Source organism: Ylistrum balloti, unplaced genomic scaffold (genome assembly GCF_031769215.1).
Source record: "Ylistrum balloti isolate Yb309-2 unplaced genomic scaffold, AGI_CSIRO_Ybal_v1 Utg370258, whole genome shotgun sequence".
Taxonomy (NCBI): Eukaryota; Metazoa; Mollusca; class Bivalvia; order Pectinida; family Pectinidae; genus Ylistrum; species Ylistrum balloti.
In genome coordinates, this window is record NW_026782204.1 from 13,317 (window position 1) to 157,495 (window position 144,179).

A 144,179-nucleotide genomic window follows, 5' to 3' on the forward strand; every position below is an offset into this window, starting at 1 on the left:
GCTGGCAGACACTTAGGGATCACTTTGTCCGTGGTCACGCATCGGCGTTGGCGGTGTCCGTACGAAAATTTTCCGGACATTTTTCAGATATACTTTAAGTTATCAAAATGAAATTTAGTATATGGCTTCTTGTTGAAAGGGTACAGATTCAGTTCGATTTCTGGCTGTCTGTAACACTTCTTGGCAGAGTTATGCCCCTTTGAACTTAGAAAATTCTCTGGGAATATTGTTTTAGAATTTTTTGGGTTATCCTTTGAGTTATTGATATTAAATTTGGTATATGGCTTCTTGTTGGAAGGGTACAGATTGGTTTTGATTCTTGGCTGTGTGTAACCCTTTTTGGCAGAGTTATGCCCCTTTGAACTTAGAAAATTCTTCAGGAATTTTGTTTTCTGGACTTTCTGGTTATGCTTTGAGTTGTAGAAATGAAGTTTAGTATATGGCTTCTTGTTTGAAAGGTACAGATTAGTTTTGACATCCAGTTCAATTTCTGGTTGACCGTGACACTTTATGCAGGTGACACATACAGTTCTGAGGAACTCTTGTTTCAACTTTTACTAATCATTCTTGTTGGCCCGGTTGTAAGCGCGTGAGGGATCTTATTGTGGGAGGAAACTGGAGTACCCGGGGAAAACCCAGGTGACCCTTACCTTTTCACCTGCCCGACCACGTGTGCCATTTTGTAACATGATTGCACAATCATGATTTTCCTGTACAAGTAGGATTGAGCTCAAACTTGCATACGGTAATATGATCCTGACTAAATGTTGTTATTTTTTGGGCATGTCTGAAATCCAAGATGGCCACCATCTTCAAAATCATATTTTTTAACTTCTACTGGTGCCATTGATCTCAAAAGTGGTGGGAATGTTAAGGAAAGGTAGCGAGGAGGGCCATCTTGTTACATGACTGCACAGTCATGGTTTTCCTGTGCAACACCTGTTTCAAACTTCTTCTCAAGTTTTACCTGTGGGATCATGGAAAACAACTTCTTAGTAAGATTTCATTAAAGAAGAAAAAAAATAACCCTTCTCCCTGCTGAAAGTTTTTGTAGTCAGATGACAGTACAGGCCCATGGGCCTCTTGTTTAAACTTTACTGTAATTTTCATAGAAAACTTGCATTTCAAAGCATAATATTGTTATTTCCCCCTTTGCAATAACTATGGTCTTGTAAAACATTATTTTTTTTGTTTAATTTCAGGACCACGATCATGAGACCTTTCACTTTCTAAGCCTGTGTTCCTGAAGCTGCCCATATGTGACCTTGATATAAGACCTCTAACCTTGGAACTAGTATAGTTATGACCTTCAACTACAAAGCTATCCTTTATAGTCAAAATTTTACTCTTAAAGATCTGATAATGCCCTTGAACCCTGTAAAACTTGTCTTAGAAGTTTTTCTTATCTTGGAGGATCTTTAATGACCTTGAAGGAGTCTTTCTCTGCCTTATTGGGATTTGTAGCCTTGAACACATTACACTGAGAAGATATTTACACTGCCATCATTGAGTTCCTCGAATGCTTGACCCAAAATTTTGGAACCTGTCGGCCAGCTGATAGTGATTATTTATCCAGCGACTGTGAGGATGGTAAAGAAAGAGCAGTTGGATTTTCCAGACAGGGTAAGGATGAGAAAACATCAGTGAGAGTGACCTCCCCTCATAGTGTGGCTTCCTCTACAGATGATGGTGTGTCTATAGATAAACATCTGGATACTTTAAAAACTATGGCTGATCAGGAGGATTCTGACAGTGATACAGTAGGCCCAGTACGTAGAATAAACTCCGCTGCTGGTTTAAATGAGACAGAAAATAAACAGGAAGGACAACAATCATTTGATCCCTACAGAATGTTGGAGCGCTCTCAATCTGAGGCTGTCCTTATCCATAATGTTGAAAATCCTTCTGTGGATGTTATGAGTCTGGAATCCACCCAGTCTTCAGAAGAAGTTGGATGTGAAGGTGCAATGTCCAGTCACCACAATATCTCTGAATGTTCCAAAGTTTATTTCGATTTGTCCAAGGCAGAGGCATATGAGAATCTGTGCGACCGGACTCCAAATTTACTAACAAGGACATCTTCAGGGCGACATCTTGAAACAATCCCCCAGGAAGACGAAACAGATGAATGCGGAAAGTTTAGCCTTAGTGAGAGGTCAATATCAATGGAAAGCACGTCCAGTGAAGACAGAAGTCCCCGAGGTTCTCATATCAGTCTTAAATCTGTTCGAGAGGATAAGGCATTTATTACCACAGGCATGGCTCGAAAGGTCATGAAGGTCAATAAATCCCAGGAACATTTGAGTAAGATTTCGAAGAGCAGCTGGAAAGCAAGCTTCCAGTCATACGCACAAAACTTACGACAAAAAACGAAACAGTTACAGATGGGTTCTATCCAGGAACAGATTCATGCTCTCAGAGAGTTATGTGTCATGATGGAACAAGTCTGGTCAATTCCTACCTATGGCAGAGATTTGGCGTACGGTTTGTGTGACATCATCAAGTCCGAGAAACTACTGGACATTATCATCAAGAACTGTCAGTCCCAGTCCAGGGATCTGTTGAGATCGTCTGCACGACTTTTGGAGAAAGTTCTAACCACAGGTAACCGGCACAAGGTGGCTGATATTGGTCTTGATATCGTTGTCAAGATGACAATTGATGTTAAAGGAGATACTGAAATGGCAAGAGTATCGACAGGAATACTGGAGAGCCTGTTTAAGACGTCTGAAGATGCAAGTTCTCGCTTGATTAAGCTTGGAGGATTGGATGTTGTTCTTTACTGGTGTCGCTGTAATGACCGACTTACTCTAAGACACTGCGCCATTGCCCTCGCAAACCTGGCACTGTACGGTGGCCCCGAGAACCAGGAAATCATGGCAAAGAACAAAGTGCCCGAATGGCTGTTCCCGCTGGCGTTTAATGACGACGACAGTGTACGATATTACGCATGCCTGGCCATATCTGTATTGGTAGCAAATAAAGAAATTGAGGCTGATGTACTGAATTCTGGCACATTGGAGCTTGTTCTCCCTTTCATCAACAGCCACAATCCCGGGGAATTTGCTCGCATGGATCTGTCACATCGTCATGGCCGATCTCGAGGATGGCTGAAGCGATTGGCAGGTCTTCTGTCAAGCAAGAGGGAGGAAGCGCAGGCCTTGGCGGCATTCCATTTCGCTATGGAAGCTGGCATTAAGAGTGAACAAGATAAGAAAGAGGTACTGAATTTGATTTCTGAATTTGTACCCCGTGTCATCTATTTAACAGTATAATTGATTGAAAATTGTTCTTTTTTACCCTGAGCTTTAACATCGGAAAATTAACTTTTCTATTTGTCATATATGCATGACATGTATATTGGTTGTTTCCATGAGACATGATTGTAACACTTGTTCAGCATTGAATACAAATAATCGAGGGAAATATAAAGAAAACTAAGAACATGTTTTTGGTAAAAAGCACCAATCTGTTTACTTATTTCTTACGTAATCTGTTTACTTATTTCTTACGTAATCTGTTTACTTATTTCTTACGTAATCTGTTTACTTATTTCTTACGTAATCTGTTTACTTATTTCTTACGTAATCTGTTTACTTATTTCTTACGTAATCTGTTTACTTATTTCTTACGTAATCTAGTTACTTAGTTCTTACGTAATCTAGTTACTTATTTCTTACGTAATCTGTTTACTTATTTCTTACGTAATCTGTTTACTTATTTCGTAATCGTAATCTGTTTACTTATTTCTTACGTAATCTGTTTACTTATTTCTTACGTAATCTAGTTACTTATTTCTTACGTAATCTGTTTACTTATTTCTTACGTAATCTGTTTACTTATTTCTTACGTAATCTAGTTACTTATTTCTTACGTAATCTAGTTACTTATTTCTTACGTAATCTGTTTACTTATTTCTTACGTAATCTGTTTACTTATTTCTTACGTAATCTGTTTACTTATTTCTTACGTAATCTGTTTACTTATTTCTTACGTAATCTAGTTACTTATTTCTTACGTAATCTAGTTACTTATTTCTTACGTAATCTAGTTACTTATTTCTTACGTAATCTGTTTACTTATTTCTTACGTAATCTAGTTACTTATTTCTTACGTAATCTGTTTACTTATTTCTTACGTAATCTGTTTACTTATTTCTTACGTAATCTAGTTACTTATTTCTTACGTAATCTGTTTACTTATTTCTTACGTAATCTGTTTACTTATTTCTTACGTAATCTGTTTACTTATTTCTTACGTAATCTGTTTATCTTATTTCTTACGTAATCTGTTTACTTATTTCTTACGTAATCTGTTTACTTATTTCTTACGTAATCTGTTTACTTTTATTTTCACAGTTCATTGGTCAAGACTAGTAAATATTTAGCAAATTTTAAAATGTGGCAATTAAATTTTGGGAAAAAATCACAATGAGGACTTTCAGTTTATAAACAAGCCTTTATTTTTAACAAAGTTTGCAGTAATTTTGTAGACAACATTTAATATTGCTCTCTAGATCTCTAATATATGTGATCATTTTTTGTATGTGGTAGGTTTTCTATGAAATTGAAGCTATAGAGCCTCTGAGAAAATTAGCAGGAAGTCCAAACGCAACAGTTTCTAAGCTTGCTGGCGAGGCTTTAAAGATTATAGGCGAAGAGTTACCACACAAACTCACACAACAAGTGCCACTGTGGACCGTGGCAGATGTTTCAGCCTGGGTGGCTCAGGTAAGTGAATATCACCTACAGATGATGTTTGATAAAGATCTAGACAAACTGGTTGTGTTGTATTCAACATCAGTAAACTATAGATGTTTTCTGCATTTGGTGCAGAAGTTCTGTCACTTGGCTTAGCTACTTGTATAACGCAAGATGAACAGCCAAAGTTGGAAAGACTCTGAAGTGTGGCTGCTTCACATTTCTCTGAAGTGTGGCTGCTTCACATTTCTCTGTGTGTGGCTGCTTCACATTTCTCTGTGTGTGGCTGCTTCACATTTCTCTGTGTGTGGCTGCTTCACATTTCTCTGTCTTGGCCTGCTAAAAGACATTGTATATACCTGTGATATACACAAAGTTCTACAGTACCTATCAGATCCATACTGGCTTGTGAGACACGTCTCCTCTATGTACTGTTGTACCTGTAACCCTGCTAAAATGCTAGCCGCAATATACCACTCGGCTAGAGAGAACTTCTCTTTAGCTGGATTGTTCGAGCGTCAGACTAGTAAGCCAGGGGTCCTGGGTTCGACTCCTATCGGAGGCATTGAAATAAATAATGACCTCTGTTACATTGGCGCCCATGTAGGGACCCGGGAATAGTACTTAGCCATGCCCCACCTGCATCGCTGTAACCCCTGGAAACTCAAGGACGAGTTATTTCCCGGAGGGGGAGTATGTAACCCTGGTAAAATACTAGTCGCAATATACCACTCGGCTAGAGAGAACTTCTCTTTAGCTGGATTGGGGTTAATAATAACTTTTGTTTCATATCTCTCAAAGGATATACAAATTATGTTATAATTTTAAAGGGACATCACTGTGTTACTGCATATTTTATAAACTTCCATATACATTTCTATTACATCTATAACATTACGTAATAGTTTTGAAAATGAGGCATTTTGTTTTGTAAACATTAGCACATGATGGCAAGTAGAAATGACAACAACAGTAGTGACACAGTAAGTAGAATCTGTTTTTCAGCACCAGATTTGTTATGGGTCTGACCAATGTTATTTTATATCTCGAAGTTAATTTTAGAATTAAGAAATAAGTGACATTAATTGCCAACATAGTCACTACCAAACTTTACGGCAGAATGCTTATTTGTTTATAGGCAGCAATGTTTTGTATGCATGCGTTATCTACCATATATGACACAAAAATTTACATATCCAGACTGTTGATCAACAGATCAGGATTTCCTTTTCATAAGTATAAATTACCCTCTTTACGTGGATATTTCAGCAAAAACCAAAAATAATTACACAGGATGATACACTTTATATGTCCAACTATGAACTGAGTTATCATTTTATCTTAGATTTATGAAATAGGTCTCAAGAATTCTTCTTTTTTTGCAAGCTTTTGGCTAGTTGAAATGAAAAACCGATGACAATTAAGTTTCTCAAAGAGCATAGGAAACAAAAACAAATCTAAAAACTGTTTTATCACATGGTCCATTAACTTGCAAATATCGCAGAAAAACTGGTTTCTAGAAGACAACATCACTACATGAAACATTGGCCTCCATTGTGATGCATCATTTACGGAACGTGTCATATTACTATGGTAGTGTAAACTATACACACCAGAAGTTTGATGATATTACTATGGTAGTGTAAACTATACACACCAGAAGTTTGATGATATTACTATGGTAGTGTAAACTACAGACACCAGAAGTTTGATGATATTACTATGGTAGTGTAAACTACAGACACCAGAAGTTTGATGATATTACTATGGTAGTGTAAACTACAGACACCAGAAGTTTGATGATATTACTATGGTAGTGTAAACTACACACACCAGAAGTTTGATGATATTACTATGGTAGTGTAAACTACACACAGACACCAGAAGTTTGATGATATTACTATGGTAGTGTAAACTACACACTGACACCAGTGTAAACTACACACACACGAAGTTTGATGATATTACTATGGTAGTGTAAACTACACACAGACACCAGAAGTTTGATGATATTACTATGGTAGTGTAAACTACAGACAGACACCAGAAGTTTGATGATATTACTATGGTAGTGTAAACTACACACACAGACACCAGAAGTTTGATGATATTACTATGGTAGTGTAAACTACACACAGACACCAGAAGTTTGATGATATTACTATGGTAGTGTAAACTACACACAGACACCAGAAGTTTGATGATATTACTATGGTAGTGTAAACTACACAGACACACACTACACACAGACACCAGAAGTTTGATGATATTACTATGGTAGTGTAAACTACACACAGACACCAGAAGTTTGATGATATTACTATGGTAGTGTAAACTACACACAGACACCAGAAGTTTGATGATATTACTATGGTAGTGTAAACTACACACAGACACCAGAAGTTTGATGATATTACTATGGTAGTGTAAACTACAGACACCAGAAGTTTGATGATATTACTATGGTAGTGTAAACTACACACAGACACCAGAAGTTTGATGATATTACTATGGTAGTGTAAACTACACACAGACACCAGAAGTTTGATGATATTACTATGGTAGTGTAAACTACACACAGACACCAGAAGTTTGATGATATTACTATGGTAGTGTAAACTACACACAGACACCAGAAGTTTGATGATATTACTATGGTAGTGTAAACTACACACAGACACCAGAAGTTTGATGATATTACTATGGTAGTGTAAACTACAGACACCAGAAGTTTGATGATATTACTATACACACCAGAAGTTTGATGATATTACTATGAGTGTAAACTACACACAGACACCAGAAGTTTGATGATATTACTATGGTAGTGTAAACTACAGACACCAGAAGTTTGATGATATTACTATGGTAGTGTAAACTACACACAGACACCAGAAGTTTGATGATATTACTATGGTAGTGTAAACTATACACACCAGAAGTTTGATGATATTACTATGGTAGTGTAAACTACACACAGACACCAGAAGTTTGATGATATTACTATGGTAGTGTAAACTACACACAGACACCAGAAGTTTGATGATATTACTATGGTAGTGTAAAGTGTAAACTACACACAGACACCAGAAGTTTGATGATATTACTATGGTAGTGTAAACTACACAGACACCAGAAGTTTGATGATATTACTATGGTAGTGTAAACTACACAGACACCAGAAGTTTGATGATATTACTATGGTAGTGTAAACTACACACAGACACCAGAAGTTTGATGATATTACTATGGTAGTGTAAACTACAGACACCAGAAGTTTGATGATATTACTATGGTAGTGTAAACTACACACAGACACCAGAAGTTTGATGATATTACTATGGTAGTGTGAACTATACACACCAGAAGTTTGATGATATTACTATGGTAGTGTAAACTACACACACCAGAAGTTTGATGATATTACTATGGTAGTGTAAACTACACACAGACACCAGAAGTTTGATGATATTACTATGGTAGTGTAAACTACAGACACCAGAAGTTTGATGATATTACTATGGTAGTGTAAACTATACACACCAGAAGTTTGATGATATTACTATGGTAGTGTAAACTACAGACACCAGAAGTTTGATGATATTACTATGGTAGTGTAAACTACACACAGACACCAGAAGTTTGATGATATTACTATGGTAGTGTAAACTACACACAGACACCAGAAGTTTGATGATATTACTATGGTAGTGTAAACTATACACACCAGAAGTTTGATGATATTACTATGGTAGTGTAAACTACACACTGACACCAGAAGTTTGATGATATTACTATGGTAGTGTAAACTACAGACACCAGAAGTTTGATGATATTACTATGGTAGTGTAAACTACAGACACCAGAAGTTTGATGATATTACTATGGTAGTGTAAACTACAGACACCAGAAGTTTGATGATATTACTATGGTAGTGTAAACTACACACAGACACCAGAAGTTTGATGATATTACTATGGTAGTGTAAACTACACACTGACACCAGAAGTTTGATGATATTACTATGGTAGTGTAAACTACACACAGACACCAGAAGTTTGATGATATTACTATGGTAGTGTAAACTACACACAGACACCAGAAGTTTGATGATATTACTATGGTAGTGTAAACTATGGTAGTGTAAACACACAGACACCAGAAGTTTGATGATATTACTATGGTAGTGTAAACTACAGACACCAGAAGTTTGATGATATTACTATGGTAGTGTAAACTATGGTAGTGTACACACAGACACCAGAAGTTTGATGATATTACTATGGTAGTGTAAACTACATATTACACACAGACACCAGAAGTTTGATGATATTACTATGGTAGTGTAACACAGAAGTTTGATGATATTACACTACAGACACCAGAAGTTTGATGATATTACTATGGTAGTGTAAACTACACACAGACACCAGAAGTTTGATGATATTACTATGGTAGTGTAAACTACACACAGACACCAGAAGTTTGATGATATTACTATGGTAGTGTAAACTACACACAGACACCAGAAGTTTGATGATATTACTATGGTAGTGTAAACTACAGACACCAGAAGTTTGATGATATTACTATGGTAGTGTAAACTACACACTGACACCAGAAGTTTGATGATATTACTATGGTAGTGTAAACTACAGACACCAGAAGTTTGATGATATTACTATGGTAGTGTAAACTACAGACACCAGAAGTTTGATGATATTACTATGGTAGTGTAAACTACACACAGACACCAGAAGTTTGATGATATTACTATGGTAGTGTAAAAAAATAAACACTGACACACAGACACCAGAAGTTTGATGATATTACTATGGTAGTGTAAACTACACACAGACACCAGAAGTTTGATGATATTACTATGGTAGTGTAAACTACACACTGACACCAGAAGTTTGATGATATTACTATGGTAGTGTAAACTACACACAGACACCAGAAGTTTGATGATATTACTATGGTAGTACAGACACCAGAAGTTTATGATATTACTATGGTAGTGTAAACACAGACACCAGAAGTTTGATGATATTACTATGGTAGTGTAAACTACACACTGACACCAGAAGTTTGATGATATTACTATGGTAGTGTAAACTACACACAGACACCAGAAGTTTGATGATATTACTATGGTAGTGTAAACTACAGACACAAGAAGTTTGATGATATTACTATGGTAGTGTAAACTACAGACACCAGAAGTTTGATGATATTACTATGGTAGTGTAAACTACACACAGACACCAGAAGTTTGATGATATTACTATGGTAGTGTAAACTACACACAGACACCAGAAGTTTGATGATATTACTATGGTAGTGTAAACTACAGACACCAGAAGTTTGATGATATTACTATGGTAGTGTAAACTACACAGACACCAGAAGTTTGATGATATTACTATGGTAGTGTAAACTACACACAGACACCAGAAGTTTGATGATATTACTATGGTAGTGTAAACTACACACACACCAGACACCAGAAGTTTGATGATATTACTATGGTAGTGTAAACTACAGACACCAGAAGTTTGATGATATTACTATGGTAGTGTAAACTACACACAGACACCAGAAGTTTGATGATATTACTATGGTAGTGTACAGACACCAGAAGTTTGATGATATTACACTACAGACACCAGAAGTTTGATGATATTACTATGGTAGTGTAAACTACACACAGACACCACAGACACCAGAAGTTTGATGATATTACTATGGTAGTGTAACACTACAGACACCAGAAGTTTGATGATATTACTATGGTAGTGTAAACTACACACAGACACCAGAAGTTTGATGATATTACTATGGTAGTGTAAACTACACACAGACACCAGAAGTTTGATGATATTACTATGGTAGTGTAAACTACAGACACCAGAAGTTTGATGATATTACTATGGTAGTGTAAACTACAGACACCAGAAGTTTGATGATATTACTATGGTAGTGTGAACTACAGACACCAGAAGTTTGATGATATTACTATGGTAGTGTAAACTACACACAGACACCAGAAGATTGTTGTTCATACGATGTTAAAGAAAAAAACAGACACCAGAAGTTTGATGATATTACTATATTACACACAGACACCAGAAGTTTGATGATATTACTATGGTAGTGTAAACTACACACACACCAGAAGTTTGATGATATTACTACACACAGACACCAGAAGTTTGATGATATTACTATGGTAGTGTAAACTACACAGACACCAGAAGTTTGATGATATTACTATGGTAGTGTACAGACACCAGAAGTTTGATGATATTACTATGGTAGTGTAAACTACAGACACCAGAAGTTTGATGATATTACTATGGTAGTGTAAACTACACACAGACACCAGAAGTTTGATGATATTACTATGGTAGTGTAAACTACACACACCAGAAGTTTGATGATATTACTATGGTAGTGTAAACTACACACACAAAAATAGTAATAAAAAAACTATGAAATACAAAAAAACAGACACCAGAAGTTTGATGATATTACTATGGTAGTGTAAACTACAGACACCAGAAGTTTGATGATATTACTATGGTAGTGTAAACTACACACAGACACCAGAAGTTTGATGATATTACTATGGTAGTGTAAACTACACACAGACACCAGAAGTTTGATGATATTACTATGGTAGTGTAAACTATACACACCAGAAGTTTGATGATATTACTATGGTAGTGTAAACTACACACAGACACCAGAAGTTTGATGATATTACTATGGTAGTGTAAACTACACACAGACACCAGAAGTTTGATGATATTACTATGGTAGTGTAAACTACACACAGACACCAGAAGTTTGATGATATTACTATGGTAGTGTAAACTACACACAGACACCAGAAGTTTGATGATACACCAGAAGTTTGATGATATTACTATGGTAGTGTAAACTACAGACACCAGAAGTTTGATGATATTACTATGGTACACACAGACACCAGAAGTTTGTGATATTACTAACACACAGACACCAGAAGTTTGATGATATTACTATGGTAGTGTAAACTACACCAGAAGTTTGATGATATTACTATGGTAGTGTAAACTACACACAGACACCAGAAGTTTGATGATATTACTATGGTAGTGTAAACTACACACAGACACCAGAAGTTTGATGATATTACTATGGTAGTGTAAACTACAGACACCAGAAGTTTGATGATATTACTATGGTAGTGTAAACTACACACAGACACCAGAAGTTTGATGATATTACTATGGTAGTGTAAACTACACACAGACACCAGAAGTTTGATGATATTACTATGGTAGTGTAAACTACACACAGACACCAGAAGTTTGATGATATTACTATGGTAGTGTAAACTACACACAGACACCAGAAGTTTGATGATATTACTATGGTAGTGTAAACTACACACAGACACCAGAAGTTTGATGATATTACTATGGTAGTGTAAACTACACACAGACACCAGAAGTTTGATGATATTACTATGGTAGTGTAAACTACACACAGACACCAGAAGTTTGATGATATTACTATGGTAGTGTAAACTACACACAGACACCAGAAGTTTGATGATATTACTATGGTAGTGTAAACTACACACAGACACCAGAAGTTTGATGATATTACTATGGTAGTGTAAACTACACACAGACACCAGAAGTTTGATGATATTACTATGGTAGTGTAAACTACACACAGACACCAGAAGTTTGATGATATTACTATGGTAGTGTAAACTATACACACCAGAAGTTTGATGATATTACTATGGTAGTGTAAACTACACACAGACACCAGAAGTTTGATGATATTACTATGGTAGTGTAAACTACACACAGACACCAGAAGTTTGATGATATTACTATGGTAGTGTAAACTACACACAGACACCAGAAGTTTGATGATATTACTATGGTAGTGTAAACTACACAGACACCAGAAGTTTGATGATATTACTATGGTAGTGTAAACTACTGACACCAGAAGTTTGACTACAGACACCAGAGTATGATATTACTATGGTAGTGTAAACTACACACTGACACCAGAAGTTTGATGATATTACTATGGTAGTGTAAACTACAGACACCAGAAGTTTGATGATATTACTATGGTAGTGTAAACTACACACAGACACCAGAAGTTTGATGATATTACTATGGTAGTGTAAACTACACCAGAAGTTTGATGATATTACACTACAGACACCAAGTTTGATGATATTACTATGGTAGTGTAAACTACACACAGACACCAGAAGTTTGATGATATTACTATGGTAGTGTAAACTACAGACACCAGAAGTTTGATGATATTACTATGGTAGTGTAAACTACACACAGACACCAGAAGTTTGATGATATTACTATGGTAGTGTAAACTACACACTGACACCAGAAGTTTGATGATATTACTATGGTAGTGTAAACTACACACTGACACCAGAAGTTTGATGATATTACTATGGTAGTGTAAACTACACACTGACACCAGAAGTTTGATGATACACTATGGTAGTGTAAACCAGAAGTTTGATGATATTACACTACACACAGACACCAGAAGTTTGATGATATTACTATGGTAGTGTAAACTACACACAGACACCAGAAGTTTGATGATATTACTATGGTAGTGTGAACTACTCTCACTCGAGCAATAAATATATTCATTAGTAAGTGACTTGTTGGCACATAACGGCACAGTATTGATTACTGCCTTTGCAGGGTAACTAGGCAGTATATCTGCTGTTAATGTCTGTAACATACTCAACAACAACAACCACAATATAAAATTGTTAACAAAGTAGCAATTTAGAATTAAAATCAACATTATTAGGGCAAAACGTGAACAAAGAAAAAGAATTAAACTGAAACTCTTGAAAATATTATTTGGAAAAATATACCAGGTGTTCCAGAAGGTTTAGTGTCTTCTGCTTCATTTGTGTCATTGGCTTTATCCAGACACATTAAAAGCAAACATACTTACATGATTTGGAGGTTGTCAGACATTTCTGTCAAGAAATCAAACTATGTATGAATGTTTTTGTTGACTTCAGAAGAAAATACATCAGTGCTGTAACGGTATAAAGAAAACTGTGTGGTAAACAGGTGCTGTTTTAACATGGAAGCTATGTAAAGATCACTTGAGAAACCTATTGCTGTTCAGTCTGGTATTGATTTTACTTACAGGTTGGGTTTAAGGATATGACTGCTGACTTCGAACGATGTAAAGTTGATGGAGATCTGTTGTTGACGATGACTAAAGAAGACCTAGCGGACAGCATTGGAATGACATGTAAAATTACACAGAAAAGGTTAGTACTGATATAACCCTGATGTGAAGTTCACCAAGACCTGATTGTCAGAGTTGATGTACATGTAGAAACACAAAGGGAAAATGAGAAAATGAAATCCATTAAATTAAATAGATGAAGCTTCTTGGTCTCTTTGAAATCCTATATTTTAAGCCCTTGTCACGTTTACCATTGATACTACCTGGCCAGTCCGTACATTTGTATTGCATCACATCTCATCTCTCTAGTTACTCCACTGCTTCTGATATTTGCATCAATCTTTATATCAACTTTCATTAAGTATCGTAAGAAATTATATGTTGGCCTGGCAAAATGAACAACTTTTTTACAAAACTTAATACCGCTTAATAAATAGGCCTGAGGCATGAATGGTCCCAGAATTCTGATGACATATTATTCTTTAAATTCATACACCTTTTCCAGGTTCCTTCGGGAGTTGACGCACTTGAAGACGACAGCTGACTATAAGTCATGTGACCAGGGTGGGCTTGATGATTGGTTGTCGGAAATGAATCAGGATTATCGCCAGTACATGTACCAGATGATGAAGTCAGGGCTAGACAAACACTATCTCTCCCATGTGTGTGACGATGAACTGATGCGAGACTGTGGTATTAACAACGGAATTCATCGTAAACGTATCATGCAGAAAATCGCAGGTTGGCTAATTGAACGAGCAAAGCAGTTTACATTCCATTAGCTTGAAAATAATTTTTTCCACTGTTTCCTTCTACAATGTTTTATGAAAGTTATGCTTGTAAATCTGTGTTAATATGTCACTTGTGTGCTGCCAATCCCTTTTCCTGCACATCATGGTACTGCCTGTCCACGGTTTGGAAATTCTCAATAAATAGATACATTTGTTATTATGAATGTTTTGAAAACAGACTGATGTTCGATTCTTCGATATTGTAGCTCAATTTATTCATGTCATCTACTTAAGCAAACTTTGCAGCAGTTTTCAAACTAGTTTGCAATAAATTTTCTTGGGTAAGATTTTTTGTTGAAGGGAGATAATCCAAGACAAAGCTTAAATAATGAAAGATTAGATATCAGGTTGATTGACGGATAGTGGAAGAGTCTTACACTGGTGAATTTCAACAACAACTAGTGAATCGGGTGATTTAGCAGTTTTCATGCTGCCTTCATCAACATACACCAGTATTTGTAAAGATCCAATTTACTCAACCCTCGGGTAAGACTTTTACAACACAAACAAAAGTATCAAAAGTGACAACAAAACATCACTTTGTATAAATAGTAATACACGTGTAGAATTTGACCAGACAGGCAGTAAGTATTAACCCCTAAAGATCAACAATATTGATAAATTACCAACTTTTTGGACCGAAATCTTTTGGAAAATGAGGGCCATAATTACACATGTATGTATATGTATGTTTTGTTTTAAGTTTTATCCATTGTCTTTGACAGCCATGAAGGAGCTTCAAATGTTCAGTGACCAGTGTAGTGTAGATTCCGCCGACGGTAGCCTCTTGTCTCGATCCATGGATGTCTTCATTAGTTATCGCCGTGCCAACGGATCTCAGCTGGCAAGGTTAGCTATATCAGAAAAAATTGGATTGCTGTAAATAATTTAGCAATAATTTTGTTTTAGCATTTTTCAGGATGAAAATATTGTGTTTAAATATGATTGTGCTAATTGCAATATTTGATTGCTATTTATAAAACAAATAGTGAATATGCTATTTCATGGCATGCTTATTTGTTGAAATTTGATTGTGCTAAATTCATTGTCTTAATAATAATTCAAAATTGAAATGCAACCATTTACAGTTAAAGAAAGGCCCTCATATAGAGTATTTTCAAATTTGATTGATTCTCCTCGCACAAACCTGGATTACCTTGCTAAGATTCAAGATATCACTAGCATTCAAAATCAATTCAACCCCGAGGGATCCTGACAGTATTTACAGGTTGTTTTAGTGTCATTTCGTCATTAACAATCGTCCTCACGTATAAATATGCAATTTTAAACAGTATATCATGCTTGTATGGTAACAGATATTTTCATTGCCCAATCAAACATTGTGAATTAGAATTAGTTTTATTTTAATTTTTGTGTTTGTTTTGCAGCCTCTTGAAGGTTCACCTACAGCTACGAGGGTTTTCTGTTTTTCTGGACATAGAAAAATTGCGAGCTGGAAAGTTTGATGAAGGACTTCTTAGCAGTGTTAAAATGGCCAAACATTTCATCATTGTCCTGACCCCGAACTCCCTGGACAGGTGTATCGGTGACAACAACCAGAAGGATTGGGTACACAAGGTATGCAAAGTTGGATCAGGGCATTTTTATCCTTGATGTGATTCACATATTTTCAGGTTTTTAGGTCATCTGACCCAAACGGTTGGATTAAGCTCCAATTTTATTGTCAAAAAATTGGTAACACTTGTTACAGTTACCTACTCCTCACCAAAACTACCATCTGCATCATGAAAAACAGCTTCTTAGTAAGACTTCATTCAAAGTAGAAAAAAATAACCCTTCTCCCTGCTGAAAGTTTTTGTAGTCAGATGACAGTACAGGCCCATGGGCCTCTTGTTTTTGTTGTTTTCTCTTTGTTTATGAAATAATACTGCTTCAATCTGCAAATTACCTTCATTTCTCCAAGTGTTTGATTTGACCTCTTTCCTTATATCACACAAGTTAGAGATGAGACATGTTTCAAATTATTTTTACAGGAGATTGTGGCCGCCATTAACAGTGGATGTAATATAATCCCACTGATGGACAACTTTACGTTCCCGCCAGCAGACATGCTTCCAGAGGACATGAGACAGATTGTATTCTTTAATGGAATAAGGTACTGGTGTAGGGTTAATTTAAGTCACAAATTTTGATGAAGAAGATATGAAGATGCATTCAGCATCCTGTTGGTGTCGATGGAGAGAGAAAAGAGTATCACTGTGATATAAAGTCACTATTTTGGTGATGTTTTACTAAAACTTTTGATTTGTTTAAACTTTGGTCCGTGTAACTTTTGACTGAATTGACCATTGACAAGTATAGATTTTTAGGTCATCTGACTTGAAGGGTAACCTATAGTCATTGTGCTTCGTCTGTCGTTGTGTGCCATGTATTACTTCTTCTCAATAACTAAAAGGCCCACGGTGCTGATATTGGACCAACGTTTTAAGGTCACAGGGATCAAATGTGTTGAAATGCTTCAGCACCTTCCTCTCAATAACTGAAAGATCCAGGATGATATTAGTCTTGTAGCATGCTAGGATGTAGGGCTACCAACTTTGTTCATATGAATGACATTGACCTACTTTCAAGGTCACAGGGGTCAAATTTGTTGAAATGCTGAAGCAAATTCTTTTCAATGACATAAAGGCCAAGGGTCTTGATATTGGGCCTGTGGCTTGCTTTTTCAACAAGCAATATGTCTAGAGTAATGGCATATTGTATGTATAAAGAACATGATTTCAAGTTTGCAGAAAATGTCTTGATGAACCAACAATGTTGTCTATGTAAGCTGTAGAGTAATTGAGCCTCTATCATATATGTGTGTTTATAGTCAGATGTCCGTTATGGCCCAATCATCATGTGGTTTGTGACTCAAATTTCCTCTCTCTGACATGATGTTTTGACTCGTTGTTTCTATGACTAGCATGACTTTTGTGTTAAGTGACCTTTGACTCATTATGCAATTTATGACCTTTGATAAATGATATCTACAGCCGTAACTTTTAACTTGAGCTTTACAATCTGTGTCAAGTTAAGATTGTCCCTTGTTGAATGTGACTTTGGCCTTTCACAGATGGATACATGACTACCAGGATGCATGTGTGGAGAAATTGGAGAAGTTTCTCCGCGGTGAAGTCAACACATCCAGCAAAAGGGCTGCCTTGTTCCAGATGGGGTCTTCGACAGAGGGTCCTGTGAAGGGGCCCTGTAAATACAGTTCCAGTGAGAGCACCAGCCCTACTAGTCCTCTATAGTACCTAGCATCTATGTCGCCCACTGATCTAGTCCTCTATTTCCAAAGCAATCGTCTTGAAGATGGATCTCACCAAGTCAGCTGATCTTGTATTTCACACCTCTTCCCACACACTTATCAAATGATAAATGACCTTCACCTCTAAAACAGGAAATTGGTGTTGAAATCTTGCTAAGTATTTCTTGTTTGGCTAAAATGCTATCTTGAGATTTCAAAACAGCTTGCTTGACATGAAATCATGCCATTTTGTGACAAGATCTTAATGCAATCTTGAGCTTTTAAAACAGCTCACTTGCCAGCTGTTTTGTAATTGGCTTATATTATGACCTTTCAACTTTTAAAGAAAAGCCCTATAACATAACCTTGATATTTCAACATATTTTGGCTTTTAAGGAAACACATGCTTAAAACCTTTGATTAGCTGATAATACCATCATTATATCTAAAAATATTTTCATTTTATAAGCTAAATGATGAATGGCTAATTTTTGTCATCTTCATTTAAAATAACTTCGCTATCATTTTTACAAGACTGAAAATATTTTTCATAAAATGAAATTTTGGCAAGATGTGAAATCAGTGTTATCAGTATGTTCCAGTTGATTTATCTTAAATCGACATAAATATCTTCTCAAAAAAAAACAGATAGGTAGATTCAAAATAAGTCTTAGTGATGGCGATCAACTTTTTTTGGAGTATGATTTAATTTCAAGTAGTTTGTAAGTAGAAAAAATCAGAAAAGTCTACAGCAAAGAACTTGTGAGGTAGAAATCAGAAAAGTTTACAACAAAGAACTTGTTGTGAGTTAGAAATCAGAAAAGTTTACAGCAAAGTACTTGTTGTGAGTTAGAAATCAGAAAAGTTTACAGCAAAGTACTTGTTGTGAGGTAGAAATCAGAAAAGTTTACAGCAAAGTACTTGTTGTGAGGTAGAAATCAGAAAAGTTTACAGCAAAGAACTTGTTGTGAGTTAGAAATCAGAAAAGTTTACACAAAGTACTTGTTGTGAGTTAGAAATCAGAAAAGTCTACAGCAAAGAACTTGTTGTGAGTTAGAAATCAGAAAAGTTTACAGCAAAGTACTTGTTGTGAGTTAGAAATCAGAAAAGTTTACAGCAAAGTACTTGTTGTGAGTTAGAAATCAGAAAGGTTTACAGCAAAGTACTTGTTGTGAGTTAGAAATCAGAAAAGTCTACAGCAAAGAACTTGTTGTGAGTTAGAAATCAGAAAAGTTTACAGCAAAGAACTTGTTGTGAGTTAGAAATCAGAAAAGTTTACAGCAAAGAACTTGTTGTGAGTTAGAAATCAGAAAAGTTTACACAAAGTACTTGTTGTGAGTTAGAAATCAGAAAAGTCTACAGCAAAGAACTTGTTGTGAGTTAGAAATCAGAAAAGTTTACAGCAAAGTACTTGTTGTGAGTTAGAAATCAGAAAAGTTTACAGCAAAGTACTTGTTGTGAGTTAGAAATCAGAAAGGTTTACAGCAAAGTACTTGTTGTGAGTTAGAAATCAGAAAAGTCTACAGCAAAGAACTTGTTGTGAGTTAGAAATCAGAAAAGTTTACAGCAAAGTACTTGTTGTGAGTTAGAAATCAGAAAAGTTTACACAAAGTACTTGTTGTGAGTTAGAAATCAGAAAAGTCTACAGCAAAGAACTTGTTGTGAGTTAGAAATCAGAAAAGTTTACAGCAAAGTACTTGTTGTGAGTTAGAAATCAGAAAAGTTTACAGCAAAGTACTTGTTGTGAGTTAGAAATCAGAAAGGTTTACAGCAAAGTACTTGTTGTGAGTTAGAAATCAGAAAAGTCTACAGCAAAGAACTTGTTGTGAGTTAGAAATCAGAAAAGTTTACAGCAAAGTACTTGTTGTGAGTTAGAAATCAGAAAAGTTTACAGCAAAGTACTTGTTGTGAGTTAGAAATCAGAAAGGTTTACAGCAAAGTACTTGTTGTGAGTTAGAAATCAGAAAAGTCTACAGCAAAGAACTTGTTGTGAGTTAGAAATCAGAAAAGTTTACAACAAAGAAGTTGTTGTGAGGTAGAAATCAGAAAAGTTTACAGCAAAGTACTTGTTGTGAGTTAGAAATCAGAAAAGTTTACTGCAAAGTACTTGTTGTGAGTTAGAAATCAGAAAAAAAGTTTACAGCAAAGTACTTGTTGTGAGTTAGAAATCAGAAAAGTTTACAGCAAAGTACTTGTTGTGAGTTAGAAATCAGAAAGGTTTACAGCAAAGTACTTGTTGTGAGTTAGAAATCAGAAAAGTTTACAGCAAAGTACTTGTGACTTAGAAATCAGAAAGGTTTACAGCAAAGTACTTGTTGTGAGTTAGAAATCAGAAAGGTTTACAGCAAAGTACTTGTTGTGAGTTAGAAATCAGAAAAGTTTACAGCAAAGTACTTGTTGTGAGTTAGAAATCAGAAAAGTTTACAGCAAAGTACTTGTGACTTAGAAATCAGAAAGGCTTACAGCAAAGTACTTGTTGTGAGTTAGAAATCAGAAAAGTTTACAGCAAAGTACTTGTTGTGAGTTAGAAATCAGAAAGGTTTACAGCAAAGTACTTGTTGTGAGTTAGAAATCAGAAAAGTTTACTGCAAAGTACTTGTGAGTTAGAAATCAGAAAGGTTTACAGCCATGAATAGAAAGTTTGTTGACAGTGGCCAGGAAATCTGTACAAGGTTTAAAACTTCTGATTTTTATATGATCACTTCCTGTGCCATTTATCATAAACATCAAATATTTAATAAAGTTTGAATACACTTCATTCCATTCAGTAATTTTGTGCTCAATTTGGAGACAAAAATAACTCTTTCTGAACCACAGATAAAAAAGCACAATTTTAAATGTGGTGAATAATATGGAACTGATGATTTCTGATACTGGGACCTTGTACACCATGGGGTAGTATTACCTGGTAAATTTACTTATTTTTGTCAAAATTTAAAATACATAAGTATTAAGATGTGTTTAACCTTCAATGGAATTTCTGTTTGTGTTTGTATGGTACAATCATTGCTGTGTCATCTGTGTTTAATAAGCTGCTTCTGGATTTTAAGAGTTTATCAAAATCTCATGTGTTTATGTGAAACATACGGTATTTACTGATATCTGTATGAGATGAGGATTTACTAAGTATGAATAAGTCACGCTGTCAACCATCTTAACTACAGTGTGCTATATAGTGTTGTCTGTGGGGTATCAATACTGGTGGTCATTGTTTAAAGTGTAATTAGATACCCTGTAAATATTATCCCCGGAAATCTTATAATGATACAGCAGAGACAAATCTAAGGTTTTTTAACCTGTAATTGTAAAAGTTGATGGGACTCAAAACATTTCTGGAAATACTTAGATTTTATACAGAAAAACCATAAACCCATAATTTTTTGGCAATAAAGTTGAAAAGGACTCAAGAAAATAAGTTTTAGATTGATAACTGTACAGTATACATCTTTGTACCAAATATTCTTCTCTATGATTTCTGCAATATATGCATATTCCTACAATAAAGAGAGCCATGTTACCGAAGCATAGAGCTTACAGCAAATCCAGTGATATCAGCACATAACTTGTCGAGAGTGTACCACCTAATGATTTACAATCTATAATGTATGTGCTTTAAGGTTTCTTGTTTGTCCCGACTGCATCAAGGTGTGTGTACTGGTGCATTAATTGTTGTCAAGTCAAGGTCACAACAAGAAGGGTCAAAGTTCAAGTCACTGTCTTGGACCATTATTTCTGATCCACTACAAATCCAGCGAAACTTCGTTAATTTTGATTTGATTGAATTTGTCTGAAATTATCGTTTCATGAACAAATATATTGTACCATAAATATCGATGATCTCAACCCCTCATCTCCAACCCCTTAACTTCTCGTCACCACCACCCCTCCCCCACCCCCCACTTACCCCCACTCAACCCCACTTCCAGCATACCATGAGCTCAAGGACACAGTAAGGGATTGCATCAGATACAAAGCGTATTGCAACTTCTGTGATCCTTCCAGAGAGAAAGTTCAACAGAGAGGATGGGTCGGGGGGAGAAGTATTATTTACAAGTTCCAGCTTTTCCTGCTTCTATTTTAAGGAATAGCTGAAATTGTCCATAAGTTTGATAGTATATGTTGATAATAGAAGTCCTAGCAACGTAAAGTACATGGATCGTAAAAATCGGACAACTAAATTTGACATAAAATGGCCATCACATCTTTTGAAGTATACAGCCTTTAATCATGTATTTTAATCGATAGAAACTGAAGACTTGAAAAAACTTATTTAAATTGAAGATGTCTGTTAATATGTGTAATAGTGTATTTTTTGCCCACCATCTGAAATATAATTGCTCTGTGTCGGTGGTCCATCTGTCCATCGTCCGTCTGTTCATTGACTGTTTTTGTTATCACTATTTCTTGAAAAGTCCTGTATAGATCTTTCTCAAATTTCATGTATAGGGTTCTTTAGGTCCTTTGTTGTGCCTTTTTGAGTTTGGGACTGATCGAAAAACAAAATGCCGTCTTGGATTTTGCCTAGTAAAGATTGTTATTGCTTTTTCTGAAGAAGTACTGAATGGTTATCTCTCAAATTTATTAGGTATGTTTCGTTTGGTCACACCTTGTGCTTGTTTGCTTTTTGGACTGACTAGAAAAAACAAAATGGCTTCCTGGTGGCCATTTTGGATTTTGCAGGTAAACGATTATCATTTATTTCTGCAAAGGAATGTTCAAATATCATACCATTAAGAGAAAACAGAGAAGATAAAAGAAAGGAAAAGATCCAACTTTAAAAGGGTATAAAGATCAAACAGTGGTGGGCACCTCTCTCTAGGACCTCTTGTTTAAGATTTTGTTTCACTGTATAAATGACAGGGCATTTGACAATTTCTCCTGTAATTTGGGCAAAATATTCTGCAATGTACTTAATTTACAGTTTATAGTTTCCACTGGTTTTATTGATATTTTGTCTAATCAGCATTTTTGTTTTATTTTGTCTCCCACTTTGTATTTTTTTAAAGTATTTATATATTCTGTGCAATAGTATGAAATGCATTAATTTTTACCTGATTTTAACCAGTCTCGTCTTTTAACCACACAGGGGCTAGGATATATCTTTAGTTACATGAGCAATGTCTTTATATAGGTCAAGGTCATATTTGTGTTTCTTGTCAGTCATGTCATAGTGTGTATTTGTGTACTCAGAGTGTCTGTTTTTAGTTAGAATCTTCATGAATCTTGAGATTTATTGCTCTGATAAAGAAGTTTTTAGAATATCTTTATACATAAACAAAATCCTAAACGTTAAGTTCTTCAAAGTTTTTGAAATATTTAAAGTGGTCCAGAACCATTTGAATTGTTAAAACAATGGAAAAATCTGTCTTACAATTTGAACACTAAATAAACAATCACGCCATGTTTTTGATTAATGTACCATATACAGTACACTGATATTTGTTACCAAGAATATTAATTCAATGTAAATCTATTTTAAACTTCACGGTTATGACCTTGACTTTAACTTAGCATAATACAGAGGCCTTCACAAACCAAACTCTTAGTAAATACTCACATGGACATGTTTGGAAACCTCTTCATTCTGGTGTCAAGCACACATTATAACAGATTTCAAAAAAGAAACGTCTGGAAGTTGACAAATTACCAGAGGTCAGTATATTGTGTATGAAGTCATATCTAGTCCCTGTGCTGATACTAGTCTATTAATTTATCTACAAATTATGATGTTTTTCCTCATTGGTTTTTAACTTTTGTTAAATTGTTTTCATGTTATAAATCATTGTTTTAGATAAAATGTTTATTATTTTATCAAGTATTCCAGCATAATAAAAACCAGTGAACGTTGTTTACACCTTTAGCTTACACTCAACAGTGTTTGTCGTTTTTTGTTACAACTTAAGGAGGTATGTTACCTTATTATTACTAATATATTAACTTCTTTTACGAAAGAGTTTCACAGGAATGTCTTTGATGAATGGCTATTTAGAAATTGTGCACGGTTTAACAAATCATTCTTAATAAGTACAGTGTAAATGAATCAGTTAGTGATACCACTTATTTGAATAAGTGATAGAAATCTTTTGTAAAAGTACTTGTATAGTTGAAACTCGAAATTGCTCGAACCGAAATTCCGTTTGAGTCGAAATAATGTTCAAGTCCCGATTTCTTTCCTTTGTAATTTTAGTTCGGGGGATTCGAATTTCATTGAGTCGAAGCGATTTTTCACTCTCGTCAATTTTAAAGCAAAGGAAAAGTCATTCGATGTCTCTAAATTAATTTTTGTCAAAAGATCGACCCGTCTTCTGATGAAACCAGTCAATACATACACACAGTAGAAAGCCACCAGTGCGTAACACATGGCTAGTTACGCCGTATCGATCCATCGTACATACAACACGTGGTCTCTGACAATTAAATACCAGTTTATTTATCCAATTAAAGGTTGGCTTCTTAATTAGTGTCACCATCCCGTATCAGTGATTTACCTGTACGTTGAAAAAAAGTAGCGCGTTTATACGAAACATGAAAACATTTAGCTTGGTTGTTTGTTCAACTTCAGGAATGATAAAAACGAAACCCTTAACCCAGTACAAACTTTTGTATGAAATCGGATCCCAACAATTCTGAGATGAACTAATTTTGAGGTTGTTTAATCAAGGACTGTGATCGGGAATTTAGATTTAGTGTTTGGACAATGAAGTGCTGAACGTATATTTCATTGATATAGTCTCTATCTATGCGTGATTTGTTAAGTCTAGTGCTACAATGTTTTCTGTAACAGGTAAAAACTTTCTAGTGCCGTTTTTTAGCCCACCATCTAATAGATGGTGGGTTATTCAAATAGCCCTGCGTCCGTGGTCCGTCGTCCGTAAACAACTCTTGTTACCGCTATTTCTGGAAAAGTACTGGATGGATCTTTCTCAAATTTCATATGCAGGTTCCCCTTGGTCCCTAGTTGTGCGTTGTACCTTTTTTGGACTGATTCGAATTCAAGATGGCCGACAGGTGGCCATCTTGGATTTTGGAAGTAAAAATTTGTTACTGCTATTTCTTGGGAAGTACTGGATGGATCTTTCTCAAATTTCATATGCAGTTTCCCCTTAGTCCCTAGTTGTGCATTGTACCTTTTTTGGACTGATTCGAATTCAAGATGGCCGACAGGTGGCCATCTTGGATTTTGGATGTAAACGTTTGTTACTGCTATTTCTTGGAAAGTACTGGATGGATCATTCTCAAATTCCATATGCAGTTTCCCCTTTGTCCCTTGTTGGACATCTTGGATTTTGAATGTAAAAGTTTGTTACTGCTATTTCTTGGAAAGTACTGGATGGATCTTTCTCAAATTTCATATGCAGGTTTCCTTTGGTTCCAAGTTGTGCATTATACCTTTTTGGACTGATCCGAAATCAAGATGGCTGACAGGCAGCCATCTTGGGTTTTGAGAGTAAAAGTTTGTTACCGCTATTTCTGGAAAAGTACTGGATGGATCTTTCTCAAATTTCATATGCAGTTTCCCCTTAGTCCCTAGTTGTGCATTGTACCTTTTGTGGACTGATTCGAATTCAAGATGGCCGACAAACAGCCATCTTGGATTTTGGATGTAAAAGTTTGTTACTGCTATTTCTTGGAAAGTACTGGATAGATCTTTCTCAAATTCCATATGCAGTTTCCCCTTTGTCCCTAGTTGGACATCTTGGATTTTGAATGTAAAAGTTTGTTACTGCTATTTCTTGGAAAGTACTGGATGGATCTTTCTCAAATTTCATATGCAGTTTCCCCTTGGTCCCTAGTTGTGCATTATACCCTAGAAATCAAGATGGCTGACAGGCAGCCATCTTGGATTTTGAGAGTAAAAGTTTGTTACCGCTATTTCTGGGAAAGTACTGGATGAATCTTTCTCAAATTTCATATGCAGTTTCCCCTTGGTCCCTAGTTGTGCATTGTACCTTTTTGGACTGATTTGAAATCAAGGTGGCCCACAGGCACCCATCTTGGATGTCGACAGTAATACAGCACAAGCATATTGTCCATTATCCACCTGTAACTGACTGCTATCTAATAATACGTTGGGATCTTTTTCAAATGATATTTGCTAATAGGTGCTTAATAAAAATATCTTGTGCCATCATTGAGTACATTCAATGAAGACCAGTTCATGAACATTTACAACACCTGTAACAAACAAAAAAAAATAAACAAATCTTCAAGAACTGAAAACAGATCCTCAAATGGTGGGCGCCAAGATCCCTCTGGGATCTCTTGTTTTATATATGTATATTCATTGGTATGAAGTCATATTGCTAAGATCTGTAGCTTCATACACCATTCCCACACACCCTATAGTATACATTACACAAGTATTACAATATAAATTGACTCTTTCTGTATGTGTTAACATTCTCCTTGAAGGATGTATCTTCCTTACAAAAGCACACCTTTGCTTTAATTCTTTGTTACTGGTTGGTGACATTGCCTTTCACTTGTGATTTCTAATGTGAATGACACTCATATTTAGTGTCCCTAGATCATACCACATATCGACCGGATGCAATTTACGCTAACTATTTAAAAATTCAATAAACGGATTAAAAAGCCTGTTGGAACCACGCATATAGATTATAATTATGCACAGAAAAGAACGGAAATAAATTGATAAATACCAGACTAAAAACAAGTTTACAAGCCTGCACAAAAACCTCAAGAGTGTATAGAAATCCAGCAGACCGCGAGCATAGCATGTCCAAATTCTTAAAAGCGATTAGGAATACAGGGACAAAAAGAACACTATTTTCAGTAGCTTTGTTCATGTGACAACCCTGGCTTACCAGGAAAATCATTCTTAGCTTCGTATTGAAGACTTGTTGAAATACTGCCTTTGTATTCTTTATATACAAAACAGGAAAAAATCTTAGATGCGGTGTTTCAAACTATTCATTTCAAAATACACTTTTTTAAGAATCCTAACGAAATCAGACTGCAAAGTTATGTCGAGTATTATATTTTGTAAATTGTGATAATCAAATTTGGTTTCCGTACTCGTTCAACTAATTGCTTTTAACTAATTCTATATTTTATCATTGTGTATCATGGGAAAGGTAACGTATATTGAACGTATGTAAAACAGATCCACTACACCAAAACCCATTAGCTTCAAAATCTTCCGATGTTTCAGCTTTATTTTTCCTTTTATTTTTGTGCGAAAACATTGTTACGTAGTTGGGTTTTTTCACTTGAACACATCTCAATATTGCTTTTATTCGTTGCATTGAATTTTAAGTGGAACATCACCATGTATGCTAATGACTTCTGGAAAACAATATGAGAAATTCACCTAAGTGAGAAGGTGGGCGTGTCTTTGTCTCAAAATGGAACGTAACTTTGGTCAAAGTGTACAACATATTTAAATATTCAGACAAGATTTTACCCAATAAAACCGGTCAACGCTAGATCAGATACTACATATTATAAAAAAGTAATTAACAAGGACTAGAAAGGTTAGCTTTTAATCTGCGAGCACATACAACTGCAGATTTACTTATTACCTTTTCATTTTCTATTAAACCTTTTTTCATTATTATTGTTTTAGTGGGTGTGTGTGTGTGTGTGTGTGTGTGTGTGTGTGTGTGTGTGTGTGTGTGTGTGTGTGTGTGTGTGTGTGTGCGCGCGCGCGTGCGTGTGTGTGTGTGTGTGTGTCATAATTAAAACATGTACACGCCCATTTCACTGTTCGCTATACCATGTCCTAAGCATACAACACGTTGTTATGTTAACCTATTAGATGTTTTGCCATTGACAGCAGTCAGTGTTTTGTCAAGGTGAATTGGAGACTTATCTACAAATGACCTGTTCTTGACTGTAACGACAGCTGTTGCCTACATGTTTGTCTAGTTTTCATCAATTGCATCAGTATTGCAACAATCACTGACTCTAGTGTGAATTTCTCAGTCTGTAACAGTAAGATCTGATCATTTTCAGAGAACATATTTAAACGATAGGGTAACGTGATACTCAGAATCATAAATTCTACGTTAACTATAGAATTTAGCTAGAAGACGTTATATAGCACAAGGTTATATTTCAGCTGTTTATAAAACAAGATGTATTTATGAAACACTATGATCTTGCTTGCAACATACTTCTGAAGTAGTGCGAAAAACTCATTTGTAATGCACGTGCTAATTTCATGCACACTTTGTGAAACACTTATGTCTTCATTGTGGTAATGATATTTTTACTTCATCACAAATGTAGGTCAAAGGCCACGGTCAAGATCACTCGGTTAGGAAATTTGGTACCAACAGAAAAGTCTTGTCACAAGGAAAGACATGCAAAATATGAAACCCCTGCTTCCTACAGTGCAATAACTAGGGGAGAAACTTCGAAGTTGACAAAAGACTAGCAAACATATTGGTTTCATGTTCGAACGATTCTCGCATGAAATGAAATTGAAAATTAACATGTGATCTCCCTTCAATAAAATATAATATGATTATTTATCAAGAAAAATATATTGGAATACGAGTAGAGCCAAGTGGAGAAAAGTGAAAGGCTGATAAAATATTGTGTGTACAAATACATTCAAAATTGACTTTCCGATAATCATATCTTATATTTATCTACAAATGTATTTTACTGTGTCGAACAATTCTGAGTTACTTCCCTTCGACCGTGAAGCATTGACTACGGTGTATGGTACGGTGCAGAACAACACTGAAACAACGGTAACTGCTGAACAGAACGACAAGTTTGAAATTGCTTTCTTTCCTTTTGTAAGTTTACCTGAAAATAGTTTTGCTCTAGTCCACATCTCCAGAAAACGAATTATTACCAAGCTGTATTATAACCCAACAGCAAGACTGTTTCCAACTTACACAAAAGTGAGATGTTTCCTACGTTACCCAACCACGAGACGATTTCCAACGTACCCTTCGACGGGACTGTCTCCCACAATTACCTTACAGCGAGACGGTTTCTCACGTCACCAAATACCGGGTCGGTTTCTCACGTCACCAAATAGCAAGTCGGTTTCTCACGTCACCAAATAGCAGGTCGGTTTCTCACGTCACCAAATAGCGGGTCGGTTTCTCACGTCACCAAATAGCAGGTCGGTTTCTCACGTCACCAAATAGCAGGTCGGTTTCTCACGTCACCAAATAGCAGGTCGGTTTCTCACGTCACCAAATATCAGGTTGGTTTCTCATGTCACCAAATAGCGGGTCGGTTTCTCACGTCACCAAATACCGGATCGGTTTCTCACGTCACCAAATAGCGGGTCGGTTGCTCACGTTACCAAATAGCGGGTCGGTTTCTCACGTCACCATATACCGGGTCGGTTTCTCATGTTACCAAATATCAGGTCGGGTTCTCATGTTACCAAATAGCAGGTCGGTTTCTCACGTCACCAAATACCGGATCGGTTTCTCACGTCACCAAATAGCGGGTCGGTTTCTCACGTCACCATATACCGGGTCGGTTTCTCATGTTACCAAATATCAGGTCGGGTTCTCGTGTTACCAAACAGCAGGTCGGTTTCTCACGTCACCAAATACCGGGACGGTTTCTCACGTTACCAAATAGCGGGTCGGTTTCTCACGTCACCAAATACCGGGTCGATTTCTCACGTCACCAAATACCGGGACGGTTTCTCACGTTACCAAATAGCGGGTCGGTTTCTCACGTCACCATAATAGCTGGTCGGTTTCTCAGGTTACCAAATATCGGGTCGGTTTCTCACGTCACCAAATAGCGGGTCGGTTTCTCACGTCACCAAATATCGGGTCGGTTTCCCACATTACCCTAAAGCGAGGAGAGTTTCTCCGTTTTTTCTTCACACGGAAATCGACAACTAAATGAGTCAATATATTAATACGGATTTAGCATTTTATCTTCACTTATAGATTTTTGAGGTGTGGTCACCTTCTATTAGTTGGCTACCACCTTACTGAATAACATACTGGAGGTGCGTCGTTTACCATTCAGAGCAATTGTTGTCTTGCCAAAGGGTACAAACGTGTTAACACAGATGGATCTCAGCATCCTAAGAAACACAAACCGTCACGTGTAGACAATCATCTCCTAAGTTACTAGAGCCAGCGCTCTAAACGACTGAGGAAGGTGAGCCCGTTATAAACATTAGGCTTTGTACATGTCGTGTCGTTTTTCACCGCTGATTGCTTTGTTCGTTTAAAATCATCAATTTTACTATTGCCATTGAAATGTTGAATTTATTGAAAGAGAATTTTTTTTTTTCATTTTTAAGTCATCAAGTCCACCATATATCAACCTGAATTTGTGTTAATAAAATCTTGTTTGACGCCATTTTACATTTAGTTCTTTAACAGCGTGGCGTTTTCATATGCCTGATGTCATTATATCAGCGATCACAACTCGACCTTGTCCAATTATATGTGTAGTCTCACATTCAGGGATTATGATATAAAGTCAATATTTTATATTAGATAGCTACATGTTTACGTCACAAGGTCAAAGGTCAGTACATAACCAACTGACCAGTTGACCGTCGGTCGAACAGATTTCTGGCGGTCTTACATTTATGTGGCAATGCCTACATTACTTATGAAGTTAGCATGATTATTCATCAATGTCTATCGACCATCCCGCATCAAATTGATCAAATCGGAGTAGCCATCGGAAAGTAGGTTCGCCAAACGAACTGTCCGGAATTATGAACACCATAAATAATTCATTGTCGATCATCTCTGTCAGTAGACCATGTCCCCTGTGATTTATATTATATTACTAAACACTTGGTGGTGATTATATATCACCAATAATATTAAGGATACACGAGGCAACTGTGAGATACGGTAAAATAATGATAATTCAAACATGCTTGAGAAAGTTCTCTCACCATCGCTATTTTCATTTTTTTAAATAGTGGCATGGCTCAGTACGTAAATGATTCGGACTTATCATATATATGAAATTTCCGCAATTTCTAGAGTTTTTAGGCTAATGCATCTCTGCGTCTAGATTTTGACATTTCTTCCGATAACTGGTGATTTTTCCAAAGTTGCTTTCCAGGTTTTAAACTCTAGGTCCTTCGCATGACTGCATGACAGAGTTAAATTCATTGTTTGGCTCCACTCTATCTAACTCAAACTTTGTCTTAAAACGTGCTCTTCACTTGTGTGTGTTTTTGTACAATATTTGAAAGAGGGAGAACTATATTAGACGTTTGTTCATCTCACAGTGACGTGTGTGTCGGATCTCTCATGGCAGTTACTAAATTATAAATGTCACCACCATCTCCGGGCGCTATGACACTACGAAAGAATGGCACAGTACATCGTTAAGTATTCCGTGATAAAATTTAGAAGTTCTATTTTGCATTAACTGGAAAGACATGAAAAATGAAAGTGACGTAATATTTCTGGAATATAATTGATTATTCTGTCCACGATCCTAAGATGTAAAGATGATATCGTATGTTGCAGACCGCATGTAGATAGTTATCACTGGTCGAACGTCATAAAGTATTAATGCAACGATATCGATCTGTTGATACTGACCTGCTAACTAGGCCGCTGACCGGACACGTGGCCAGGCTGACCACGGATCTCGCCGGTCACTAGTTGATCACGGTGCTGTATCAAAACTGTGGATAAGTTTCATGGCATTGTGCACAGTGGCGTCAAATGGCTATTAATTTTCTTTAAAAAAACTCAGAACAACTTGTGGTCTTTGGAGATATATTTCCATCTCGACGCTAAACCTGCCGTTATAAATGCAATGTATAATTAAGTAAACAAAACAACAATAATCAACATCTATTTTTAGAAATTGAATAGTTTCGAGGCATCAGATGATGACGTCATTTCTTAATAACAACTTTTAGTTTATTTCCTACAGGATTCCTCTGTTCAGTTTAAACATATTCTATTGGCCTATCATGACAAGTAGACGAGTCAGCAAATTTTACCAACTTATTAATGACTTCTACCAATATGATATAAAACAAATATATATTTGAATAGTCACATAATGACATGGAGAAAAATTAAAATATACAGATTTGTTATATACACTTTGCCATAAAAATTATATGGATTTTAACGAGAGAGAGAGAGCCTGACAGACAGACAGATAGACAGATAGAGAGAGAGAGAGAGAGAGAGAGAGAGAGAGAGAGAGAGAGAGAGAGAGAGAGAGAGAGAGCCTGACAGACAGACAGACAGAGAGGGGGAGAGGAGGGGGTTTCCTTTCCTATTCCAGCTAACATATTTTCCAAATATCCCCAGATATCGATACTGTCTGTTACATCAAGTATTCAGTAGATTGACTGTAGGCAGCTTGCTCCAAATTCAATCCATTTCTTCTGAAAATATCGTTACATATGTACCGTTTGCATCGGAAGGGACCAGAAACTCGAACATAATATTAGTCTGTTAACGAGTGTAGTGTTTCCAAGGTGCAAAACTGGACAAGAAAGTACTCTGTTGGAATTCTTGAAAACAGATTTCAATCAACACTTTATCGACATGACCAAAAATCACAGATTTTAGTTTTAACAAGGAGACCTCAACAGAACAAAGCGTAAAAGTTCGCCAACAAGACTCTCGCAAGTCTGTAGAATCATTTGTTTAATTGAAAAGAAAAACATGGCACAGGTGAGCACTTAGATATTACAAAGAAAACAACTTACTGGCAACCTTGGCCTGCTACAGCCTTTTAATAGTTGAAGCAAATCATACAACCCCGCCCCCATCCTCTCACCACTCGGTATATGGAACATTTTTCCTACCCGTCACTCTCTCGAGAGTTTTAAACAATTTTGATGTCTACATATATACATGCGTGTGAATTAATCCGATTGGTCCTCTTTTATGTTCTTGCAATGTGTAATTTTCGGCCTCGTTATTTTCAAAATATCGTGTGTTCATTATATAACAGCAATGTAACTAATAAACAGAGAGACAGATGAAAGCCATTCAGATGCTGCAGCTAAAAAGTTTAAAATCAGGTACAATGATTTGATTTTGCATGCACGCAAGAACGTCTATATTCGAAACCAAGGGTTCCTGTCTCGGTTTAACTTTTCCCTGTACCCCGAAAGCGTACATAAATATATATCGACGAGAACGTACCTCTTGGATTGGTAGATTTACGACCTACTCGCCCACTACAATAACTAACATTATCAATTCCATATTATATATTAATCATAGATATATGATTTACGCACTACTGACGAGAACGTCAGCGCGTGCGGGTGATCACGCACCGTCCTTGTTTAAGGATAGCAATAGATTGGCGTCTTCCATCACTATTACACATATCTCTCACTCATTATATTTTCTTTTCGCTCAGTAAAAATGAATCTTACACACGAATCAGCAATAACTTCGTAGCGTGGTGCCAAAAATAGTTTTTCCTGTCCAGCGCGCGTGCTTGCTAGTTGCTCGCTGTGTTGTGAGAATCTACCGTTAGTTCAGGTTTCGTCTCAGCCCCGCTGTCAGTAATCGGTACGCTCCCTACAAGTTTTTCATGTAAACTTCGCATACTACCATGTAACTATCCCGTTCTCGGACTTACCTGTTAGAGCGTTCATATCGCTCGAGTTGTTTGCCAGCAACGTTAATATTATAGATCTGTAAGTGGCGAGTTAATGTTCGCTCGGGAGACAATCTGGCCGCTTTGTACACCGGCTGTGTGTGTGTTTACATCGTTCATAACTACTTTCAATATCGGAGTGGATTTTTTTTTGCAGTGTTGCTTTTAGTCGTGAAGTATGGGTTTATGTTTAAAACAGAGGATATGTAAGCGTGTAAAATGTTATATCTTGGATCCACAGGATTGTGAACGACGGAGCTGTGTAGAATTGGACTACTAGCTTATTTTCGCTTTCATCACGCTAACACGTGGAACAAGAGAAAGTCGATATACTGGAGAGCGGGTTGAATAAGCATACACCAGAGCAGTTTCTATCTCTGAAAGTTTACTACAGAAAGGACAACAGTAGTATTAAAAGTTTTGTGTTTCCAGTCCCGGAATATCACGTCGGAAGGATCTTTTGAAACTATCGTCGACTGCCTAACGTTAACGTTTATGTAGGACTAAGCAAAAGAGTGGTTGTTATGTTATTTAAAGGTGACTGCGGTTTTTGAGATTTTAATGTCTAAATATCAATGTTTGCTGGTAAACCTCTTTGGACGTTAACACCACGGAGTTCGGTCAAGAAAACGGAAGCAGGTATCGGATAGAGTTTCGAGTGTACAGAGTCTTTCCGATTCCATAAAGAGGTATATATATATATATATTAAACTGTTGTTATAGAGCTGATAAATATCTATTTTAAAAAAGGCCATGGAGATCGTAAGTACACATGCGTAAGAATTGCTGAGAAAAGTGATAAGTTGGTTGAATATCAGTGATAGGTGGTTTTGTATCCTCTCGCGAGACGTCCAACGCGGATGTTATGTAAGTGTGCTACAACATTTCAGTACAGATTGATTCTGATGGGAGACGATATCACGGAGGGTCTTTTGAGGGAGTGGGGACGGGCCACACATTGTGATGCCTTCTTCACCCACGGGATCGAGGAGGGGTTCATACAACTATGACAGTCCCTGGACGTTACAGTGACGGGGAGGTGAATTACTCCTTCTGGGGCGATATATATAACACTTCCGCCTCTTTTCGGGAAACACACGCCACTGTTTGGAGTACTCAGGGACAGGGAATAGTCCATGGCATCTTCCTACTGGTGTTTACTGTTATAGGCAGTGCTTTCAACGTTTTCATGATCGTAGCTATTGTTCCGAACAGGAGGTTACGGACAGTCCGGAATATATTACTCGTTCACTTAGGGGCAATAGGGCTAGCCTCGTCCATACTGACCACTCTTTACGCCGGAGTGGTCAGTTTATGTGGGTACTGGATAGGTGGACAAATCATGTGTCATGCGTATGGATTCCTGCAATCATCTTTTACGTTAACAAGCGCATGGACAATCGCCGCTTTAAGTTGGGACAAGTATCAAACGATTGCTTCCCCATTACATCATTCCTTAACGGCCACTGCGCGTAAAATGACGTCATTATTTTCAGTGTTTTGGTTGAGTGCATTTATAATGGCGTTACCGCCGCTTTTTGGTGGAAATTCTTATGTATTCTCACCTGTAACAGGCACGTGCTTTATAAATCACCTGGATGTGTTGGGTCGGTGGTATGTTGGACTGCTAGTAAGTGCAATGTTTTATATACCACTAATAGTTATGATATACTGCTATACACATATATTCCGCATAGCGCGGACACAAAGTAGCAGAATTGCCGCGACTATGGTTCGAATGGCGTGTGTCGTTCAGGCACCAATAGCCCTTAATACACAAGCCACAGCCCCATTGTCGACCTCCATTAAAGGCACAAAGGCAATGCTGACCATCCTCCAGCTCGTAGGAGCTTTTACTCTAACTTACATACCCTTTTCAATTGTTATATTGGTGGAAACCGCAACCGGAAGAAGACAGGTAGATCCTATGTTGGTTTCCATAGTAACGACTTTATTCCAGGCAGCGCCGATGACCAATAGCGCCATCTATGGTATAAGAAATAAAATTTTACGGAATTCTTTTATACGATATACAAGAAGAAAAGTACAGTTATTTTGTTATAAAGACAAACGTAAAGGGAGCGTCAAACGTTCTTCATCTTTCCGAATGTCTTTAATGCAAAGAAAAGCTCTTCATCAAAACGGAAGTGCTCAAACTGGACATTTACGAAGGACTCAGTCGCTCCAGGTTCGACATTTGAGTGTACCTAGATCGGCTATAGTTAAATATGAAAGTAGTGAAAACATTCGTAAAACTCAGTCATTTACGCTTCAAAATGGCCATGCATTTACAAATGAGGACGAGGAATGTTGTCTCGCACCGACGCCATCTTTGAATTTTGATCATGTCAAGAGTGACATATTGATTATGAAAAAGGTTTCTGACACAGAAAAGGAGAAAATCATGGATGATAATGACAATGAGGAAGATGATATCGACGATGAGGAAGGCGATGACGAGGACGATGAGGATGAAGACGTTAATTTGGACGATGGACCAGTATGAAGGTTACAGGAAGGTAAGTGTTTAAAGTGGCTTCGTGGGGGGTAGAATTAAGAGGCAATCCCGCCAATGATCCTGGTTACATCTGGAATAGGGTGTGTGTGGTTCAACATGCCCTAGGATAGATACATAGGTTTGGTGTACTTCAGATACCCAGGTACAGAAAGACTTGTCAGCTTTATAGTTGTTCACAAATTTTCTAAAAAAAATATATATATATATAAATTGTTCAAATATTTAAATTCAGACAGATTCAGTTCTGAATGTGAAATAAAATTTCCTGTTATCGGTAGATATCCAGATTGAGATATAAATTCTTTGGGATATTTTATGAATTTCTGTTTCAAAACATTCTGTGAAGCTGACCAGGCTTTTAAAAATAGTCTTGACCTCTACCGGCATTCGTTTTCCTTATGAAACACGTACAGTACTGGTGGAATATTCAATGAAATATTACATTTTTTTTTTACAAAAAATACATTTTGAAAATAATTCTTTGGTTTCCCACTAAAAAAGGAATAAAATAAAAGTGAAAAAAAGATATAAAAACCGTGATTGTTTCTTCATGGTTGATCTGAATCCAGATAATTAGATGAAGAGGTTTTATCTAGTGGTGTTTCTAAATCGGTACTCTTACTTAAGGAGAAGTTAAATTCACTGTTCAGTCATTAAAAAGTAAAATAGCAAGTTATCAAAATTACGGAATAAATGTTGCAAAGCACATCACTGTGCAATGACGTCACACTTGTCCACCTGTACATCGTGTTTGTTGTCGTCAAAACTGTGTTTTCGGTCCCTCTACCTAGTCACGAACGTTGAAACCGAATTTTTGTTTTTAAAAAAAATCCCACTATTTAATTATATATATTTGATTAAATTATCCAGAATTAATATAATTCTATGATATATCACATAAAACATTACGGTTGGTTTGTCATCTAAAATGTTGAAAGATCTTATTTCATTTAATTGTATTTCAAGATATCCTATCGCGAATTTCAAAACTGCTTCTGAAATAGTGCTTGCTTTGATTTGCTACAAAATCTGCAAATTGTTTAAAATCCAAAAATTGGCAACTACTCCGTCTAATATTTCATATAAGAGATCTCTTGGTTTTACTTGAGAGATAGCGATATTGCCAGGCCCATAATATCGACGATAAAGCACCACTATTGCCAGTTAAACCCCATAGAACGGTGCTTAAAAGCTTTAAGGTACAAAGGTTGGGGTGATTCTGTTCATTTTCATAGGCTCGTAAAATCTTTTGATGGAATTAAGAAGCGATCTTTCTTTTTCTATGAAATATTCTTCTCGGGATTTCGGAAAGTATTAACTGTGAAAACCTTCCTAAATTTCTCATATAAAAAGAAGCCTATTAACTTCTAAGAACCTCGATTTGCCGAATAAATTTAGACACATTGTTTATATATGGAATATATGTATATTTCAAGCAAAGTACAAAGCCCCGCCTGAAATTAGCTACAGGTGGTCTGTTAAACACACACATGTATACACACCATCTCACACACACCACGAACACACACGCGCGCGCACACACACACACACACACACACACATATATATATATATATAGTTCATTATGTTACATCCACGCTCTTCATCTGCGAAACAGTCGCCTTTTTAAATGGCTTTACGTGCTTGTCTTATCGCGTATGGCATAGAGTGTAGAAAACCTGTTGTTGAGAAAACGCGCTTGTGTATTTCAAGGTCTCAAGCCGTTCTTTGTGAAGGGAATCAAATTTTTGGAATACGCTCTGTTGTTGATTATTCAAATTATTCAGAGTAGAACTGCCGACCACGAGAAAACATTATTTTCATTGTAATTAAGGCTGTGTAGCCTTGAAATGAACTATACATGATCATATTCCTAACGTACAGGGCAATTTGGCGAAGGAAACAAAAACGGAGTCTTTATAAGATTTTCGAAATGGATGCCTTTTACTTGTATGCAAGGGTTGGCGGATGGTATTCAATTTGTTAAAGATTCTTATCTGAAAATAGGTTTGGATCTTTCACAAGTTTTCTTTTCCCAACTATTTTGTTTAAAAAAGAAACACTCTTTTGTAAATTGCTTTTATACATCACGTCACTTACAAGTTGCATAGAATTGCTTTAAAATTTAAATTTTGGCGAAACGAGTTTTTCCCCCACTGTTAAAATGTTTTCTCTTAAGTGTTGGCGTTCACGAAGTGTGGAATGGTTTCCTTTTAGCGTGTCCTCACTGCATGAAGTTTTCCTTTTAGTTTTGGCGTCCACTTTGTTCAATGTGTTTTCGGTGTAATTCCGCCTCGCGACTTTCTCACTTTCTTTTTGCTTTTTCATAAGTTCATGGAGTTGTGTCGTCCACACTTTTTAACGTGTCTATGATATTTCTGTTTGTATTTCTAGTGTCAGCCACCCGATATGTTGTTTTCCCTTTAATATTGGTGTCTTCGTTATGTGCTATCTCTCCATTGTTGTTCATGTATCGTTATGATTAAAAAATCAATATACAATCCTTTTTGGCACATTCTGTATTTCGACCTTGGTTCGATCTGCAAAATTAAAAAAAAAGATAAGACAAACAAATATCCCTATTTTATACATCAAAAACTCAAATTTCACATACAAAGGAAACATGATATTTTCTTCAATCGATTTTAATAATAGAAAATGAAATTAGTAAAATTGACCGCCGTCCAAATGACATTCATTTTAATTCCGGGATTTTAGGCTAGTTTAACAATACAGACCTCCGAGGGCTAATTACTAACGTCGGATTGAAACTGAATGAGAGAGGAAATTGTGGTCATGGTGATCTTAATTTAGTTAACTAATTATATATAAGAATTCCTCCTATAAAAGTCAGGAGCGAGAGGAAGGAAACGACCCCCTCACTACCGCTCATCACGTGACAATGACACACGCAAAATTAGAGTCTTTATTAATAGATGTGAGATAAAGCCGTTCGTTATTGTTATATAGATGATTCGTAGTAATGACAGACTAGAACATCAATCCAAATCAGTTACGGTCGTCAGAGATGGTAAATTTATACATCGTAATGGAATCAAGTGAATATCGATGAAAGATTTTGGTCTCGTTTGTATGAAGCATGGAACACAAACACTGAATTTAAACTCCGAGTTTGATTAAAACTGGAAACTCAACATTTCACTTCGTAGACAATATTCTTGAGATATTGTGAATTACCGAAAATTTATCGCCCTTTTTAATATCAGACCACATTGTAAAGTCTAAATTTTATACACTGTCGTTTACATTTAATTTTGTTGACTGGTTAACTGTGGTAACGATGAGTTGAGCAATCGATGGCGGCAAATTTTCAAACGCATTGTGCCTTCTCTAGGCCTCCAATACCTAAGTAGCTACAAGGACACTTTCATAGTGTCATCATACTGAAATGTATCTACTTAGACACTGTAATATAACATAATACCCCGTGACACCCTACTGGCTGCAGGGACACTTTTATAGTGTTATCATACTGAAATGTATCTACTTAGACACTGTAACACAACACAATACCCCGTGACACCCCAATGGCTGCAGGGACACTTTTATAGTGTTATCACACTGAAATGTATCTACTTAGACACTGTAATATAACATAATACCTCGTGACACCCTACTAGCTGCAGGGACACGTTTATAGTGTTATCACACTGAAATGTATCTACTTAGACACTGTAACATAACAAAATACCCCGTGACACCCTAGTGACTACAGCGTCACTTTTATAGCGCTGTCACACTGATATGCCAGAACCTGACGACGGCTGCATGACACCTTAACTCGTCAACATTAAACTGATAACGAGTTAAACAATCTTAATACCTGTGCGATTAGTTGCGGGAACAACACTCTAAATTTGGGTAATTTCACTACAGGTTATTGTCATTATTCGATAAAGGAAAAATACATTTTAACTGCTGACTGACCTAGATGAAATATCATTTTTAACTTAATTGTGCTTTCTGTTAACTCTGCAATTGCAATCCATCATCATCAGCAGAAACAGCAGCGTCTTTATTGACTCAGAATCTGCGGGGAATAAGAAAACTGCTTGAGAAGATGACAAGATGAGAACGTAACACAGGAACCAGACCTTGACGCCTTTTGTTAGGTTAAACACTGCAACACAGAACCTTGCAAATAAGCTTTTAACCAATATTTTCAATTATTTGAACTGGAATTTAGTTTGAGGTTGGAAAAGCTCTTCAATTTGTACAAGCTCCAAGAAAACAAAAAAAAAACCAAAAAACGAAATATATCGTAACCAAATAGCAGCATTATATGTCTGCCAAAACATCTGGTGTGTTGGGGGCAAGTAATTCTATCTAGACATCACAGACTTCCCTGTTCATACATGTAGCGCGTGTTTGTTGGTATTACAAGTTTGGAATTCATGCTAAAGACACGCAGCAGTAAATTCTCTGATGTATTTGAGAAGTTTCAAACAATTAATGGTTTTTTGAGTGATGGTATCGAAGGGGCTGTTTGCCAGTTTTGAGGTTGGGTGTGTCGTTGGGGGTTCCGAGGGGATCCATTATTTGTCACAGATCTCATGCTTCTGCATAAACGTGATGTATTTCATCTCGCATAATGATCCTTGGTTACTCATATTTACTTCTTGACTGGAAAAACTACGAAACTAAAAATACAGCAAATTATTATTAAATCAGGAAACAATATATTACTGAAAATGATTGATACAGGACGTTTAATTACATAATGTATAACAACCTATTGAAATCTGCAGTCTAGATTTTTATCAAACAATTAAACACTACACATTTTGATAAGGCTATTCATTTGTTCTGCAGTTTCGTTTTTTCAGTTCAAATTGTTGTTTTCCTGTATCTTATTTCCATATTTTTTGTATTACACACCTCACATAAACATGTTAATGTGATATTACATATTCTGAAGGGTTTTACTGCATTCACAGGACAATATGTGTTTTAGAGATGACTGAAAACATGTATAGAATTATCAGGTTGTGTCGGTACACTACTACTAATATGTTACGGTTTCACCATGTTAGGTAAAATCGAAGCTGATATTTTAATTCTCTTAAATAGAACTATATGCAAATAGAATCTACAAGATACTCTGACGAATCTACATTTCAAAGTTACTTAATCTCTTAAACACGGCACCTAGTCCTCCATGTTTAATTTCATCAGAAAAAATTTAAACCGGATTCCACGTTTTATTCCGGAAATCAAACTTTTGATTCTAAGCGACTATCTCTGTACATTTGCAAGATTGTGAAAGTGAATTGAATCAATATATTCCGGTGAACTTTTTCTTGGCATTAGACAGTTGTTATACATGTAACTAAATTCTGTAAGAATTCTGTACATCAAAACTTCCTAACAGTTTATCCTTTCCGTGCATAGACAATCTTTTCACCATAAATCAAATGTTTAATTTGATGTATAATAAAGTGTAATTTGATTAAATGTTACAATTTAGCGCATCATTCTGGATAGATGTTATTGAAAGTTTCCCCCTAATCTCGATTTCGGTAATATGATTAGTCAGTTATATCGATCCTGTCTGTCAGATACAGGAATTTCGTGCTTTGGCAAACAGTGTTCGTTTTCCATTTAAAATCTCCATCAGGATTTCCGCATCCTTATTCCCAGTGTGTTTTATATCAGTCGTTTCAATCTAAACACTGTTCTGATACAATATTTATGACTACACATATACATACATATATAACGTTACAAAGGTCACATGTTTACAATATTTTTGTTCTTATTTAACGCGATCAAAACAGTAACAAAACTATCATATCTGTTTATGTATTGTTATAAAGAAGCTGACAATACTTTTTTTTACACGATCTGACATTTTTATCTACCAGGAAGCAGGTTACTAATCAGTGTCGAGAGAAGAATTTTTATGGCTTCACATAGCTTTAACATAATTCTGTTTGAAAGCAAAATATGGGACACTTCACTGGTAAATAGAACACGTGTCCCCCGACCCACGGGACGCACATCAGTACTGCACTTTTCAGGATGACTGACTGAAATTGTATCATATTAAACGTTGGCATTCTTAAGTTAAAATAACACTCAGCGTTCTAGTTTCTTTCATTTTCGTTTCCTGTCTTTCAATTTATTTAGATCTATCTCCTATAAATGAAGGTTATTTTAGGTGCTTTATTTATTTTTGATGTGCATACGACAAATTCATGTTAACTTCAAATCACTTCATGTTTTCTGTACATTTTAATCATAAAATAAAAATAAGTATAAATTCATGTATGTGGGTGTTGCCATAGCGACCACCTGTCTGAATCTTTGCCAAAACCATCCAAGGCAAACAACCCTTAAAAACACCTGTCTGTCACGACAGTCACGCCTTTCTTAGGGACCACATGTTTACGACAGTCACACCTTCCTTAGGGACCACATGTTTACAAAAGTCACACCTTCCTTAGGGACCACATGTTTACAAAAGTCACACCTTCCTTAGGGACCACATATTTACAAAAGTCACACCTTCCTTAGGGACCACATGTTTACGATAGTCAGCACTTCATCAGGGACCACCTGTTTATACTACAGTCGACCCTCCATAGAGACCACCTATTTATACCTACAGTCGACCTTCCATAGAGACCACCTATTTATACCTACAGTCGACCTTCCATAGAGACCACCTATTTATACCTACAGTCGACCTTCCATAGAGACCACCTATATTAGCTGTCTATAACTAAATTCAACCCTGCCTTTGATACCACATGTCTATTAATGCTTTGCAGTTGTAAAACCTAATGCACGATTATGATCTACACACCCAACACATAAATGCTTATAGTGCTACAGCACCTTACTCGTATAGTTGTAGTAGAATTCCATGGAGTGCTTGACCATTCGTTCTTAATCAATCGTGGCAGATGACTGCACTTTGGTGGTACTTTCTCTCGGTCAGTTATCTATTTATAGCACACAAGTGCCTGAATTATTCTGAATGGGGCCATTATCCATTTTCGTAACTGACTGGATCAGTGCTCACAACACAATGTGTTATACACAGAGAAAACACGGGTCTTATATATTTGGTCTGTTTCCAGGCCAAACAGACAGAGATATGCAAACGATGTTACTCCCTGTGACTACTAAAATGACGTCATATCTAAATGCCATTGAATTTTAATGACGTCACATCCTGCTTCGCTTTTGTAACACACTTCTATCTCAGTGTTGTTGTTTGTCGGTAATAATTCAGGGATATATATGCACTTGATGTACCAGCCAGTAATATCGTTTTGAATTCGATCGATAAGAAAAGCTGATCAAAAAGTTAACTGACCGGTCAGTAACGGTCAAGCACAGGGCTGGTGTAGATCACTATGTTTATCTAATCGATCGGATCAAGATCATCTCCGTCTTAAAACAAACAATGTGATAGAAGCTAATCATTAATCATAACACATAACTCATCATACCATTTATGTCACTGTCATCATATCATTTATGTCACTCTCACTGTCATCATACCATTTATGTCACTGTCATCATATCATTTATGTCACTCTCACTGTCATCATACCATTTATGTCACTGTCATCATATCATTTATGTCACTCTCACTGTCATCATACCATTTATGTCACTCTCACTGTCATCATACCATTTATGTCACTCTCACTGTCATCATACCATTTATGTCACTCTCACTCTCATCATACCATTAATGTCATTCTCATCATACCATTAATGTCACTGTCATAATACCATTTATGTCACTCTCACTGTCATCATACCATTTATGTCACTCTCATCATATCATTTATGTCACTCTCATCATACCATTTATGTCACTCTCACTGTCATCATACCATTTATGTCACTCTCATCATATCATTTATGTCACTGTCATCATACCATTTATGTCACTCTCACTGTCATCATACTATTTATGTCACTCTCACTGTCATCATACCATTAATGTCACTGTCATCATACCATTTATGTCACTCTCACTGTCATCATACCATTTATGTCACTCTCACTGTCATCATACCATTTATGTCACTCTCACTGTCATCATACCATTTATGTCACTCTCACTCTCATCATACCATTAATGTCATTCTCATCATACCATTAATGTCACTGTCATAATACCATTTATGTCACTCTCACTGTCATCATACCATTTATGTCACTGTCATAATACCATTTATTTTACTCTCACTGTCATCATACCATTTATGTCACTCTCATCATACCATTTATGTCACTCTCACTGTCATCATACCATTTATGTCACTCTCATCATATCATTTATGTCACTGTCATCATACCATTTATGTCACTCTCACTGTCATCATACCATTTATGTCACTCTCACTGTCATCATACCATTTATGTCACTCTCACTGTCATCATACCATTTATGTCACTCTCACTGTCATCATACCATTTATGTCACTCTCACTGTCATCATACCATTTATGTCACTCTCACTCTCATCATACCATTAATGTCATTCTCATCATACCATTAATGTCACTGTCATAATACCATTTATGTCACTCTCACTGTCATCATACCATTTATGTCACTCTCACTGTCATCATACCATTTATGTCACTCTCACTGTCATCATACCATTTATGTCACTCTCACTCTCATCATACCATTAATGTCATTCTCATCATACCATTAATGTCACTGTCATAATACCATTTATGTCACTCTCACTGTCATCATACCATTTATGTCACTCTCACTGTCATCATACCATTTATGTCACTCTCACTGTCATCATACCATTTATGTCACTCTCACTGTCATCATACCATTTATGTCACTCTCACTGTCATCATACCATTTATGTCACTCTCACTCTCATCATACCATTAATGTCATTCTCATCATACCATTAATGTCACTGTCATAATACCATTTATGTCACTCTCACTGTCATCATACCATTTATGTCACTCTCACTCTCATCATACCATTAATGTCATTCTCATCATACCATTAATGTCACTGTCATAATACCATTTATGTCACTCTCACTGTCATCATACCATTTATGTCACTGTCATAATACCATTTATGTCACTCTCACTGTCATCATACCATTTATGTCACTCTCATCATATCATTTATGTCACTGTCATCATACCATTTATGTCACTCTCACTCTCATCATACCATTAATGTCATTCTCATCATACCATTAATGTCACTGTCATAATACCATTTATGTCACTCTCACTGTCATCATACCATTTATGTCACTGTCATCATACCATTTATGTCACTCTCACTCTCATCATACCATTAATGTCATTCTCATCATACCATTAATGTCACTGTCATAATACCATTTATGTCACTCTCACTGTCATCATACCATTTATGTCACTGTCATCATACCATTTATGTCACTCTCACTGTCATCATACCATTTATGTCACTGTCATCATACCATTTATGTCACTCTCACTGTCATCATTTCATTTATGTCACTCTCACTGTCATCATACCATTTATGTCACTCTCATCATACCATTTATGCCACTGTCATCATACCATTTATGTCACTCTCATCATACCATTTATGCCACTGTCATCATACCATTTATGCCACTGTCATCATATCATTTATGTCACTCTCACTGTCATCATACCATTTATGTCACTCTCATCATACCATTTATGTCACTGTCATCATACCATTTATGTCACTGTCATCATACCATTTATGTCACTGTCATCATACCATTTATGCTACCCTAGATAACATATTTCTATGAATTGACCTGTGAGCGGAATGGCTTGGAAAATAGAAAATATCATTGTCAATATTATCGTTACACGGTTTACATCTGTCCTTCATCGAAACGTCATTTTTCTTCCTTGTAAAATACTACACAAGCGAGGAGGTGGGCGCGCGTGTGGAGGTTAGGGGGGTGGGGGGGTGCAGTGGAAACCGTTATCGGTAACATCCTGCATGTGCACAAACTACATGAAACCTAGAGTTATAATTCAAATGCATTTATTTTCGAGGGAGTTCTATTTTTGTTGATTTCTAGTTTGTTCATATGTCCGTTAACTGTTAGAATAAATATAAGTAGCTCAAATGAACTATATTTTCCTACGAATACAAGCATCCACGAAATATTTACTTTTTGGTAAAAACAAACCCACGGAAATTGATCCCTATGAAGATCTACAAGCCCTACCAAGGTAAAATAGTTTAAGCTGTTTCCGCCGACCTGACAAGGAAAATTGTGGTCAGAAATTAGAACAATCTTTTACGACGTAGCTCAAAGCTTTATCATAAGCCTTGCTGTGAGTGTTTTTTTATTTCTTGTGAAGAAAACGAAACTTGTTGAGGTTTGATACAGGTATTTCAGTGTATGTGTTCAACATACTTCTGATTTCATTTGATTTATCGTCCTGCGCTGTGAATACCAGAAACATGGAGTGCTGTCAAAGGGCGCTTGTTCGTTATTTCTATAACATCGTTGTTTTTACTCCATGCTAAACATGTGGCTTTGAATAATTCTGCTTGAAATGTGGTGGAAAGTTCTTACAAACCCATAAAGATTCACTATTTATCAAAGGTCGCATGTTAAGTATTCCCAAAACATCGGTGGTTTTTAGTCACATGGCATCGAATAATGCAGGCTGAAGAATGTTGTAGATAGAACAGTTAATGGACGTGGAGAGCTTTTTTTTTTTTTTTTTAATAAGAGGAATGTTTGGAATTCACTCAACATAACGTTGTTTAGACAAATACAAGCTGTATTTTTGTTTACCTATTTCTTTATCCACGAAATCTAGTGTCTAACGAAAGATTTTTTGTTTTGTTTTATTTGTTAATCTTTTTCTAAATAAAACCACGAAAATTAAACCCCATGAAAATAGATGATTCTTCAGTATTGGATTACCTTATCACCAGATTCAGTTGGTTTCTTTATAATATACATAAGGAGGTCTTGCTCTCCCATACGGAATGACGACAAATTTAAGAAATATTTATTACATAACACATAAAGTTTCATTTGACAAGTTTTAAAGTAAAACATATGGAAGACATTCCCTAAGTCGCTGGACAAGGGAGGGGGGGGGGTGATTTATCTGTCTCGGTTTGGCGTCCAAATTACCGAGCTTATTGAACGTACAACGTACGTTTACAGTTTTTGCCATCTCTATAGCAACTTCATTTCTCAACCGATTTTGATTTCACTTCTTATGTTGGTCAAGTATCACAATTCTTGAACGAGTTCGTGTTTCAGTCTGGCAGAATAAAGGTCAAGGTCATCGGAACTCTTTAAAGAAAATCTTTGTCATCAATGGACTCGCTTCATTTCTAGACAGATTTTGATCAAACTTGTTCAAGTATCATAATACCCGAAACTAGAAGGTGTTTCCGTTTTGCAGGGTCAACAACTGGGTCACCTTTACTATTTTTAGCTATATACAGATAAGTATCGTAGATTTATACTGGTGACAAGTATCATTAGATTTATACTGGTGACAGATAAGTATCAGTAGATTTATATTTGACAATATCAGTGACATACTGGTGAAGTATCAGTAGATTATACTGGTGACAAGTATCAGTAGATTTATACTGGTGACAAGTATCAGTAGATTTATACTAGTGACAACAGATAAGTATCAGTAGATTTATACTGGTGACAAGTATCAGTAGATTTATACTGGTGACAAGTATCAGTAGATTTATACTGGTGACAGATAAGTATCAGTAGATTTATACTGGTATCAGATTTATACTGGTGAGATTTATACTGGTGACAAGTATCAGTAGATTTATACTGGTGACAAGTATCAGTAGATTTATACTGGTGACAAGTATCAGTAGATTTATACTGGTGACAAGTATCAGTAGATTTATACTGGTGACAAGTATCAGTAGATTTATACTGGTGACAAGTATCAGTAGATTTATACTGGTGACAAGTATCAGTAGATTTATACTGGTGACAACAGATAAGTATCAGTAGATTTATACTGGTGACAATCAGTAGATTTATACTGGTATCAGTAGATTTATACTGGTGACAAGTATCAGTAGATTTATACTGGTGACAAGTATCAGTAGATTTATACTGGTGACAAGTATCAGTAGATTTATACTGGTGACAAATATCAGTAGATTTATACTGGTGACAAGTATCAGTAGATTTATACTGGTGACAAGTATCAGTAGATTTATACTGGTGACAAGTATCAGATTTATAGTGACAACAGATAATCAGTAGATTTATACTGGTGACAAGTACAGTAGATTTATACTGGTGACAAGTATCAGTAGATTTATACTGGTGACAAGTATCAGTAGATTTATACTGGTGACAAGTATCAGTAGATTTATACTGGTGACAAGTATCAGTAGATTTATACTGGTGACAAGTATCAGTAGATTTATACTGGTGACAAGTATCAGTAGATTTATACTGGTGACAACAGATAAGTATCAGTAGATTTATACTGGTGACAAGTATCAGTAGATTTATACTGGTGACAAGTATCAGTAGATTTATACTGGTGACAAGTATCAGTAGATTTATACTGGTGACAAGTATCAGTAGATTTATACTGGTGATAAGTATCAGTAGATTTATACTGGTGACAACAGATAAGTATCAGTAGATTTATACTGGTGACAAGTATCAGTAGATTTATACTGGTGACAAGTATCAGTAGATTTATACTGGATTTATACTGGTGACAAGTATCAGTAGATTTATACAGTATCAGTAGATTTATACTGGTGACAACAGATAAGTATCAGTAGATTTATACTGGTGACAAGTATCAGTAGATTTATACTGGTGACAAGTATCAGTAGATTTATACTGGTGACAAGTATCAGTAGATTTATACTGGTGACAACAGATAAGTATCAGTAGATTTATACTGGTGACAACAGATAAGTATCAGTAGATTTATACTGGTGACAACAGATAAGTATCAGTAGATTTATACTGGTGACAAGTATCAGTAGATTTATACTGGTGACAAGTATCAGTAGATTTATACTGGTGACAAGTATCAGTAGATTATACTGGTGACAACAGATAAGTATCAGTAGATTTATACTGGTGACAAGTATCAGTAGATTTATACTGGTGACAACAGATAAGTATCAGTAGATTTATACTGGTGACAACAGACAAGTATCAGTAGATTTATACTGGTGACAAGTATCAGTAGATTTATACTGGTGACAAGTATCAGTAGATTTATACTGGTGACAAGTATCAGTAGATTTATACTGGTGACAAGTATCAGTAGATTTATACTGGTGACAAGTATCAGTAGATTTATACTGGTGACAAGTATCAGTAGATTTATACTGGTGACAAGTATCAGTAGATTTATACTGGTGACAAGTATCAGTAGATTTATACTGGTGACAAGTATCAGTAGATTTATACTGGTGACAAGTATCAGTAGATTTATACTGGTGACAAGTATCAGTAGATTTATACTGGTGACAAGTATCAGTAGATTTATACTGGTGACAAGTATCAGTAGATTTATACTGGTGACAACAGACAAGTATCAGTAGATTTATACTGGTGACAAGTATCAGTAGATTTATACTGGTGACAAGTATCAGTAGATTTATACTGGTGACAAGTATCAGTAGATTTATACTGGTGACAAGTATCAGTAGATTTATACTGGTGACAACAGATAAGTATCAGTAGATTTATACTGGTGACTACAGATAAGTATCAGTAGATTTATACTGGTGACAAGTATCAGTAGATTTATACTGGTGACAAGTATCAGTAGATTTATACTGGTGACAACAGATAAGTATCAGTAGATTTATACTGGTGACAAGTATCAGTAGATTTATACTGGTGACAACAGATAAGTATCAGTAGATTTATACTGGTGACAAGTATCAGTAGATTTATACTGGTGACAAGTATCAGTAGATTTATACTGGTGACAAGTATCAGTAGATTTATACTGGTGACAAGTATCAGTAGATTTATACTGGTGACAACAGATCAGTAGATTCAGTAGATTTATACTGGTGACAAGTATCAGTAGATTTATACTGGTGACAAGTATCAGTAGATTTATACTGGTGACAAGAGATAAGTATCAGTAGATTTATACTGGTGACAAGTATCAGTAGATTTATACTGGTGACAAGTATCAGTAGATTTATACTGGTGACAAGTATCAGTAGATTTATACTGGTGACAAGTATCAGTAGATTTATACTGGTGACAAGTACAGTAGATTTATACTGGTAAGTATCAGTAGATTTATACTGGTGACAGTATCAGTAGATTTATACTGGTGACAAGTATCAGTAGATTTATACTGGTGACAAGTATCAGTAGATTTATACTGGTGACAAGTATCAGTAGATTTATACTGGTGATAAGTATCAGTAGATTTATACTGGTGACAAGTATCAGTAGATTTATACTGGTGACAAGTATCAGTAGATTTATACTGGTGACAAGTATCAGTAGATTTATACTGGTGACAAGTATCAGTAGATTTATACTGGTGATAAGTATCAGTAGATTTATACTGGTGATAAGTATCAGTAGATTTATACTGGTGACAAGTATCAGTAGATTTATACTGGTGACAAGTATCAGTAGATTTATACTGGTGACAACAGATAAGTATCAGTAGATTTATACTGGTGACAAGTATCAGTAGATTTATACTGGTGACAAGTATCAGTAGATTATACTGGTGACAAGTATCAGTAGATTATACTGGTGACAAGTATCAGTAGATTTATACTGGTGACAAGTATCAGTAGATTTATACTGGTGACAAGTATCAGTAGATTTATACTGGTGACAAGTATCAGTAGATTTATAGTATCAGTAGATTTATACTGGTGACAAGTATCAGTAGATTTATACTGGTGACAAGTATCAGTAGATTTATACTGGTGACAAGTATCAGTAGATTATACTGGTGATAAGTATCAGTAGATTTATACTGGTGACAACAGATAAGTATCAGTAGATTTATACTGGTGACAAGTATCAGTAGATTATACTGGTGACAAGTATCAGTAGATTTATACTGGTGACTGGTGACAAGTATCAGTAGATTTATACTGGTGACAAGTATCAGTAGATTTATACTGGTGACAAGTATCAGTAGATTTATACTGGTGACAACAGATAAGTATCAGTAGATTTATACTGGTGACAACAGATAAGTATCAGTAGATTTATACTGGTGACAAGTATCAGTAGATTTATACTGGTGACAAGTATCAGTAGATTTATACTGGTGACAAGTATCAGTAGATTTATACTGGTGACAAGTATCAGTAGATTTATACTGGTGACAAGTATCAGTAGATTTATACTGGTGACAAGTATCAGTAGATTTATACTTGTGACAAGTAACAGTAGATTTATACTGGTGACATCAGATAAGTATCAGTAGATTTATACTGGTGACAAGTATCAGTAGATTTATACTGGTGACAAGTATCAGTAGATTTATACTGGTGACAAGTATCAGTAGATTTATACTGGTGACAAGTATCAGTAGATTTATACTGGTGACAACAGATACGTATCAGTAGATTTATACTGGTGACAAGTATCAGTAGATTTATACTGGTGACAAGTATCAGTAGATTTATACTGGTGACAAGTATCAGTAGATTTATACTGGTGACAAGTATCAGTAGATTTATACTGGTGACAAGTATCAGTAGATTATACTGGTGACAAGTATCAGTAGATTTATACTGGTGACAAGTATCAGTAGATTTATACTGGTGACAAGTATCAGTAGATTTATACTGGTGACAACAGATAAGTATCAGTAGATTTATATCAGTAGATTTATACTGGTGACAAGACAAGATTTATACAACAGATTTATACTGGTGACAAGTATCAGTAGATTTATACTGGTGACAGATAAGTATCAGTAGATTTATACTGGTGACAAGTATCAGTAGATTTATACTGGTGACAAGTATCAGTAGATTTATACTGGTGACAACAGATAAGTATCAGTAGATTTATACTGGTGACAAGTATCAGTAGATTATACTGGTGACAAGTATCAGTAGATTTATACTGGTGACAAGTATCAGTAGATTTATACTGGTGACAAGTATCAGTAGATTTATACTGGTGACAAGTATCAGTAGATTTATACTGGTGACAAGTATCAGTAGATTTATACTGGTGACAAGTATCAGTAGATTTATACTGGTGACAAGTATCAGTAGATTTATACTGGTGACAAGTATCAGTAGATTTATACTGGTGACAAGTAAGTATGACAAGTATCAGTAGATTTATACTGGTGACAAGTATCAGTAGATTTATACTGGTGACAAGTATCAGTAGATTATACTGGTGACAAGTATCAGTAGATTTATACTGGTGACAGTAAAAGTAGATTATACTGGTGACAAGTATCAGTAGATTTATACTGGTGACAAGTATCAGTAGATTTATACTGGTGACAAGTACAGTAGATTTATACTGGTAAGTATCAGTAGATTTATACTGGTGACAAGTATCAGTAGATTTATACTGGTGATCAGTAGATTTATACTGGTGACAAGTATCAGTAGATTTATACTGGTGACAAGTATCAGTAGATTTATACTGGTGACAAGTATCAGTAGATTTATACTGGTGACAAGTATCAGTAGATTTATACTGGTGACAAGTATCAGTAGATTTATACTGGTGACAAGTATCAGTAGATTTATACTGGTGACAAGTATCAGTAGATTATATATCAGTAGATTTATACTGGTGACAAGTATCAGTAGATTTATACTGGTGACAAGTATCAGTAGATTTATACTGGTGACAAGTATCAGTAGATTTATACTGGTGACAACAGATAAGTATCAGTAGATTTATACTGGTGACAAGTATCAGTAGATTTATACTGGTGACAAGTATCAGTAGATTTATACTGGTGACAAGTATCAGTAGATTTATACTGGTGACAAGTATCAGTAGATTTATACTGGTGACAAGTATCAGTAGATTTATACTGGTGACAAGTATCAGTAGATTTATACTGGTGACAAGTATCAGTAGATTTATACTGGTGACAAGTATCAGTAGATTTATACTGGTGACAACAGATAAGGAGAGATCTTAAAGAGAGCACGGTAACAAACTAGTATTTGAGACAAATGTATCACAGTACACACTCTGTCTGAGAAATCTTCAGGTGTATAAATCTCTTAAAGTAAGGAAATAGAATCGAACCCTGTCTACATGTAACCCCTCTCCTACTGTACAATACAAAGGTGTATAAGGAGCCAGAACCCTGTGTAACCCCTCTTCAGCTGGCATAGTTACATATCAAAGGCTCAGAGCCGAACCCTATATAACGCCATGCCTGTCCCTGCATCATTTTGCTCTGATTTAGATATTTTAACGTATATTCATTCTTTATTTCATTTTGCGCGTGCAATATCGTACATATCCTATTGCCTTTTGGACGTTTTCCTGATGTTGACGATACAACCGATACAAGTTGAAGTATGTGATCCTAAGGCGATATTTTAAAAAAAAACAATATAGATACTATTTAGTACCAATGACTCAGAAATATCTAAAAGAATGATTAAACTATTTCATCCCAGATAATTCTTCCAAAATATTTTAAAGATATAAGCTCGACTTGGAAAGTCTAGTGTAAACCCTAAATGCGCCTGCCATATGACTGTATTCTTCACTGATGTTCCACATCACTCTTTGATGTTGTGTTTTCTCTCGGTTTAACGGAATTAAGGATTCTAACTGATTCTGTTTTTTAATATTTGGGTTTTTTTTAGATATTCGAAGTGTCTTTTTTATGACGTATTGCGTTATTTGATTTTGTTAAAAGAAGCTAACCTGCATCAAATGCGTTCCGGATAATTCGGACGCTGAAAAATGGTGTTGGTTTTTCTGTAAAATATGGCACGAGGATTTCCGGTTTGATTTTTATGTCACACTAACTTTAGAAGCAAAACGTTTTGACTACCGGAAATGGTAGTTTTGTTTGTATGTGCTGTGGTTTTATGAAGTTTCTTATTCCACCAAATCAAGCAGTATTATCACCATAACGCTGTGTTATTCGAGAGAAGTGAGATTAATCTGTTTCCTTTAATGAATATATATAACACGTCCTTTCTTTCAGTTTCTTTTCACTCTATCATAATTTTAAATATAAACTACAACACTATTTTTATGATGTAACGTGTCAGCAATATTTATAATACATGTTAAGACCGATTGTTTACCAGCGTTTATGTCCACGAAGTGATGCAAGCCTGAATACATTCTCAAATTAAAAGTTTTTGAAAACGCTGGATTTGACGAGCAAACGATCAATCTAAGGCGTTTCCTTTTATGTACTGTTTGATGGATGTGATTTACAACGCTGTTACATAAACGTCCTCATATGAAATATTTGATATACCCTAATTTCGATAAGTACTCTGCGTTTCATCTTGTTAATAATCGTTTGCCCCTAATTCCCATCGTGGGAATATTTCGGTATGTTGTAGTAGTTGTTTTTGTTGTTGTTATTGTTGACAACATAATGTTGATACAAGTAAAAACTTCGATATAATGACAACCATACTGTTGGTACAAGTAAAAACTTCGATATAATGACAACCATACTGTTGGTACCAGTACGATATATTGGTACAAGTAAAAACTTCGATATAATGACAACCATACTGTTGGTACCAGTAAAAACTTCGATATAATGATAACCATACTGTTGGTACCAGTAAAAACTTCGATATAATGACAACCATACTGTTGGTACCAGTAAAAACTTCGATATAATGACAACCATACTGTTGGTACAAGTAAAAACTTCGATATAATGACAACCATACTGTTGGTACCAGTAAAAACTTCGATATAATGATAACCATACTGTTGGTACCAGTAAAAACTTCGATATAATGACAACCATAATGTTGGTACCAGTAAAAACTTCGATATAATGACAACCATACTGTTGGTACCAGTAAAAACTTCGATATAATGACAACCATACTGTTGGCACCAGTAAAAACTTCGATATAATGACAACCATACTGTTGGCACCAGTAAAAACTTCGATATAATGACAACCATACTGTTGGTACCAGTAAAAACTTCGATATAATGATAACCATACTTTTGGTACCAGTAAAAACTTCGATATAATGGCAATTGACAATCTGATTTAGCTTAAAGTCCTTTCCTCCGAAACCATTCAAGAACCTCGCTCTGAAGGCAATCTGCTGTATGCAATCAGTACAACGCAACAAAATTGGTTTAGTGCTGATTAAAGGTCACCGAGACATCTGTTTGAATTATATTGAAAGAGTGACCTTTCCAAAGATCTCATTTTAGCCCAATTAGTCATTTCGTTTGGTTAAGCAGATATACTAAGTAGCAAAGCCATTTTGTGTATGTCTGTAAAACTTCAGGAATGGAAATATCAATATACTGATCTCGGCGAGTAACCTGTTTTATCTGATTCTGTTGTCTGAGTTTATCTTAATCTTCTTTCCGTTGACTTGACAAGTGTCTCGTAAGAAAGTGCATCACGTCCATTTCACCAGAAACAAATTGTATTTCTTCTTTTGTCGAAAACATATCTTTAAAGGTGAATATTTTTATCTATTTCCCTAGAAATTCAAACATACGTCTTTTAAAAAAGACTCATAAAATGGCAAAATGTGTTCTTCGTTTATATTTTTCAACCGGAAGACAAAACCCATGTTCTAAATTACAAAACCGGACGGTTATCCGGAAATAATTAACAAGAACATGATAAAGTATTACCAAATAATTGTCCACGTTTTCTCGAATTTTCTGAGTTAATTACAAAAAATTATTTCTGTTCCCTGACCAGTCATTATACCTCCTGTACATAACTTTAAAGTTTAAGTCCCTCTACCTCCCACCCTTACTTGGACTCTCTCCAAAAGACGATTAATTTCTAACATATTCAGTAAGAGAAAACTTCACACAGATCGTATTTGATATGTTAAAACAAATGATCAAGAAGCACAATAACGTTTGGTATGCATTCTACACAGCTACATGAACATGTATTTTGCATATCTATTTGCGTTTGTGACGATGACGATTGTCTATAAATTAACATTTGCACGACCATTTCCTTAAGTGAACTTGATAAAGAAATGTGCGATTTTTTGCACCATGGATCACATCTTGTGCGTAACTATGGCAACGTCAGTGTTGTGGGCATGCGTGTAGACGTCGACGATTCAACGTCAAAATGGCATTTCGTTTCATTTGACTGATGGCACTGTCGATAGTATACTATTCACTTTACGGTGGTTAACTAATAAGTTGTGAGCCCCATATTTAAAGGTTTTGGCGGACATATTGCAATATATTTCAACATAATCCCCTTCAGTATCCCCTATACACTTTTGTCATCAATGTTTAAGGGCCTCAATGTCACTTTTAAAGAAGTCCTTTTCTTGACCGTTCAGAAAGTCCTTCACTGCAAATGCATGTCGTTGTCATCTGAACGAAAGTGGTTACCGGAAATAGCCTTATTTTGAAAGTCTGATGGACTGTTAATGACAGACTTGTGGACATGATGGAACAACACAAATTTACTGAGTTTTCCGCGGCGCTTGAGTATTATGTTTTTTCTTAACTGCCTAAGAAGTGATGTATGATATGTGCTATTGATTGCTTGTCCCTTTTGCAGATAATCTACCATCAGCATCCCAGAAAACCGAGGTCATAACCTAATCTAGTAGCCCTCGTAGTTCAAATCAATGAAAATCGGCATCACCCAACAATGTACGTAAGGAATACAAGTATAAATAATGTAATGGTATGGCGTTTATGGCCGGTATAAATGACAGACGTTTGCAAGCAAACATACCAATTTGCGCTTCGCTTCATCGTCATTTATTGAAAATAAATTTTTAGTCTCATTGGATAATGAAGGTTAACAGAGGTATTTGGTATCTTAGATTGTGTTGGTGACAAACGGGCCCCATTGTTACACGTCCGTCAAATGACCCACAATAACATCACTGCGAATATGTCAAAACACTTTGACATGAAACATCTGAGACTTTTCATGAAAATCAACTAATTGTCTACTACATGGAAATGGATTACATTAAAAATCCCATTTTAGACCAAATTTTGTATTGTTTTCCTATTGAAATTGTTAAGAATAAAAGTCATCTCGCATTGTCGTTCATCTGTAGGTCTGTACTTATTCTATTAATCTCCATTTTCATCCTTCCATTAAATCAACTCACCAAATGTGCTTCCCCTAAAGATGTCAAGTATTTTCATTTGACATTCATTGCAGGTATGAATGCCACATGGAAACGAATCTAAACTATTCGGCTGACATGTTTTTTTATTCTATCTATTTATTTTTTCTTTTATTTATTAAGGCGAGTCTTAAGATTTAAACATAATTATTTTCCAAGAAAAAGGAAAGAAGAAACAGAAAAAAAAAAACAAAAAAATAAAAACAAAAACATTTTAAAAAGTCAACAAATCCGTTCACAGCTATTTTGGTGAAATGCACACTTTGGTAATCGATAATTAATTCCAGATTTGATCACGTGATTTACAGAATCGAACCAAAAATGTATAATTCATGTACACAAACATTGATTGGCAACGTTAAAGTACACGTGTACATCAGCTGTTGAATTGTAATTTAGTTTTACAAACGATAACAGAACAGAATTAGCATGATGAAATTAAACCTACAGATGTAACTCGCGTGTCAGGTACCACACGGGAGATTATAGAGGTATGTATTAGGGATCAATCTGTGTTTAAATCAACCAGAGGATCGTAATTCATTTGGTTTTCTTTAATTTATTTTACTTCATTGAATTTCCAACATGAGAAATCAACAAAAAACGTCCTGTAAACGATCACAGTACATAATCAATTTCAATCTATGTGAAGACTTTGTGTTGAACTTTGACCTCCATCAAATGACATATTTTGATACGTTGTATTGTTATAATCTTGAATATTGGCATTTTACGGTAAAAAGGCACGACAGAAAGAAGTCCGCTCACAAAATCAAAAAGATTTAACTTCGGTACGGTAACTACTACACGTACTGATCAATAAACAATTAGGTCAGACAGTGTCACGTGATGATTTTACACCTGTAACAGCCCAGTAACAATTAGGTCAGACAGTGTCACGTGGTGATTTTACACCTGTAACAGCCCAGTAACGATTAGGTCAAACAGTGTCACGTGGTGATTTTACACCTGTAACAGACCAGTAACGATTAGGTCAAACAGTGTCACGTGGTGATTTTACACCTGTAACAGCCCAGTAACGATTAGGTCAAACAGTGTCACGTGGTGATTTTACACCTGTAACAGACCAGTAACGATTAGGTCAAACAGTGTCACGTGGTGATTTTACACCTGTAACAGCCCAGTAACGATTAGGTCAAATCATGTCACGTGGTGATTTTACACCTGTAACAGCCCAGTAACGATTAGGTCAAACAGTGTCACGTGGTGATTTTACACCTGTAACAGCCCAGTAACGATTAAGTCAAACAGTGTCACGTGGTGATTTTACACCTGTAACAGCCCAGTAACGATTAGGTCAAATCATGTCACGTGGTGATTTTACACCTGTAACAGCCCAGTAACGATTAGGTCAAACAGTGTCACGTGGTGATTTTACACCTGTAACAGCCCAGTAACGATTAGGTCAGACAGTGTCACGTGGTGATTTTACACCTGTAACAGCCCAGTAACGATTAAGTCAAACAGTGTCACGTGGTGATTTTACACCTGTAACAGCCCAGTAACGATTAGGTCAAACAGTGTCACGTGGTGATTTTACACCTGTAACAGCCCAGTAACGATTAGGTCAAACAGTGTCACGTGGTGATTTTACACCTGTAACAGCCCAGTAACGATTAGGTCAAACAGTGTCACGTGGTGATTTTACACCTGTAACAGCCCAGTAACGATTAGGTCAAACAGTGTCACGTGGTGATTTTACACCTGTAACAGCCCAGTAACGATTAGGTCAAACAGTGTCACGTGGTGATTTTACACCTGTAACAGCCCAGTAACGATTAGGTCAAACAGTGTCACGTGGTGATTTTACACCTGTAACAGCCCAGTAACGATTAAGTCAAACAGTGTCACGTGGTGATTTTACACCTGTAACAGCCCAGTAACGATTAAGTGAAACAGTGTCACGTGGTGATTTTACACCTGTAACAGCCCAGTAACGATTAGGTCAAACAGTGTCACGTGGTGATTTTACACCTGTAACAGCCCAGTAACGATTAGGTCAAACAGTGTCACGTGGTGATTTTACACCTGTAACAGCCCAGTAACGATTAGGTCAAACAGTGTCACGTGGTGATTTTACACCTGTAACAGCCCAGTAACGATTAGGTCAAACAGTGTCACGTGGTGATTTTACACCTGTAACAGCCCAGTAACGATTAGGTCAAACAGTGTCACGTGGTGATTTTACACCTGTAACAGCCCAGTAACGATTAGGTCAAACAGTGTCACGTGGTGATTTTACACCTGTAACAGCCCAGTAACGATTAGGTCAAACAGTGTCACGTGGTGATTTTACACCTGTAACAGCCCAGTAACGATTAGGTCAAACAGTGTCACGTGGTGATTTTACACCTGTAACAGCCCAGTAACGATTAGGTCAAACAGTGTCACGTGGTGATTTTACACCTGTAACAGCCCAGTAACGATTAGGTCAAACAGTGTCACGTGGTGATTTTACACCTGTAACAGCCCAGTAACGATTAGGTCAAACAGTGTCACGTGATGATTTTACACCTGTAACAGCCCAGTAACGATTAGGTCAAACAGTGTCACGTGGTGATTTTACACCTGTAACAGCCCAGTAACGATTAAGTCAAACAGTGTCACGTGGTGATTTTACACCTGTAACAGCCCAGTAACGATTAGGTCAAACAGTGTCACGTGGTGATTTTACACCTGTAACAGCCCAGTAACGATTAGGTCAAACAGTGTCACGTGGTGATTTTACACATGTAACAGCCCAGTAACGATTAGGTCAAACAGTGTCACGTGGTGATTTTACACCTGTAACAGCCCAGTAACGATTAGGTCAAACAGTGTCACGTGGTGATTTTACACCTGTAACAGCCCAGTAACGATTAAGTCAAACAGTGTCACGTGGTGATTTTACACCTGTAACAGCCCAGTAACACAATAGATTAGTACATAGTCTCATGGTAGTCCTAACTGCCAATCTTGAAAATAGGGTACTACACGGGGACAATACCTACCAGTTGGACAGTCATACCCAAACCCCATGTCATTTGTCCTTACAAACAACGTTTTCTAGAGGGTAAACTGTCAATCTCATTTACCATCAAAATATCCTCTTAATCATCCCCATTTCACATAAGTTCATTTACCTTTTTTATGTCAATCATGCATCACTTCTTTAAAAGTTATGATGAACTGAGAAGGTCATTTCTTTTCTGATGCTTAAAGGTCAAGGTCACTTAAATTGTTCTAATTGAGGTTTTGACTTCGAGGATTTTTATGGTTGCTCAATCGACACATGCATTTAATTTTTTGGAACTTCTTTCTAGAATTTTAGGAGTCCTATAAAAAACAACAAAAAGAAAAAAAATCTTATCAATAATTATCTCATCTGTATCATATAACACTCCGAGAGGATTTCTCTGATGTGTCTCTCGGAACAAATCTCGTTTCGTCTGCCTCGCGGATCCTGGTCTTTGAAACGTTTAGCAGACTACAAATTATGACTGATGGGGGTTTGAAATTGGTTTCGCGAAAAACAAATGTTTCGTGTTAAATATGATTGATATATCAAAATGTGGGGCACGCTTGACGGAAGGAGATGGTGTCGGACCTCTTGGCGAGAAACGTCGAGATAATGACAATTCCGTATCGCATTTATTCCCTCCATTTGTTGTAAGGCTATATAATGGGGCGCGTCTTCGTAAGGAGATCGATAGAATGACATTGAATTATATATCTCATAGTTACTGTAGTTTACCATATCTGGTTGTTCTTATACGTGGGAAGCAATCACCGATGACTGTTTTACTGAGGTTCTGAAACAGCTCTACTGTTCTTCGATGATAGAATGACAGGCAAATAGTGTAACTGGATTACTTTGTGATGTAGGTAATTGAAATACGATGTAATGTAGGTAATTGAAATACGATGTAATGTAGGTAATTAAAATACAATGTAATGTAGGTATTTGTTTCTTCATTCGGATTTTTTTTTTTTTTTTTTTTTCATTTTGAATTAGAATAAACTTCTACAATTGAAAATGATATTGACATTTATAGTGACGAGATAAAAAAAAATCAATTTTTGAAAATAATTTGTTTAGTAATTTCGTGCAGATGTTAACATGATGACTTTGGTTAATAAAGTTTACTGTGAATATGGACACGGCGGAAAGCTTTATCGAATGTCCTGACAATATTGTGATGTCGCTTATGGTGGCTGAAAAAAAAATCGAGAATAATGGTTTTGCTACAAAAGGATGTATTATCATTTAAAGGGGTAACAATAATTTCGGTGTCCCATTTGAAAGCCACATCAAATTTCTGAGTTTTGGTGTAGAGTATGTGTCGTTTCTTCTGATAGGAAACCTATACACCATTAAAGGAAACGTATTTATTTGGCATGCAAGTTAAACTATCCTCACGACTTATATATAATATATAGGAAGAAATATATGTATCGGAAGGAGGCGGGCGATTATTTTTTTATCGGCTTTGGTCAACGAATGTCCATTAAAAAAATAGGAACACGGAATGATGAATAAAAATTGATCGAAATGTTCTTGGTTTTGTTTTTGTCATAGAGGTAATGTTAACTCGTTTTGTGATTATAGAATATAGAAATAGAATAAAGGTTACTGCTTTGAAAAGGGAAAATATTTACACCACATACGATAATCAAATGAAAGAAATATTTCTTTGCAATATGCGAATATGGATGAGGTTATAACCTTTAAGGTCGGCTCCATGGACAAAGAGTTGCGTAAGCTTGGGTGGTTACAACAGTCTCTGTATTGTAACAACACCTAATTATGGTGAAAACAAGACAAGTCAACGTTGCCTTAAAGACACATGTGGATGTATCAGACAGGTGTCATATGACAGTAACAAGGGCACGTGTGTCTGGTCTTCTTAATCTGTAGTATGAATTGGTTTGTTATCCCTTAAAGTGACTTACTCTATGTAAACGGTTAAATCATCAATCAGCTTTGGTACAATAGTGATAAAAAGATATCGTTTAACTTACCAACAACTATCTCAGTCGGCCACGCCTAAGATAACGTTATAGAATGCATCAAATTGCCGTCTTTTGCTTACATGTTTCCATAATATTTGTATAATTTAAAAGTGAGGATTTATATCGATAGAGGGTAGTTAAATTAAGTCTTCTGTGTCTGATGCGAAGAAATTTAGAGCTGTAACATTTCATTTCATGAAATATTTCTGAAAAAAAATGTTTTTCACCAGCAGATGAAGCGGGATTAACAAAAAAATATGAAATTAATGTTTCTGTCGCGTGGTTATAAAACAGATAAATTATTTGTCAATCTGACTTTTTTCTTTTCGATCCCATCGCATTGCTAGGTTTGCTACTTGAAAATATCATTTCTAACGCGGGAATTCAGATCATGTAACTTTTTTGTCGAAAATGTCTTCATATAACCGTTCATGATATTTAGATTAACAGCCAGGATGTTTTGAATCAATCTTTTTTTCCGTTTGATGAAGGAAGTTATGACATACGATGTACTGTAGGTAATTGAAGTTTAAAGATGCGAGAATCTGTGACTTAGACCAGAAGATATGTTATATATTTATAAGAGAGTCCAACATTGGGGTCAATCCACTGTAGGTCACATGAATAAGTTATGATTAGATTGCCTTTAGCGCGCCAAATTCTCTTAAACATCAGTTAACGAGGGTAGCTTGTCCCAGTCTCACGAGCACAAATAGCACGTAATACTTGGTGAGCTTACAAAATCGATTATTTTACTTACATGTTCTGTCCAAAACTGAACGAGAAACTGAACACGTCATTACTGAACACGAGAAACCAAACACGATATTGCTGAACACGATATTACCTAACACGTAATTACTGAACACGTAATTACTGAACACGTAATTACTGAACACGAGAACCTGAACACGATATTACTGAACACGAGAAACTGAACACGATATTACTGAACACGAGTTACTGAGCACGATATTACTGAACACGTTTTTACTGAACACGAGAACCTGAACACGATATTATTGAACACGAGAAACTGAACACGATATTACTGAACACGAGAAACTGAACACGATATTACTGAACACGAGAAACTGAACACGATATTACTGAACACGATATTGAACACGAGAACCTGAACAAATATGAAACTGAAACATATTTGCGAAACTGAACACAATATTATGATATTATGAACACGAGTTACTGAACACGATATTAAAATTGAACACGAGAACCTGATATTGAACACGAGAAACTGAACACGATATTACTGAACACGAGAAACTGAACACGATATTACTGAACACGAGAAACTGAACACGATATTACTGAACACGATATTACTCAAATATGACAACAATTTGCGGTTTATGTTTATCTTACTTAAAATTACATGATATATGTAAGAAGTTTCATACCAGCTCTGGATTTCAATTTTATCAGTGAACAGTTTAAAATATATTTCTTGGTTTAACGTACGTTTACACCAGAATAAATCGATTTTAGATTTTATGATATAACACGTAGATCCGAATGCTATTATACGTAAATTAATTTCATACCCCACCCACCCCCATTGTAACAATCGGGATATTGATGTCTTTATTTCTATCCTGTCTGTTCTTTCTGTTCATTTTCTAGTCTTGGTCTCGGCGTTCCTCTTGACACCGCACCCCACATGAATCTGTCTGTTTCCACAATAAAAACAAACAAACGAGCTTTCACCACTGTGTTCTACACTGACGTTTAGTCGCCATGGCGACATCAGCTACAGCAGAAATAGATGTCTATTTCAATTTAATGATGTATATTTCGTAAACAATGATGAACTGCCAATGTTAACACCTATCTACAATAAAAATAAAACTGATTGCAGATTTAAAAATAAAAAGCTGAAATATCGTCAGACTGATGAAAAAGAAAAAAAATGTTTGTGCTCTTTTAAAAAAGGAGAAAATGAAGCAGGAAAAAGTAACCGATGCTTCAAATGTTATTGACTTTTGACCTGCCATGTTCCAACGGAAGTTATATGTAATGATTGACATAAATGATTAACGAATTCCTTTCAGTAGTGGCCAGCGATTGCCTAAATACCTCGTATCCCAAAATCAATTACTATACCCTGTCTTCAGCCACGGAATGTAGCCACTGGCGAGTATCATTGTCAGGGATTTTACCATTGTAAGACATGTACTTGTTAGTTTGAATATGAGATTTGTGACTTGAATAAGATAAACACACTTCCATTTGAAATTGAAATAATCATTATGTATGAATTTGAAAATTAGAGAAATAAGTTACTTCTATCGTTTCAAGATTTTTTTTTATGAGAATTTCTTGTTGTAATTAAAATTGAAGATATTAGATAAAGGTGATAATAATAGATTTGACATTTTAACTGTCATATCTGAGTCACTACTTTGCCAATCGTTATATAATAATTATTTAAGATTCGTTTTCTATATACAGTTTGTTTACATCTCTAAAAAATACAGTTATTTACATCTAATATGTACAAAACACCCACGACTCTCAGGTTGTGATCACATCTTTACTCTCCAGTGTCTATACCATAACTCTACTCTCAGAACCTTTCATATCCTCGTTTACCTCGAAGACCACACACCATACTCTGTTCCCACGACACTTTTAATAATACCCCACACTCTCTCTCTCCCTCTCTCTCATTTCCTATTAATTAACTTTTAACCAAACGAATCAAGTCACTTTGCTTTCTACATAATCACCTTACTAATCTTTAAAACAATAAACATCCACCTCACATCCCTGGACACTCTCTGACTGACACAGTTGACACTGTTCTCTTATCAGCCAATTAGCATGATCAACCGGACACTGTATCTGTCCCTCTGCCTAAATATATTTGCCACGACTCTTTAAAGATAACACTCTTTCACACTATTATTAATGATACATACACCGTGTTTCGCGATTACCGAAGAGCCAGTTATTGATTTCGTATCGGCAATTTTTTCCAGACCATTACTACTTCCGGTTTAGTTCCAGCGGTAGATCGGCTGTGTAGGCTCATGTATCCTGTTTCCGGATCTCTTCGGTGAGAAGTTGCTTAAAGCGTGACTTTGACATCGCTTTATCTATATATAAAGATCATGTTGTTTTCTGAGTGACCTTGACCTATGATTTCACCGTTTCATCAAAGCAAAATGCATAAGATTATTGTGTCAAACTTTGTTTTAGAGAAAGGTGATAAAGTAAAACATCAAAAATCTGAACTGCAATTCCTGTTCCTCAAGTGGGTAAGGGAATGTATATGTTAAATACCACGCGAGCTCTGTAGTGTTACATATTTAATCCGCGAGAAAATGTCGACGCGAAACTTAACGTTGTGTGGATTCATTTTCATGGATGAATGCCAATTGCATGATGTTTGAAAATATCACGTTCTTCTTCACCGCCCACATGTGTCGATGAGGAAGGTAAATAGGTGCGAGTTATGGATAACTTCGGGTTACCCCCTCCCCACCCTATCTTTGTGTTTCTAAGGAATACAACAGCGTGCTATTTCCCTCTCTGTATCGGAAACACATTCAGTATAATTGTCTTTCTAATAAAACCCTTCATGACTAAGGTTCACAGCTGTAAGAAGACGTGAGTATCAGTGCTACCTCCCCCCACCCCCTCCCTCGCCCGCACTGTTGTTTCCCCAACATTTACACTAGTGTGACAAATATAACCTGTTTGCCTCCCAGTCATAATGTGCACATGTGTATGGTGTTATCATTGTCTAATGGCTAACAGCTTTTGTATGACTGTTTAACTCCTTCTTCTGAGACCCCCTACACAAGCCCAACCCTCTCCCTTATCGCCTCGCCATGTTTTGTCTATCTTTCATTCATATTTTTCCTTCTTTTTCCGTTCCAGTTTTTCGTCTTCCTTTCTCTCTTATCGTTCCCAGTACTTTCGTCTTTCTCATCTTCTTTCTTCAAGTTAAATCCTCGCTTTCTTCACCCTGTGGAAAACTTATATTCCATTTCTTTACCCCTCGCTCTTTTGCATGTTCTTCTATACCCGTTTTACCAAAACTCTTGGACAATACTCTATTGAATTCCTTTCCCTAACTTTTGCACACATCTCTCTACATACCATCCTCATAACAAAAGTAATTGGTTGCTGTAGCAAAATTTCATATAAATTCATATTGCAGAATTGAAGGAAATACACTTTATTATTGATTTAGAATAAAAGTTTGAGAAGATCTGTTAGAAAAAGGAAGTAAGGATGAATTTTGGATTTATATAGAAGTCCTGTTATACTAAGCAAGCATTTAAATTGCATAATTTGTGCTTACAATTTCCCATTTCGACATTTGCAGTAAGTTTTATGCTGTCATCTGAAAATAGACCGGAAAGAATCGGACAAAATGTATTTGTTGAAAGATATTACAATAAATTAATTTTAAAAGTATAAAACTGATCCGTGCCACCCCATCCCCTCTCTATCCCTACTGCCTCTTCGCCCCCTATACTTTCTGTACTGCCATATGGAGTCTAACATCTGTTTCAAAGAACATGTACCATCCCGGGATAGCCGCCGGATATTTTAATAAGCGTCAATGAACAGCCGAGTCTGTCTGCCTAGACATGCAAAGCACGTGTGTAGACAGATGTACTTGTCAGATTTGACGGAGGAAGATTGGGATAAATGATAGGAAGGGTTATACTTAAACCCGGCGTATATAACTCCGATCAAATTTGAACAACTGTGAGAATACTACACATTGGAAAGTGATAAAGTAATGAAAGATAACGAAAATTGCACCCCACCCCCTCCCCACACACACACACCCCCTCCCCACACACCCACCCACCCCCTCCCCACACACCCACCCCCTCCCCACACACACCCACCCCCTCCCCACACACACCCACCCCCTCCCCACACACACACTCAGTAACATTTAAGCATGAAATCTGCCTATAAATGCATGGATTAAAAAAAATTGTTTGTTCTTACTTAATTTCCACAAGTTGTGTAACTTTCAAAATGTCCTGAGCCAAAATTGAAGAATATATAAATATTGTAAGTACTGATATAAAACAGAAAAGACTTGCAGTCAACACAATACATAGTTGATGATTTGGGTTGGAATTTAAGGAGAAAGATAATTCACAAAATCTTAAAAAAAAAATAATAATGAAAACAAATGAATGAAAATAAATAGGTGCTAAAACTAAATTGAAATGACTTTCGTTCGTCCTGACAGCTGATCTATCTGCGCTTATTTTAATACAATGGTTTCAGTCAACGATATAGATAAATCGCCTGAACTGGTTCTCCTTGTTTCGCTGGTGACTATTGTCTATCTTTTTCTACATTACTTCGTTTCGTTTCTTTCTTTTTTCCGGTCTAGAATATCAATCAACTTTCATTGACAGGTTTCTTGGTATCGAGGGAAAAAGCAATAAACACACGTGTAATTTGTTTCCTAAAATAGAAGGAAGTGGAGTATAACAAATAACGTCCTCACTTGTACTTTACTTATGTCCTAATTCGATTCGAGAATGAGGCTAACAAGGCGATGATGACGTAATGAGTGAAATCAAGCTTAAATGCACTGGGTTCGACAAGCCATGCCACTCTCGAGTTCATCGAGTACGCGTATTTCAGCGAATAATCTTTGTTTATTATAACACTATACTATTGTCATTATAACGCCATACAATCGTCATTGTAACGCCATACAATCGTCATTGTAACGTCATACAATCGTCATTGTAACGCCATACAATCGTCATTGTAACGTCATACAATCGTCATTGTAATGTCACACCATTGTCATTATAACGCCATATTATTGTCATTATAACGTCATACCATTGTCATTGTAACGCCATACCATTGTCATTGTAACGTCACACCATTGTCATTGTAACGTCACACCATTGTCATTATAATGCCATACAATATCATTATAACGTCATTAAATCGTCATAAGAACATCATACTATCGTCATTATGAGAAAAAATACAAACAAGATTTATATAGAAAATGCGGATGGCGCAATTTCCATAACAAATCATCTTAATCGATTTCTGGCACAGCCATTAAAAAGCGCTTCAGGGTATGTTACACCCGTACTTTCCCAAAACAGAGAAACAAGCAACAACATGAACGTTGTAGTGTCCATTTAAACTAGGATTATTCAATAATTTATAAGATGGCGTTAAAATATGTTGAAGAGAAAACAGTTTCTTGTTCGCTAATTGTTTGCGATGCATTGCGGGGAAAGACTGTTAAAGAGGAATACTGTAATTGTTGTAATGGTACCGGAAAAGTTTAACTGCCACTTTCTACCACTGTTTGGTACAGTGGAGTCATGGAGCGTTCCGGTATAGTAAATAAAGCGCCTACTAATTAACAAACATCCATCTGTTTTTGACTCTGTACAAGGGTCTAAAAATAGTTACAGTGAAAGGAGAAAATGTTTGTTTGTTTGGTAAAGTGCCAATATCAGGTAATGACAGAAACACGAAATAGCGGGTTCTAAGATAATTGTTCATCAATAGACAACAGTTGAAACCACAAATTGCTGAGGTCATGCATATATTAAAAGCATGTTCGCGAGTTCTAATTTAAACATGTGTTTTTAATGATTTACGTTTCCAAATGTACATCATCTAAATATTACTATCATGTTTTACTGAACTAGGAAACTACTTTGTCATGAAAAAATCGTTTGTATTCATATTATATATATATTCTTTAATTTTTGAATTTCATTTTTATTATATTTTGCAAACGAAACGGAGAAAAATATTTTTTCGGCTTTTTGTTTAGAATAATTTGTGAAAAGATTCAACTGACTGGCTACGAACAATCCTATTCTTAGTTTAAAATTTTAGTTTTAGAGATAAAGTCTCAAATTGTCTCTGATTTCAAAAGTCTTCATCACAACACTCAGGTTTAAGTAGAATCAAATGCTCTGCAGCAATGAAAGCATTTTAAGATGCTTTAATTACCAAAATGGGTCTCACATTTTCCGTAGGGAGGACGTTTACTTTATTGTAGTTTTCGAGCATAACGTTGTATATTTCACTGGAAATAACTTTGTAAGAATTATTAGTATAGGATGACAGTTTTGATGGTATGTATGTATTGACACTGGCTTTCTTTAATCAGTGTCACAATTTCTGTCTCATTGCCCTTTTATCCTTTATATGCAATATTGCTTATCTCAGGTGACTGTCAAAGCCGCTAAGCCTCTTGTTGGTTTTAGCTTCCAGCTTTGCCGAACTGTGTATGCAGTGTGTATGTTTTGTAATAGGCTATTGCAGAACTAGGAATTTTGTCTAAATTTATGACGTTTTTTTTTGCGAGCGGTAGTGGATTGTCATTTATTGTTGGTGGTAATGTTTAGGGAAAGCGATTTCATTTTCGATATTATGTGCATTGTCGTTTCGAATTTCAGCGCATCATAAATGCGTGAGTAACAAACAACGTAGAATATGTGATTTCGTTTCATTTTAGGCAATGCTATAAATTGTTGTGTTTGCTTGTTCGACAAAACCTCACGAGCAATTAATTTATCGACTTGCGATTTAAGGCTATTATTGACACGTCTCATTTCTGTCGTCGTAAACACCAAAATAACAGCACTAATGAGTTTGCACAAGCATTTACGATTTCTAGTGCAATTTCATCGTTTATTGGCGAAAAATCATGCAGGAAGTTGTGCCTTCATTGGAACATAAAGTCCCTTGTAAAAGCCAGCGTGACATTTAACAGTAGAGTTAGGCACATTTCCTTACAAGTTTATTTTGTAAATATATTTGAACAGAATGTATGTCACAATTTTTTTGATCAACTCGACAAACTGTACCACAGTTTGCTGTTGGTCAATTCATACGATTCATTTAAATTTGAATTTTAAAATGTTATTATCCATCAGTATGAGGATTTTGATAACGACATTTCTTCATATCCGACGATGTTTGTGACGATAATCATATTCCCGTGAAACTTCTTTTAAAAAACCATAAAGCGTAAGGTCATGATATATGACAATTTACTATACGGGATGAACTTCAAAACAAAGTAAAATTCGAGATCTTGGGCAAAGAATTAGGTCAACGTTCAAGATCACAGATACGAATGTTACAAAATGTACTAAATCGCAAGCATTCGAAATCTTGACCTTCTTCGTAGTGTAGAAAACAAGCTACACAATCCATTATTGCGAGATCAAATTTAAGGTCAACAACAAAGTAATAGGCCACTTGAGTTATCTAAGTAAATACATGCCCTATGGCCCTCTTGGATTAACTATCAGAACTCTGTTGCTATTTTCAATCAATCCTAGCTTTAAATTTCAAGGTGGACTCATCAAGATCGAAAATTTTCATCAAACAATCAGTGACAAAAACGAAAGTAACTGTGATTTGACTGTCTCTAAAAAGCGTTGTTTTTCTAATTGCTAATTTCCGAATGAATTTCGGAACACTGAAGCTTTTACCTTGAATTAACATATTGATGAAATGACATTTTAAACTTTTTGTGATTTCTTTTATCGCTATTTCATATTTTCCTAATTGAAATTGAAATAGCTAGAATTCTAAAACGAACACAGATTAGAGAAATTCTCATAATTTCTAAATGCGCAGACTTTCAGGTTTTTATAAAATGAAATACTGTATTCACACGTGATTTTATCGACAGGAATCTTCCAAACGCCTTTAAGAAGCGCATGCCATCGACAGATTAAGTCTCATTCAACATAGTGTCTGGAATTCTGATAACTATTTTTGATAACTCGCCACTTCTGTATTATTCTGGTCAGGTTTCAGCTCAGATTTGACAAATGACAATAAAAGAACATTTTTATGAGATTTCAAACCGCGCTTATCATTTCAAACCCATTATATTATTTTCCTGTTTTTTTCCAAAGAAAATCGAAACGGAACAAATTGAAAATGTTAACTGTTCAAAATTTTGCGTCATTGTAAAACTGAAAATTTCGTAATCCATATTTTGCTTTCTATAGCATGAAAGTTTTTTTTTTTTGTTTTTTGTTTGGGTAGAAGTTGTGAAAATTAAGAATTTGAAATATGTCTTCCGTGTTGTATGCTACAAAACAGTAAATTTAACACACGAATCTGATAAAAAAAATCTTTTCGTTTATTCTCTGTAGTCGGCTCCACAACATCCCCGATTACTACAACATTGAGCCAACATTTACCACGCCAACTCCTGTTTGAAACGAACATGTCAACTTTTTAGTGTTGACGTATTTTATGATTTCACATAATGATGGGGTTGACCAACCATTGATTCCTAAGTAGTTTTGAAGGATTTCGGCCTCGGTAGCTTTATTAATGTTTTTATTCCACTAAATAACCCGACAATAATGAGCTCATACCTTATGGCAACATCTTGTGATTGGCGTTTTAGTACCATAGACACAAATTCATTTAGCGAAAACGTGCAATCGTTAAAGATCGTAATAAATGGAAAACAAATTTTCGTGAGACCAAAATAGGTATACGATGCATCAAATTTTGTACGTTAAAGAAAAGTGTTTTTTCAAGTTTAGTGGCTGTGCTTAAACTCGTTTTTTAAGACATGTCCATTATGTCTCTGATGACGTCATAGTTACGTCATCGACTCCTCTTTTTTGCTTGTAGAAACAACACGTTTTAATGAGATGAGAGCCCTTTCCGTTTTTATTTCTGGTCTTGCTGCGTAGAAGTCGTATTCCCGAAAGGTTTATTACAGCAAATGAATTGAGTAATTCGTCTACAACCGGAATAGAAACTTTATCTCCTCAACACTTAAAATAGCCACAGCATAGAGAAATATATCTATCTTTAGACATATATGACGTCTCTTCTTTCAGAATGGGTCCCAGGTGAAGTTAATTAGTACATTCAGTCCGTGAATCCATATATATATACTTATATACAATAGGCAATGTTAAATCCATTCTTTAATTGTAATTGTGAAAAACTTGACTACTCAAATCCACTTTACCCGCGTCAGAAAGATATCACTTTTAAAGAAATTTTTATCGAGAAAAGAATGAATATTTACCTTATTAAAGCTGGTGTACATGTATTGTCAAATTTACCTGTAAGATTCAGTCATTCTCACACGGTTTCTTAGATTTTTTATTCACATGATTATTTGTTTAAAGGATTCCTCTATTTTTGCTTCAGTGTAAATAGCCACAGAAAGTTGTTTATAACGATAGTTTTAGTTATTTATGTCTATTTTTTTCTACGTTACGAAATAATGACGTCATTTTTGCACCACGTTGACGCCCGTCAAATGATTTCTTTCTACTTTGACTCACACATCATACTGTATGCCTTTACATCACTCACTTAGCAAGAAGTTTTCTCAAATAAAAAGAATCTCATTTCGCATCATTATCATTTGAAACAGATATACAGTACGAAATAGCCTATACATCATGACGTCATCACGCTTACAATAGGATTGTTATCAGAATAAATATCATTACTTCAAATTTGAATGTGAAATTTTCTTAAAAGATTTTGAAACAAGACGGCTTGGAGGCGGAGTTTTTTCAAGTAAACGCCATTTTGTAAGGAGTTGTCCTTTTAATGGCTACATATGTCCGTCCTTCAATCCGACCGGCCACGTCACGTGCCGATGAAGACATTAAGATCATAGCTCGCCTCAGTAATACCAGACATTATGGTGTTCGGCTAGAGACCTCTATTTCGGACTCCGACCAGGACAGGGTGCTTTTTCATTTCAACGTCCTATAACACCGCATTAATGTTTTATATGATGAATCAAACGATTTTAGTTTATGTTAAAACATCTGATCAGATTCTGGTTTGTACATATATAGAAGCGGGGAGTAAAACATTTTCTGTTTAAGACATTTCTGGCGCTAATATATAAGACATTGTCAGTCATTGGTTGTAAAGTTATGTCTGTCCTTCCCCGACAATCCCCAAAAAAGCATTGTTTTTAGACAAACACCAACCAAACACGTACATGTCTCATGGGATTTTTGTCTATTGACTGGCAATGTAGACGTTGCTAATACCGAAGACTGACAGAGGTCAAGCTGACCACAGCGTCTGTAGTAATAATTCAGTCGTGACCAGAGATTACAATTTCTATATCTGTGTATTTGACTCTATTTGATCCTCGTCTCTAATCAATACTAGCAGGTTTACGATAATCGTATCCACACGAATTAGCTTCTGTCTGTCAATTAACTTTATATAGATACGTATTCAGGTGTCCTAACGAGGAAATGTAATAATCACGAGCTCTGCTAAAGGTCACGACGTCTTTCAAAGGTCAGGAAAGTTGTTAGGGACTGGAATCGTTGTCAAATGATGTTCAAATGCGATGTAGGTTGTGCCATATTTTAAAAAAATGGCGATAATGTTTGGTTGTTTATCAATTTTGCAGAACTATTGCTCTGTATGAAATAATATATCCAAACTCTCGCAATATCCACGGAAGAACTTTGGTATTTTCATAAATTTTGTAAATGTCGGTAAGATAGGTTTATCACAGATTTAACAAGATCTCGGAATATTTCAATCATACAACGAGCTTAAACTTGTCACCATCAAAACCGTAGTCGCAAAAACGCTTGATAGCTCACCATTGTTTCTGGTAAATATTTTGTTTTGGGTTTGTAACAGAGGTCATTATTTATTTCAATGGCTCCGCTTGGAATCGAACCCGGGACCCCTGGCTTACTAGTGTGACGCTCAACCAATCGAGCTAAAGAGAAGTTCTCCCTGGCCGAGCAGTATATTGCGGCTAGTGTTTTACCAGGGTTACAGATTCATATTTTGTAGAATAAAAATCTGCTGATTTTAGCTGGCAAGCTTTAATAATGTCAAATTCTTCTGTTTCACAACCGATCTAAGCTAACAACACACAGAAACACGAACTAAAAATAGAATTCGAACTCTCTGGCTAAATATATGGTATATCAAGAGAGCGCCCTCTTTGTAAAAACTGCAACTTTGTTCGAATTGAGAAAAAAAGACTCAAATTAATGTCTTTCAACGTTAACACTAGATTGAGACACTTGATAAAGAATATCAAATCAAACCTGCCCGAGTAGAAAAATGGAATCAGTCTTCTCTTATCTGAAGACCTGATGGATATACTTGTTCATTCACAAAACAGTCATTAAAATCAGGATGGATGGGCCTGCAGCCAGTTCTACTATTTTACTGTTAGTCTGAAGGCAGGGAGGGGAAGTTGAGGAGGAGGGGATGTGGATGGAGGATGGTAGGTGAGGGGGGAGGCTATATATAGAGGATGCGCCTCGTTAAAAGTCTGTATACCGGAAGTGTTAACTCATTTTAATTAGAATATTGTGTCTTAAGAGTTTTAACATCTTTTCAAACACCTGACCACTCTGCACACTAGATGGGGTATTATTGACCGATTGATTGAGGTTTGCATTTGTTGTTTTCGTCATAGGGAAAGTATTGGTTACGCATGCGCGATTTAAAAACGAAATATAGTCACCAGGAACACACCAGACATATCTTCAAGGATAAAGCTTGATTTATCTGATTATAGCGTCTAGATTAACAATGTGTCTATTCTGTTGTGTAGAAGGAATCGCCATTACGTCAGAACAGAGGTTTCCCTCTCTCGAACAAAGGGACTTCAATATCATATTTCGTGAACTCTTTGATTTCGTGAATCAATACGAGGCTCGATAAATCTATTCATACTTATTTTATCTGTTAAAGGACGTATTAAAATAAATCTCACGCGAAAATTACTAATTATACAGTATATATATATATATATATATATATATTACGCTCGGTTCGCCCCACTGTGTTGATGATGTAACCAACTCTTAAATAATAATAGATATATACATTGAAATATTACTCTCATATATTGTTAAGACAAAAGACGAAACATTCATACATGTATGAATGACATCAGACATATTAGTATTGGTCAAATGACCTCGCATGAATATCTGAATATATACATCTATACATGCGCACAAAAATATAGTACGATGTCAAACATCTGATCCATCTCATATAATTGATAACCCTTTTTCTGTGAACCACGTGTAACAATCTTCTTCGATCAAACAAATGATCCAAAATGAAGTGCGTGCGCTTTACATGTAAACCTTGAGAACTATGTTTCCACCGTGTTTTTAATGCTGCGATTCCGATCTAAGAAACCATACATAAACATTACTCCGCAGTAGCCGTTTTTAACGTTGATTCTAAAACAGATAGCTGTATTTACTCCTTGATTATACGAAACAGCAACACCGGCTACTCAAGTGGCCTCGTCGTCTCGGTCTACCAAAGTGCACGCCAATTACAGACAAAGTCATTCAGTTTGAAACGATCTCGTTTTGATCGTGGAATCGTTCTAACTGTAGAACATACATCTCTAGTTTGATTTGAATTGGTATTATATGGTTTAAGTACGTTTAACTTCTATGTAACAGTTAAAACGAGGGTATCATTTCACGGTCGAACCGTCCTGAGACAGTTTTATTCTTAGCTTCACCATAGTAAATTCACGTTTTAGCAGTCTAAGGTACATAGTATGCTCGTTTAATAAATCAGAAATACTCATTAGATCCAGAAATAATTAGGATCAAACACATACCTTTAAATATTTTATCAAGACCCGTTAAAAGCAACAGGAAAGTATTAGGTTTGTTGTTCCTGCACCATAAATATATACTTTAGATCAAACTGTCGAAACCGCGTTGAACACCATAAATGAAAGCTCCAAGTGACATTTCGCCCATATTGAGCTTAATGGGAAGAAAAGTGATAATGTTTAGAATGAAATCGATGGGCATTATTCGGTTAAACATTTGGACCTTGGAAAAAACGAAAAAAGATAATTGTATTGAATAATAACTGAATAGGCGAATAGTGTCGGGTGGTGACTGGGAGGAGGGCGGAATTTTAAAGATTGAAAAGGTGAGGGGAGTAGGTAGTACAAGGGAAAGTGATGTCACATCGTCGGTATCAAGATGCCAGGGAGAGGGATGGGAAGGGAGGGTGGGGTTACAAACATATGCAATCTTTCGATGTTGTTGACAAACCGTCTATACTGCTCGGTTGTTCGGTTACGCCACTCCTGCTGTGATGTTGTAAACAGCTATATTTGATGAAGGAGATGAAAAAATATTTCAAAAATGTTCATGCGAGACGATCGTATAAGCCTGAATATCGGGAGAGTCAAGATATATAGACAGAGAGTAGGAACATACTCGATTATTTTTGAGGAAAAAAAAAGATAAAGAAAAGAGGTTCGTGTATATAAGCACGTATTTCATGTTGAAATTTGTCAATCCTGTTATTTGTATAAACTGTGAGGTTTATGTCCATACAACAGAAGTCACCTTAATTCTCGGTATAACGTCCTCTCATTTTATATTCAGCTTTCGAATAAAATTAATGACTCTCGTTTGCATATATGGAAACCTCGAGATAATGTCCCTCCATAATGGTTACGCTGCGTGAAATAAACCATTGATATAACGAGACTCGTTTGTATACATGTATATCGAAACTTCGAGATAATGTCCCTCCATAATGGTTACGCTGCGTGAAATAAACCATTGATATAACGAGACTCGTTTGTATATATCGAAACTTCGAGATCATGTCCCTTCATAATGGTTACGCTGCGTGAAATAAACCATTGATATAACGAGACTCGTTTGTATATATGGAAACCTCGAGATAATGTCCCTCCATAATGGTTACGCTGCGTGAAATAAACCATTGATATAACGAGACTCGTTTGTATATATCGAAACTTCGAGATCATGTCCCTTCATAATGGTTACGCTGCGTGAAATAAACCATTGATATAACGAGATTCGTTTGTATATATGGAAACCTGGAGATAATGTCCCTCCATAAAGGTTACGCTGCGTGAAATAAACCATTGATATAACGAGACTCGTTTGTATATATCGAAACTTCGAGATCATGTCCCTTCATAATGGTTACGCTGCGTGAAATAAACCATTGATATAACGAGACTTGTTCGTAAATATCGAAACTTCGAGATCATGTCCCTTCATAATGGTTATGCTGCGTGAAATAAACCATTGATATAACGAGACTTGTTCGTAAATATCGAAACTTCGAGATCATGTCCCTTCATAATGGTTACGCTGCGTAAAATAAAACATTGATATAACGAGACTCGTTTGTATATATCGAGATAAATATTGTTTACCTGAGTCTGTGTAGAATAATAAACAATGAAATGACATCTTTAGGCGTGTAACAAATAAAAAATGTCTTTTTCCATGTTTTATATTAACAACTTTTAATTTTTTTCTTGTTTATACCCGTGAACGAGAATTGACCAAACATCGAAATTTCGGTTATTAGCGATCCGCTTATTGTAACGTGAAATTTGTGAATGGGACGAGTAAAAACCCATCCGTAACTTCAAGTTTCAATATTTATGTTAGTAATGGCGTTCCATATTTTTCTACCTTTGATCTATTTATAGCTCACAGTGGCGATAAAAATGGGCTCTTGCAGGTAGATTAGATCTATTTATAGTATCGTTCCAAGTTCGTTGCCCGGTGAAGGAAATATCTCATCTTTTTGCCATATGTGAGTAAATTTTAGCTTTTTGGTTGATAGTTCCTTTCAGGCCAGTGCATCCGTATATCCATCAAGGGAACATTGGTCGGCGTCCAAGAGATTCCGATGGTCTAGTGACATGTCTGAGACAGTTTCCGGAAAAATCAGCGACGTCTTTATCCGTAATGATGTATTTCTAAAAAAATGTCAGACACTTACTGAAATGTGCCGAAAGGAATGCTTGATGGAAAAATGATATGCTAAAATACTTTATCAAAGACCAGGAGGGTGTCAGGCATGATGTTAATGTGTTCCCGTGCACTTTCTATGTTCGTCACATGACTATACACACAGATGGTTTCTGACTGGTTAGACGATTTACAAGTTTAGAAGAGGTCAATGGTGTCTGAAGTATGTACAAAACGTAATTATAATGTTTAAACGGGAGAAAACTACAAGAAAATTGCATCTAACATTTATTTCCATCAATTAAGTTGTGAAATGGAAAAATACGTACAGATGCATTGATTGGCGGAACCAGCATAATCACTCAACCATGAATTAGTAAAACTAATCCTCTGGAAAGCTGAACAAAAAGGCATTGTTAACGTTATTCATGCTGTTATACGAAATTGAGGAATGCGAATTTATCATACTGTTTAAATAGCTTGTCCTGGCTATAATTGTTTATTTGGGGAAGGCGACGCGTCAGAAGTCAGGACGTCCGTCAAAATGAGGAAAACACCCAGAGTAAAGGCCCTTTTGTGAAATTCTGTTCTGTGTTTTCGTCAGTCAAATTACTTCCTTGTCCTGTCAACTACAATTACCAAAACTCGCTCTAATTATGCATTTCTGGTAGAGTACAGTGAAGTTGCATAAGACAACGCAAAATAGAAAGAAAGAAAGAAAGAAAGAAGGGAAAAATACTTAAGATTATCATTTATTGTAGGACCAGCACAATATATATCTATTATTTATGCATTATTTTTCACTCCAGGTTTGAAATAATGGAAATTTGTTATGTTGATTTTTCCTTTGAATTGATTGTCATCGCATTAATTTTTTTACATATGACGTTTCGGTGAATACAATATGTTAGATCAGAGCAGGTATAAAGTGGACGATGTAATTTTTCGGCTTCATTATATATACTCATATGTAAACGAAATGTTGTTAAACTTATAGGATTAATTATAGCATAAGACTTACTCAAGTCAATTTAAGTATACAAACAGCAAGACAAAGTGTTGTGTACATGTTCTGCTTGTTCTGTGTCTGTATGTCCCAACAGCTCGTTTGTATATTTGATTTGCTACATTGAATCAGATAAACTTCGTTACTTCTCCGCTTTTACCATAAAAGACGACCCAGACAGAGAGGCATAACGAAGTGAAGGTAAATCGAAGCCTACAGATCGTGCGTTTTTCTAGCTAAATAGCCTGGCTCGTTACCAATAAGGACAACAACTTTAACGAAACACAGAGCTGTAATGAGTGGCACTCAAGCTTTAAGCTACTGTAACCTCCATTTCAAATTCTCCCATTGTATTTCCTACTGCGAGAAATTGTATCAATATTTTTAAATCAATATTGAAAATAATTTATAATTAGAACGAAACTTGCAACGTGTGATGTTGCGTTCTCTTTAGATCGATCGTAGTCCTATATTTAGACGGCCTCGACCTCGTTTCTGTTGCCCTTTCTGCACTGTAAATGTCTCGGATCACCGAATCTCGTCTCGCGCTCCCTTTCGGATATATTACCATGAAATTGATTAGATAGCTGAATAGATAAACTAATCAATGTTTCAGTGAATGGAGGAATCTGCAAATTCATATACAGATGTCCCTTCGTTAACTGAACAATTAGTCTCAAAGAATACATGTGACTGAATTTCAATTTTAATTCAGCGTTTATGTTGAATATTGAAATGATACTAACCATTGTCATAAAGGTTTTTCGTCTGTCATCATGAATGTATATATATATTTTTTATTTAATACAGCAAAGTAAGTTCAAATATGACACAATACACTGCAAAATTTGTTATGAAGACACTAGCAAAATGCAATATACACACAGCATAATGTATTTTCATCTTTGTATCTTCCCTGTTAGTTGATTTTTTATAACCTCTTTTGTCATTTTAAAGAAATTGGAGTTACATGCTTGGCTTTTGATCCCGTAATAACTGTCCTCTTCTTTTCTTTTCGTTTTTGGGAGTGACTGACATAAATTGGATGTCGATTATTTCCAAATGAGGACAGATGGGTAATATGTTGGCATCACTATTTCTTGTTATAAACAGGTTTCCTAGGAGATACCACTTCTCACTCTACAATCTCTAAACCACTTGAGATTAGATTATGAATATAACTTTCTGCCAACTCTCTATATGAATATTAATCACTTAGCATTTTGCCGATAGCACGACAAATAAACCAAAATAAAAACAGCTAATATCCAGGTAGCTTGTCACGTGACCGCGAAAGCTCATTACGATTTTAGATCGATGAAATCGACAAAGCTGTATCGTATTTGGAATGATAATGAGATTTGTTTCCCCAGAAACAGATTGGAGTAGTAAGAACATTTTACAGGTACAAGCACGCGACAGATTCTTCCCTCGTCATGAAATAGTTCAGCCATTCCATGAAATGTCATAAAACTTATTACCACAGTGAAAAATCATCTATAACGACCAGCTTTACGGCATGACCTCCTTCCTATAACAACCACCTATAAATTTCGACAACTTCGCTATAAGAATCATCTATACGTGACGACCACCTCGTTATCATGACTACATCTACGTGACGACACCTCGCTATAACGGCCACCTTTACGTGACGACAACCTCGCTATATCAAGTCTAAATGTCACGACCACCTCGCTATCACGACCACATCTACGTAACGACCACCTTGCTATAACGGCAACCTGTACGTGACGACTACCTCGCTATATCAACTGTCTATATGTCACGACCACCTCGCTATAACGACCACATCCACGTGACGACCACCTCGCTATCACGACCCCGTCTGCGTGACGACCACCTCGCTATATCAACCGTCTATACGTCACGACCACCTTGCTATAACGACCACCTATACGTGACGACCACTTCGCTATAGCGATCACAACATTATCACGACCACCTCGCTATAACGACCACCGCGGCATAACGTATGTTTCTCTATACATCTTTATATTGGATAGTCATGAAAACAGCCATCTTGATATTTCATCAGTTTGACGTCATTATCGATATCAAATCATAATAGGATAAATTATATAACCAATTCTTGCCGAATTTATTACTGACGTAACAAACGATCGGTTATAATGCTGCAGAAACAGTTATTTCCGAACGCATTCACTCACATGGAAACATATTGTGACCAGGGCCTGTGGCTGAGATGAATTTTGTGATCATGAATTTTTACACGTCCAACGATGTAACTTCAATTTTTATGTCCAACTTCATTAGAAACTTTCAGATAGTTCTAGTATTTAAAACACGTTCATTTGCCCAGTTTCCTTTTTATCAAATCCGTTGGCTACGTGTCTGGTTTGATATTTCTGTCAACAGTAAATTAATCTCACTGGAAGCCAGACGTTTGTGAGTAAACAAAACACATATAGATGGTAAGAAGATTCGGCATGCTAGTCCGACATGTGAAAACATACACAAGGTATATTTGGGATAAAGACTCAAATTGTCCATCTATAATAACAATCCTTGCAGTAGGTGTGTCGTAAATACATCCCATCTGTTCGTGAACATCGAATATACTAGGATATAGCGACAAACATGCAACGTACAGGATTTCCTTCAAACTATTACGAGAAAAAGTATATTTGAGTTGTAGATATACAGTAGAATTTTGTTCTTTTCGAATCCTTTTATTCAATTGAAAAAAATACATTTTTTTTCAAATTTCAAACATTTGCTAAACCCCCGGTATCAGAAAAAAATTGTTAAGAACCAAAACTAATATACTCGTTACAGTGAAATTATTGGATTTTAAGAATAGAACACAAACAATGGAGAGATAATTATGAAATAACAACATACTTCAAAAGTACACAAGAAATGATGACAAACTTCAAATGTACACCTGAATTGATGACATACCTCAAAAGTACATAGTAAATGATGACATATTTCAATAGTACACAACAAATGGTGACATACTTCAAAAGTACACACAACAAATGATGACATACTTCAAATATACACAATAAATGATAACATATTATAATAGTACACAACAAATGATGACATACTTCAAAAGTACACAACAGCTGATGACATACTTCACACGTACATAAAATCTGTATAGAAATATGTTTATGCTTTAATTCATTTAAGCAAATAACTACTGAGTGTTCCATTCGTGTCCTTAAAAAGAACTCCGACAAAAACAACTTGAAATCACTCACCTGGATCGGAAGACATGTGTATTGGAAATGATTGCACTTCCGTTTTTTGGCGACGTCATTAATATTGGGCAACTCACTTTGGTTCTACGGTGGCCCAGACATGTAATATATTTAATACCACGTCCAAATTTCATAAGAACAAAAAATATGAATAAGTCACTCATATTAAACCAAGAATAACATTCAATTCTTCAAAATCCATATTTCAGTCATGAAAATGCTTTTATTTTAATTTATTTAATCAATTTTTTTTCACCATTTAAAGTTTTCTGGAAGGTTTAGGAATAATATGTGATGGAAAATCAGTTGAATGCATCATGGCGTCTTAGAACTCTGACCTTTGTACAGTATTTCAAATGAACCCAATGGTTACATTCAATTGTGCATTCTCCCCATTTCTGATATTCAACAAAACCACTTCTGCAGATATGTTCAAAGGAACAACCCCTCCCTCTAATGGTATGATTTACAAGTCTGACTTCTTGCACTTGGTCCTGACCTGTCAGGTTCAAGGTCAGAGTGGTTCCCGGCACATTCATAAGCCCTGCTGCTTTTTTGACAGGCATGTTTTCTTCAGTGACTTGAAGATATCCATTCACAAAGGCATCCATTTCATAACGGCGACAATCTTTTTCCCCCACATTGCTTCTAAAAAAATGTGGAAAATGAAATTATGATTAAAAATTCGATTTTTTCCTAAGGATTGAACAAATCTGTAATTTTTCCTAAGTATTAAAAAAGAACATTTTTGAAAAAAGATTGGAAAAAAATCAGTGATTGTTCGTCACTATACAAGGAAATCAGATACCCTGATATAAGAATGTTGGGTGCGGGTTTCCGCATATACGAAAATTTCTGAGCAGGCCTGGCTTTGTAGTCACAACCTATTTATAGCTTAAGCAGATGACAACAAAACGCCGGTATTCGATGATAAAATCAACAACCGATGTTAGAGATTTTGGGGGACATTTAGATAAAGTGCACATTTCAACATTTTGTTTACACCAGCTCGTAGAACATGTTCCAGTGACTAAAAACATCCGGGTATGACGTAAGAAAGGTCAATAGTTCACAAGATACAAAATTGCCGTTCCGAATGATATAGCGGACAAGAACCGATGTCTAGATTTGAAAGATAATAATTTTTAAGATTTTGAATCAATATTCAAATTTCAATTCGCAGCTAATATTCATTTTAAAAAAGAAATAGAAAGTTTCATTAAAGTTGAATCAGAAAGTTGAAATTTGTGTAAGATCGCTTTAATACCTTATTCCAGTGAAATACAAAAATGTTTGAAGACTATACAAGTATAAATCTAAATACTAATGTTAATTGTGACGTCACAATGGATGTGATTAACTACATATCTTATAGCTTTAGGATATTCTTACTCGTCGGTAAAGTCTTTTGTGAAGACAAAATTGATTTGTCAGTGTTATATCACGATACGTGAAAGATATATGGTGTATTTTTGACATGTTTTAATGATGTATTTGTCTGTTGATTTGAAGATTTACAATGGAGAGATATTGGTTACCAACTGATTGTTGTCTCTTGCAGATTAGGAGCACGCGCAAGAGCGGATGCAGCGAGCAAGCCGGAAGTCGAGATGTATTGTGAGCCAAACAGCATCCACTAGAGGCATTTGTATTTCCAACATGATTTAGCAGAAATGAACATTTCAATCAGTAGCAAAAGCTGGCCTTTTCTACAGAACGAAATCAAAGCCTCTGGCATACACATGATGTCAGGATGACAAATGACGTCACAATACCTGAACCAAGTCAAAATAAAATGCATCAGAAACAATGCTTCATTCAATCGGTCTGAAATCAGACTGGAAATCGATATTCATAACTTTTAAGCAGACGCTGAAATTGATTTTTGTCCTTTGCTTCCGGTAGAGAAATCTGGATTACCACGCGATGGGAATAAGTGACGTCACGTGATATGGTTTTATGTATTTCAGTATGTACCTGTCATATCATCTTGACGTTAATCAGAAGACGAAATAATGATGTTGTGCGGATATTTTCTACGCGGGAACTACTGACCAAGGTTATCTATTTTGCACACAGCGATATTTTACCAATCACCTGATTTACATTTAAGGGGTTATGTGACATTTTACATTATGCAGTGATTTGTAATAGAGCTTTCTTCCATAAGATTTTAAATAAGATTAAAATCCATGTTTATTTGAGCAGTCTGATATTCTAGTCCAAACTAATTTGGTGTTTTAGTTATTGAGTTGTGATGTAACTGAATTCACGAACTTCATTGTAAATACCAGCCGTCCTTGAATGGTAGTGAGAACAAAATCAAGTTTTAAATTCACTAACATCGTTCCAATTTCTCTTCATTGTAGTAAAACATAAACAACAATGATTCCGGTAACTGGAGATCTCGCTTATTTATACGAACAGCTTTACATGCATAAGAATATCTAGATTTTATAACAGTCAGACACTTTATATACTTAAATTTCTTTCTTTCTTTATCTGTTATTGGACAATTGGACAGAGTATGGTACTTTTCGATGAAAAATTTTATTATGAATAAAATTTATCGAATGATAGGGAATTCGAATATACGACGTATGCTGTATTTGAGAAAATCAGTTCATTGAACCAGGACCATCCTGAAATATCCTTATATACACTGTACCATCGATTAGGGGTAGGACTTACTAGTTATTTAAAAACCAGCTTTAAGTAAATTTGGTTCAAACGGAAAAGAAGAAATCGTTAGTATTGAAAATGAAGGCGATATCGATGAATGCAAGGCTCCAGTTGCTCAAAGCTTGGTTACAGTAAGCAGTAGCAAATGGGTGGGTTTTTTTAGCCCACCATCATCAGATGAACAAGATTCATAACTTCAAAAACGTTTTCAATAATAGGTCAGTATTAGATTTATATATATTTCTTTTCTTTCTTTTCCAGTAAAGTAATGATCTATCTAAACTTTAAGGTTCCCATCAGTAAGAAACCGCTGGTTACTGGGCGGCAGGGAGTTGTTTAATGATAAAGTATAAACGGAAAAGGTTATTTCAATATTTTTTCGATGATTATTGTTTGATTTGTTCATAATTTGATCGTTCTATAGTAATCAACCAGAATGAATGACTAAGGTTAATTTAAAGCTCATATGCGGAAGTTTATAGGATAAGATTTTGGAGAAAAGTATCTAAAAATTAAACTCAAACAAACATGTTTCCTTTATAAAGAAAATTTAATCCCTTAACGTGCTGTGAATGTTTTAATTACAGTGTTGTAGATACGGACTAAGAGTACGCTTTTAACACAATTTATCTGGGAAAACATCATGCTTCCTGTCGGTAAATAACATTCAAATTTTTGATATTCCAGTTAATTTTCAAACAGGTCGATTTCACTCAGATTTTCTTCCTTTTTCTTGTCTCTGCATTCTCATCCCGATTTCAATTTTGATACATCATTGATTTTGATGTTTTCAGTTGACTTAATTCATATACTATATTGGTTTAATTTATTATTGTGCAGTTTAAATTTTGCTTGAGAACGAGTTCGATGGAAGAATTATATCACTGACCAATCTTTTAACAATACATTTTTATATAAGTACTGTTGGACTTAAACAACCAGATTTTATTTTAAACCATTTTTGTTTTTTGTATATATGTTTGTTTAAAAACTTTTAAGGCTGTGAAATTGCAAACATATTATAATATTTTTAAAAGATCGAAATACATGTATGCTATTTTCGAAAAACAATATATATATATATATGTATATTCGCATGTGTTCAGTCAAGTGTTGTGATAAAAAATGTGTGTATGTGTGCGAGTGTGTGTGTTTGTGATGTAGATACCAGACCAAGAAATCAAATACAGATAATACATTAAATAGTAACGTGTTAGATATTTTGAGATGTTTCCGTGATCAGTTTCCATGGTTTCACATTATTCACGGTTTCCCAGTTACGTTTTGAACAACAACAATGATTTAACAACTCAAAAAATACTCACGGAAATCGCCGTAAACAAATTACCGTGATTTTCTCATAAATTAATTACTGAGAAGTGATTGGGGTAGTTATATTTGATACATTTGAATATGGGAGAATAACAGTTTGATAACTTCATTTCTCATGACTGGAAAATTCTGAAGGACGTGTGGTCTGTTGTGTTGCCGATTTGTCTATGACAATATGTGCGAGTGGCTTCAGAAAGACAAGTCTCATTACACGTGGTTTCTCTAGGACAATAAGTCTCATTACACGTGGTTTCCCTAGGACATCAAGTCTCATTACACGTGGTTTCTCAAGGACATCAAGTCTCATTACACGTGGTTTCTCTAAGACAATAAGTCTCATTACACGTGGTTTCGCAAGGACATCAAGACTCATTACACGTGGTTTCTCAAGGACATCAAGTCTCATTACACGTGGTTTCTCAACGACAATAAGTCTCATTACACGTGGTTTCTCAAGGACAATAAGTCTCAATACACGACGGTTTCTCTAGGACTTCAAGTCTCATTACACGTGGTTTCTCAAGGACAATAAGTCTCATTACACGTGTTTTCTCTAGGACAATAAGTCTCATTACACGTGTTTTCTCTAGGACAATAAGTCTCATTACACGTGTTTCTCTAGGACAATAAGTCTCATTACACGTGGTTTCTCAAGGACATCAAGTCTCATTACGCGTGGATTCTCAAGGACAATAATTCTCAATACACGACGGTTTCTCTAGGACTTCAAGTCTCATTACACGTGGTTTCTCTAGGACAATAAGTCTCATTACAAGTGGTTTCTCTAGGACATCAAGTCTCATTACACGTGGTTTCTCAAGGACAATAAGTCTTATTACACGTGGTTTTTCAAGGACAATAATTCTCAATACACGACGGTTTCTCTAGGACAATAATTCTCATTACACGTGGTTTCTCTAGGACAATAAGTCTCATTACACGTGGTTTCTCAAGGACAATAAGTCTCAATACACGACGGTTTCTCTAGGACAATAAGTCTCATTACACGTGGTTTCTCAAGGACAATAAGTCTCATTACACGTGGTTTCTCTAGGACAATAAGTCTCATTACACGTGGTTTCTCAAGGACAGTAAGTCTCATTACACGTGGTTTCTCAAGGACAATAAGTCTCATTACTCGTGGTTTCTCTGGTTTCTCTAGGACAATAAGTCTCATTACTCGTGGTTTCTCAAGAACAATAAGTCTCATTACACGTGGTTTCTCTAGGACAATAATTCTCATTACTCGTGGTTTCTCTAGGACAATAAGTCTCATTACACGTGGTTTCTCTAGGACAATAAGTCTCATTACACGTGGTTTCTCCAGGACAATAAGTCTCATTACACTTTTTTTCAGAAAATTTGAAGCCTTATTAATTGTATTTATTGTAAAACACATTTCCCGTGTTTTTCCTCTTCATCGCTACGTGATCAGCAAATGAGAAGCATGTAATACAAACTATTATTTTAGGCTATATTTTTGCGATAATCACATTTCTCAAGTATTCAATGGTCTTGGATCATTGAGGGGGCGATTGTTGTCAGACGTTTTACTCTTTGCGACGATTTGGACAACTGAAGAAAGCTTGTAAGACGTTTTTATGGCAGATACTGCGGTAAGATAACAGAAAGCCCATCTGTGAATTCAGTCCTTAAAAAACAGCGATGACAATGAAAAGAATTTTGCTGTTAACCCTATAGTATTATTGCTGTATTCACAGTTATGTAAACGTCACTTTATGTATGTCACGTGACCACGGCCTAAAGTGTGTGTCCGTCTTGTCAAAAAGATACCAAACAAAATGTATCGTTGTCTCTGATTGCATCTGATCATTAAAGCTGTTTTAAAACTTGTTAGTTATTTCACGGATGGAAGCATGCGAGGGGTCTTCCTGTGGACAGAATCCGAAATCATACGTGGTTGGTCAGATGTCCGCATGCCTTACGCCAAGGTTGAAAGACGAGTGAGCTACCATTGCCCCACGCAGTCACTCATTTGATGACATTGTCCTGATGACATCACTTTATCTGATGACATTGTCCTGTTAACATCACTGTATCTGATGACACTGCCCTGATGTCATCACTGTATCTGATGACACTGCCCTGATGTCATCACTGTATCTGATGACATTGTCCTGTTAACATCACTGTATCTGATGACATTGTCCTGTTAACATCACTGTATCTGATGACATTGTCCTGTTAACATCACTGTATCTGATGACATTGTCCTGTTAACATCACTGTATCTGATGACATGTTAACATCACTGTATCTGATGACATGTCATCACTGTATCTGATGACATTGTCCTGTTAACATCACTGTATCTGATGACATTGTCCTGATTGTGTAACATCACTGTATCTGATGACATTGTCCTGTTAACATCACTGTATCTGATGACATTGTCCTGATGTCATCACTGTATCTGATGACATTGTCCTGTTAACATCACTGTATCTGATGACATTGTCCTGTTAACATCACTGTATCTGATGACATTGTCCTGTTAACATCACTGTATCTGATGACATTGTCCTGTTAACATCACTGTATCTGATGACATTGTCCTGTTAACATCACTGTATCTGATGACATTGTCCTGATGTCATCACTGTATCTGATGACATTGTCCTGTTAACATCACTGTATCTGATGACATTGTCCTGATGTCATCACTGTATCTGATGGCATTGTCCTGATGTCATCACTGTATCTGATGACATTGTTCTGATGTAAGGTATTTTATGGAACGCCTTTTATCTATTGGCCAGTTGAGATTAACAATATATTTTAAGAGGATATTCCGTGCCATTCCCCCTTTAAAAATCTTCCCGTTTTAGTTGATTGAAAAACTAACGGAAACAAAGTCATCAAGCTTTGTTTTATTTTGTACACTAAGCTAATATCTTTTCAACATCGTCAGGAAATCAAACCCTGTTGAGCAGGTCAAGGTCATCTATCTGATTTCTGTCTTTGTGAGTTCACTGTGTCCTACAGCGTTTTCTGGTAAAAAGGTCAAGGTTATGTTCACAAACTCAAGATGTATTACTTACCTTTACAACTCCAAGTCATCTTCAACACGTCATGGGATTTTTTAAATCTGTCAAATTGTTTTCATTGTTACAGATTTTTTTTCATTGTGTTGACTAGATCATATCATACTCGTAAAAACAAGGTGATTCGTCATATCCTGTCATCAAAAAAAATGGGACATATTGAATGTGATTCATTTAGCATGCAATGTGTTTTGTATAAATTTATCTGGAAGATTCCCTTCAACATATGATAGACTACTAGTTAATTGAGATCTTAAGTCAGTATAATATTTTAACTGACGGGAGAATAAGCGATAGGAAACATTGCACGGATTAAACCGCACGAGACTGTCAAATCAATAGATTTAGGCAATACATCTGTGATAAGAATCTAAAGTTGGCTTGGATGTGTACATGAAAAGCTAAAAAAGATTTTTTTTCACGATTTCAGAAAAGAGAGACGGGTGTATTTTTGTAGAAAAATCGGGATATATCTAATGTATTTGGTATGTTTCTGAGCGCAGAATCACGAAAATAACGCCATATAATTCTTATTACGATGAATTACAAGATAAAAATAAAGATTACGAGATAAACACATGAAATAAAACAATACAATGTAATAAACACGGTGGAAATAGTGTAGACCGCGAAGGGGGAGAGGAGGGGGGGGGGGTCCAGAAATATATGGTATGTACTGTACTGAGTTGTGACCAAGTTGTGATAATGAATTGTGATGAATATTTGTTTTACGTTGTACTATAATTATGATATATGATGCACTGTTGTGAGATACTTGTGACTAAACACTTGTATTGTTAACTAACTTATGAATGCCGGTAGTTAAAAAAGGCTCGTTAGACCACGTGACCCGAGTCATGTGATAGTCCAATAAATTATTGTTACAATATACAATATGCTTTCGTCTTTTTTATCTTTTAAACTGTTGGTTTATAAATGTGTACATCAAATATTGCTAGTTCAACAGTGATGAAATGTTAAGATAAATATTTTTGCAAGATGACACAAAGACCACGAAAAATCGCTGAGTATTAGTGTCAATACATATATAACAACAGCGCTGATAATTTCCCTTAATTAAGTTCGGGGTCAAGTATTTAAAACAATGGTTTTGGCTGGGATCAGTAAATCCAGAGTAACAAATTAATCCTGGTCAATTACCAACAGAATGACATTTTGTTTACAAACAAAACAAACAAATAAACAAGATGTGTTCTTCCGATTCTGAAGTCTTCCGTCACTGCTACATCCTGACAAAAATCTCAGACACTAACCACCTTAGTCTCGGAAATCACAAACAGAACCACGAGTGTGATCCCTAAGGACTGACTGTGGTCATAACGTCCGGATCGATAACCGTCCGCTGTGGCTGTTCCCGGAAATATGAGGAACGTCGAGCTATTTTTACTTTACCGTGACCGACGGTGGACCAAATTTCGCACGTGACGTTGAAATCTTTGAGATTCCACTTATCTTTGCCTACAACTCGGGAAACATCCACTGTAACAAACAGGAGACTAATTGAATTATCTCAACTCGGATATCGGACCGGAAGTTTGAATCCTATTTAAGTCAAAAGCTTCTTAGTCCGTGACGTTTGACGCACGGAAGCTTAACATTCAACAAGATCGCCGTTAGATAAGAAATCCAAATGATTGAACGATGTAAATATCTGTCGACTCTTTATGCATGTCCGGAATATAAATTTTATAAAAAAATTTTAGTTAATTTTTTTTTACTTGAATTTTCAATGCTGTTTCCTTCGTCGCTGTTATTTCCGTTCGGTAACGCTAGCAAGTTGCTACAATTTACATCAAGGCACATTGAGTTTATTTAATGACTTTTAAAACAAACCAAACACACCCTGAACTTACACACTAAAACTAATTTCGTTTTATTCCGTATTTTTTTATTTTAATTTTTAGTATTTATTTATTTAAAATAAGAAATGTGTTCATTTCTCAGATTTGAGTTCATTACCTATGTGTATTCTTTCTATTTTTTATAAATTGCTGTTTTTTAAATATCTCGCGAAGCGTCACTTTAAAACTGAAAATATAACACCATCTGCCTCTAAATCGTGCACGATGTTCCTCCGAATCGGGGTCAGGTTCGCCAGCAGATATATATATACAACTAGAGTACACTAGTAATTTTCCTAAGGCTATTAATAAAAATAGAAATGACTTCTCTATAATAGCGAAACAGAATTATTGGTGCGATATGGTTCAGTAAGCACATTTGATTGAAAGAAATGTAATAAACGAAATGTATGCTCCACCTTTTCCTGTCAATGATAAATAAGAAATGTCCATTTCTTCACTGAAATAGATCCACCAAATCTATTTCACTACACGCAATCACGTGATCAAAACGCACCAATAGCATTGACCTGGCTGACATACAGCTGATTTTCGTTAATTTCTCTCTATAACGATGCACTGTATGAGTGGCCATTTTAAATCTGTGTAATACCATACACGTTTGGTCTTACAGTGAATTTTGAAATCAAGTCATGAATCTGTAGAAAGCGTATTAAGTTGTGTGATTGTTTGTATACGCTGTTAAGTAGACAGTCATATTTCTGCCTCCCAGTTGTTTTATGTATTATTATCTCCCTTTTTGACAATTATTAGGACTAGTCGTGTTATTTTGTAAATCTACCGCCACGCAATGATCATGTCGAATTGAGATAACTACCAAGGCGAGTCTAATTTGATCATTTAGTCAACATCTGTGATATTATTCTTGAACTGACTTGATAGATAACCCCCCCCCCCCAAAAAAAAAAAAAAAAAAACCAGAAAGTTGTGCAAAATAACAGGAAGATATGCCAAAATGATTTTACAAAATTGTCTCAAAATCATTAATTTAGAGAAACGTTGATTTCTATGTATTTTTAAATTTTTACCGAAGTACATCGGATAATATCGCTGATTAACAGAAATTACCGGAAATTTCTTCATATTGAAACGAAACTAGAACATGTAATGTGCCTATTAACTAAGAAAAATGGCTTCATATTGAAAATTACAGTTTTGCGTGGGAAAAGTGAGTGGAGCTAACTTATTTGTAGGTCTGGCTCTTGTCTTAAAGCACCGGAGAACAGTCGGAATGCCTCGATAAGATATGAGACGACACTCGGAACTCACTGAATGGAAATCAAATGTCTTTATACGGAAATTAGTGTAGTCTGCAATGTTCGGAACGGTAAAGTGGCGCAATATTCAACTGCAAAGACCGGAGTGTTCGGAAAGATTCAGACTTCCGCTCATATCATTTCCACGGTTGAGTGTCATCAGAGGACTTTTTACATAGAGAAATCGAAACATGAGATAGCATCCCTATTACGTGTGGTTAATGAGCCGACAGTGTTTCACGTGAAGTCTCTCTACCAGAGAAGCGGGTTTTCTATATTAATTTTTATCTATCTCTTCTGTATGTGTAATGTGGATATTGATCGGTTACAATCGAATCATTCCCGCCTCAGACTGGCACAATCCTTTTACACCCTGTGCCTAGCAGATCACATAATAGCACAGCACTCTGAAATGATTTGGATAAAAAAAAACTGGTTAAGATATCATCAACTTTATATTTCTCTTAATGAAAGTTCCTGATGACAAATACCTTGTTTTTCATTATATATAAATTGATTGTTATAAATGTATAAGATAGAGTTTTCTGTCGATATGCAAATTAAATCAATCACGGATTCAAGCAAAACATTATTGAGAATTATTCTGCAATATCTTGAAAAAAATGAATGCGTAAAAAGATAATCCCCTTCAATAATTATTTTTTTTAAAATCATGTTCTGATATAACAATACGTCAAATAACGTGAGGCATTGTAGAGGCCTGTACGACCTCGTTTCACCGACGCATTGTGTCTCCGAGAAATGGACCGATCTAGAATATCGTGGTTGTGCCCTGAACAAGAATCTTTACACTATTGCTTTGAATGATATTTGGCGAACCTTCTGTATGTTGTTCAATGAGGTAGCCACCAGTTACTATAAAGAGTCCCCGCCTCCAAATGACCATAACTGTTAACGGCCATGGCTGAATGGTGTATGACTCGCTTTGCACGTCTAAAGACAACCGGGCCTCGACTTCAAATCACGTGACTGGTGTTATCTCACGCTCAGTTGATCAAGCTAAATTTAATATTTACATAAAAAAAACGTAACGAAATGACAAGCCACCAACGTTAGTAATGCTACGTAAACTTTTGATTTCAAACATTTAAAAGATCTAATCTTCATTTAGTGACAGATATAACCTATTCTTGAATTTATTACAATGTTTTATTTAATTTCTTGATATGAATAGATGTACAAAGTTATGTAGAAAAAAATGCTGAAAAAAATTATCTGTGTTAATAAATTATTTGAAATCTTTCGGAAACCGCTTCCTTATTTTTGCTGACTTGGCCCGAATCAATTTTAAATTTTATGATAATGTTTGTACCAAGATTATAAAGGAAATACGTGGTAGTACAACACCATCACACCAATGTAGCTTTTAATCTCGAACTTTGCTGTATAAGACAATGCCTATACGACAACTGGCGTAAGGTGGTTGAAAATATTTTTTTTATTTTCGTCTCTAGGTTTTGTATCTTTTTATTTTCTTTTTCTTCTTTTTATTCCTATTTTTGTAACAGTTGAAAAATAAGATATAACAGCTACGATGAGGTTGATCTTTACTTAAAATCTAGATCATATATCAGGTTGTAGAGAAGAAAACCCCTGTTTTACAACGCACATGCATTAGCTGCTTTTTAAATTTATATTTGGCGGTGAAATTCAGAATGCCTTCAGATTAAACATTTTTATCTCGATTTAGCATCGCCTCCTTAAACAAGTCTTATGTATCTTACCACAATTTATATACTGTACATTGTACTAAATGCATATATAATCATTACACTGCATTAGTATCTACGGGTATCACAAAATTGCTTCCAATCGTGCAGGTACACATTTGTCCAGCTCCACAGGATAGTGCAATCAGTGACCAATGTGTCATCGTCGAGAACATAGCCGCCGGGACAGGTGACAACATTTTATCCCTGCACTATGCCTCTGCTGACAAGGCTTTTTCATTTAATTTCTGTTGATTTGTATATGTATGAGTGCGTGTGTGGCCAACCTAGCCTGCTTAAGTATCGCTCTCCGACTTTGAAACAGCATTCTGGTAACATTAGTTAAACACGCAACAGTCTCGCCCAAAAGCTTTCAACACGCTGAGGAATTTGAACATGCACGATCATTAATTAAAGAATTGAAATTACGTGTTTTGAATTTAACACCAGATCGCTGAACATATAAACAGTCATTTCTACTAGAAAGACGTTTCGGGTCTACAGTCAGTTGTACTAGAAAGACGTTTCGGGTCTACAATAACTTGTACTAGAAAGTCGTTTCGGGTCTACAGTAAGTTGTATGAGAAGTCGTTTCTGGTCTACAGTCAGTTGTACTAGAAAGTCGTTTCGGGTCTACAGTAACTTGTACTAGAAAGGCGTTTCGGGTCTACAGTCAATTGCACTAGAAAGTCGTTTCGGGTCTACAGTCAGTTGAACTAGAAAGTCGTTTCGGGTCTACAGTGAAAGTCGTTTCGGGTCTACAGTCAGTTGTACTAGAAAGTCGTTTCGGGTCTACAGTCAGTTGTACTAGAAGGTCGTTTCAGGTCTACAGTCAGTTGTTTTAGAAAGTCGTTTCGGGTCTACAGTAACTTGTACTAGAAAGTCGTTTCGGGTCTACAGTCAGTTGTACTAGAAAGTCGTTTCGGGTCTACAGTAACTTGTATTAGAAAGGCGTTCCGGGTCTACAGTAACTTGTACTAGAAAGTCGTTTCGGGTCTACAGTGAAAGTCGTTTCGGGTCTACAGTCAGTTGTACTAGAAAGTCGTTTCGGGTCTACAGTCAGTTGTACTAGAAGGTCGTTTCAGGTCTACAGTCAGTTGTACCAGAAAGTCGTTTCAGGTCTACAGTAACTTGTATTAGAAAGTCGTTCCGGGTCTACAGTAACTTGTACTAGAAAGTCGTTTTGGGTCTACAGTGAAAGTCGTTTCGGGTCTACAGTAACTTGTACTAGAAAGTCGTTTCGGGTCTACAGTAACTTGTATTAGAAAGTCGTTCCGGGTCTACAGTAACTTGTACTAGAAAGTCGTTTTGGGTCTACAGTGAAAGTCGTTTCGGGTCTACAGTCAGTTGTACTAGAAGGTCGTTTCAGGTCTACAGTCAGTTGTACCAGAAAGTCGTTTCAGGTCTACAGTAACTTGTATTAGAATGTCGTTCCGGGTCTACAGTAACTTGTACTAGAAAGTCGTTTTGGGTCTACAGTAACTTGTACTAGAAAGTCGTTTTGGGTCTACAGTGAAAGTCGTTTCGGGTCTACAGTAACTTGTACTAGAAAGTCGTTTCGGGTCTACAGTCAGTTGTACTAGAAGGTCGTTTCGGGTCTACAGTCAGTTGTTTTAGAAAGTCGTTTCGTCTAAAGTCAGCCTTTGGTCACGCAATCGCAGCTGAAAATAATCCCTAGGAAAATTACTCCGCGCTGTGTCGGAAAGATAAAATTATTTTAATATGACTTATTTACTGCAAAAAAAATAATAATCACATATACATTTTGTGCAAATATGAGAAAAAATTCATACCGAGTTTTGATACAGCTCAGCATGCAACAGGACGGATGTTTCTTTGAAGTTAAATCCAGCCAGCTGTGTGGACTGGAACAATTTGGACACAAGACAGATAACTTCCCTTGGTTGGAGTTCTTTTATCATGGAGGGTAATTAAATATGCTGACAAGCCGTGATATCTCAGCTTTATCTTACACAAGTAGCTTTCCCCGTACCATTTATCACAACAAGAATTCAGTGGCTCTATGTTTTAATTTTTATTTTACTAACAACATTAATCGCGCAACGTGTGTGTCATTTTAATCATCTATAACGCTTGTGCTGTTTAATCAAGAAACGTAAGATTTCAGAGATTTTCCTGATACGAAAGTGATAATAGGGATTTCGTCAACTGCATGATAGGTCATTAGGCATTAGGATTTCGGATCTTTTTTAATTAATATCTTATTTCGGTATTTCTTGTTATTGTGTTGAATTTTTAGTTTTTGTTTTATTTTTTAATTATTTTTTTTGTTTTGTTTGTTTGCTTTATATTGTTGTTTTTGTTTGTTTTTTGTGTGTGTCTGTTTGTTCTTCTTTCTTATATCATGGCTGAGCTAATTCGATTTCGTATTTTTTTCACTTTGATGATTTTTTAAACGGTTGAACATGCGGAGATCTGATTGATTTTTCATGGGAAGATACACATTTCAAATATCAATTTTGAATCATACAATTTTAAGATTTGTAGAATGTAGAAGAGAAGACTACATCATTGGTGTGAAGGACGTATTACACCAGCATACACAACTATTCAAAAGCCGTATAAAATGTTAAACTGGAAGTAGAACTTTAACCTTTAATTCTAGCTACCAAGAAAATATAATCCTAGGAAAAATTGTCTTACAAACGGACAAACAATCTTTGAACGAAATGAGGTCAATGATTTCTGGCAGATTGATATCAGTAATGATTTGGCAATTTCGCTACGATGATCTATGTTAATTGTACGGTCGTTAGGTGCTTAATGAATCGAAAATGATACCGAATTAATCCACGGCGATAATATAAAAAAACGATGTATTTTTCTTCCTGTCATGATTCGAAAAATCAATAATTACAGCGCGCGATTGTGACATTAAAATTGGGTTTAATAACAATTTCAGAGAATTTTTTTTCAATATCATATGTAATGAATTTATAATTGTTTTAGTAGATTTTAAGTAATGAATTTATAATTGTTTTAGTAGATTTTAAGTAATGAATTTATAATTGTTTTAGTAGATTTTAAGTAATGAATTTATAATTGTTTTAGTAGATTTTAAGTAATGAATTTATAATTGTTTTAGTAGATTTTAAGTAATGAATTTATAATTGTTTTAGTTGATTTTAAGTAATGAATTTATAATTGTTTTAGTAGATTTTAAGTAATGAATTTATAATTGTTTTAGTAAATTTTAAGTAATGAATTTATAATTGTTTTAGTACATTTAAAGTAATGAATTTATAATTGTTTTAGTAGATTTTAAGTAATGAATTTATAGTTGTTTTAGTAGATTTTAAGTAATGAATTTATAATTGTTTTAGTAAATTTTAAGTAATGAATTTATAATTGTTTTAGTAGATTTTAAGTAATGAATTTATCATTGTTTTAGCAGATTATGAAATTCTAATTTGTAGTGAGAAGAAACATGAGATTGCCAATTGCACATGAGAAAAGAATGTATGATCGAGAGAAGTGAGCAAGCGAAAAAGGAGAGAAATGAGGGATTAATGGTAAACAGAAAAGAGATAGAAAGTTGAAATTTGAGAGGAGAAAGAAATTGGGGGCGGTGGATCATGGATAAGGGAGTGGGGAAAAGGTGGGGAGGGGGGAAGGGAAGCAAGGTTTTCTTTAATTAATTGACAGAGAAGCGACAAAGAATGAGAGAACGTTATGAAGTCAAACGCGCAAAAGCACTAATGCACTAGGACTTCGGAGAGTGTAAGGAAGAAAGAGAAAAGAGTACAGTGATAAAGAAAGTAGAGCTGATGGATGTATCGACTTTATACCTACCTGAAATTTTTTGGAAATAAATAGAGAGCAAATTAATAAGTGGGGCTCAAGGGACTCGAGGTAACGTTCTGTGATAGTGCGAAGAATTTAACCTGAAGGGAGAAATACGGAATGAGTGAACGCTGACATACAGCATATATATATATATAAGAATATAAATCAAGCATTTTAGCTGAAGTTGAACCTGGTTTATCTTCCAACAGCAACGCAATCAATATCTTCGGCTCAAAGTTAATAACTAATACTGATTAATTAATTCGTTCAACGTATTCTAGAAACTATGATAATGACGTCAGCGGCAGGCAGTAAAGCCGATATCGCTACAAAGAGTTGTCGTTCGTTATCATGTAAGGAACGACAATTCCATTTAAAGTTGCGACGACTTTTAGAGGAGAAAATAGGAAAACGATAAGGCAAACACAACGTCTTATCGTTGCTTATCAAAACCTTGAGAGGATCTCTTCTTATTGCAGAAATTCATATGTGCCACATTGCATAGTAATTATAGAAATGGATGTTGGTCGCTCACGTAATATAAACCGATGTGATTTTTTAACAATCTAGTTAAAACACGTTGTCTGTAGCATGATATCAGGATTTTGCCTCTTTTTCTTACTGTTGTATAATATAGAAACGATGACAGTTTTGGACACAGCTATAATCTAACAAAATACCGTAAAAGGAGACCTTCATGATAAGTTTGAATGTATGAGCTCTAAAATGTTGTGTACAACCTACCGGAATCTGACATGATTTTTTATATTCTTACTTGCTCTCATATGTCAATGTGAGAGCTTGAAAAATTCTGTACCGTATTTTCTTCGCATCATATGAGCGATGCGTGATCATGTTCAGACCTTTTCTCTCTCGTAGTTACTCTTTTTGGCGTTGGTGCCTATTTAAACAGCTGGATAGACTGGTAGAATGCTGGAAATGTTAAAAACCCGATAACCACGAGTATCGTTTAATAATCAATGAATTGTCAATTGTTCATACTTGTCATATCTATATTCATCATTTCATTGTTCTTTGGTAAACAGGATGTCTTCTGTTTCATGTCTATTGATTGTCCATGTCGTTGGACGAGTAAACAATACGGCTGTTGTAAATCATAAACATAATCACCAGACAAAGACGATACTTACACGTGTTACTGGGAAGTACTGTTAATCGTCGATGTGTCCATCTGCTGCGGCTGCCGACAATTTAAATATTATCCTTTCTTGACCTCGTTTGACCCCGAACGAGCGTTGACCTTTTCCATTTTCATTAAATGTTCTATTTTATATACAAAGACGTTAAAACCCCAATATACGTAACATTCACCAAAACTTTAGTGTAGAATCACACATAATTATTGAGATATTCTCTGAGATGTAGTTAAAATTAAGTTATTCAAACAATAGTTACCATGACTACGTGCATAAAGTATTGATATATGAGCAGTTGAAACTCGCTATTTGTAAACACACCTCCGTTTTAAACACGCCGCCATCGAAATTACGATTGTTGCCGAACCACGTCGGAAAGTTCATGACCTGATCTCGCGAGAGTTGAGGTTTCTACTTATAGAGGAAGCACATGCAGATATGTCTTCGGTAAGATTTTGTTTACAAGCATTGTTTGCGAAGTCTTGTCGTAGACTTGAGGTATTTCTGTGATAAACATTCATTTTTTGGGAAATTATTAGAAGGAATATTTAGTTTAGAAACGATACGACGCACAATTATAACGTAAGAATTCAGAACTGGCCTGATGTATTTTTGGAAAAAAAGGAAGCGACTGGTGAACGTCTGTACTGTGTCTGCCATGTTTACACACGCGGAATATGCGCATGCGCAATGTTATCGCTACGAGCGGTAATGTATGAATTATTGTGGGTCCCACATTGTTTATTTTCCGATTTTTAAAATTTTTTATTTAAATTGAAAACAGTCAGTTTTATTTTCTTTAATTAAAGGAAAGTATTTGTTTTGTTGCATATATTACGGGGAAAATAAGATAAAGTTTGTTTTTTTATAGTGATTTTTACGTATATTGGGGCTTTAAGATATCGTGTTTTTTACAAGAGAAATAAAAATTTCTTTCAAAAAATCTCTAGTTTACATAAAGTTCTTACTTATGTTTCACTTTTTTCAAAGTTCTGGTTTAAAATCTCCACATTTCATTGGGCTCTCCATCAACCAATGGTTAGCGTTCATTTGTGACAGGAAATTAACGCTTGAGGAGAGATTACAATCCAGAGATAACGTTATACGTCACTTCCGGTGATTTTGCTTCAGGTTATTTCATGACTCCGAACAACCATTTATGTACAAAAATGTTTTGTCCCTAATCGATAGTGTTGTTACGCGACTATACTGATAATTTTAAAAATCCTATATCTGTCTGTTTTAATACCAATATATGTTTCTTCCAACATTCTTTAAAAAAAAACATCGAAAAACATATATCGTATTTCTAATCAGAAAAAAACGATGTACCAATATATCAGATCTCACGCCTAAACAAAATATTCACGAATCCGACAGAAATTGATCAAGCCATCGACCTTGTCACAATCCCAGTTCGTTGTCCATGATAAATTTTAATGCAAACTTATATGTTGACTTCTAGTCCTAACTCAAATTTCATCCATCAGGCTTGAATTCAGGGACATTGTTTCAATGTTTTTTTTGTTTTTTTTTTTTTTGCGTTTATACCTACATTTTGATCAACTAGACATTTCGAAAATTAAATTTGAAAATTAAAATAACCGTGCAAATATCACTTTACTGTGAGAGGAAATAGATTGCTTAGACGGCTATACACAAACGGAGCGCTATGATTAAAGAGCTGTTCCAGTTTAAATACGCAGTCTTGTCGGAGCGATCGAAGTTTGCTCGTACGGAGCAGAGTATGAGAGGCGTAAAACGGTTAGGTTTAAGATATATGATTGGGCTGTCAAACTAACCCGTTGGAGAGATATCGTTTTTCTGTAACACAACACCATCGTGTCAGTCAGGTCCTATTGTAAATGGTTTATACTGCCAGTGTAGGTCGAACGAATCATGGGCATTTTAAAGAGGTTAGGATGTACATAAAAAAACGTGGAGAATAAAAAAAATTCATAATGAGTGAAAATGACAAAAAAAAAAAAAGGAAATGCTTTGTCAGTATTCAAAGTTGGGCCTTATTTAAGAAAATAATGACGTAATATCGGGGGACGTGATATACAAATATAAGGTGTTATATCAACTAGGCAGGAATCGATGTTTGAAATGAAACGACAAGTTAAATATCCAGGTTTATATGCATACAAACCTCAAGCGATTTATCGAGCGTTCGGTATTTAAACCAACAGGCAGTATATCCAGGTTGAAGAACACAACAATTACAGTATGTTACCAGGTGAAATATACAGAGACTAAAATTAGTTAATTCTCTGAAAAAAAAATGTTTTAATGAACTAAATATTTCACTTTACTTCATGTCCTACTTAGCGTACCCGAAATGGATCTAGCAGCGATTTATTTGATAGAGATCAGCAGGACATTTGGAGTCGTGAGGAGTTTAATTTACGTTTTGAACAAATTGAATTGACTTACCAATCCCAATTTGTCATTACATACTCAAATGAATCAAGAGAGAAACCTTAGACTTTCAAACGCTGTTGTTTGCCAGTATTATCGCCTCGTTAATAGTCAGTGTCACTTTGAGGCTGGGTCTCCTGGTAGTGGCTAGTGGTTTTCCTACTGAACAACATACGGGTGATCCGTCGCACGGAAGAAAAGTCCTCCTCAAGGACAAAACTAAGGTATCACAGCCCGTTCTTGTCTTTCCTGAGAAACAAGATCTGCCACGAGTAAAGCGAGTATCGAACCACACACCTGGAATCTCTACCTCGCGTTGCGTTTGGTAATCACCAGAAACATAAGCAGTACCAAAATGTATTAAAACTTATTTCAAACCAAGAATCATCTTATCGTTCTTTAAAAAGTCTGCTTTTCCGGAGTCTTCAATCAACAGAATATCAAAAGCTTTACCGCAACGGAATTTCGCTTTTAATCATAAACTTTAGAGGTTGAATTTCACTGAAGTAGGGTAATAAAGTCAAATGAATTGAATTAATTTGAAAATTCTTGCTTTACTTCATTTTGCGATTTCATAATAGGCTTTCTCCAAGAAACTACACAATTATTGCTACCTTCATCAGCACAGAGGTTTGACTTACTATCAGGTAAATGCGAACTCTCCAAATTCCATTTCAGACGAAAGTTTCCACAGCGGCAAGCGCAAAGCCAATTGAAGGACTTATTCAAATTGTACACTAAATTGAATTAGGTTGTTAATGAAAATGTCAGTATTTGAGCACGACACTGTTGTCTTATGGAAATTCTATGCATAATGATCAAAATAAAGATTCAATATGGAGAAAAGCTGATAGGTGTTTAGACTTGCATTCCTGGCATCCCTTTGATGCATTATAAAAGGAATCCCGTACAAGCATTGCTTGTAAATTGATAAATTGAGGTGGAAACCACAAAGGCATAGCATTACACGGCTAACCTCGATTATGCATTCGTGTATTAACCGTGTTTGCAAAAATCCAGGAAAATGGAGAGTATGTTTGTACTCTAAGAAGTGAATCGTCAGCTCTGGGCATATGAATGACCTTGTACATGTATAAAGTGCTAAATCAACTTTTCTTCTTTGTCTATCAGAAAGTAACTGTGTGGCAATCGATTTCTAAGCAATAGATAAAGACACTCTGTGTCTACATCAAAGCTTCTTTCTTGTGGAGGTTAAAGGTCAAACCAATGTCTAGTCGAACCCTGGCCATTAAAACCAGACGTGTTTATTTCAGAATTGGTTCCTTGATTTCGTCAATATGTGGTCTTGTCTGCAAAATTCTGTTGTGATGATGGAGGTTCTGACAAAGGTTTGTTTATTTTTAGTAACAATTGCCGGTCGTGAAAATTCAGTTCTATAAACCTTTGAGTTTAATCGATAATGATTCGGCATTATTTTGCCTTGTCAGGTCATTAAATTTAATCTACTGAGGGAGAATTGATCAAAATGTTATTAAAGACAAAACTGTCTTTACCATTTATGTACCTCATTGTTCAAAAGACTTCCATTTGGAATGTTGTTTTCGTATTTTCCATTTGTTTAAAGAGGCGATGTCTATGACATAAATATAAAAAACCTGTAAACTCTGAAGCTCGCAAATTTCGGGGTTTTTTTGCGATGGTGCAAAATAATCATTGAATGTTGACATCAACATATATATATAACACTTCAACACACCGTGGACATTGCACGTAGATTGTTGGCGTAACAAAACACACAAAAAACCGCAAAAGCACATAACTAATATATATTGGTGTGATGAACAAACCGAACGGATTGGGCACCAGACAGTTCAATATTGTAAAAGTCATTTCAGATTTACGTATATTACGAAATGATGTATTTTTTTTAACAAAAGTTAAATCTAGGACATTTTAAAACCAGTTACAAAATGCATGTATCGTCGTTTCGATGACTGCACTGTCACCTTCATGAGACAATGAATATAAAGGTTCATGGGTGCCCTTTCTTTTATGAGTATTCCAGTGACAAGACCGTGGTCATTCGTTTGGTGGAATTGACAATGGAGTCACTGAAATGCCTCATACTTCTAAATGGTTCCAATTTATAAAAAATCTATTCAGTATACTTATACACTAATTCACAAAAACAACCGCGTTTCATCTTGACACGGATTCTGATAGACATAAAAGTTCTAAAAATATGAAAGAAAATCACTGAAACCAATATGATTGAGATGTTTCATACTTGTTTACCCAGTGTGATGAAAAAGGGTGGCTTAAACGTACAAACATCAAGTAATGACCCTGCCCTTTTTGTAAAGAAGTAGGGAATGCGTTTTCGAATAATCTTCTCGAAAACATTGTAAGGGAATCTATTATTTTCAATATTTACTAATTAGAGATTTCATTAATAAGCAATTCTTGCTTTGTTCAACATTTCAATGAAAGATATCGGGGAGAAAATGGATATTACCCAGAGTTGTCAAGACTGAAGCTCTAAGGGAGCATCACTTTGTGCTTACAATCGTCACCTCACGTGATACAATCTGTTCGGCTTTTCTTTCCTGATATTGTAGCTTACGGAGTCTGAAAGGTAAAATGAAAATGCTACAACATACATTTTGTTTGCTTGTCCTCAAAAGGTTTGTCTGCCTAAGTCAGATCAAACTCGATACGAATCTTGTTCCGGTGGACGTATTGTCGCCTCATGAGGATTTGTGTTCACGTCACATTAAAAAAATCAGCTTTCGAAACAGACTTTTAAAAAGTCACATGGGCAATGTGTATTACAAATCGAGAATTCTATCATTCAGTGAATAGACATACATTGACGTATATGAGAGAATCGTTAACACCTCGACGCCCGTCGTTGGTTCAAACTGAATTGTCATGTGTTTTGTTATTGTTTCGAGTAACAGACAAGTCATGTAAGGCCGGATGTCCGTGAGTGAAACCAAAAGAGAAAACATGATAAGAAATATCAAAGAAAATTCCGGCTTATCAATAAAATCCTAATTTTAACCCTAATTTGATGGAAGCACTTCACAAGAAAGATTGTCCCGGAGAGTGACAAGTTTTGGTTTCCTTGACGACATCCGCATTGTAAGCATTGGGCAATCGTAATAAACGTCATGCTCCTCAATAAGCAATAAACATTTGATATTGCACAAGGGATTAGAATATTTCCTAATGAAACTGTTGTAAAGTCCTTCATTATCCTCGCCAAGCTCTCTTCTCTATCTCTAGAAACGCTGTGTTGAGAGTTTGTCAGTTGTTGCATCTGCCACAGAATTTGTGATATGGGGAACAAGCCTACGATTAGCGTATGTACTGTGACGTGCAAGCAACATATATTGAAATAGGAGGGAAAAACAGTGGGCGGAGTGAGGATTTTACAAAAGTCACCTAATTCAGCAGCATTTGTAATACAGGGTTAAGATTTAGACTGCATTATAATCTTGATTTGTCATTCTAGGACTTGCCAGTGATGCTACATCATACAGCTGTTTTGTCCTTCTAGGACTCGTCAGTGATGCTACATCATACAGCTGTTTTGTCCTTGTATGACTCGTCAGTGATGCTACATCATACAGCTGTTTCGTCCTTCTAGGACTCGCCAGTGATGCTATGTTGAGGAGACTGATGAAAATCTAATGATTGAAAAGAAAAACAAACAAGTGACAAAATCTAGATTGGGCGGTGCACTAGTCCCTTTATTCAGTAAAGCCATTAAACATGTGATATTTGTTGAAACCACACTTCAACTAGAGTATTCTCAAGGATTTCGTTGTTTGTTTGGTCAAGCAGATTTTAAACATTCTGAAATATATGCAGTATGATAAATTGAATGTTATGCTTAAATTGAGAGTAAAACAAATAGATTAGAAATTGTTACAAAAGTTGAAAAAAAAAATAAAAACAATACGGAAAATCTTTTAGTTGAACCATCAAGATAAATAGATGGTGGAGGTGTTTTACACGCGTTATCTGAAGGATAATTTCGTTCACGATCTTAAGTAGTAAGTAGCATATAATGATGTGTAGGAAACTGTTTTCAATGAATTATGAAAGAAGAGAACACAGCCTTTTTTTAGAAAAGATCAACAAAGCGATACGAACGTTATCACAGGAACGAGTAACACAAATTTCATCAGCTTAGCCTAGGCATACTCCGCTTGATTCTTTTAAATATTGCGTCAACACCACATAAAATACACCCTCTCATGCACACGGTATGTTTACTGCGTATATGTGTGTAATAAGAACACATGTTCACGTGCTGACATGTTGTACCCAGTGATCTGGGAATTTGATTGGTTGATGAGGGATGACGTTATTCTGTGATGACGTTTCTGGCAAAATCACAGATTTGGTCATTTAAAAACACTTCGGGATATGTTTTCTGTTGTTAAAATTGTGTTGATTTTTGTTTGTTTTTTCATCTTTTCTTATCACGGCCTGTTTTGATTTTCTTCATTTACCTACCTTATTTCAGCACTCAGCATCACTGACGAGTCCTACAAGGACGAAACATCTGTATGATGTAGCATCACTGACGAATCCTACATGGACGAAACAGCTGTATGATGTAGCATCACTGACGAATCCTATAAGGACGACACAGCTGTATGATGTAGCATCACTGACGAATCCTATAAAGATGAAACATCTGTATGATGTAGCATCACTGACGAATCCTACATGGACGAAACAGCTGTATGATGTAGCATCACTGACGAATCCTATAAGGACGAAACAGCTGTATGATGTAGCATCATTGACGAATCCTATAAGGACGAAACAGCTGTATGATGTAGCATCACTGACGAATCCTATAAAGATGAAACAGCTGTATGATGTAACATCACTGACGAATCCTACAAGGACGAAACAGCTGTATGATGTAGCATCACTGACGAATCCTACAAGGACGAAACAGCTGTATGATGTAGCATCACTGACGAGTCCTACAAGGACGAAACATCTGTATGATGTAGCATCACTGACGAATCCTATAAGGACGAAACAGCTGTATGATGTAGCATCATTGACGAATCCTATAAGGACGAAACAGCTGTATGATGTAGCATCATTGACGAATCCTATAAGGACGAAACATCTGTATGATGTAGCATCACTGACGAATCCTACATGGACGAAACAGCTGTATGATGTAGCATCACTGACGAATCCTATAAGGACGAAACAGCTGTATGATGTAGCATCATTGACGAATCCTATAAGGACGAAACAGCTGTATGATGTAGCATCACTGACGAATCCTACATGGACGAAACAGCTGTATGATGTAGCATCACTGACGAATCCTATAAGGACGAAACAGCTGTATGATGTAGCATCACTGACGAGTCCTACAAGGACGAAACAGCTGTATGATGTAGCATCATTGACGAATCCTATAAGGACGAAACAGCTGTATGATGTAGCATCACTGACGAATCCTATAAGGACGAAACAGCTGTATGATGTAGCATCACTGACGAATCCTATAAGGACGAAACAGCTGTATGATGTAGCATCACTGACGAATCCTATAAGGACGAAACAGCTGTATGATGTAGCATCATTGACGAATCCTATAAGGACGAAACAGCTGTATGATGTAGCATCACTGACGAATCCTACATGGACGAAACAGCTGTATGAAGTAGCATCACTGACGAATCCTATAAAGATGAAACATCTGTATGATGTAGCATCACTGACGAATCCTACATGGACGGATCCTATAAAGATGAAACAGCTGTATGATGTAGCATCACTGACGAATCCTATAAAGATGAAACAGCTGTATGATGTAGCATCACTGACGAGTCCTATAAAGATGAAACAGCTGTATGATGTAGCATCATTGACGAGTCCTACAAGGACGAAACATCTGTATGATGTAGCATCACTGACGAATCCTACAAGGACGAAACCGAAACAGTTGTATGATGTAGCATCACTGACGAATCCTATAAGGACGAAACAGCTGTATGATGTAGCATCACTGACGAATCCTACAAGGACGAAACAGCTGTATGATGTAGCATCGCTGACGAATCCTATAAGGACGAAACAGCTGTATAGCATCACTGACGAGTCATACAAGGACGAAACAGCTCTATGATGTAGCATCCTAGTCCTAAGGACGAAACAGCTGTATGATGTAGCATCACTGACGAGTCCTATAAAGAAAGAAACAGCTGTATAATGTAGCATCACTGATGAGTCCTACAAGGCCGAAACTGCTGTATGATGTAGCATCGCTGACGAATCCTATTAGGACGAAACAGCTGTATGATGTAGCATCACTGACGAGTCATACAAGGACGAAACAGCTCTATGATGTAGCATCACTGACGAGTCCTATCAGGACGAAACAGCTGTATGATGTAGCATCACTGACGAGTCCTATAAAGAAAGAAACAGCTGTATAATGTAGCATCACTGACGAGTCCTACAAGGACGAAACAGCTGTATAATGTAGCATCACTGATGAGTCCTACAAGGACGAAACTGCTGTATGATGTAGCATCACTGACGAGTCCTATAAGGACGAAACAGCGGTATGATGTAGTAAAACACATAATTTGTCTCTGCTGTATCTAATTCTTAATTTGCTTTAATGTACTGCTCACATGTATACTCATAGTAAACTTCTTTGACAAGGCCACACGACAATCGGTATGTTGCAATGTAACATAGTTGACAATTACTCGCATGTTGTTTTCGAACCACAAAACCATAAAACAGTTATTTAGCTTCGTAAATTAACTTTGTAAGCTATGATATAATGCGTTATCCGCATGATATTCATTTAATTCTTTTTTCAAATTTTTCAAAACCAAAAAAAACAAAACTAATGATGGTGTTAAAACCGTTTCCTTTCTATTACAGTGACTGATACATAGGGGACTAATTTGATTCGTGCTGTCACAGAACATTACCCCCCCCCCCCCCCCCAACCCCCTCGTCTCGTGTCTAATACTATAAAACACATTTGCATGTTACTTTACAACAACTGCGTTCGACATGAGCTGTCACAGACATTAGCGGAAATAGATTCCTTCAGCTGGTCTCATCTATTTATAGCACACACGTTCCACTGAAGGGCCTATACATAGCAAATCTTTATTACATCCAGAACCGTTTTGTGAAAAGATTTGTTAGCTGAACAAAATCAAAAGCTTAACATGGAAAGTTTTGTTACTGAAACTCTTTGTATATTTGAAATTTATCATAAGGAAATAATTATTTTTTTGGTGATAACAGTAAACATTTTATATGGGTGTTGTTTATGTTGTGAATTTGTAAACAAAATCGATCAAGCTGTCAATGCGTTAGGTGTTTCTTAATGACAAGGCTCGGTACTACATACAAAGAAAAACACTTAAGCAAGAGATCCCCATATTGCGGAAAAGACGAGCAACACATGAAAATACGAAAGCCCCGATGGACCAGCCAACATGTTAAACCCTTGAGAAACAAGTACCTGCTGCAAACATCCATGCAGGTTTATGATAGTTTTTTGTTGTTCGAGGCAGATTGAAAGTCAAAACCACGGTGTGAAATTTAGAACTATAAACATGTCTTCAGTTCTCATTCTTTATTTAAAAAAAAAATAGTTTTAAGTTTTCAGGTTAAAGCCAAAGTTCTTAGGCGATTTACTGTAGAGAGTCTCGTCCGGGATAAACAGAGTGAACTTTCTGGTCAGTTTTTCTTCAGAGGACGGTTTAGATCTCCTTCTTTTGTGATAGATTTTATGAACTTGCGTTTGGGTTGTTGTAGAATTGGCTTTATTCAATCATCGAATTCTCAGTCATTGACAGATTCCCTTTTCTCTCCACGTACTTCGACGATGTAGAGCTGGAATTCCGTTTCGATCCTGTATCTTCAGATATGACAACATGATCGTCCTTGGGTTGTCAATGCTGGGATGTTGTTCCCGGCTGTGTACCCGATCCATCCCACCTTATAGATGGTTTGTACACTGTTACTGTTCTACAACGGGACTTTGTTGTTCTGCCACAAGTAAAAACACTGATCTCGTCTATTGGGATTTTTAGCTTAGTCTCTCTCACAATTTTAACAGTCACTGTACATAACCCGTTACTGGCTATTTCAGTCCTGTTGAGTAGTTTATTATCCCTCTCAGAATACACTTCTTCGTTTAGAGCTGGTTTCCTAAAAGAAATCGTGAATTCTTACTGCTTGCAGTTTCAGATTTTCTTGGTACACATCATAGTCATCAATTACATCCAGTACTATTGCCACAGATTTTCCAGAAGTGCTAAGTTTCGAAAACGTTCAGTCTGATTGCCATTGGGTACAAATATTACTTCTTTAAACGGTAATATTAAAAATTAGACAATTTATTAATTGTTTTTTTATACTGATAAATTATCTCTTATCGGTTGGCGGAAGTTATATTTATATCTAATTGGTGTTATGCACGTGCATCAGCATAATAGTCTTGTAGAGGTTTACATTCAGAAGTCCTTTTTCCGCATTTCGCAACGTCAAAGGGCGTAGTGTCATCAAACACACCGGGGGTGTAAGATATGTAACAAAGATATATAAACGAACTGTATTGAAAGTAACACATACAATATATATATTGAGTTATATTAACACAGCTTCAGAATACTTACCAGCATCCCATTAAAATAAAATGTTGTCGTAGACCTTTCAAAAATAAAATAAAATAAAATGTTGTCGTAGACCTTTCAAAAATAAAATAAAATAAGATAAATACCTCATAAAGATGATGCTGGTTGAAAACACTAGTCCCTGACCGATAATTTGCCTGCCGCCATAGAACATTGTCAGAACGATGCTTTCAGTTTCCAAGGTTTGCCGTAACTTGCGTGTATGCCATTTTCCCTAATAGTGACAAATTAAGAATATGGCTACGTACTTGATATTGTTTTGAAATAATTCATTAAATTTTGTGGATAATTAGGGTCATGTCCCTCCCATTGACTTTTTTACATCTGTTTTTTTATTCCATCTGTACCTCTCACATGTTTCAATGATGTAGGCTTTTTTCATCAGTGATGAGTCCAAGAAGGACAAACCAGCTGAGCGATGCAGTATGAAATTCAAATTTGTGAGGGAAAATGTTGTTTCACTTGTGTGAAACGCTCTATTGGTTCAGTGGTTATACATATAAACTTAATGAAGAGGACCATTAGAAAATCACATGCATTTCTCAACATACATTTCTTCATTATTAAAACAATGTTTGGAATATCAGAGGCATACTCAATAACGCATCCGAAGAGGATATATCTGAATAGAAATAAAACGCATTTCATCCAAAATAATCAAATTGAACAGTTTAATCCAATTTTTGAGTTGGAACCTGCAACTTAAAATATTTCATCTCCGTCGTTTGTTCTTTCCAGTTCCCGAAGAAAAAGAAACACGTATTTAAAACAGAAAAACTCAAAGGATATGCTGTAGTCCCGATATCTCGATTTTCGTGTGATGTCATGAGATGTCGACGATTGACAAACTCAAAACACATAGTTTTGAAAGATGCAGGTTGATGAAAATTATGTGTAGGTTTTACGGTCGTCATCGAAATCTCATTATAAATATTCTATTTTCGCTGTTGTATATCTTGTTATCATTTGTGAATATTACTTACTTGGACTGACAAGATTTTACATGACGGGTGTTGTGGATGAAGCAGAAGACGCTTACTCATCTGAAACACATGGTCTTAGTCTCCACGAATATTTTCGGAAGTCTATAAATATCTACTTTTTCATATTTCCAAAGGATTTATCGAATTTGAGTTTGGATTATGATTATGTTGACCCATGAGTTTATCCTCAGCGATAAACCAGCATCATCCAATTAATTCCTTTTAGCTTGTTGCATACAATGTGATTCACTTGGGTGTGCAAATATGTTCAATTGTCAATTATCAACAATCTTGATATTAAGGGTACAAGTTCTATCTACCTCATTCTGGACACACTAAACAAACGCCTGTGTAGTATAATGTAAAGATAACAAAGGTTTTAAAAATGTAATGGACGATTTCCAAAAATATAAAAAAAATTCACCGGAGAACTTCTTCCTAAATACAAACATTCTGACGATATGATAAAATGGACATTTTGATAACAGATTGCATGAACTAAATGAATTTTGATAAAACTAAGTCTAGTAATATATTTGAAGAACGATTTTTCAATAGTGTCGAAATTGTGACTCCTTGACTGAATCAAAAAGGTTATCGTTTTGAAACGTTATATGATGACGTCACATAACATTTTTTAAGAAATGAGTTTTTTGATATGATCATCATTGTCATTGATCAGAATATCAGATGCTCTACTTGTTCAATTACACTTCCGCTTACCCGATGTTGTGTAACAATTGATGTGTTATTTTTGTTCAGATATACGTTGTTTCCCTATAATATGCAGGTGTGCAGCCTGAATTTGATTCGTTTCTAAAAATCAAACATGGGCTAAACAATGCATACACACATACGTTAATCTTAGTATGGATGGATGGATGGATGGATGGATGGATGGATGGATGATGGATGGATGGATGTATGGATGGATGGATGGATGGATGGATGGATGGATGGATGGATGGATGGATGGATGGATGGATGGAGGGAATGGATGGGATGGATGGGATGGATGGATGGATGGATGGATGGATGGATGGATGGATGGATGGATGGATGGATGGATGGATGGATGGATGGATGGATGGATGGATGGATGGATGGATGGATGGATGGATGGATGGATGGATGGATGGATGGATGGATGGATGGATGGATGGATGGATGGATGGATGGATGGATGGATGGATGGATGGATGGATGGATGGATGGATGGATGGATGGATGGATGGATGGATGGATGGATGGATGGATGGATGGATGGTTGGTTGAATGGATGGACACACTGATGGATGGATGGATGGATGGACACACTGATGGATGGATGGACACACTGATGGATGGATGATGGATGGACACATTGATGGATGGATGGATGGATAGATGGAGGGAGGGAGGGAGGATGGATGGATGGATGGATGGATGGATGGATGGATGGATGGATGGATGGATGGATGGATGGATGGATGGATGGATGGATGGATGGTGGGAGGGAGGGAGGGATGGATGATGGATGGATGGATTGATGGATGGATGGATGGATGGATGGAGGATAAATTGAGGATGGATGGATGGATGGATGGTGGATGGATGGATGGATGGATTGATGAATGGAAGAATGGAACAATGGAGGATGAATGGATGGATGGATGGATGGATGGATGGAGGGAGGGAGGGAGGGAGGGAGGGATGGATGGATGGATGGATGGATGGATGGATGGATGGATGGATGGATGGATGGTTGGTTGGATGAATGGATGGATGGACACACTGATGGATGGATGGATGGACACACTGATGTATGGATGGATGGATGGATGGACACACTGATGGATGGATGATGGATGGACACATTGATGTTTGGATGGATGGATGGATGGATGGATGGATGGATGGACACACTGATGAGCAGTAGGATACATTACCCTCAGAAAAAGCAGCTGAACCTTTGATGTCCTGTCGGTGTTATAATAGCAAATAAATAGTACAATATGCCAGTATGATCTTACTACAAAAAATTGATTAAAAATACGATTATCAAATGAATAACAAAATAAGCATGAAGACATTATTTCATGATTTAAATACTATTTTGAGATATTTTACATAATTGTTGGGTGTTGCTATCCTTTGGCATCCTCATCTAACTTTTTTATTTGTGTGCTATCAAACACTTCTAATTGGAACATTTATTGTAGATGGTTGTGATAGACTACCAACGTTTGCCTGAGAACCAATTTACATTTTTCACGGTATAACATTACACATCACGTGATTTTTTTCCAAAATAGAAGACCTTGGATATATTAAATTGATGTCTGACCCAATTTAGGGAATTCTTTGCCAAACTCTCTTAGAGAATGCAATATCAAAACATAGTTACAAGGGCTTCATGTCGGTTGATAGTTGAAACACAGAATAAAGTTAGATCACAAATAGAATGTACTACCAAGGTAAGATTATATTTTATTAGATAATACAGTGGTTTCGTATCGATTGATTGATTGATTGATTATTGATTGATTGATTTAACTGTTAACATAGTCATCATTGATTGATTGATCGATTTGACTGTTAACATAGTCATCATTGATTGATTGATCGATTTGACTGTTAACATAGTCATCATTGATTGATTGATCGATTTGACTGTTAACATAGTCATCATTGATTGATTGATCGATTTGACTGTTAACATAGTCATCATTGATTGATTGATCGATTTGACTGTTAACATAGTCATCATTGATTGATTGATCGATTTGACTGTTAAAATAGTCATCATTGATTGATTGATCGATTTGACTGTTAACATAGTCATCATTGATTGATTGATCGATTTGACTGTTAACATAGTCATCATTGATTGATTGATCGATTTGACTGTTAACATAGTAATCATTGATTGATTGATCGATTTAACTGTTAACATAGTAATCATTGATTGATTGATCGATTTAACTGTTAACATAGTAATCATTGATTGATTGATCGATTTAACTGTTAACATAGTAATCATTGATTGATTGATCGATTTAACTGTTAACATAGTAATCATTGATTGATTGATCGATTTAACTGTTAACATAGTAATCATTGATTGATTGATCGATTTAACTGTTAACATAGTAATCATTGATTGATTGATCGATTTAACTGTTAACATAGTAATCATTGATTGATTGATCGATTTAACTGTTAACATAGTAATCATTGATCGATTGATCTATTTTGTTTGTCCTGTAAACACAGAGGCTACCTTGCACTACTTAACATTTTGATTACAAGCGAAACAGTTGATTTGTTGCTGCAAACATACTGTAAACAAATAAATATTTGCGATAAGCTCGTTGTTAGCGTATTGGGACAGTCGCAAAAATCATAGTGATGTATCATTAATATGACAAGTCAGTTAGTTCCACTATACAATTTTAATTTTTTTTTTTCGTTGAGAGGATAATCCTTAAAAGAACGTAGTTTTCACCAAATCAAAATCTTTTGATATTGCGAATTTCACAATTGTATTTTCTTTTGAAAGACATCTATAATATCTAACAGTGGCAGTGTATTTATCAGACAGTTTCTGAAAAAGACAAATTGTTGCTACCCTAGAAGAAGAAAAAAATACTTTTGAAGATAAAACTTGTCCTCAATATTGTAACTGTGTATTATATACAAGGAAACCTGATGATATCGGTAACTCAGGGATAATTAGGACTATAAATAGCAGTACCATTTGTGTCTTTATCTACAAATCCTGGATAATGAATATGATATTTACTGTTTTTGGACAAGCCCGACTTCTTAAGAACCATTACGCAATGTCCCAATTCTCTAATAAGTTTTTTTCCATCCAATCTCTCCTTGTCGTTTTAGTATTTTGATAACTAGCTCATCAGAAAGGAAGAAAATTCGAGGCGCTTATCTTTTCCAAACGAAATATAAAAACATGGAATATGTACGCACCACTTGAATGATGAAACGAATGTAGCGTTATTCAGAAAACGACCAACCAAAGCTAACAAACACAGACATGAAGAAGACCTTGTATAAAAAAGAAACGAATTAATTAAATAAACTTTCTCATTAACCAACAAACGGTTCGGAAAATAATGGATTTTGCACTCCATCAACCTATTTTTTTCATTTTATGTGGTGTTCAGATGAGCCAATTAACAGAAGTTTCTAATAAATTAGGACCACGTGTGCCTTTTGTTTACTTACCTTCGTACACGAATGACGTAATAAGTCACGTGATTTTTTCATTTTGTTAATTTTTTTTTTCGATTACAACAAAAAAGTGTACATTTTCTGATAATTGGGACTCTTTATTTTCTTCGATCTATTTTTCTGTGGAGTGATCAATTTGTGTGAAAGTTGTCTGCCAAAAAGAGCTGTGCTATTTCTGCTCTCGCTGGGAAACTTAGCACGCAATGCGTTTCGGCCTATAACTTGTAAAAACAGCATCAAATGCATTGTTTGAGGATGATCTTAAACTATTAAGATCGTCATCTGTACTACAAATCTCCTCCTCTTTTGATACTTTGTATAATGGCTACTAGATTGACTCACGATAGCTCGCCGAGTTAGAGTCAAAGGAAACTCGTGTGAAGATCCAAGATGCGTGGTTCGACACTCCCGATCCATGGCGATTTGTGCGTCCCTGGAAGCTGAAAAACGGAGCGGCCTTCGCAGACGTTGTTGTGTTCTTGGACAATTTACCGATCTTGCTCAGACTCGCATACGATGAATATCACTTGCTCACTGAGGTAGAAACCAACAACTACTACAAAGAAACACACTTACATTACGACATTACACTAAAGAGTTATCTCGGGTTACATACATCGTACACTTTGCATGACCTTGAACTTCAATTTATGTAAGCAAACGACCTTAAAATGATAATTTTGAAATGTGTGTTACTACTAACTCACAAGCCGGTAAACGCTATGAAAAAGCCCTAATTGTAACCCAAATTCACCGAAACAAGCGCAAATACGAACGAATAAATGACCCGGACAATACGACCTGGGTCCGTAATCGTGAAACCGTTCTCATGCTCAAGCATTTATTTTTTTATTTATTATTTATTTATTATTTAGGTGAATTATAAAAAAGTTTCCTTGAGCACAAAATCTATGCTTGAGCATGAGAACGGTTTCATGAATACGGGCCCGTGTGTCGTTTACTTCATCGGAGACTTCCTTCATGTAAATCTTGGTCAATCCAAGTAAGTATCGTCTTATTCCCAAAGGAACCGCTGGGAAAAATACCCAGCTTCACACACGTCCGATTATTATCGGACAAGGTGACCGAATGCTTCAAAGGAAAACATTTTGACAATTGCAAAGCTTCTCCATAATCCTCATCAGCCTCCATCTCTAGAAACCCTTAGTTGTGAGTTCGTCGACATCTTGCAGGAAGTCGTTGAATATGGAATCAGAGATTTAATTAACACTAAATATTTTGGAGTTGTCATCTCTGTTCGATACTGGTATTCACGATCTTATTGTGTTGTCTCCTCGTTCTTCTTGTTGAATTCAAGTTTCTATTCTCTTTTTGTGTGAACAGATTGCTCTCAATCTGTCTTTTTGTGTGAACAGATTGCTCTCCGCCTGTCTTTTTGTGTGAACAGATTGCTCCCCGCCTGTGTTTTTGTGTGAACAGATTGCTCTCCGCCTGTCTTTTTGTGTGAACAGATTGCTCTCCGCCTGTGTTTTTGTGTGAACAGATTTCTCTAAACCTGTCTTTTTGTGTGAACAGATTCCTCTCAACCTGTCTTTTTGTATGAACAGATTGCTTTCCACCTGTCTTTTTTGTGTGAACAGATTACTCTCAACCTGTCTTTTTTTGTGAACAAATTTCTCTAAACCTTTGGTTTTGTGTGAACAGATTGCTCTCCGCCTGTCTTTTTGTGTGAACAGATTACTCTCAACCTGTCTTTTTGTTTGAACAAATTGCTCTCCGCCTGTGGTTTTGTGTGAACAAATTCCTCTAAACCTGACTTTTTGTGTGAACAGATTGCTCTCCGCCTGTCTTTTTGTGTGAACAGATTGCTCTCCGCCTGTCTTTTTGTGTGAACAGATTACTCTCAACCTGTCTTTTTGTGTGAACAAATTGCTCTCCGCCTGTGTTTTGTGTGAACAGATTGCTCTCCGCCTGTCTGTTTGTGTGAACAGATTGCTCTCCGCCTGTGTTTTGTGTGAACAGATTGCTCTCCGCCTGTCTGTTTGTGTGAACAGATTGCTCTCCGCCTGTGTTTTGTGTGAACAGATTGCTCTCTGCCTGTCTTTTTGTGTGAACAGATTGCTCTCCGCCTGTGTTTTTGTGTGAACAGATTGCTCTCCGCCTGTGTTTTGTGTGAACAGATTGCTCTCCGCCTGTCTGTTTGTGTGAACAGATTGCTCTCCGCCTGTCTGTTTGTGTGAACAGATTGCTCTCCGCCTGTGTTTTGTGTGAACAGATTGCTCTCCGCCTGTCTTTTTTGTGTGAACAGATTGCTCTCCGCCTGTCTTTTTGTGTGAACAGATTTCTCTCCGCCTGTGTTTTTGTGTGAACAGATTGCTCTCCGCCTGTCTTTTTGTGTGAACAGATTGCTCTCCGCCTGTCTTTTTGTGTGAACAGATTGCTCTCCGCCTGTCTTTTTGTGTGAACAGATTGCTCTCCGCCTGTCTTTTTGTGTGAACAGATTGCTCTCCGCCTGTCTTTTTGTGTGAACAGATTGCTCTCCGCCTGTCTTTTTTGTGTGAACAGATTACTCTCCGCCTGTGTTTTTGTGTGAACAGATTGCTCTCCGCCTGTCTTTTTGTGTGAACAGATTACTCTCCGCCTGTCTTTTTGTGTGAACAGATTGCTCTCCGCATGTCTTTTTGTGTGAACAGATTACTCTCAACCTGTCTTTTTGTGTGAACAGATTGCTCTCCGCCTGTCTTTTTGTGTGAACAGATTACTCTCCGCCTGTCTTTTTGTGTGAACAGATTACTCTCAACCTGTCTTTTTGTGTGAACAAATTGCTCTCAACCTGTCTTTTTGTGTGAACAGATTGCTCTCCGCCTGTGTTTTGTGTGAACAGATTGCTCTCCGCCTGTCTTTTTTGTGTGAACAGATTGCTCTCCGCCTGTCTTTTTTGTGTGAACAGATTGCTCTCCGCCTGTCTGTTTGTGTGAACAGATTGCTCTCCGCCTGTGTTTTGTGTGAACAGATTGCTCTCCGCCTGTCTTTTTGTGTGAACAGATTGCTCTCCGCCTGTCTTTTTGTGTGAACAGATTGCTCCCCGCCTGTCTTTTTGTGTGAACAGATTGCTCTCCGCCTGTCTTTTTGAGTGAACCGATTGCTCTCCGCCTGTGTTTTTCTGTGAACAGATTGCCTGTGTTTTTGTGTGAACTCCTCTCTGTCTGTCTTTTTGTGTGAACAGATTGCTCTCCGCCTGTCTTTTTATGTGAAAAGATTACTCTCCGCCTGTCTTTTTGTGTGAACATATTACTCTCAACCTGTCTTTTTGAGTGAACAAATTGCTCTCAACCTGTCTTTTTGTGTGAACAGATTGCTCTCCGCGAGTCTTTTAGTTGGAACAGATTCCTTTCCGCCTGTCTTTTTGTGTGAACAGATTGCTCTCCGCATGTCTTTTTGTGTGAACAGATTGCTCTCAACCTGTCTTTTTGTGTGAACAGATTGCTCTCCGCCTGTCTTTTTGTGTGAACAGATTGCTCTCCGCATGTCTTTTTGTGTGAACAAATTGCTCTCAACCTGTCTTTTTGTGTGAACAGATTGCTCTCCGCCTGTCTTTTTGTGTGAACAGATTCCTTTCCGCCTGTGTTTTTGTATGAACAGATTGCTCCCCGCCTGTGTTTTTGTGTGAACAGATTGCTCTCCGCGAGTCTTTTAGTTTGAACAGATTCCTTTCCGCCTGTGTTTTTGTGTGAACAGATTGCTCTCAGCCTGTCTTTTTGTGTGAACAGATTGCTCTCCGCCTGTGTTTTTGTGTGAACAGATTGCTCTCTGCCTGTGTTTTTGTGTGAACAGATTGCTCTCCGCCTCTCTTTTTGTGTGAACAGATTGCTCTCCGCCTCTCTTTTTGTGTGAACAGATTACTCTCCGCCTGTGTTTTTGTGTGAACAGATTACTCTCTCCGCCTGTGTTTTTGTGTGAACAGATTGCTCTCCGCATGTCTTTTTGTGTGAACAGATTGCTCTCAACCTGTCTGTTTGTGTGAACAGATTGCTCTCCGCCTGTGTTTTTGTGTGAACAGATTGCACTAAACCTGTGTTTTTGTGTGAACAAATTGCTCTCCGCCTGTGTTTTTGTGTGAACAGATTGCTCTCCGCCTGTCTTTTTGTGTGAACAGATTACTCTCCGCCTGTCTTTTTGTGTGAACAGATTGCTCTCCGCGAGTCTTTTAGTTTGAACAGATTCCTTTCCGCCTGTGTTTTTGTGTGAACAGATTGCTCTCCGCCTGTCTTTTTGTGTGAACAGATTACTCTCTGCCTGTGTTTTTGTGTGAACAAATTGCTCTCCGCCTGTGTTTTTCTGTCAACAGATTACTCTCAACCTGTCCTTTAGTGTGAACAGATTGCTGTCCGCCTGTCTTTTTGTGTGAACAGATTGCTCTCCGCCTGTGTTTTTGTGTGAACAGATTGCTCTCCGCCTGTGTTTTTGTGTGAACAGATTGCTCTCCGCGAGTCTTTTAGTTTGAACAGATTCCTTTCCGCCTGTGTTTTTGTGTGAACAGATTGCTCTCCGCCTGTGTTTTTGTGTGAACAGATTGCTCTCCGCCTGTCTTTTTGTGTGAACAGATTGCTCTCCGCCTGTCTTTTTGTGTGAACAGATTGCTCCCCGCCTGTGTTTTTGTGTGAACAGATTGCTCTCCGCCTGTCATTTTGAGTGAAGAGATTGCTCTCCGCCTGTGTTTTTGTGTGAACAAATTGCTCTCCAAGTGTGTTTTTGTGTGAACAGATTGCTCTCCGCCTATTTTTTTGTGTGAGCAGATTGCTCTCCGCATGTAATTTTGAGTGAAGAGATTGATCACCGCCTGTGTTTTTGTGTGAACAGAATGCTCTCCGCGAGTCTATTAGTTTGAACAGGTTCCTTTCAGATTGCTCTCCGCCTGTCATTTTGAGTGAAGAGATTGCTCTCGCCTGTGTTTTTGTGTGAACAGATTGCTCTCCGCCAGTGTTTTTGTGTGAACAGATTGCTCTCTGCCTGTCTTTTTGTGTGAACAGATTGCTCCCCGCCTGTGTTTTTGTGTGAACAGATTACTCTCCGCCTGTATTTTTGTGTGAACAGATTGCTCTCCGCCAGTGTTTTTGTGTGAACAGATTGCTCTCCGCCTGTCTTTTTGTGTGAACAGATTGCTCACCGCCTGTGTTTTTGTGTGAACAGATTGCTCTCCGCCTGTGTTTTTGTGTGAACAGATTGCTCTCCGCCTGTCTTTTTGTGTGAACAGATTACTCTCAACCTGTCTTTTTGTGTGAACAAATTGCTCTCAACCTGTCTTTTTGTGTGAACAGATTGCTCTCCGCGAGTCTTTTAGTTTGAACAGATTCCTTTCCGCCTGTGTTTTTGTGTGAACAGATTGCTCTCCGCCTGTGTTTTTGTGTGAACAGATTGCTCTCCGCGCGGTCCTTTTTGTGTGAACAGATTGCTCTCCGCCTGTCTTTTTGTGTGAACAGATTGCTCTCCGCCTGTGTTTTTGTGTGAACAGATTTCTCTCCGCCTGTCTTTTTGTGTGAACAGATTGCTCTCCGCCTGTCTTTTTGTGTGAACAGATTGCTCTCCGCCTGTCTTTTTGTGTGAACAGATTGCTCTCCGCCTATCTTTTTGTGTGAACAGATTGCTCTCCGCCTGTCTTTTTGTGTGAACAGATTACTCTCCGCCTGTCTTTTTGTGTGAACAGATTGCTCTCCGCCTGTCTTTTTGTGTGAACAGATTACTCTCCGCCTGTCTTTTTGTGTGAACAGATTGCTCTCCGCCTGTCTTTTTGTGTGAACAGATTGCTCTCCGCCTGTCTTTTTGTGTGAACAGATTGCTCTCCGCCTGTCTTTTTGTGTGAACAGATTGCTCCCCGCCTGTGTTTTTGTGTGAACAGATTGCTCTCCGCCTGTCTTTTTGTGTGAACAGATTGCTCTCCGCCTGTGTTTTTGTGTGAACAGATTGCTCTCCGCCTGTGTTTTTGTGTGAACAGATTGCTCTCCGCCTGTCTTTTTGTGTGAACAGATTGCTCCCCGCCTGTGTTTTTGTGTGAACCGATTCCTCTCCGCGAGTCTTTTTGTTTGAAAAGATTCCTTTCCGCCTGTGTTTTTGTGTGAACAGATTACTCTCCGCCTGTGTTTTTGTGTGAACAGATTGCTCTCCGCCAGTGTTTTTGTGTGAACAGATTGCTCTCTGCCTGTCTTTTTGTGTGAACAGATTGCTCCCCGCCTGTGTTTTTGTGTGAACAGATTACTCTCCGCCTGTATTTTTGTGTGAACAGATTGCTCTCCGCCAGTGTTTTTGTGTGAACAGATTGCTCTCCGCCTGTCTTTTTGTGTGAACAGATTGCTCTCCGCCTGTGTTTTTGTGTGAACAGATTGCTCTCCGCATGTCTTTTTGTGTGAACAGATTGCTCTCCGCCTCTCTTTTTGTGTGAACAGATTACTCTCCGCCTGTGTTTTTGTGTGAACAGATTACTCTCCGCCTGTGTTTTTGTGTGAACAGATTGCTCTCCGCCTGTCTTTTTGTGTGAACAGATTGCTCTCCGCCTGTGTTTTTGTGTGAACAGATTACTCTCCGCCTGTGTTTTTGTGTGAACAGATTACTCTCCGCCTGTGTTTTTGTGTGAACAGATTACTCTCCGCCTGTGTTTTTGTGTGAACAGATTGCTCTCCGCCTGTGTTTTTGTGTGAACAGATTGCTCTCCGCCTGTGTTTTTGTGTGAACAGATTGCTCTCCGCCTGTGTTTTTGTGTGAACAGATTGCTCTCCGCATGTCTTTTTGTGTGAACAGATTGCTCTCCGCCTGTGTTTTTGTGTGAACAGATTGCTCTCCGCCTGTGTTTTTGTGTGAACAGATTGCTCTCCGCCTGTCTTTTTGTGTGAACAGATTACTCTCCGCCTGTGTTTTTGTGTGAACAGATTGCTCTCCGCCTGTCTTTTTGTGTGAACAGATTGCTCTCCGCCTGTCTTTTTGTGTGAACAGATTGCTCCCCGCCTGTGTTTTTGTGTGAACAGATTGCTCCCCGCCTGTGTTTTTGTGTGAACAGATTGCTCTCAGCCTGTCTTTTTGTGTGAACAGATTGCTCTCCGCCTGTCTTTTTGTGTGAACAGATTGCTCCCCGCCTGTGTTTTTGTGTGAACAGATTGCTCTCCGCCTGTCATTTTGTGTGAACAGATTGCTCTCCGCCTTTGTTTTTGTGTGAACAGATTGCTCTCCGCCTGTCTTTTTGTGTCAACAGATTGCATTCCACCCGTGTTTTTGTGTGAACAGATTTCTCTAAACCTTTGTTTTTGTGTGAACAGATTGCTCTCCGCCAGTGTTTTTGTGTGAACAGATTGCTCTCTGCCTGTGTTTTTGTGTGAACAGATTGCTCCCCGCCTCTCTTTTTGTGTGAACAGATTGCTCTCCGCCTGTCTTTTTGTGTGAACAGATTCCTCTCCGCCTGTCTTTTTGTGTGAACAGATTTCTCTAAACCTGTCTTTTTGTGTAAACAGATTGCTTTCCACCTGTCTTTTTTGTGTGAACAGATTACTCTCAACCTGTCTTTTTGTGTGAACAGATTTCTCTAAACCTGTGGTTTTTTGTGAACAGATTACTCTCCGCCTGTCTTTTTTGTGTGAACAGATTACTCTCAACCTGTCTTTTTGTGTGAACAGATTGCTTTCCACCTGTCTTTTTTGTGTGAACAGATTACTCTCAACCTGTCTTTTTGTGTGAACAAATTTCTCTAAACCTGTGGTTTTGTGTGAACAGATTACTCTCCGGCTGTCTTTTTTGTGTGAACAGATTTCTCTCCGCCTGTCTTTTTGTGTGAACAGATTGCTCCCCGCCTGTCTTTTTGTGTGAACAAATTGCTCTCCAAGTGTGTTTTTGTGTGAAGAGATTGCTCTCCAAGTGTGTTTTTGTGTGAACAGATTTCTCTCCACCTGACTTTTTGTGTGAACAAATTGCTCTCCGCCTGTCTTTTTGTGTGAACAGATTGCTCTCCGCCTGTGTTTTTGTGTGAACAGATTGCTCCCCGCCTGTGTTTTTGTGTGAACAGATTGCTCTCCGCCTGTCTTTTTGTGTGAACAGATTGCTCTCCGCCTGTCTTTTTGTGTGAACAGATTGCTCTCCGCCTGTGTTTTTGTGTGAACAGATTGCTCTCCGCCTGTGTTTTTGTGTGAACAGATTGCTCTCCGCCTGTCTTTTTGTGTGAACAAATTGCTCTCCGCCTGTGTTTTTGTGTGAACAGATTGCTCTCCGCCTGTCTTTTTGTGTGAACAGATTGCTCTCCGCCTGTCTTTTTGTGTGAACAGATTGCTCTCCGCCTGTGTTTTTGTGTGAACAGATTACTCTCCGCCTGTGTTTTTGTGTGAACAGATTGCTCTCCGCCTGTCTTTTTGTGTGAACAGATTGCTCCCCTCCTGTCTTTTTGTTTGAACCGATTGCTCCCCGCCTGTGTTTTTGTGTGAACAGATTGCTCTCTGCCTGTCTATTTGTGTGAGCAAATTTCTCTCCGCCTGTCTTTTTGTGTGAACAGATTGCTCCCCGCCTGTGTTTTTGTGTGAACAGATTGCTCTCCGCCTGTGTTTTTGTGTGAACAGATTGCTCTCCGCCTGTGTTTTTGTGTGTGAACCTGTCTTTTTGTGTGAACAGATTGCTCTCCGCCTGTGTTTTTGTGTGAACAGATTGCTCTCCGCCTGTCTTTTTGTGTGAACAGATTGCTCTCCTGTGTTTTTGTGTGAACATTGCTCTCCGCCTGTTTTTGTGTGAACAGATTGCTCTCAGCCTGTCTTTTTGTGTGAACAGATTGCTCTCCGCCTGTCTTTTTGTGTGAACAGATTGCTCCCCGCCTGTGTTTTTGTGTGAACAGATTGCTCTCCGCCTGTCATTTTGAGTGAAGAGATTGCTCTCCGCCTTTGTTTTTGTGTGAACAGATTGCTCTCCGCCTGTCTTTTTGTGTCAACAGATTGCTTTCCACCTGTGTTTTTGCTTGAACAGATTGCTCCCCGCGTATGTTTTTGTGTCAACAGATTGCATTCCACCCGTGTTTTTGTGTGAACAGATTTCTCTAAACCTTTGTTTTTGTGTGAACAGATTGCTCTCCGCCTGTGTTTTGTGTGAACAGATTGCTCTCCGCCTGTAATTTTGTGTGAACAGATTGCTCTCCGCCTGTCTTTTTGTGTGAACAGATTGCTCTCCGCCTGTCTTTTTGTGTGAACAGATTCCTCTCCCCCTGTCTTTTTGTGTGAACAGATTTCTCTAAACCTGTCTTTTTGTGTAAACAGATTGCTTTCCACCTGTCTTTTTTGTGTGAACAGATTACTCTCAACCTGTCTTTTTGTGTGAACAGATTTCTCTAAACCTGTGGTTTTTTGTGAACAGATTACTCTCCGCCTGTCTTTTTTGTGTGAACAGATTACTCTCAACCTGTCTTTTTGTGTGAACAGATTGCTTTCCACCTGTCTTTTTTGTGTGAACAGATTACTCTCCGCCTGTCTTTTTGTGTGAACAGATTACTCTCCGCCTGTCTTTTTTGTGTGAACAGATTGCTCTCCGCCTGTCTTTTTGTGTGAACAGATTGCTCTCCGCCTGTGTTTTTGTGTGAACAAATTGCTCTCCAAGTGTGTTTTTGTGTGAACAGATTGCTCTCCGCCTATTTTTTTGTGTGAGCAGATTGCTCTCCGCATGTCTTTTTGTGTGAACAGATTGCTCTCCGCCTGTGTTTTTGTGTGAACAGATTGCTCTCCGCCTCTCTTTTTGTGTGAACAGATTACTCTCCGCCTGTCTTTTTGTATGAACAAATTGCTCTCCGCCTGTCTTTTTGTGTGAACAGATTACTCTCCGCCTGTCTTTTTGTGTGAACAAATTACTCTCCGCCTGTCTTTTTGTGTGAACAGATTGCTCTCCGCCTGTCTTTTTGTGTGAACAGATTGCTCTCCGCCTGTGTTTTTGTGTGAACAGATTGCTCTCCGCCTGTCTTTTTGTGTGAACAGATTGCTCACCTCCTCTTTTTGGTTGAACCGCCTGTGTTTTTGTGTCAACAGATTGCTATCCACCTGTGTTTTTGTGTGAAGAGATTTCTCTACACCTTTGTTTTTGTGTGAACTGATTGCTCTCCGCCTGTTTTTTGTGTGAACAGATTGCTCTCCGCCTGTGTTTTTGTGTGAACAGATTGCTCTCCGCCTGTGTTTTTGTGTGAACAGATTGCTCTCCGCCTGTCTTTTTCCCCGCCTGTGTTTTTGTGTGAACAGATTGCTCTCCGCCTGTCTTTTTGTGTGAACAGATTGCTCTCCGCCTGTCTTATTGAGTGAACCGATTGCTCTCCGCCTGTGTTTTTCTGTGAACAGATTACTCTCAACCTGTCCTTTAGTGTGAACAGATTGCTCTCCGCCTGTCTTTTTGTGTGAACAAATTACAGATTGCTTTCCACCTGTCTTTTTTGTGTGAACAGATTACTCTCAACCTGTCTTTTTGTGTGAACAAATTCCTCTAAACCTGTCTTTTTGTGTGAACAGATTGCTCTCCGCCTGTCTTTTTGTGTGAACAGATTACTCTCCGCCTGTCTTTTTGTGTGAACAGATTGCTCTCCGCCTGTCTTTTTGTGTGAACAGATTGCTCTCCAAGTGTGTTTTTGTGTGAACAGATTTCTCTCCGCCTGTGTTTTTGTGTGAACAGATTGCTCTCCGCCTGTGTTTTTGTGTGAACATATTTCTCTAAACCTGTCTTTTTGTGTGAACAAATTGCTTTCCGCCTGTCTTTTGTGTGAACAGATTACTCTCAACCTGTCTGTTTGTGTGAACAGATTGCTCTCCGCCTGTGTTTTTGTGTGAACAGATTGCTCTCCGCCTGTCTTTTTGTGTGAACAGATTGCTCTCCGCCTGTGTTTTTGTGTGAACAGATTGCTCTCCGCCTGTCTTTTTGTGTGAACAGATTGCTCTCCGCCTGTCTTTTTGTGTGAACAGATTGCTCCCCGCCTGTGTTTTTGTGTGAACAGATTGCTCTCCGCCTGTCTTTTTGAGTGAACAGATTGCTCTCCGCCTTTGTTTTTGTGTGAACAGATTGCTCTCCGCCTGTCTTTTTGTGTCAACAGATTGCTTTCCACCATTGTTTTTGTTTGAACAGATTGCTCCCCGCGTATGTTTTTGTGTCAACAGATTGCATTCCACCTGTGTTTTTGTGTGAACAGATTTCTCTAAACCTTTGTTTTTGTGTGAACAGATTGCTCTCCGCCTGTGTTTTGTGTGAACAGATTGTTCCCCGTCGGTGTTTTTGTGTGAACAGATTGCTCCCCGCCTGTCATTTTGTGTGAACAGATTGCTCTCCGCCTGTCTTTTTGTGTGAACAGATTCCTCTCCCCCTGTCTTTTTGTGTGAACAGATTTCTCTAAACCTGTCTTTTTGTGTAAACAGATTGCTTTCCACCTGTCTTTTTTGTGTGAACAGATTACTCTCAACCTGTCTTTTTGTGTGAACAGATTTCTCTAAACCTGTGGTTTTGTGTGAACAGATTACTCTCCGCCTGTCTTTTTTGTGTGAACAGATTACTCTCAACCTGTCTTTTTGTGTGAACAGATTGCTTTCCACCTGTCTTTTTTGTGTGAACAGATTACTCTCAACCTGTCTTTTTGTGTGAACAAATTTCTCTAAACCTGTGGTTTTGTGTGAACAGATTACTCTCCGGCTGTCTTTTTTGTGTGAACAGATTTCTCTCCGCCTGTCTTTTTGTGTGAACAGATTGCTCCCCGCCTGTCTTTTTGTGTGAACAGATTGCTCTCCAAGTGTGTTTTTGTGTGAAGAGATTGCTCTCCAAGTGTGTTTTTGTGTGAACAGATTTCTCTCCACCTGTCTTTTTGTGTGAACAGATTGCTCTCCGCCTCTCTTTTTGTGTGAACAGATTGCTCTCCGCCTCTCTTTTTGTGTGAACAGATTGCTCTCCGCCTGTGTTTTTGTGTGAACAGATTGCTCTCCGCCTCTCTTTTTGTGTGAACAGATTGCTCTCCGCCTCTCTTTTTGTGTGAACAGATTGCTCTCCGCCTGTGTTTTTGTGTGAACAGATTGCTCTCCGCCTGTCTTTTTGTGTGAACAGATTGCTCTCCGCCTGTCTTTTTGTGTGAACAGATTGCTCTCCGCCTGTGTTTTTGTGTGAACAGATTGCTCTCCGCCAGTGTTTTTGTGTGAACAGATTGCTCTCCGCCTGTGTTTTTGTGTGAACAGATTGCTCTCCGCCTGTCTTTTTTGTGTGAACAGATTTCTCTCCGCCAGTGTTTTTGTGTGAACAGATTGCTCTCCGCCTGTGTTTTTGTATGAACAGATTGCTCTCCGCCTGTGTTTTTGTGTGAACAGATTGCTCTCCGCCTGTCTTTTTGTGTGAACAGATTGCTCTCCGCCTGTCTTTTTGTGTGAACAGATTTCTCTCCGCCAGTGTTTTTGTGTGAACAGATTTCTCTCCGCCAGTGTTTTTGTGTGAACAGATTGCTCTCCGCCTGTCTTTTTGTGTGAACAGATTGCTCTCCGCCTGTCTTTTTTGTGTGAACAGATTTCTCTCAACCTGTCTTTTTGTGTGAACAGATTGCTCTCCGCCTGTCTTTTTTGTGTGAACAGATTTCTCTCAACCTGTCTTTTTGTGTGAACAGATTGCTTTCCACCTGTCTTTTTTGTGTGAACAGATTTCTCTCAACCTGTCTTTTTGTGTGAACAGATTACTCTCCGCCTGTCTTTTTGTGTAAACAGATTACTCTCAACCTGTCTTTTTGTGTGAACAGATTGCTCTCCAAGTGTGTTTTTGTGTGAACAGATTTCTGTCCACCTGTCTTTTTGTGTGAACAGATTGCTCTCCAAGTGTGTTTTTGTGTGAATAGATTGCTCCCCGCCTGTCTTTTTGTGTGAACAGATTGCTCTCCAAGTGTGTTTTTGTGTGAACAGATTGCTCCCCGCCTGTCTTTTTGTGTGAACAGATTGCTCTCAACCTGTCTTTTTGTGTGAACAAATTGCTTTCTGCCTGTGTTTTTGTGTGAACAGATTGCTCTCCGCCTGTCTTTTTGTGTGAACAGATTGCTCTCCGCCTGTCTTTTTGTGTGAACAGATTGCTCTCCGCCTGTGTTTTTGTGTGAACAGATTGCTCTCCGCCTGTCTTTTTGTGTGAACAGATTGCTCTCCGCCTGTGTTTTTGTGTGAACAGATTACTCTCCGCCTGTGTTTTTGTGTGAACAGATTGCTCTCCGCCTGTCTTTTTGTGTGAACAGATTGCTCTCCGCCTATTTTTTTGTTGTGTACAGTTTTCTCTAAACCTGTCTTTTTGTGTGAACAGATTGCTCTCCGCCTGTCTTTTTGTGTGAACAGATTGCTCCCCGCCTGTCTTTTTGTGTGAACATATTACTCTCAATCTGTCTTTTTGTGTGAACAGATTGCTCTCCAAGTGTGTTTTTGTGTGAACAGATTTCTCTCCACCTGACTTTTTGTGTGAACAGATTGCTCTCCGCCTGTCTTTTTGTGTGAACAGATTGCTCTCCGCCTGTCTTTTTGTGTGAACAGATTGCTCTCCGCCTGTCTTTTTGTGTGAACAGATTACTCTCCGCCTGTGTTTTTGTGTGAACAGATTACTTTCCGCCTGTGTTTTTGTGTGAACAGATTTCTCTCAGCCTGTCTTTTTGTGTGAACAGATTGCTCTCCGCCTGTCTTTTTGTGTGAACAGATTGCTCTCCGCCTGTCTTTTTGTGTGAAAAGATTACTCTCCGCCTGTATTTTTGTGTGAACAGATTGCTCTCCGCCAGTGTTTTTGTGTGAACAGATTGCTCTCTGCTTGTCTATTTGTGTGAGCAGATTTCTCTCCGCCTGTGTTTTTGTGTGAACAGATTGCTCTCCGCCTGTGTTTTTGTGTGAACAGATTGCTCTCCGCCTGTCTTTTTGTGTGAACATATTACTCTCAACCTGTCTTTTTGTGTGAACAGATTGCTTTCCATCTGTCTTTTTTGTATGAACAGATTGCTCTCCACCTGTCTTTTTGTGTGAACAGATTGCTCTCCGCCTGTCTTTTTGTGTGAACAGATTGCTTTCCACCTGTCTTTTTGTGTGAACAGATTACTCTCCGCCTGTGTTTTTGTGTGAACAGATTGCTTTCCATCTGTCTTTTTTGTATGAACAGATTGCTCTCCACCTGTCTTTTTGTGTGAACAGATTGCTCTCCGCCTGTCTTTTTGTGTGAACAGATTGCTCTCCGCCTGTCTTTTTTGTATGAACAGATTGCTCTCCACCTGTCTTTTTGTGTGAACAGATTGCTCTCCGCCTGTCTTTTTGTGTGAACAGATTACTCTCCGCCTGTGTTTTTGTGTGAACAGATTGCTCTCCGCCTGTCTTTTTGTGTGAACAGATTACTCTCAACCTGTCTTTTTGTGTGAACAGATTGCTCTCCGCCTGTCTTTTTGTGTGAACAGATTACTCTCCGCCTGTGTTTTTGTGTGAACAGATTGCTCTCCGCCTGTCTTTTTTGTATGAACAGATTGCTCTCCACCTGTCTTTTTGTGTGAACAGATTGCTCTCCGCCTGTCTTTTTGTGTGAACAGATTGCTCTCCGCCTGTCTTTTTTGTATGAACAGATTGCTTTCCACCTGTCTTTTTTGTATGAACAGATTGCTCTCCACCTGTCTTTTTGTGTGAAGAGATTGCTCTCCGCCTGTCTTTTTGTGTGAACAGATTGCTTTCCACCTGTCTTTTTTGTGCGAACAGATTACTCTCAACCTATCTGTTTGTGTGAACAAATTACTCTCCGCCTGTATTTTTGCGCCAAATCTTGCCCTTTTTGTACTGACTTGCATCTGTTCTCGTATACAGTATTCACTCCTGGATATCGTCTGAGCTGTTGGTAATTTTTTCACCATTTCTTCAGAATTTCAAGGCTAACTCAGCAACAACAACAATAAATATGGGTAAACCAGTCTTATAGGTTTTAAAATCACGAGAAAACAAATTAGAAATTCGCATAGCTAACTGCACCATCCTTTTATCAATAAAATCGAAAAGACGAGCTCTCAGAAAATTCTACTTGTAAAATAATTCCCGTGAACTATCGAGATATTCCGGGAGTAACAAATACGAATATATCAATGCACAAATCATTTATTCTAATTTCGATGAGATATGATTGCTTTCACTTCATCCTATTTGTTAAAGTTGAGTTTTCAACATTAGGAAGATTTTATTTTGATAAATTCTTTCTGATATTTTTGATACCTTTCATTATAAATGTAATTTTAACAGTGAATTTCTGAAATGAGAAAGGCGTTATAGACAGGAGATAGAGTATCTTATTACAGTATGGTCTTACGATTGATTCAAAAGTAAGTGTTTTTGGCAGCTGTAACAGTATTGTTTATGATGGCACGAGTTTTTTTATCTGCATTTTCCTCGCTTTATTGATAACTCTATAATTTCAGGCAACATTCCAAAATTTCAAAATTCAAAAAATTCTTTGACCTATATGAAGAGAAATTATCTTAATTTTGTTTGTATTTTAATTTAGTTTCAAAGAGCTGTTTATTTATTTATTTATTTATTTATTTCGATTTTGTATTTTCTACACAATAGCAATCTTTGTCTTGAGTCATTTGTTGAAAAAATGAAAGATAAATGAACATATCAATAAGGACGAGGCGACTAATGTGGACTTACAATTCCTTTAGGTCTTGTTAAAGCGTTTCAATGATAATGATTTTTAAAACAGATATTTGATAAATTCTTTATGCTTATATAATAATTCTACGTTCGTAAGTACACGTGGAAATGCCATCATTGTAAACATCATTCCCTCTTGGAAACGTGACATTAATGTCTAGGATTTTCCATGTTTAACATGGAGCAGAAAACACTTACTCTTCCGGCACACCCGTATTTCTTATCCCTGTACATCTCAATGGTCCTAAACTTTATGTAGTTCATATTTTCACTCCTTACGTATTGAGAGTTAGAATCAAGATTTTGTGGACAAGTGGAGATTCTCCTTTGACAGTGTGCTGTTTATGCTGGTTATTTTCACTTTACAATGTGCATTTTACTAACCCTTGTGGATCTATAAGTATTTTAAAGCTGACTAAACAGAACTATAACTGAAGCCAGGTTCATTTTTGTAGGCAATTATTGTATCTCTACCAAGGCCAAGTATTTAAAGAATCGTTACAACCATAATGATCCTATCTCTCAGACACCGTTACTGAGCATCGTGTCATTTTAGCCCTAGAGAAATACTCTTCAACGTCAGCGCGTAATTTTAAAAATCTATTTTTCTTTCTTTTTTGTTTGAAATAGAAAACCAACTTTTCTCTTCTTTTTTTTTTACTTCTCGATATTGCTTTTCGCGACTGCACAGCAAAGCTACGTGTACGAACTTCCATCGAAAATTGAATATCGACCACCGTTCTTTAAAAAGAGTATCTTGCTTTGAAATATGGATCTTCTTCTCAAAAGAGTTCCAATTGAAAATTTTGAATCAGATTGTTTTTTATTGTTTTTTTTTTTTTTTTATCGGTTGAATCCGCGCTACGTGAATGTGACAATTTCCATAGAAATGACGACATCATTTTGGCGACGCGGATGTATTGATCGAGGAAATATTCAAATTGAATGTGTTATTACAATTACCAGGTTTAAACAGACATGAATAGTTCCAAATGAAATTTCTTCAAATTAGTTTTTTCATTCATTTCTCATTCAAATATCGAGTATATGAATATTACGATGATATTATATACTAAAACTAGAAGAAATACTTACACTTGAAACAAAACCGACGTTTTAAAAATATCCCAGACAAATGTTCAAAATCAACCATAACACGTAACACATCTGGATTTCCATGTTTAAAAAGTAAATACAAAACATATAATAGTGTTTGCTTGAATATATTACAACATGCAAAACAATTGTTCGGATGTTTAACATTAATGAAATATTTTTAAATTTTTGAAAATAAATAAAGATGTGAGGTGACCTGAAAAGATTCAAAGTAAATTATTGCACCCAATATGTCTGGGCATAACTATATTCATCACACATTACATGTCTTTTTATGACACATGCGCAATATGACTTACGGGAGCTGTAATTGTTTGAAATTGCCCATCATTTCCATTGCGAAATCATAACCTGATGACATCATACGCATAGTGACGTCATAACCTGATGGCATCATACTCATTGTGACGACAACAAAGAAATCTGTCTTTCACGAGTATTTGTAAAAGTACATGCATCTAAGTGATATGATAAACATAATCTTACATTCATTTCAATTTCATACGAGACTTAAAAATCTCGTTATTATTTTTTCTCTCGTTTTATCTCGTTACAGATTCAGTAAAATGAAAACCTGTGAGACTTGGTTTTAAAAATCTCATGTGACATTTTAAACTTGTGTAAGATCGTTTAATTGAATTTCGGTATTTCTAGCAAAAGAGTATTACATACAAATTAAAGAATACAAAAGACAATTTGTTTTAGTAACAATAAATTCTGAAGTGATATATACAACATTTAGCCAATTTATAACAGATGAAATTCGCAAAAACAAGCTAATGATTTTAATGAAATGTATCGGTAAGAAACGCCTTTAGAAAATCAAATTTAATTCACATTGTGTTTGCTTAATTTCGAAAAGAGTCATTGGATTCTTTTATTTTTTATTTCAAATCACTTAGTTCATCTAGCAAGCTGGTTTACTTATCTAAATGCATATCTGTGTAAATGCTATGCTTCTCGCACTCACGATAAGTTCGGCAATTCTGTGCAAATGCTATGCTTCTCGCATTCACGATAAGTTCGGCAATTCTGTGTAAATGCTATGCTTCTCGCAATCACGATAAATTCGGCAATTCTGTGTAAATGCTATGCTTCTCGCACTCACGATAAGTTCGGCAATTCTGTGTAAATGCTATGATTCTCGTACTCACGATAAGTTCGGCAATTCTGTGTAAATGCTATGATTCTCGTACTCACGATAAGTTCGGCAATTCTGTGTAAATGCTATGCTTCTCGCACTCACGATAAGTTCGGCAATTCTGTGTAAATGCTATGCTTCTCGCACTCACGATAAGTTCGGCAATTCTGTGTAAATGCTCTGCCTCTCATACTCGCGATAAGTTCGGCAATTCAAGCCATCAGTTGAACATGTATATAAGTATAGTGCCTATTTATTCATCAGTTGGTAGTCTCGCCGTACAGTCGGACGTAAAAACCCTTACAACTCTGCCAAAACTTCCAAGATGAAATGGTATTATGGTTGTAGTATGGGGTCGACAATTTGCATGTTACGTAATGGAAATAAACACCTGCGTTGTTGATAACGAAAACCGCGTGTAAGCCCAGCTCATGTTGCGACTTCTTTTAAAATTATAACAGAAACTGAAAGAAAAAAAATTACAGCGTTTTATTTTCTTAGATATATAAAACAAAACTTAATCTTCGATGGGTTAGATAAAATAATGAATGTGAATTATGCATTTATTGATGTTTCGGGGGTAAATAAATAGACACCATTCGCACTAATGTTCTTGGATTGGTACGATTGACAAGTAAGGAATTTTACAAAAAAACAAAAAAACAAAAAACCAGACATACAAGGAAAATTAATAATTGGATGGCATCTTACGTATATGTAAGTAATATCATCCACACAATCTCCAGAAGTTGGGCCATCAACTTTTTTTTTGAACAGGTTTACGACTTGCACACTGATAAACAGATACACACTAACATAAGTTTAATTATATTGGCTTAGACTGATGAAAATCATATCATTTATCTGCTTTTCATAAAACTGAAATTAATTCGAAAGATAATGTTTTGATTACAGATATTGATGATTTATTTAAAAAAATGAAATCTAAACAGTAATTACGCAAATTAGATCAGCTCTGAATTAGGGTGAATTCATACATCAAAGAAACAGAGATATTATAGAATGGTTACTCATAATTAACAGGCGAAATTGATAAAATATCAAAATGTAGTTACGAGAATTTCTGTTTTCCCGACATTTTCAAGAATGGCTGACATATTTTTCTTGTTATCAAATGATATTACACGGCTTTACGAGATATTTTGAGGAAAACTTATCGCTTTTTTATCATCGTCAAAACCTCATCAGTAAGCAGCCTAACTCTACACATTACAGTCGTTCGTGTAGTTTAGGGCGAATGTAGGTAATAAGCTGTTTGCATTTTCATAAATCGAGGCTGACGAGTTAACTCGACAAACTGTATTGGCATTTTAAAGGGAGAATTTCTATTTAAGATCTCAAAAAATGCGAATCGATCAGTCACCAGATGCTGAACAAATATTACTCAAAGTTGGAGTTCCCGTAGCTGATCGTGAGGTTATAGGCCTTGTCGTCTGCACTAAGTTAAATGATATTTATGTTTCTGGTGTGTGTAACCCTGAGACTATCCTCTCGTATCTTCTGATGACAGTAAAACTATTAACAAAATGACTTTATTGAGATGGAATGTCCCATGAGTTAAGGACTGACTTTAGGTTTCAGTAGCTCACATAGCAACACATCGTAAACGTACCAAACACGTCTAACCATACAGTTGCGGATTCCCTTTGTAACCAAACTTAAAAGTCAGTATAAATACAGTGGCTTTTGTCAGTCATTTTCAAGAAGAGTATCATTTTTAGAAGGAATTTGTAATAGGTCCTTAATTTTTCATTTTTAATGTTTTGAAAATCTTAAAAATTACCTAATGTGCGCCGATACCTTAATGGAATGTCGTGCCATTTCAAACACGCGTGTAATATGCTGCCATTTGTTGCTAGCTTTAATGCAAATTTAGAAGTAAATACGTTTCTTGAAAATCGTTAAAAGCTATGGCGAATTGTGGTGACTTTTAAAAAAGGCAATGCGTGATTTACATCTGAATAAGATCTCTGTGAACACCAGCTGTTCAACTTTGCCAATCAAGCCCGCAAAAAGGAATTTTAAAGTATCTCCCACGCACGTTGTCAAATTGCTTTCATGTTTTTCACCGAGCATTGTGCAAAGCGTTAATATCAATAATTTCAATGATTCCTGAAATTTCCCTAATATACAAGGATTTTTTGACATCAAAACAATAGATTTATTTATATTCATAAACTTGCTGACAACATTTCAACAACTTTATGAAACGTGACGTCAAAATTACGTCAATCTCTATACGTCATGTATTTCTTAAAAAGCACGAATTACGTCACACTGTTCTGGAAAGAATTAATCAGAAGAAAGAAGTAACATTTGCTCCTGTTTATTTTGTATGACCCAGTAGAGAGCCTAAACCAAACTTTTAACTGAACCTTGGGGTATTGGTTTTTACACAGGGGGATCTATAGAGTGCAGATACATTTCACAGTGAGAGAAATTTAGTACACAAACACTGGAAACACACTAACACTGTTTAGATAGGATGTTCTGTTTCCGATCTAGACACGTATTGGACTGGACAATTTCTTTCTTTCATTCTTTCTCTCCGTTTTGCTTCCTACAATTTTATTAGTATACATGGTTGCATCAATAATTATATTACATCTTTTTTATCCTTTTTCCAATCTCTCTATCTCCTTACAAACACCAGGTTCGCTACTGTCGATGTACGTAACAGATTTCGATTTACGTCCCAGTATCGCTAAAATACGATAAAAGTGCAGTTTTGTTACAGGCTGTAAACAGTGATGATATCTGTCACGAGTTCCCAGTTGATCTATCGAAGTACACGTGCTTTCTAAAAGATTTTTTTAAATTCTGCTTTGAGCTGTTGCACCATTGAGGAAGAATTTCCGTTATTTTTTTTCCTGCACAGGTGTCTGGTCAACGGATTCTTGTCGTCGTAAACCACGCGCGCACGTGACATTGCGGCTGATCCATGAGAGTTATTGATTTGTTGATGGTTGTTGTGCCATGAAATGTTGTCCCCGGGGGAAGCGATAAAATCACAACGCCCCGGGGTTGAGGAGAATGGTTAACTTGACAGCAAGTAGATACGCATTCGAAGATGTAAGCATTTTCGAACTTGTGTTCCAATATTTATACATTATTCAAAGTCTTTCAAAAACAAGAAAAGAGTAATATGTAAAGTAAATAAATAACAAATAAATATAAAAGTCACTATATCAATTAAATACGATGGTCTTTGAAGATGGATGATATTTTTAGTGGACACGAAAACGCACGATCGATGATTGGGATTAACAAGTAATAATTGAACTGAAGGAGTGTCACAAGCATTTTCATGTTAAGGAGGAAAATCCGCCGACAGAAATCTGACAAGACAGCACATACCATCATCAACACACCTCTACATATTATCAAATCTCAGAGAGCTTAAAAAAAACCTTCAAAAGACGCGAAAGTGAATAGTATCAATACGAGATTACAATTAGTATAGTCAAATAATGAACTGAACAGAATTACAGCCTACCATTGGTTCGTCCTTCTAGGACTTGTCAGGGATGCTACATTACACAACTGTTTCGTCCTTCTAGGACTTGTCAGGGATGCTACATTACACAACTGTTTCGTCCTTCTAGGACGTGTCAGGGATGCTACATTACACAACTGTTTCGTCCTTCTAGGACTTGTCAGGGATGCTACATTACACAACTGTTTCGTCCTTCTAGGACTTGTCAGGGATGCTACATTACATTACACAACTGTTTCGTCCTTCTAGGACGTGTCAGGGATGCTACATTACATTACACAACTGTTTCGTCCTTCTAGGACTTGTCAGGGATGCTACATTACACAACTGTTTCGTTCTTCTAGGACTTGTCAGGGATGCTACATTACACAACTGTTTCGTCCTTCTAGGACTTGTCAGGGATGCTACATTACATTACACAACTGTTTCGTCCTTCTAGGACTTGTCAGGGATGCTACATTACACAACTGTTTCGTCCTTCTAGGACTTGTCAGGGATGCTACATTACACAACTGTTTCGTCCTTCTAGGACTTGTCAGGGATGCTACATTACACAACTGTTTCGTCCTTCTAGGACGTGTCAGGGATGCAAATAGCCCAAATTTTGAAACTTAGGATGCGACTGCGAAAATCTGAATTGATCGAAAGATTTTGTCAAAATCAAAATGAAGATCTTTGCTAATTCAATATCTATAAATCACCAGCATCGTCTACCACTTGTCGCTTGTAGATTGTACAGACATCACACAAGTGATTAGCATATTTCAATATAGATATAGCTGTAGCTGTTTCGTCCTTCTAGGCTTTGTCGGTGTTGCTAAGGGCCTGTTTTGAAACCTATAAGGCAACAGAGGAAAATAAAAATTGATCGAAAGAAACGTATTTCTGAACCCACTAATATATTACTAGATTGTTGAAGGTGGTTGCCAAGGTAGCAAATAAGAAAACATTTCTCTTATTTTCAAAGGATAAACTGATTTTAAAAACTTAAAAAAATAAGTGGATATAACACTGCTCTACAACACGTACTTAATGTAGGTGTTCTGATGTTCGTCACGTCACGTCATTGTTATAAATATGATATGCGCCTGGCCTCCAGCATGATATTCAGTGAAAGAGTTACAAGCTTAGTCCTTTCAGGCCTGAAAACAATTACAGGGCGTTGCGACCAGGATAAAATACAAAGAGTAAGGTCATTTATTCTTGTCTGTGAAGCAAGAAAACCTGTGCCGAATGCAAAAAGCCAAGACAAAGAAAAACAAGACGAGACAGAAATGTTGTAAAACAATCTGTTCAGCAAAACATATCATAAATCCCTTAACATGTAAATATCGTGACAACGCGACATCTCATAAGTTCAACTACATTTGTGATCGTCATAGACACGACAGAAAATCAAACTTTTCCTCCAAAAGTCAAGAGCTTTTTGGCATTCATGATGACAGACTCGAGAGTTTCCGTGCACTTCAAGTGATTCATCATTTGTCTCAGATTTGGTATCCGTTTTCTTTAAATCATCAATAATGTCTAACATGTTCAACGTTATCACGGTGGCTTCTGGTAAGCATGTTCATTGTATGTCTGCCTGTTTCCTTGCTCGAGAGGCTTATCGCCCCTTGACCAGCTAGAGGCATTTCCATGTGGAGGTCCTCATACAATATCAACTGGATCCTACATCACTGAACAGAATGTAAGAGGTCCATCACATAGTACTGTAAACATGTGAGTTATGTGACAAAAAGTGTCTAGTACAAGGAAACAGGACAGTCCAGATACCCGCTGTCTGAGAAACAAAAAATACCGAGGTACGAATCGAACCATGCACCTCGGAACTTCACCTGGGGTAACAAAGTCACAACTGTGCCGATTGAGTTGTTGCGTTCATTTAAATGTCCAATGTGACTTGGACTCGTTACGTCAAATCTAAATAAGGACAAACTGTTGGTTAACTACGATGGAAATGATCAAATTGTCCGTACTAATAATCTGGACACTGGTCAATGAGAATCAAGACAAAGGTGCAGTAAATCGACTGCCAAGAAGGACTATTCTTATATAACGTACGAATCTCATTGGAAAGATAACCGGACTTTTAACCATCGAAGTGCTGGTGATAATTGTATGGGATTTGATACGGTCATCGTCCGCACCTGGGGCGAAAATAACAAAGCGTATCCATAGTAACCGTTGATAAGGCGATAATATCGTTCCTTACTCGGCCCAGTTCCCGCGGTCATCGCTCTCAACTGTATAGCCATATAATGCAACACTGTTTTCTGTCCAATTTGTTTGAAAGGTATGGAACTATTATTCACGAAGACGTAATTGTCATAAAATTGTTTGCGGTCTCCGTTTGTTAAAGAGCGTCAGAGCAATTTAGGTTCGGTAGTTTTGTTCTTATTCTTCTAAGAAAATGAATCCATCATTCCATGATTCACTTGATTCAAAATTATTATCAATTACGTCACAATTTTATACTCATAATACCTCAAAACATACCATTTCATAATAACTATCCATGCAACAGTATTTACATCTGCCCGCCGTCGTCCCATTACAACAGTATTTACATCTGCCCGCCGTCGTCCCGTTACAACAGTATTTACATCTGCCGGCCGTCGTCTCAAAACAACAGTATTTACGTCAGCCCGCCGTCGTCTCATAACAACAGTATTTACATCTGCCCGCCGTCGTCCCATTACAACAGTATTTACATCTGCCTGCTGTCGTCCTGTTACAACAGTATTTACATCTGCCCGCCATCGTCTCAAAACAACAGTATTTACATCTGCCCGCCATCGTCTCAAAACAACAGTATTTACATCTGCCCGCCATCGTCTCAAAACAACAGTATTTACATCTGCCCGCCGTCGTCTCAAAACAACAGTATTTACATCTGCCCGCCATCGTCAGTATTTACGTCAGCCCGCCGTCGTCCCATTACAACAGTATTTAGGTCTGCCCGCCGTCGTCCAATTACAACAGTATCCCATTACAACAGTCTGCCTGCCGTCGTCCAATTACAACAGTATTTACATCTGCCTGCTGTCCCATAACAACAATATTTACATCTGCCCGCCGTCGTCCCATTACAACAGTATTTACATCTGCTGTCGTCCCGTTACCATCGTCTCATAACAACAGTATTTACATCTGCCCGCCGTCGTCCTATTACAACAGCATTTACATCGTCGTCTTATAACAACAGTATTTACATCTGCCTGCCTGTCGTCCCATTACAACAGTATTTACATCTGCCCGTCCCATTACCAGTATTTACATCTGTCCTCGTCTTATAACAGCAGTATTTACATCTCTGCCCGCCATATCTGTCCGGCGTCGTCCCATTACAACAAAACAACAGTATTTACATCTGCCCGCCGTCGTCTCAAAACAACAGTATTTACATCTGCCCGCCATCGTCTCAAAACAACAGTATTTACGTCAGCCCGCCGTCGTCCCATTACAACAGTATTTAGGTCTGCCCGCCGTCGTCCAATTACAACAGTATTTACATCTGCCCGCCGTCGTCCCATTACAACAGTATTTACATCTGCCTGCCGTCGTCCAATTACAACAGTATTTGCATCTGCCTGCCGTCGTCCCATAACAACAATATTAACATCTGCCCGCCGTCGTCCCATTACAACAGTATTTACATCTGCCTGCTGTCGTCCCGTTACAACAGTATTTAGGTCTGCCCGCCGTCGTCTCATAACAACAGTATTTACATCTGCCCGCCGTCGTCCTATTACAACAGCATTTACATCTGTCCGGCGTCGTCTTATAACAACAGTATTTACATCTGCCTGCTGTCGTCCCATTACAACAGTATTTACATCTGTCCGGCGTCGTCCCATTACAACAGTATTTACATCTGTCCGGCGTCGTCTTATAACAGCAGTATTTACATCTGCCCGACGTCGTCCCATTCGACAGTATTTACATCTGTCCGGCGTCGTCCCATTACAACAGTATTTACATCTGTCCGGCGTCGTCTTATAACAGCAGTATTTACATCTGCCCGACGTCGTCCCATTCGACAGTATTTACATCTGTCCGGCGTCGTCCCGTTACAACAGTATTTACATCTGCCCGGCGTCGTCTTATAACAACAGTGTTTACATCTGCCCGGCGTCCTCTCATAACAACAGTATTTACGTCTGCCCGCCGTCGTTCTATTACAACAGTATTTACGTCTGCCCGCCGTCGTCCCATTACAACAGTATTTACATCTGTCTGCTGTCGTCCTGTTACAACTGTATTTACGTCAGCCCGCCGTCGTCCCATTACAACAGTATTTACATCTGCCTGCCGTCGTCCAATTACAACAGTATTTACATCTGCCCGCCGTCGTCCCATTACAACAGTATTTACATCTGCCTGCCGTCGTCCAATTACAACAGTATTTGCATCTGCCTGCCGTCGTCCCATAACAACAATATTTACATCTGCCCGCCGTCGTCCCATTACAACAGTATTTACATCTGCCTGCTGTCGTCCCGTTACAACAGTATTTAGGTCTGCCCGCCGTCGTCTCATAACAACAGTATTTACATCTGCCCGCCGTCGTCCTATTACAACAGCATTTACATCTGTCCGGCGTCGTCTTATAACAACAGTATTTACATCTGCCTGCTGTCGTCCCATTACAACAGTATTTACATCTGTCCGGCGTCGTCCCATTACAACAGTATTTACATCTGTCCGGCGTCGTCTTATAACAGCAGTATTTACATCTGCCCGACGTCGTCCCATTCGACAGTATTTACATCTGTCCGGCGTCGTCCCATTACAACAGTATTTACATCTGTCCGGCGTCGTCTTATAACAGCAGTATTTACATCTGCCCGGCGTCGTCTCATAACAACAGTGTTTACATCTGCCCGGATTCGTCTTATAACAACAGTATTTACATCTGCCCGGCGTCGTCTCATAACAACAGTATTTACGTCTGCCCGCCGTCGTTCTATTACAACAGTATTTACGTCTGCCCGCCGTCGTCCCATTACAACAGTATTTACATCTGCCTGCCGTCGTCCAATTACAACAGTATTTACATCTGCCCGCCGTCGTCCCATTACAACAGTATTTACATCTGCCTGCCGTCGTCCAATTACAACAGTATTTGCATCTGCCTGCCGTCGTCCCATAACAACAATATTTACATCTGCCCGCCGTCGTCCCATTACAACAGTATTTACATCTGCCTGCTGTCGTCCCGTTACAACAGTATTTAGGTCTGCCCGCCGTCGTCTCATAACAACAGTATTTACATCTGCCCGCCGTCGTCCTATTACAACAGCATTTACATCTGTCCGCCGTCGTCGAATAACAACAGTATTTACATCTGCCTGCCGTCGTCCCATTACAACAGTATTTACATCTGGCTGCTGTCGTCCCATTACAACAGTATTTACATCTGTCCGGCGTCGTCCCATTACAACAGTATTTACATCTGTCCGGCGTCGTCTTATAACAGCAGTATTTACATCTGCCCGACGTCGTCCCATTCGACAGTATTTACATCTGTCCGGCGTCGTCCCATTACAACAGTATTTACATCTGTCCGGCGTCGTCTTATAACAGCAGTATTTACATCTGCCCGACGTCGTCCCATTCGACAGTATTTACATCTGTCCGGCGTCGTCCCATTACAACAGTATTTACATCTGCCCGGCGTCGTCTTATAACAACAGTGTTTACATCTGCCCGGCGTCCTCTCATAACAACAGTATTTACGTCTGCCCGCCGTCGTTCTATTACAACAGTATTTACGTCTGCCCGCCGTCGTCCCATTACAACAGTATTTACATCTGTCTGCTGTCGTCCTGTTACAACTGTATTTACGTCAGCCCGCCGTCGTCCCATTACAACAGTATTTACATCTGCCTGCCGTCGTCCAATTACAACAGTATTTACATCTGCCCGCCGTCGTCCCATTACAACAGTATTTACATCTGCCTGCCGTCGTCCAATTACAACAGTATTTACATCTGCCCGCCGTCGTCCCATTACAACAGTATTTACATCTGCCTGCCGTCGTCCAATTACAACAGTATTTGCATCTGCCTGCCGTCGTCCCATAACAACAATATTTACATCTGCCCGCCGTCGTCCCATTACAACAGTATTTACATCTGCCTGCTGTCGTCCCGTTACAACAGTATTTAGGTCTGCCCGTCGTCGTCTCATAACAACAGTATTTACATCTGCCCGCCGTCGTCCTATTACAACAGCATTTACATCTGTCCGGCGTCGTCTTATAACAACAGTATTTACATCTGCCTGCTGTCGTCCCATTACAACAGTATTTACATCTGCCTGCTGTCGTCCCATTACAACAGTATTTACATCTGTCCGGCGTCGTCCCATTACAACAGTATTTACATCTGACCGGCGTCGTCTTATAACAGCAGTATTTACATCTGCCCGACGTCGTCCCATTCGACAGTATTTACATCTGTCCGGCGTCGTCCCATTACAACAGTATTTACATCTGCCCGGCGTCCTCTCATAACAACAGTATTTACGTCTGCCCGCCGTCGTTCTATTACAACAGTATTTACGTCTGCCCGCCGTCGTCCCATTACAACAGTATTTACATCTGTCTGCTGTCGTCCTGTTACAACTGTATTTACGTCAGCCCGCCGTCGTCCCATTACAACAGTATTTACATCTGCCTGCCGTCGTCCAATTACAACAGTATTTACATCTGCCCGCCGTCGTCCCATTACAACAGTATTTACATCTGCCTGCCGTCGTCCAATTACAACAGTATTTGCATCTGCCTGCCGTCGTCCCATAACAACAATATTTACATCTGCCCGCCGTCGTCCCATTACAACAGTATTTACATCTGCCTGCTGTCGTCCCGTTACAACAGTATTTAGGTCTGCCCGCCGTCGTCTCATAACAACAGTATTTACATCTGCCCGCCGTCGTCCTATTACAACAGCATTTACATCTGTCCGGCGTCGTCTTATAACAACAGTATTTACATCTGCCTGCTGTCGTCCCATTACAACAGTATTTACATCTGTCCGGCG

At 36.9% G+C, this 144,179-nt stretch overlaps 2 protein-coding genes and 1 long non-coding RNA gene across 3 annotated transcripts; all 3 read left to right on the forward strand.

Moving 5' to 3' along the window:
- Nucleotides 1-1,646: 1,646 nt before the first annotated feature.
- On the forward strand, nucleotides 1,647-18,919 carry LOC132552561 (NAD(+) hydrolase SARM1-like). Its single transcript, XM_060216743.1, has 9 exons — nucleotides 1,647-3,221; nucleotides 4,554-4,730; nucleotides 13,925-14,049; nucleotides 14,473-14,708; nucleotides 15,484-15,607; nucleotides 16,147-16,336; nucleotides 16,753-16,874; nucleotides 17,835-18,778; nucleotides 18,820-18,919. The coding sequence occupies exons 1-8, from the start codon at nucleotides 1,728-1,730 to the stop codon at nucleotides 18,013-18,015; spliced, it is 2,649 nt and encodes an 882-aa protein (XP_060072726.1). The 5' UTR covers nucleotides 1,647-1,727; the 3' UTR covers nucleotides 18,016-18,778; nucleotides 18,820-18,919.
- A 1,229-nt stretch (nucleotides 18,920-20,148) lies between these two features.
- On the forward strand, nucleotides 20,149-23,883 carry LOC132552562 (uncharacterized). Its single transcript, XR_009554336.1, has 2 exons — nucleotides 20,149-20,550; nucleotides 20,630-23,883. It is a non-coding gene; the product is annotated as an uncharacterized LOC132552562 (long non-coding RNA).
- Nucleotides 23,884-34,593: 10,710 nt separating this feature from the next.
- On the forward strand, nucleotides 34,594-84,329 carry LOC132552575 (G-protein coupled receptor 161-like). Its single transcript, XM_060216760.1, has 2 exons — nucleotides 34,594-36,106; nucleotides 84,077-84,329. Exon 1 carries the CDS (start codon nucleotides 34,594-34,596, stop codon nucleotides 36,091-36,093), a length of 1,500 nt encoding a protein of 499 aa, XP_060072743.1. The 3' UTR covers nucleotides 36,094-36,106; nucleotides 84,077-84,329.
- The last annotated feature ends 59,850 nt before the right edge of the window (nucleotides 84,330-144,179 follow it).

Coding starts and splice junctions, on each gene's coding strand:
- LOC132552561 (XM_060216743.1), top strand. CDS start 1,728: ATGGCTGATCAGGAGGATTCTGACAGTGATACAGTAGGCCCAGTACGT. Junction 14,709..15,483: donor TATCATGCAGAAAATCGCAG/GTTGGCTAATTG, acceptor TGTCTTTGACAG/CCATGAAGGAGCTTCAAATG. Junction 16,337..16,752: donor AGAAGGATTGGGTACACAAG/GTATGCAAAGTT, acceptor TTATTTTTACAG/GAGATTGTGGCCGCCATTAA.
- LOC132552575 (XM_060216760.1), top strand. CDS start 34,594: ATGACAGTCCCTGGACGTTACAGTGACGGGGAGGTGAATTACTCCTTC.